At 43.5% G+C, this 102,208-nt stretch overlaps 6 protein-coding genes across 8 annotated transcripts; 5 read left to right on the top strand and 1 right to left on the bottom strand.

The window, feature by feature from the left end:
* The first annotated feature begins 16,287 nt into the window (after positions 1 to 16,287).
* Positions 16,288 to 20,045, top strand: LOC108881844 (macrophage mannose receptor 1). 2 transcript variants are annotated; one of them, XM_018674032.2, is made up of 3 exons: positions 16,288 to 16,395; positions 17,261 to 18,392; positions 18,983 to 20,045. In XM_018674032.2, exons 2-3 carry the CDS (start codon positions 18,056 to 18,058, stop codon positions 19,387 to 19,389), a joined length of 744 nt encoding a protein of 247 aa, XP_018529548.1. In that variant the 5' UTR covers positions 16,288 to 16,395; positions 17,261 to 18,055; the 3' UTR covers positions 19,390 to 20,045. The 2 variants fall into 2 exon arrangements, with proteins under 2 accessions (XP_018529548.1, XP_018529547.1); XM_018674031.2 differs by lacking the exon at positions 18,983 to 20,045 and having other exon boundaries at positions 17,261 to 18,038.
* A 268-nt stretch (positions 20,046 to 20,313) lies between these two features.
* Positions 20,314 to 23,025, bottom strand: si:dkey-11p23.7 (V-set and Ig domain-containing protein). Its single transcript, XM_018674069.2, has 3 exons — positions 22,881 to 23,025; positions 21,956 to 22,345; positions 20,314 to 21,612 (listed from the first exon to the last, which is right to left on the bottom strand). The coding sequence occupies exons 1-3, from the start codon at positions 22,933 to 22,935 to the stop codon at positions 21,188 to 21,190; spliced, it is 870 nt and encodes a 289-aa protein (XP_018529585.1). The 5' UTR covers positions 22,936 to 23,025; the 3' UTR covers positions 20,314 to 21,187.
* A 622-nt stretch (positions 23,026 to 23,647) lies between these two features.
* Positions 23,648 to 27,198, top strand: LOC127139011 (sialic acid-binding Ig-like lectin 15). The gene is made up of 7 exons (XM_051075943.1): positions 23,648 to 23,806; positions 24,507 to 24,878; positions 24,977 to 25,357; positions 25,706 to 25,747; positions 26,083 to 26,169; positions 26,829 to 26,876; positions 26,960 to 27,198. Exons 1-7 carry the CDS (start codon positions 23,755 to 23,757, stop codon positions 26,986 to 26,988), a joined length of 1,011 nt encoding a protein of 336 aa, XP_050931900.1. The 5' UTR covers positions 23,648 to 23,754; the 3' UTR covers positions 26,989 to 27,198.
* Positions 27,199 to 27,298: 100 nt separating this feature from the next.
* Positions 27,299 to 30,561, top strand: siglec15l (sialic acid binding Ig-like lectin 15, like). The gene is made up of 4 exons (XM_051076384.1): positions 27,299 to 28,371; positions 28,728 to 29,048; positions 29,193 to 29,234; positions 30,089 to 30,561. The coding sequence occupies exons 1-4, from the start codon at positions 28,023 to 28,025 to the stop codon at positions 30,169 to 30,171; spliced, it is 795 nt and encodes a 264-aa protein (XP_050932341.1). The 5' UTR covers positions 27,299 to 28,022; the 3' UTR covers positions 30,172 to 30,561.
* Positions 30,562 to 33,896: 3,335 nt separating this feature from the next.
* On the top strand, positions 33,897 to 45,929 carry cmtm7 (CKLF-like MARVEL transmembrane domain containing 7). The gene is made up of 5 exons (XM_018674072.1): positions 33,897 to 34,141; positions 35,383 to 35,559; positions 36,618 to 36,716; positions 38,304 to 38,385; positions 38,818 to 45,929. The coding sequence occupies exons 1-5, from the start codon at positions 34,028 to 34,030 to the stop codon at positions 38,829 to 38,831; spliced, it is 486 nt and encodes a 161-aa protein (XP_018529588.1). The 5' UTR covers positions 33,897 to 34,027; the 3' UTR covers positions 38,832 to 45,929.
* A 2,102-nt stretch (positions 45,930 to 48,031) lies between these two features.
* nek11 (NIMA-related kinase 11) lies at positions 48,032 to 87,646 on the top strand. Of its 2 annotated transcripts, none has more exons than XM_018674064.2 (16): positions 48,032 to 48,124; positions 49,216 to 49,389; positions 55,415 to 55,580; positions 57,796 to 57,914; positions 58,127 to 58,191; positions 59,129 to 59,255; positions 64,112 to 64,261; positions 64,743 to 64,821; positions 65,995 to 66,062; positions 67,011 to 67,130; positions 68,557 to 68,650; positions 68,797 to 68,905; positions 73,460 to 73,578; positions 78,510 to 78,570; positions 82,944 to 83,038; positions 87,323 to 87,646. In XM_018674064.2, the coding sequence occupies exons 2-16, from the start codon at positions 49,229 to 49,231 to the stop codon at positions 87,368 to 87,370; spliced, it is 1,581 nt and encodes a 526-aa protein (XP_018529580.1). In that variant the 5' UTR covers positions 48,032 to 48,124; positions 49,216 to 49,228; the 3' UTR covers positions 87,371 to 87,646. The 2 variants fall into 2 exon arrangements, with proteins under 2 accessions (XP_018529580.1, XP_018529582.1); XM_018674066.2 differs by lacking the exon at positions 48,032 to 48,124 and adding an exon at positions 48,748 to 48,920.
* Positions 87,647 to 102,208: the final 14,562 nt, after the last annotated feature.

Below are 102,208 nucleotides of genomic sequence, written 5' to 3'. Positions count from 1 at the left end.
GGTTTTTGGGTTTGTAAACAACTGACGTCCACTTTGAAAACAACAATACTCTGGGATCTTCCCTCCCTGATGCCTCACAGTTCAGACCAGGTTTTTTCCACTCGGCTCAGGAATTCTAACGAGAGACATCAACAAGCTGCTACATGAGCACAGAGAACATATCCATAGAAACACATGACAGACGAGGTTTTACATTTCCTCTTCTGTTTCAGCGCACACACAACCACAACACACACACAATAAAACACACTGGACTCCTAAAAACCACAAACAAGTGACTGACACAGGAAAACTTTAAATGTCATCTGAGCCATATCCACTGGAAGCAGCTCTTTATAACTTCCTCTCTGTCACAAACATCACATTTACAAACAGAAACACTCCAAACTGGCCTTCGCCTTTTGGTCTGAAAACTGATATTTGATTATCACATTTTCTGTCGATCGACTGATCCTTTCAGCCCAAACATATGATAAATACTCTGAGCTCAAAGGTCCACTTACTGGCTTTATGGAGCTTTCACCCAGAGTTGCACAGGTCAAGATACTGGCTGGTATCATCAGACACATCAGTGTCTTTGTGTCAAAGACGTGTTTAAGGTCGTTTAAAAACAGCGGCTTCATTGGCATTTGAAGAAAGTTCTGTGATCGATCATTACTGATTAGAAATCAGGCTGCCACAGGAAGTGTGTTTCTCCTCAGTGAAGAAATGATCCAGCAACAATCCTCTAAAGTTGAACTAACAGGAAGTAAAACAACAAAGATCTGCGGCCTTGTTTAATTTCCTCATATCAGCTGCAGCGCTGACGTTCATTAAAAAAAACAGGACTGGTCCTCCAACACCACGAACCTCTGCTACCAGCAACACAAAGGCCACAGCAAAGAGTCGGAGAGTTTAGGGTGAGAGGAACAAAAGAGCCGACAGGTGTTTGAAATAAACCCAGAGTCAGACGTTAGAACAGGATTCAGCTGCAGCACAAAGACTCACTAAACTATGAGTTCATTTCATTGACAGAAGGTTTCAGATTTAAAGCAAACATCAGGAGGGAACCACTGATCTGTAAACTGTGATGCAGGAAAAAGAGTTCTGTTCCTATCAATCACTCCAGAGCTAACCTAGCTAAGCTAACAGACAGTAACACTGCTGCAGAGTTCACTGCAGGGGGGGGGGGGGGGGGCTTCAACAGACCAACCTCAGACTGACGGCAGAGAACTGAAACTAACCTCAGAGGAAGTGTCACACAGCTCAGATGATTAACAACCAATATGTCCGGTTACTTGAAATTTCCACCGACACACTGATCCGATCCACTCACACTCCAGCTCGGACGAGTTTGATGTTCGAGGTTTAAATAAATGTGAGTGAGTCAGACAGAGTCGTATCAGTGTCTCTTTAAAGAGTCACAACCACAGGAAGCTTCAGCCTGAACCACTCTGAGGTCTGCACAGGTGAGCTCTGATGTCACAGCTTCAAACACGGAACATTACAAACCTGATCGTCTCTTTAAGCAGCCTCTGTGAGGCTTTTATTTTGAAAGGGACGGCGCATGTGGTCTCACATCACGCTCTGACTCAAAGATCAAAATCTGAACACACACACACTTATGTAAGATCAAAACAATCGAGTCATAAATCATTTTTATTGGTGCTGATCTGAAGGGAGGGGGGGCGACAATAAACCCATTCATCTGGGGGGGGGGGGGGGGGGGGGGGGAGCAGTGCGCTCTGGGAGAGAAAGCCCGGAGCTGGACGGGCTCAGTGTTTGGCTCTGAGGCACTTCAGCAGTTACAATATGCAAAAAATGTCCTCCAGAGTTTCTCAGAGTCTGTCTGCACAGTCTGTCTTTCTAATGGTTTCTAATGGTTTCTAATGGTTTCTAATGGTGTGGAGTGAACTGGGCTGTAACGGACCTGGATGGTTCTGGGTTCTGTTACAGCTGTGGTGGAGATGACGACTGATAGATGCTGTGAGTTGTTAAAAGCTAGAAAAGTTTGATTAATTTAAAATGATTTGTCTTTATTCATTTTCCAACTGACAGAACCAGGTCACATAAGGCTGAGACACTGGAAGACAAATGTCCCTTCTTATTTCAGCATTCCTTTACACACACACACACACACACACACACACACACACACACAGAGTCATGTAGCCATAATAAGAGCAGATTTTCTCCCAGGACTCCCCCGAGAGCAGAGACACGTCTTCCAGTTTGTGCCATCGATGCCATATTAGGAAAACCAGCTGAGGAGAAACCACATCTGTTCAACTGAACACACACACACACACACACACACACACACACACACTGACTGAGAGCAGCTCATCAGAGATCAAATACACAGGAGGTCACGCTCTCCAGAGGATGAACCTCAGTCTGTCCACAGATGTTCTGAGCTGATTCCTGTTCTCCAGAGGACGAACCTTTTTATGACGCTCCAGAGGACAGACCCCACTATAATACACTGTACATGAGTGTAAACCAGGTGGATATTCAGTTATTAATGTTTTATATCTGCACTGCAGGATCCAGCAGAGGAGACACAGTGCCTTGCTCGAGGGCACGTCTAACTTAATGTGAACAGAGTGATTGTTCAGTGGGTGATTTAAGACACGCTGTGGTCACTTCTCTTTCTCCTGTCGTAAATAACTCGTCTGTAGAGTTTGGTGAATCTGACTCGGAGCAATCAAAACAAACAACCCTCAAAGGAAGGAAGATTCCAGGAGGAAAACAGATCCAACTGTTTCTACATGAAGCCCAGAGTGTTGTGAAACAACGGAGCACATTTCCAGAAGGACCTGAACGAGTCTCTGCATCAATACTGATCAGATGTGTGATAAGACCTGGACTCTGTCCGGCTTCTCTAAGAGATGAGGGACTAACAAACATTACTGTTATTATCAACTAATGTGCAGAAGAAACAGACTCCCAGTCCCTCAGAGTCCCTCAGAGTCCCTCAGAGTCTCTCAGAGTCTCTCAGAGTACCTCAGAGTCTCTCAGAGTCCCTCAGAGTACCCTCAGAGTCTCTCAGAGTCCTTCAGAGTCCTCTCAGAGTCCCTCAGAGTCTCTCAGAGTCCTTCAGAGTCTCTCAGAGTCCCTCAGAGTCTCTCAGAGTCCCTCAGAGTCCCTCAGAGTCCTTCAGAGTCTCTCAGAGTCCCTCAGAGTCTCTCAGAGTCCCTCAGAGTACCTCTCAGAGTACCTCAGAGTCCCTCAGAGACCCTCAGAGTCCCTCAGAGACCCTCAGAGTCTCTCAGAGTCTCTCAGAGACCCTCAGAGTCCTTCAGAGACCACACACGGTCTGACTGAGGAAGTCAGTTTCTGATCGAGTCAGCTCTGTTGTTTCTACGTGTTCGTGGATCTGCTGCAGCTGCAAGGAATCATGGGACGTCGTTCTCTCCTTTCCTTTGGTAAAGGAAGCTCCAGTGTCTCCTCTGCTAAAGGAGATGAGACAGGAAGCAGTGAAGGAGACGTGGACCAGGTCTGATCAGGTCTGATCAGGTCTGAGACTCAGAGACTTCAGGTGCAGCCTCAGTCTGAGACTGAAATCATCAATCGATTATCTGACTAGTTGTTGATTAATTAATCAGTTGATTGTTGCAACAGGAAACAGATTCCTCCCTTTCTGTGTGAGCTGCTGAAAAGCATCATGGGAGCTGTAGGAAATCACTAAGAGAGGCAGAGTCAGAGCACGTCCAACTTCCAGCAACATTCAGAGGCCGACTTTCTGCCTCGGGACTTTGTGTGATTTGTTTTTTAGAGTCCAGCTGTTCTCGCGGTCCAGCTGCTGTCATCGGCATCTTTGTGTTTTTGTTGTCATGGCAACTGCAGGAGGATAAAAAACAGTTTGTGGAGGCTGCATCAGACGGCAGCACCGCCGGATCACGGGATACGAACAGGACGGCTGCAGGCAAACAGCCTCCACATGACACAGCCACCCCCTGTGATTCAACACACACACCACACCACACACACACCACACACACACACACCACACACCACACACACCACACACACACACACCACACACACACCAGCCTGTTTCCAGACGTCTGAATCGCTGCTCACGTCCCCTTTTCTGTGATTCAAAGGTCTGAGCCAATCACAGCCCTTCAGGAGGGTCTAATCGTTGGTGACATCATCAAGAGGTGTCAAAACATCATCAACACACAAAAACAATGAGTTCCTCTGGGCTAAAGAAGTGAATCCAACGCCTGCAGCAAACTGACACTGACAACGTTTCCAGACTCAGGTTTTAGTTTCCCTGTTCGTCTTGTTCTGTTTATCTGACCTCTATCTGACCCACATCAGTTCTCTGCAGCTTCAGCCTGGTTCCTCCACAAAAACACAATGGGATTCTTTCATAGAAAATAAACAGTGAGCAGCTAAAGTTTCTGATCCTTCAGGTTTAGTTGATCAGATCATCTTCACAGATGAACACCACTGTTCTGATGTTTGAAGTAAGAAGCTAATGTTAGGCTATAAACCAACTCCACCACGGTCACATGACGTCAACGTCTCCACCACTAAGCTTCCAACTGGTCATTTCATTTAGCTCTGAGCTCTTCTACAAAAGCCTTTCTTCTTAGAAAGTTAGTGAGAGTTTGAAAGAGCGTGAGTAGAAACACAACGAGGCTGTAAAGGTGGACTGGTGAGTAGATGGGTTTTCATGTTAACGTCCCCGACAACCTCTGTAGTCTCATTTAGACACTCGTTAGCAACCGCCTTTTTTAAGACACGTAAAAGCTTCAAACATCAGGAGTGGGGGATTTACTGACCCATTTTATGTCGGAGAATCAAACCTGAAAATGTCTTGAGCTTGTGTTAAAACCACAGACCTTATTTCACACATTTAACCAGAAACACACTGACAACAGGAAGAGCTAACATGCTAACATGCTAACTGACTTCCTGGTTTTAGGATCAGTGCTGCAGGGTGAATCCCCCTGAGAACGAGAAGAGAAACAGCAACAGAAACACAAAGAAACATGCAGGTGTTTATAGACGGTAAACTCTGCAGGATTAAGTGGGTGTGAAGACACAAAACAGATCTGTGGTTGTAGCCTCAGCTTCAGCAAACACACCATCGAGTGTTAACACGTTTCTGACAACAACAACACACTGACAGTAAAGTTAAAGTTATTGACAAACAAACAAACAAAGATCGTCTCTGTTCTGTTTCTTCTTCTGTTTCCCTGCAGACAGAGTTTCCACCCTGACAGGATCCAGTGTAACAGCCCACCAGAGAGTCTGCTGACGTCAGCACAGGTCACCAGAGACGCCTCCACACACTCACCTGTACACACTCACACTGTGTGTGTGTGTGAGGTGAAGCAGCAAGGAGCATGCTCCTCATCCTTTCAGTTTCTGTTTTAGCTGCAGAGGTCAGAGGTCACGTGTCAATCAACAGGTGTTTGACCTGGTTTCACCTGCAGCAGCCTCCTGACGTCGTTACCACAGGAAGAAGTTGAAACAACAAACTCAACACCAGCTGTGACAGTTTGTCCCTGTGAGAGTCTGTGGTTCTGCTCAGTGTTGCGTTCACTTGCCGTGGGCTCAGAGAAAATCGACTTGTTGCTTTTGACCTGGTTCAGTGTCAGTGATCCTGTGCTCAAGATGTGTCCTCTGATCAGTCTGACTGCATTCACCACGACCTCTGACCCTGCACCAACCCTGCTGGGCCGAGGCTTCAGGCCCCATCAGCACCACTGTCCCACTGTCCACTCTGTCCCACTGTCCCACTGTCCCACTCTGTCCACAGCTGTCTGAATGGAGAGAGGGAAAAGTTTCCCCTCTGTCTCCATGGAGTGTCCGCAGACAGGAAGCAGATTAAAGGTTATAGCACGCTGCAGAGAAAACCTGTCTGCTCTCTCTCACACACACACACACACACACACACACACACACACACACACACACACACACACACACACACACAAAACTGACTGTAGGCCAGCAACAACACCAACAAACAAGAGGCCTGCAGAGACAGACAACACTCTGCTGTTTCATCTCCCAGTCTGGGTCATGTTGTCTGAGTCTGTGGTTCTTCACCTTGAAATGAAGCAGTCACAACCATGTCAGTTAGCATGTTAGCATGTTAGCACTTCCTGTCATGTGACTGGTTGGTTTATAGCCTAACATTAGCTTCTTACTTCTGACAGGTTGGATTTAGGCTTCAAACATCAGAACAGTGGTGTTCATGTGAAGATGATCTGATGTGGCTGATGCTAACTTCAGGTTGGACTACAGAAACACATCATCACTGTGGGACTGTGTTGGATAAACTGACTCTGTGCAGCATCAACAGCTTTTTACAGAATTAAAATCACTTTTTATCTTTTTTCATTTGTGTGTAACTGAAATAAAGATCAGATCTGAGATCAGCTGTTGAATCCATGTTGACAGTGATGACCTGAAGCTCCAACCTGAACATGAGCTGAAGCATTGATTTCTGATTGATATTGATTATTGTGATTTTTACTCCTGATTCTACACAAACTCCCTGATCCAGATCCTGGAGCTCCTGATCCAGAACTCTGATCTTAACGAGCTGCAGATATTGATCTCAGCTGTGTTTAACGAGCTGTGATCAGCAACAGAATGATTTTCACTGTGGGAACAGAGAACGGAGCACAGGTGCGTTCAAGTTCAACAGGTTAATGTGACAAGCACAGTGCTGATTTCAGGTGAAACCTCCCTGCTCTCATTCCACAGCACGAGTACAAGTTCAAACTAAACTTCTACAGCAGCTTTTCTTTTGTCTTTGTTTTTATCAGCTGAGAAGAAATCTGACGCTGATATTTAAATTATGTAAAATATGGCAGGTATAACTGTCACAGCCCGACAGCAGAGAATCCAAAACTATAACTGAATGTAATAAATCAGTGACCTGGAAGCTGAAATCTGGGTTTTTAAAAAATGAATTACAGCTCCAGCTCCCAGTGTCTACACAGACAGCAGGCGACACTCACTCAAGTGTTCAATAAAAACTGTTCACAGATCTTTATAACCGATACAGACCCAGGTCCTGTCTCCATGGTAACAGCAGAGCAGCATCAAGCAGGACGGCGAGGACCAAATCAACTCCATCCACCGTCTGCTGGACTCCAGAGGTCAGAGGTCAGAGGTCAGCTGCAGAGCAGCATCATGAGAACAAGCAGGATTCTGCGCCTTGCTCGTGGGCCCTCAGGCTGCACATGTGCATGCAAGAGCTTCAACTACACCCGAGAATAATGTGAGTCACTGCATCCCATCTCACCACAGCACTCACATCACCACGTGCTCTGCCTACTGCCTTGCTCAATAACACTTCAACAAACTGATAATAAACTGTCTGAAGTCCGGGTTTCCTGGTTAAACTCCAGTCTTTAGTTCCACTTCCACAAGAGATAAAAGTTCAGAGTCCACGCCAGACTCTATTGGGAAAACTGTTAGTTTTAAGCGTTTGGGTTTACCGGCTAAACTACACACTGCATACAACAATTCAAGATAGATGCTCTGAATTATTAAAAAGTATTCTCATGTTCCGCTTATAAACAGCAGCTCAATTAACCCGTGATTACATGTAGAAATGATTTTAACTTTGTTTACAGGCTAAACTACTCGCCACAAACACCCAGAAGCGTGCGTTTCGGCGGTACAACGAGTGATAGGAGAGACAGCCACGCCGGCAAAAAAGCTTAAATTATATCAAAATGAGAGCAGGAGGGTGGATGGGATTAATGCCGAATGTAAGGGCACTTCAATGTGAATCTATTATATCCTTTACACTGTTTTCTAAGGTTCGCTGATTTGGCGGCAACTCTCACTATCAAGAATTACAACATTTTACAAGGGGGTTCCGTAAAGTTTTCTTGAAACGAGAAAACGGCACGCATCATTACTTCACTTCCTGGCATAAGCGTGGTCTCTTAAAAACAAAAGCTGTCGGTTTCCAGCCGCTGTTTCCAGCCGGTTTGACACTTTCTCCGTCAACAACCAGACATTTGAAACAGTTCAGTTCACTCGGAGCTTTTTGTTACAGCAGACACCATCTTAGGAAAAAGCCTCCGGCGTCTCCCCGGTCCTCTTTCTGAGGTAATTCACTGAGGAGTCGCTAGCCGCCGGCTAACAGGTACACTGGAGAGGAAAGTGGGAACTTACAGATGTGAGGAGCGGTCTCATCTGTTCGCTGTGGTCTTCCTCCATCTCCTCCAGACGCTAAGAAAACTCCTCTTTCTCTCCCCGGAGCAGCTGATAATTCATCCGAGTTGAGCTAACTGCCGCCGGCTCCCCTTCTTCTTAAAAACACTCCTCTCCGCCACTTCTTTACAACTGCCTGGAATATATTAACTCCAGCTGTAAGGCCCGCCTCTTTTTGATTGACGGCGCAGTCCTCCGTTGACGTGGCAGCGCTTGTTTTATTTCCACCAATCACCGAGCGGGACAGCAGAAGGGGCGGGGTTATGAGGGTAACAAAGCATGGGAGCCTTCTCTCATTCACCTCGGTGTGTTGGTTTAGTTACCAGAAACACAACAAACTTTCTTATTAATCCCATAATAACAGATCACATTTCACTGATTTCAACTCTGAGATTATTCAGAATGTGTATACGAACATTTTACATCACATCTTTTATTCAAAATATTATATGATATAGTTTTATAATGAATTCTTAACCATTTTAATCTTTGTTTTATGGCACAGGCTGAGAAAATGCTGCGTTTGATGTCACTTTACTGTACATACTGTTTGAGGATATGAAAAATAAAAACTGAAGTCTAATTTTTTGTTGTTATTAAGAACTTTAGATGAACTTTTATGGAGAAAGAAGAGTTTTATATACGTCAGTGCACGAGTCAACTCATTTCATTGAACAGATACGTTTGACAATACATACGATCTATAGATTTAATTTAACTGAATTTAAAACACCTCAAACCTCTGCTACAGTAGAGTCCTGTGAGTAACTGCTGTCATTGTTCCTGAATGTGATGCTGTTTGGTTGTTGAGAGTCTTCAGTCTGACCAGTATTCAGGTGCTGCAGTATCAGTTGTTTTGTTGGTTCATTAACAGCCTGACAGCATGGTACGGAGGCCCAGAAAGGACAAAACACACACTACAGACTCTATTTTAAAATGCTAATGCTAAAATGCTAAAAACTAATTCACCAGAAAGAAAAAGAAATGAATAAAGACGCTGGTGTGTAGACTCAGCAGGCTGCTCATTAAACACAGACATTACAAAGTAAATCCTGTAAGACAAAGGTTTTACTTTCTATCTGTGAATTCATCAGATTGCAGACGTGTGCAGTTGGTGTTTGTGTCCAGTGTTTCCTCTGTTTTCTCTGTGTTTGGTCTCCACCTCCTCCTGAGGGAAACATCAGGCTCTTTAGCTGCTGAATGCTGCACTGTGTTCACCAGCTGGACTCCAATACTTTCCCTCTTTATCCTTTAAGTACGAGGTGAAAGGACAATCACATCAAACGAAAGCTACGACAAACACAGACGCAGTGGAAAAGAGGAATAATGTCCGTCTGACGATCAGGGAAGTCATTTTTCCCACTCTGTAAGACAGCCCATGAATGCACCAGTGCTCCTCCTCCTGTGGGAAACGCTGAGATTATAATGATGAAGTTGATGTGACGGAGAAAAACAGAATCAGAATAGCTGAAATGTGCTGCAGTGACAGTGTGTCAGTGAAGTGGCCTTTTGAACAGCTTATCTGTGATTAGCAGCTTGGTGTTGGTGTGTTGGTGTTTCCCTCCTGCTGCTGTAATCCTGACAGATTATTTCATTACACTGAAGTCATTGTTGTTTTCACAAAGCAGGAGCCTCAAAGTCTTTCTCCAGGAAAATAACAAGAGGTGGTTTCCAAAGTCTGACATCAGTCTGGAATAAAGCAAATCTACCTTCAATATTTTCATTTATTCTCCTTCTATTTTCACTTTTTACTGTGCAGAAGCTTGAATTCAAATTTTCTGTTTGCTTTGATTTTTCTTCTTTTTTATCGTTAAGGTTCTGGATGTAAAATCATTGCTTGTACTGTTTGTTTACTGTTTATAATTCTGAATTCTGAATTATAAATAATCACTCCACCAGAGGTAATAATAGTTATGCAAAGGTCTCACAATAATGACTCAGTATCATAACTATTATTACAAATTAAAGAACGGCTTCAAACTCTGAGAGAAACTTTCTCATCAGAATCAGAAATACTTTATTCATTTCTACTTTATTTAGACCCTATATGAGAAAAAATATGGTATGTTTTTATTATGACGTAGTTCTGTCTGCAGGTTTCATTTCTCTGCTGTTTGGACCTGATTAGTATAAAAACTAGGTTAGATCAGGTTAGGTAGGAGGTTGAATTTTTAATCTTTATTTTAATTAAACGACGTAAAACTTTCTTATAGTCATTGTAATTATGAGTTACTGTCTCATATAACTAACATCCTGTTACCTGGTCATTCTTGACTTTTAGAATTTACTAGAATCAGATGATTCTGAAGGTGAGAAGTTGTTTCTGCAGTGGAACGAGTGTGTGTGTGTGTGTGTGTGTGTGTGTGTGTGTGTGTGTGTGTGTGGTAAATGAGGTGTGTTTGCTGATCTGAGGTTAAAAACAGCTTCAGTCTGTGATTTTCATTAACAGATTAAACTCTGAGCTGTCGGCAGGAGACGAGGCCCCGCACCGCTCTGATTAATATTTCAGACGACCTTTGACCTGCTGAGCCTTACATAACACCATCCAGGCTATTGTTCACAGCCTCTTTATTAAACTGTACACAGAATATAATAAGTACTGCAAACTGGGACACGACTCAAAACAACTACAACTCCCATGATGCTTTAGGAGTTTGAACCAAATTGAAATATTTATTAACATCAGTTCAATAAGAGACAAATCATTTCCAGTAAACCCAGTTTTCTTTAACCTTCTTACATCTTCCACCTGAAACTTAAAGGAGCAGTTCAACATTTCAGGATTCATTCTGACAGAATCTGGTGGAGTTAGCATAGCTAGCGTAGCTTAGCTTATCAACACAGATTAACATGTTCTATCTGTCTGAGCAACTTAAACTGCTGGATGGAGAAATACTGAACCTTTAACTTTTCTAAAATAATTTAACCAAGAAGAGGTCGGATTTTAACATACTGAGTCTAAAGAGTTTAGAAAGCAGAGGATAAAGAACGACAGAGAAACGACAGCAGCAGGAGGAAGTGCAGCTCTGCTAATGAACCTCTGATTACAGTGATTAGAACTCATTGATACAGCAGCTGATACTGTTTATTATTATTAAAACTACAAAGAAAGTCATCTTATCTACTTCTATCAACACTATAAAAAACAAAAGACTCTTTTTACAGTGTAGTGCCTCCTTCTTAGAATAAGACAATAAGATCTATTAAATTAATACAAAACAAATGTTAAAATCTTTTCATTTTAAAGCTTCTAAAAAGTATGTGGACGTCCAACCACAGCAGCCAAATGTGATGTTGAACCTCCTGTATCGGTGAGGTCCAGGTCTGATCTGGTCTGATCTGGTCTGACTCTGGATCCAGTTCACCCCAAAGATGCTGGAGGGGGGTTCAGGTTTGGGAAATAACAGTATTTACCTAAATAAACTCAGTCCTCCGCCTTCCCCGTCCCTCTAAACCTGTATCTGGACTCAGGATCAGTCTGAGTCCACCTCCCGTCTATCTGAACCCTGCGGCGCCCTTTGGTGTCCAGCAGCTCTCAGTTCAGTCCAGCTCGTCCCCGTCATCGTCAGCTGGTCTGAGGTCAGACTGGCAGGTGGAGGCGTCTCTGCTGGGCGGGGCTCAGCGTCAGCAGCTTCCTCAGGTGAGCCAGGACCAGGTGCTTCATGCTGCCGGACGGCTTCGAGCGAGCCAGAGCAATGGATTCTGGGAGGTCAGGTCTGTGAGGTGGAGAGGGGAGAGTACTGTTGTAGTACTAGTACTTCAGCTGCTACTACTATACTACTACTACTGCTACTACTACTGTTCTTTTCTTTGATTGATTGTTCCTGAGGATGAGAAACTGGCACCATCCCACTCATCATCAGTACTACTGCTACTCCTGCTCTCACTCCTCTACTGCGACGACTACTAAGGTTTATTGCGGCAGTGCTAGTACTTCTAGTACTTCTAGAACTTCTAGTATTACTCCTACTGCAGCAACTACTGCTTGTACTACAGCTACTGATGGCAGAAGTATATGGATCAAAGAGTTCTTCAGTGTTACCTGGTGAGTCTGCAGTGGTGTTTGCTGTGGAGACTTGGGGGTTGATGGGGGCCCCCGGGGGCCTTCAGGTTCCTGGACAGAGCCGACAGAGAGTCTCTGTAGACCAGACCACGGCGAGACGACACGATGGGACAGTGGTGACAGGTCGCCAGCTGGAGCGCGCGCACACACACACACACACACACACACACACACAGATGGTTTACATCACTGACGCTTGAGTTTGACAGTTTGGAGCTGAATGATGCGTTCAAGTGTCTCAGACAGTGTTGGAATAATCACTGAGAAACATGGAGATACATTGTTTAGAATCACCGTCCCGCTGCCTCAAACACTCACTACAGCAACAAATGTGGATTAATCCGCCGCTGAAAATAGTCCCCAACAGATGCAGCTGTTTGAGACAAGCGTTATATTCCTGTGTTCCTCCAGTGTGAATCAGAGGACGGAGCTCAGGAGGTATTTCATTAAACGTCCACGTTAAGAGTGAGGACTGAACCCGGACTGTCCTTTATGAGGACAGATGTTTCGTGTGCACAGTAAATGTTCAGACTGATGTGGACTCAGTTTCCTGTCAGCAGATCTCAGAGGAGCCTCCGTCTTTCAGGGCGTCGGATCTAAATCGAGCTCCCTGCCTGCGGGGGCGGCTCCCAGGGGCCCCCGCCACCGATACAGACCTACTTCTGCTTTAATTAGACCTCCACCTCCTCCAACACCAGCTGCACACAGACTCATGGTTCAACATCCAACATGTTTTATTAATAATGTTGGTTTGTTTAATCACTGACATCAGGAGAAGGAAACAAGAAATAAACAGGTTGTTTCAATAAATAAGAAATATTTAACTACAGCTGTAACTAATAACAGAACAGCTAAGCAGAGGTGGAAGAAGAACTCAGATATTAAAGTAATACACAGTGTAGAAATACTCGTATACTCATATATTTTATTATTATACTGCTTATTGATGCGTTCAAGTTTTACTTTAACCTCTGATAACACACCATCATGATTTATTAGATCATTGATCAGAATGTGTAAAGTACCTGAAGGCTGAATACAGTGAAGAGTACTCACATGAATGTACTCAGTTACTCTGTTACTGATTACTTTCTGTCTTTGATACTTGAGTCAGATTTTGATGTAATAGAGTAAAGTTACTTTCTAGTCCAGCGCCTTCCTTCCACCTCTGATTCCTGACGCTCACCTCCTCTGCTTCATTTCAGACTTCACACTGACCTGATTCACCTGCTCTTCACAATAAAACACACTCTGTCCTTTCACAATAAAACGACTGAGACGATGGATTCACTTACTGAGACGAAAGTTGCCATGTTGCTGCTGTTGCCTGGTGAGAGTCCGAGCGGCGTAATAAACCTCTGTCTCCGTCTGCATCTGTCCTCATTATCTGTGATGTCATCAGGGGGGCGGGGCCACAGCGGCACGGTGATGTCATGATGTCAGACTTCCTGCAAATTGAAATCTAGAGCCAGATTAAAGCTGACACACACACACACACACACTCAGAGTCAGTATACAGTGTGTGTATATATATACTCAGATCAGTGTGTTTAAGGACAATGATCACACACACACTCATTTAACATCTTATACTTGTGAGGACCCACGTTCCTCAGACTGTAATCTGGATTTTATTCTAATGTTAACCCTGAAACAGATCAACAGATGTCTCCACTTTCAAATCAAATCAAATCAAACGTCTGGAAACATCCTGTTCTTAAAAATATGCAGATATATTCTCACTTTCTGAAAATGTGTCAAAACGTCCTCGCTTCCTAACAAACGTCCATCGTGGTCTGGAACTGAGCGCTGTCCTATTTTCCTGGAAAGTGTTGCTCAGACAGTCAGTTAGATAACAGCTCTGACAGTTACACAACTACAACAACCAGAGTTAATGAAAGGAGGGCTGCTGTGTGAGCGGGATTACTGTGTGTGTGTGTGTGTGTGTGTGTGTGTGTGTGTGTGTGTGTGTGTGTGTGTGTGTGTGGAAACCAGACATCCCTGCTGAGGTGATGGATCACTGAGGGTTAAAGATTCACCTGTCGCACATGAACTTAAAGCTCCACTGTCCAGAAACATTCACAGCTTTATAAGAAATGATATTAATACAACTGATGACGTCCAGGTGGAAAACACAGTCAGACTGATGAGGCTGTGTCTGTGGCGCCATCTTGTGTTTAAAGTCAGGAACTGAGCTTCTTCTTCTGCAGGTGAATGACAGTGTTTGAATATTCAGCAGATTAATCCCTGAGAAAAAGATCGACCGAGCTTCACTCAGAGCAGCTGCAGGACGACACACAGACCAGGGAGGATCACCAACAGGAAGTAAAGCACATGAGACAAACCAGGACTTCAACTTCAAAACAAAACAGGAAGTACCAGACAAGGACGCCAGAGACACGAGAGGAAGGAGAAACGATGATGACCAAAATGAGACAAGAACCCAAACACTAAAGACACAAGAGACACAGTAAACACCTACAGCACGTCATGGCCGATAGAATCCCTCCACCTGTCGTCACATACGTCTTTTACATGAAAATCACAAGAACAGGTGGACAGAGTCCTCAGCTTGAAGTTTAGTCTGGACTCAAACTGAACAAACACAGTAGCTTCAGGTCACTGATGGACTTTACGACCGACTCTGCTCTGAGAGAAAGTTTTCCTTTAAAACATGAAAAACAAACATCTGTTTGCTGAAAATGTCAAAATGTCAGCACGTCACGTTAGAAAATGAAATTCACATTTCACTTCTGGTTTGTTGAGGAAAAATCTGAGGGGTTTGAAAAGGTCTCATTTGTTCTTCTTGACTGAATAAATGTATTATTGTTCAGTTCTACATGGAGGCAGCTGGACCTGTCTGAGGCTCCACCTCTGGTCTGAGAGGAGACCTGGGCTGAGGTCCACCTCTCCTCTTCACTTCTCCTCCACCTCCGATGGAAAACGTCAGAGAGAGAATCTGACGCTCCGACACTCTAACATGTATTTATTCTGTCTTATCAGTCGACTGTGAAACTTTGAGGAAAGGTACAAATAAAGTCTGACTGACCTTAAATTAACTTTAGTTGTCTTGTGTGTGTGTGTGTGTGGTGTGTGTGTGTGGTGTGTGTGTGAAAATGCTCCTCAAATGTGAAATAAAATCAAAGACCATGAACACGAGCTCAGTGTCTGTGCAGCTCATTTGCCAGTCAAACTGACACCAGGTCAGATCAGAAAACAACAAAACAACAACCTGCAGAGAGTGAACAGGTCTGAACCAGAGGAGCTGAGGAAAATCAAACAGTGTCAGTGACAGGCAGTGAGTCTGTGAGGATAACCACTGATGGTGAATCATATTAACTGTGACAGAACAAACCTATCAAAAATACACCACCTCATGTTTCAGATTCCTGACTGAAACCTTCAGCCCGCCCACATCAGCACTGATATACATCTCATGCAAACGTCTTCCAAATCTCCTCGTATTTGACTGACAAATGTGAGTTTCCATGTCTGAAGGAGAAGAGAAGGATGTGACTCTGGAAACTGCAGACGACAGACGAACAGGTGAGACGCAGGTTTTTTCCTCAGAGACGAGAACATCTGTATTTATTGAAACGTTTGCTGCAGGTCAGAGAACGACTTCAGAGGAAGAAACGAGACTTTAAAATCTTTACAGATTTAATTCATCTTAATCTTCCTTCTTATGAAACTGAACGTGACTGTGATTCGCTCAGATATCCAACACATCTTAGAGTTGACGGAGGAAACTGTCATCTCATTAATCCAGTGTCTCATTAGTTCCTCATTATGTCAGATTCTTTATTTTCACTTTTAGAAATGCTTTTTGTTCTTTTCGTGTTATTATCGTTCACGGTTTTGAAATGTGGATCTCATATTGACCTCAGTCTGAAACTGGGGTTTGTAAAATGTTAAATTGACTGTAAAAACTCCCAGAAGTGAAGTGAAGGGGATTTTCACAGCACCATCTGGTGGCGTCAGTTTCATGCTAAAATAAAAAGGGATCACACAGCTGAGACTGCGAGGACTTAATCACAGTCGAATCATTACAGGTTTTGGCTCCAACTTGAACTGACTCATCTGAGGTAATCCTGGTGTCACCATGTGTCCTGTGCTGCTCCTGGTCCTGCTGATAGCAGCACTGAACTCAGGTAAAACAACTTCTCTGAGATTATTTTCCTTAACGACTGACTCGTTGTTCAGTGAGTAAAATGATGGGAAACTGCCTCATTATTCCCCAAAGCCTGAGAAAACAGAAATATCCACATGAACGCTGGATTTTAATGAGTCTTTTTAACTGACCTACAGTTCAGCTTCACTCTGAACTCTCTGGGTCTGACTCCAGCTGTTTAAGATGCTGGCTGTCACTCAGTCAGAGGGCTCTGTTCTGCCTGTTACACTGATCCATCACAATGATCCTGAAGCTCAGAGTTTAAGGTTAAATGGTCACATCATGTTGTTAATTGTCTGATCAATTAATCATCAATAATCCATTTATAATTTCTGTAGTATAGTACTGGCAGGTTCCTGAGGAAATAATACTGACATGTTTAATATAAAGAAGACAAATGCAGACCTGGATAAATCAGAGTGAGTTTCAGTCCTCTCTAGCGATGGGGGTCAAGACCTGGTTCTGTACGGGCCTATAGGCTATGTTACATTGACCATCCAATAAAGCTCACATCCTCATTCTCACTTTGTCTTTACAATGGCTGAACATGCAGAGCACTCAAAGCTTTGGTCTGTACGTAATGGTAAGTATTCTTAAGTGCTGAAGTTGAATGCAATTCGGGTGAGAGGCGAAACCTAAAAGAAGTCCACTCACCTTCAACTTTAGCACTTAAGACGACCATGAACTGGATGACTGTGTAAGTAATGATTGTGGTATCGATAAAGACCCAAATCGTTAATGATCGAACTGGCTCACGATGACGCTGTGAGAAAAAGTTCTCATTCAGTCACAGTTTTCCTTTTTGAAAAGTTTTCCTGAGGATTTAAGTTTTTTTCCTTTTCCAGAATCCTCTGCCAATCTACCACAAGACAACTCAGGTCGGAATTTCATTGCTGCTTTTCCTGAGAACATCGCCTACTATCATCCTGATCTTCCCCAAAACAAGGTCCAGATCACTGCTTTGCATGATAACACAGTGATCACCATCAAACAGCATACTTATGACGTCATAACAGACACACTGATGGCCGGACAGTCCAAGGAGTTCACTCCTAATGTAGGAATGGAGATCTGGAAGCAAAAGATCTCAAACCTTGTTCTCTATATTACCAGCACAAACAACATCACCGTCCACGCCATCAGCCTCAGAGACAACAGTATGCAGACTGCTCTGCTTATACCTGCTGACAAACTGAGCAATGAGTACCTCATCCCGCAGATACCCACAATCAAAGGAACCACCGACCAGGTCACTGTAGAGGTAACTGAGAGGAACCCATTCAGGCTCATCATCATCAGTGGGAACAAAGCAACCACAGGAAATGTTGAAGGTGCACAGGGTGTACCCTTTAAACTTGAAGCGCTGCAAATCATGCAGATCTTCTTAAATAAAGAGCTTGAATTAAAAGCTGTGAAAGCCGACCAGCCGGTGGCCGTCTTCTTTTTTCACCCTTGTGCCATCCAGTTCAACTGTACCTGTGGACTGCTGCACAACATGCTGCCACCCGCCAAAGGAAGAGACGCTCAAGTTCCTCGTTCCCCCCGTCCTGGCCGGTGATGCTGACGGTGAAACATTTCTACTTCTACCAGACAAAATAAAGCCCCTTGACCCAACCTCACTGCTGGTCGAGGCGGCCGGCATGGCCCTCCTCTACCGCCCGGGTCTCCTCCTCCCTCTAATCCCAGAGATGGACTTTGGCTCCTGCTTCGTGGTCGGCCTTATCCCTGACACGCAGAGCTTTGCTGTGATCGTGGTCCACAAGGATTTCACTGACGGGGTTCGTGTTGGAAATCTTCCTCTGGAGAGTCCTGAGTGGAAGGAGCTGACAGGGACTGAGTATGTCTCCACAGATGTTAAGCTGCTGCAGGTGAAGGTCGTCATCTGGCACACTTCCTCCACAATGGCCGTCTACTTTAAGGGAAGCAAGGGAGATGCTGTGTTTGGGAACCCAGCCGCCATGCTCAGTAAAACCCCAGGTATGGATCTGCACCATCAGGGTGTCTGCCGCATCCTTTAACCTTTTCACAGTCATACCAGTCGAAGAGTGACAAAAAACAAACATGTGACCGGGAACCACATATAGATTACTGAACAGGCCTGTGGGACCTGAGGTGTCAGGGACCCCTTAAAGACTTTTTAGACTTGCACATACACCGACTGTGAACATGAGCCACAGTGTATTTACAGCCTGACCTCCACCTTCAAACTGAGGTTTACCAAGTCATGAGAAACTCATGAAAAATAACATTTAGTTTTTGGTCTAAGACTAACTCACAAAGGTTGGTGTTAGCATTAAAACTAGCTCCCTCCTAATGTTTACTTTGGTAGCTGTTGAAATTCTGGGTAATTATTTAATAAGTCCTTGTGTAGCTTCTCCTTTTCAAATCAACGATTACTGATTTTTGCTGCTGAAACAATGAGAGTCACAAGCAGATTTTATTCAGCTAACATTAGCTCCAGGAGTTGGTTGAAATGCTGCCTCCTGCTGACTGTTCATATGTCTCCATCTGACTTATTTTGAAATGGAATGGTTTGGTATCAGCATGTGAACTAATTTCTCCTACAGATTTCAGGGGTTGTGTCTTGGTACCAGAGGTCCTAAAAATCGGTGAGGTGGCAGACGGCTGGCGTGAATCTCTGAGGTACTGCAGAGGTGAGAATCTGGACCTGGTCAGCATGCCCAGTGCTCAACTCGGGGCTCAGATCTCCAGAAAGGTGTTCGAGGCCAAGGACGACAGCCTGCAGGAGGTGTGGATCGGCATGCGTCGCAGCTCCCAGACCGGGGCCTGGTACTGGTTGAACAAAGCTCCAGTCAACGACACCAACTGGAAGGAAGGGGAGCCTGGTATGGTGGATGACGGCCAGTGTGCCATCATGAGCTTGGAAAATGAGGACTTTGGGTGGAGTGACGAAGACTGCTGTAAGGCTGCCCGTCCTGTCTGCTACAGCGATCCCATCCTCTTACCTCTGTAGCAGGGCGACGAGGGTTTAACCACCATCAGAAAACCAAACATGAGGCGTGATCCCAGGTCTCTGAACTAGATGTGATATGTCCCAAAGTAGTTAAATTAGTCCATTTATACATGATATTATTCACAATATTAGAATAACTGGTTAGATGCTTTGCAATAATATGAGAATTAATATTAAATCTAAGATGGGATATCTGAAAAATGTTGTCAAAAACCTGAAAGGTGTGATTAGGGACGTAGTGTTCAGAAACCTACAGACTGCTCAGGGGCCTCTGTATATTTTGGTAGTCATGTAGTTTGATGGGTTTTGTGCATTTACTAACTCCTGAAAGATTTACCACCAGGTTTTAGGGATTACTCTGGTGTTTTCAAACCTGGACCTTATTTTCCTATTTTTCTGCAACGTAATCCGTTGGACAATTATCCAAGTCAAAGTCTGTCCACTGAAGTCCTTGTTTTTACCACTGACAGACTCAGATTGTTATTCCTAAGAGTCTGACAACATTGTGGATAGGATTCCTACAGAGACAGAGCTTTTTATTGGAGGATTAGAATATCCAACACTTTTGTGTATTTAATCTAAAATAGCTTTGAGTTCATGTGTAAGAGCTGACTCAGTTTAATCTGTGATGTTATTGACTGTGCCATTAAAATGTATTATACTGTGTGAGACTAGACTCCTGTTGTTTGTTATGATAGATATTATGTGTGTCCAAATGGCCTACTAGCTGTAGTGATGCCTTTGTGGCGTATGTTCCTGCCTGGCCCTGCAGGGACTTTGACTGTTTCTCTAAAGGAAAAAAATCTTTTATGGCAATCAGTAGAAATAAAAGCAAAGGTCTGAGCTACTGTGAGGAGGAAGATGTATTTCTCTGGTGAGACTCTGACTGACCTGCTCCCACTAACTGTGCTTTTTTTCCCGATAATTAAATCGGGTAAAAACAGAGAAAGAATCGAGTTGTTCGAGTTGTAAACCCGTGTTTCTCCGGCGCTGTTCGGCGCACCCATGACGTCATAAGCCGGTGGGAGGACCTTTAGCTGCAGCTACATCAACGTTAGCTTAGCTTGTTAGTAGGCGGTCAACTTGTTAGGTTGGGATTCCTTCGTTGTCAGTCGTTCAGTAACTTTTTTACCAAGGCGCCCAATAATTTAAATCAGTTAAAAGACAGAATAGAGTTGTTTAACGATTTAAACTCGTGTTTCCTCCGGCGCTGTTCGGCACACAAATGACGTCAGAAGCAGCTTGGAGGACCGTTAGCTGAGCCGCCGTTAACGTTAGCTTAGCCTGCTAGTAGGTGAGGATTCCTTCAGTGTCAGTTGTTCAACACACCCGATAATTCAAGAGAGTGGTTTCACGGTTTAAACCTGTGTTTCTCCGGCGCTGCTCAGCGCATCCAGTCAACTGTAAATTCAGACGTAGCTTTATTTTGACACTAGAAACGCTCAGTTAAGGTGCCAGTCGTGTTTCAGGGCCTTTCTGTCTGCATGGAGCCAGAACAAGGTAAAAGGTAGGTGAAACACAGGGCTGAAAGAGCCCACAGAGCTGTGGCTGCTGCAGATAAAGACAAACTCAGGTGAGTCAGAGACACAGTCATTACCTGGTCTGCAGCTCTGTGCTTCTGTCACCAACACTGAGCTTCTCTGTTCAGGGACTTTGGAGGTGAAATGAAGTTAGAAACGTATTTTATATCATTGTGTTTTACTGTGTTGTTCATTCTGTGTTTACAGCAGTTTACACAGGATCATAAACACTGATCTGATTACAGCTGCAGAGGAGAGCAGTGTTGTTTTATATGAAATTACTTCCACCAGCAGCTGACTCCCTGCAGAGCTCCTCCCTGCACCATCCACACCCCCACCCCCACCAGCAGGATGACCTTTGCCCCCACAGACACCGACAGGAGGAGCAGGAGGGGAGGCGACGCCCCGGCCACAGACAGCGGGGGTCGGGGGTGCAGGACGTACAGGGTGGCCTGCTCTTTGCCCAGCGGGTTGGAGGCGCTGCAGGTGTACTGCTGGCCCGGCTCCACGTCCCTCAGCTGGCTGACGGTGTGGTAGTGAGCCGGCGTGCCCTGAGCCAGCGGGCCGACCGGTGAACCCTCCAGCAGGTCGTCGGGGCCGAGCCACTGGACGTCCGGCAGCGGGGAGCCCTGCACCCGGCACAGAGCTCTGTAGCCAGACTGCTCGCTGCCCTCCACTGACAGAGCCAGGATCTTTGGAGGAGCTGAAGAAGAAGGAAAACAGATGAGTAAAATAAAGTGGCACAGTCGCCCCCTGCTGGCAAGGCTGGATTTCTAACCAGGTAAAGCTGGCAACTGCTCAGAGGTTTCAGACCCTCGGCAGTCTTTTTATTAAATTTAAGATCTGATGTTGAGTTTACTGTCAGAAACTATGAAACCAGTAAATGTTCATATTTAAAAATGAGAAATTTATTTTCTTCTGAATCGTGTGTTTGGGGAAATGGGGGGCCCAACAACATATTTTAGCCCTGGGACCCTGTAAGAGGTGAATCCAGCCATGCCTGCAGGTATCCAGACTTTCTACCTCAGTGGGCTGTAGATCCGTACCCTCCACTCTCAGTCTGGTTCCCATCTTGTCCTCGAAGCTGATGTGTTCTCGTCCCTGCACCTCCACCCTGCAGTAGTAGCGCCCGCTGTCCTGCAGGGTGGCGCCGTTGATGCGCAGCGACAGGTCGTGCTCCCTTGGGTTGCCCTCGAGCCTGTAGCGCTGGTCCTGCTGGGGCCCCGGCTCGCAGGTGGGGGTCCCGGGCCGGCTGTTGCAGCGGTACAGGACGGAGGCGCCCTGACCGTGGCCCAGACGCCACAACACCTGCAGAGAGGAATGCTGGGAGTGCTGCGGGTGGCTGAAGGTGCAGGGCAGCACCACGGGGTAACCCTCGATGGCTCGTACCTCCGGCTGCACGTTCATGGACCAGCCGTCGTCTCCAGAGCCGAGGCCTGGTGGGAGGGGGGCGTGTCACTGGTTACCTGACATTTCATCCGTTTCATCAGCTTTCCAACAACTCCTCATGCCATGCTAACTTAGACACATGATGCTAAATGCTAATAAAAACAAAACTATAGCTCTTATCGATCTGCTCTCACAACACACAGACAGGTCAGAGAATAAAGAGTCAAGTTAGTTTGTTGTTTTTCTTCCACTGAGCTTCAGAGCAGCTTCAGTGCTTTCTGTTACACCACATTCATTCAAGGCTGCAGCTAACAATTATTTTTACTGTTGATTAATCTGGTGATTATATTCACAGTTAATTGATCAGTTGTTGATCTAAAAAATGTTAGAAAACAGTGGAAAATGCCCAAAGTGACGTCTAATGTCTTATTTTGTGTGACCAGCAGAGATCTGTTTTCCCTCTGTATCTGCAATAGGAGGCGACGTCTGTCTGTTAAGTTTTTTTTTTTAGAAACAGAATCAACATTAACAGGAAAATCATCACATCCTTAAACTAATTCAGATAATGTGTCATGAGCTCACCTCCGATCGCAGATAACAGCAGACTCAACGTGCTGCAGACCAAACAGACGTCCATGATGAGACTACTGAAGAAGGTATAATGTGACTGTGTGTGTGTGTGTGTGTGTGTGTGACTCAGTACCTCCAGACACAGCTCAGTCTGTTTTTCCCTCATTCCTCTATTTATATTTGCTTCATGTGTGTGTTTTTATCAGGAACTCTGTCGTCTGTTTTACAAAACAACAGAATAATCTCAACTGAAGGAAGCTGAATATGCTGAAAGTCATTTTCATGTGTCATTCTGATAGAACATGCAGCGTTTTGTTCACCTCTGCTGTTACAGGAACTGAGTGGATGTTGTGTGTTTTATGCAGCTAGTTTCTCTTCCTGGAGACAATGAAAATGACCTGGACCTTTTTAAAAGCAGGTGTAACACTGGATCAATAACCTACGATGAAACATACTTTATCCTTCAACATGTTGATAAACCTTAAAGATTTAAATGACCCCATGACCTTTCCTGTAGCGCCACCCTCAGGACAAACTTTACGCTCCACTTTGGTCAGATTCTAACAACAGATGAATAATGAGACAGCAGCAGGACATCAGACTTTAAACTGGTTATAATCAATAAGTTGATATAACAGTGAATCAATGACAGAGTGAAAGGAGTCGGCGGTTGTGACGAAGCCACAGAGGATTATCAGAAACCAACAGCTGGCCAGCCTGTGTGGTTTCTGTCAAACCCACTCACACTTCTATTTCTTTGAAACGGGCAGGAAATACTGCGTTTCATTACACTTACACAAAACTTCCTCTATTTCTACTTTAGTCAGAGGGTTTGAAAACTTGCCTTCTCTTGATTTGGTGCCACTTCTATCTGAAAAACCTGAGGATGTGGCAGCAGACTCCATCTTTCTTTCTTATTCTGTCTGTGATCATCACAGGTAAGACCCTGTATTCTGTGTTCAGGTAGGACTGGACCACACGGCTGAAGCTGTAACATCTGATGTTAGTGTTTAATAAAAGGCCGTCTCTGTTATGTTGTGGCTCTAGAAGGGTTTTTGTCAGAAGGTTTTACTTTAGAGGAAACAGAGTGTCAGTACAACAATCAGGATTTTAGAAAGAGAACTGAAAGGTTTGTACAAACAACCTGAAATGTGATGGTAGATCACCAAAGTGAAGTCTGTCTGTCAGAATAGTTCATCATTTCATCTTTCCATCCAAAAGGAAGCATGAATTTGAACCAAATTTCTAAAAATGCGTCTTATTTCCCTTTACTCCAGCTGTGTGAGTTGACTGGTTGATGGTGGGGGGGGGGGGGGGGGGGGGGGGGGCGATTCTGTTGTTGCTGCCAAAAAAAGAAGTAAAAGCTGCATAACTGCCATCACACCACAGCTCAGGTCATTTCCACCAAATGTCCTCTTCAGAAGCCTCAGAACTTCTGACCCTGTTTGATGAATTCGTGGTCTCTCTTTGGTCTTTGAGACCGTGGACTGGTTTGGTCTCTGGGTCGTAGCTGTTGACTTTAGACACTATAAAACAGGAGAGTTAGTACAGAGCATGATACAGATACAGTCGATATCTTTTCTAATCATCCCCACCCCAATCATGACTCTCATTAACTGATGGGATCGTCCTCTCCAGGGTCTCTCTCAGCTTCTTGGAACATGGTGGTCTCTCCAGAGGTCACTGTCTCCAGAGGAGAAGACGCCGTCCTCAACTGCTCCTTCACTCATCCCCAACAACAGAGCTATTCAGGGACGATCACTGTGAAATGGGCCAGAGCACCAGATTCTGTGTTCTTCAGCTGTTCAGTTAGAAATGAGTCGATGGAAGGACCCACTAACTGTTCATTCCCTGGATTAAAACATTCTCTGCATGGAGATCCTCGGCGAGGGGAGCTGTCCCTCCTCATCAGGGAGGTACAGCTGAGTGATAACGGTGAATACGTCTGCAGAGTGGAGCTGGACAGGCAGAGGGATTATAGGGAAAAAAAGATACAGCTTCATGTAAAAGGTGAGAGAGTCCTGAGAGTGAAAGAGCTGGTGTTTCAGGGTTCATGATTTACAGATAGCTTCTCAGTCCTTTCACATATTGTGATGTTTTATTTGCAGGTGAACCACAGATCCTGAGCCTCTCTGTGGTGGAGACTCCCTCTGACTCAGGCAACACCACCCGCAGGCTGCAGTGTGAGGTGGAGGGTAACCCACTGCCTAAACTCGTCTGGCTGTTGGTCTCCAGGAAAATGATGGAAAACCAGGTGATGACCACTCAGACTGCTCTGTACCGAGTGACCAGCTCTGTGCCGTACTCAGAGGAGGAGGTGTTGACCTGCAGGGTGGAGAGCGAGCTGGGTGAAGCAGAGAGGACGTATCCACCCAGTAAAACAATACAACCCAGTAAAACGATAGCACCGGTAATTTGTGGTGTTCTGGTGCCGCTGCTGCTGCTGATCTCTGCAGGAGTCATCGTTTACTGCCTCAGAAAGAGGATAGGTGAGCTTTATCAGCTGTATCAATGGATTTATTCCTGGTTAATAACTTTGATCTCTGAACTGATTTATCAACATTTATAGGCGATGACCAGCTTTTGCCGATGGCTCGTTAGATGCTGAGAAACCCAATGCTCTCAGTAATAATTAATACCTCTATCCTGCCACCAGGTGTCCCCAGACTCTCGTCCTGTTTCCTCATCCACCTGCTCACCTGTTTACCATTTTCCAGTCACTGGAACTTCCCCACACACCTGTCCCTCGTCCCTCATCTGCTCCCAGTGTTTAAACCAGCCCTTCTCTGCTAATGCTTCTGTGTTTCATACCTGATGTTAATCTGGTTTCTCCTCAGGTCCAGACGACGCCTCTCCTGTTTATGGGAACGCTGACGTCGGTGAGTGGATCAACCTGGTTTATGTTTGTCTCTTCTTTCAGTTGTTGAGTTTAATTTGAATCCCAGCAGTTTGTGTATGTGTAGTGTAGTTCGATCATTTAAGAGTAGAATGAGAGAGGCGTCACAAAGTGAGGAAATAAAAACTGAATAAACAGGGAACACAGAGAAAAAAGACGGAGCTCCAACATCAAACGTCTCCTTCAGTTTTTAATCTGAAAAGTTTATGTTTGCACTGAGCTGGAGGACGTTAGCATGAAGTCATCACGACGACTCTGAACCTGAGCAGATGAGAACATTAAAACCTGGTGTGCTCCTGTGTTTTCATGTGTCTGAAGTGGAGAATCATCGAGTGCGAGCGTCCGACTCTCCGGCCGACGCTGAGATCCAGCTGGTTTATTCGACCATCTCCCTGACCAACAGCTGTGAGTCTTCTTAACGTCCCACCTGAACCTGGAGGTTTCAAACTGTCCAACAGACAAAATTAACTTTTTCTCCTTTCTAAACCCACTGGGCCAGATTGTCTACTTAGTGGATCCATGTCATTCACAAGGAAAAACACTAGTTTTACCACCTCACAGACAGAGCAACAGATTTATTTTAAAGTGTAGGGCTGTCAGAGTGAGTCCAGCTCCAAAGCTCTCAGGTGGTTCTCTTCACAGAACCAGCGTTATTGTCTTCAACACCACCTGCTGCAGAATACTCTGCACAGTATCTGTCAGTGTGTTGGATTGTTGCAGTAATTATAAACACATTTGTGTAAATGAGTCAGATCTGTCCACTCCCACAGTAATAAGAGGAAAAACACTCAAACTATCCCTTTAAGGTTCATTTGAAACAGATAAAAAATGTTCAGTGAATAATGATTTATTGTTCTTGTCAGTGTCTGACAACATGACAGGATTCCTACAGAGACAGAGCTTTTTATTAAAGAGGAAGATCCAGACACAGATCTATATCTCTCTACCAGACTCCATAGAGAAAAACAGGGATTTAACCAGGAGCTGGTTGAATACCACTGCCTCCATCTGTTAGTGTGTCTGTGTTGTTCTCTCGTCATCTGAGATGTTTTTCTTCTTTTCAGCTCCACCTCTTCATGTCATAAACTCCACTCAGCAACACGAGGAGCCAGGTGAGTCCAACACACCTGACAGAGGTGAGCAGGTGGCTCTGGTCCTGAATCCTTCAGCTGTTTAAACTGTGATGTTATTTCAGGTGTGCTGTACTCTCCTGTGAGGGAGTGAGGTATGAAAACTCCACCTTCAACCATCCATGGAGAAACACTGAGGATAATCTGATGTACACCTGTGTGTGTGTGTGTGTGTTCTGTCCCTTCAATGTGAAACCAACATAATGTGATATCTGTCTGTTCATAGTTTTAAAGGTTTGTTTCATCTGTTTCTGTATTGATCTTGTTCTTCTGTCACTTTATTAAAGATCCAATCCTGAACCTGCTCTTCACTGATCTTTCCTCTTAATGACTTTTATCTCCAACATTTCTCCTGTCGACTCAAACATGAGCTGACTGCAGGTGAATCTAAGAGGGAATGTCCACAGATAGAAACTGAACAGTACTATGTGTCTGACTGAGCTGGAACAGGAACATTAGCAGAGTGTTCACGTGGCTCAGGAGTGTTCACGGGTCGCCCACTGATTGGAAGGTCAGCGGTTCGATCCCCAACTTCTCCAGTCCATGCCGAAGTATCTTTGTTGAATGTGATGTGTAGTGTAAAAGTGCTTTGAGTGGTCGATACGACAAGAACACAAGTCTGTTTACCATCATGGGGTCGGTTGGGTTGCTCCGACTTTGAGTTGGAAATCCACTCTTCTGAGTAGGACTCAACAATAATCAGCAGCTTAAACTGCTGGAATCAGGCCCAGCAAATTTCTGTACCACTATAGGCCTCTTTCAAAGACTTCCTTTTTTTCTTTATCAGACTTCCGAGAGATATCGAGTCACATATGATTTCACCTCCTGAAGGGTTAAATATAGTGTTTCAGATGAAGTCTGTTTTAGTCAGAAGTCTCGCTGCTTGTCTCTACTTTCTTTATATTTGTGCTGGTGCTGAGGATGTGGCAGCAGACTCAGTGTTTCCTTCTGATTGTGTCTGTGATCATCACAGGTAAGAACCTTTATTACACCAAGGAGAGCAGCGACGTCAGTTTGAAGCTGTTATCTGTTCAAACAAACAAGGCTTTGAGGTAAAGGATGAAATGATTGAAATATCTCCTAACATGACAGTGATCGTCCTCTCCAGGGTCCTTAGCTTCTTGGAACATGGTGGTCTCTCCAGAGGTCACTGTCTCCAGAGGAGAAGACGCCGTCCTCAACTGCTCCTTCACTCATCCCCAACAACAGAGCTATTCAGGGACGATCACTGTGAAATGGGCCAGAGCACCAGATTCTGTGTTCTTCAGCTGTTCAGTTAGAAATGAGTCGATGGAAAGACCCACTAACTGTTCATTCCCTGGATTAAAACATTCTCTGCATGGAGATCCTCGGCGAGGGGAGCTGTCCCTCCTCATCAGGGAGGTACAGCTGAGTGATAACAATGAATACGTCTGCAGAGTGGAGCTGGACAGGCAGAGGGATTATAGGGAAAAAAAGATACAGCTTCATGTAAAAGGTGAGAGAGTCCTGAGAGTTAACTTTTTTATGCATTGAAATGTTATGATTTCTTCCTGTGTAGTTTTATTGAGTTAACACCAATATCTGGTCAAAATGTGATGTTAATTGCTGCATTGGAAATATGTTTAACATACGCTCAGCCTTTGTGAACGTTGTGTGTGGAGTGGGGCTACACTAGATCCTTTTGACAACACGTTTTATACAGAATTCTGTGTACCTTTTTAGCGCTTTGGTCAGAAATGTGCTGTTTGTCAAAGACAATCAGTAGATTCATTTCACATATTGTGATGTTTTATTTGCAGGTGAACCACAGATCCTGAGCCTCTCTGTGGTGGCAGACTCCCTCTGACTCAGGCAACACCACCCGCAGGCTGCAGTGTGAGGTGGAGGGTAACCCACTGCCTAAACTCGTCTGGCTGTTGGTCTCCAGGAAAATGATGGAAAACCAGGTGATGACCACTCAGACTGGTCTGTACCGAGTGACCAGCTCTGTGCCGTACTCAGAGGAGGAGGTGTTGACCTGCAGGGTGGAGAGCAAGCTGGGTGAAGCAGAGAGGACGTATCCACCCAGTAACAGTGTTGTGGTGAAAACACCACTGATTGTACGAGGCCTCGTCACAGTGCTGCTGCTGATCTCTGCAGGAGTCATCGTTTACTGCCTCAGAAACAGGAGAGGTGAGCTGCTGCTCTGATGGTCTGTGAGACATACACCCCCGTTCTCCAGTGTTACGTCCTGAACGTGCAGAGATCCTGTGTGTTTTACTGAAAACGAATGTCATGACTCAGTTTATTAACTGTTTCTTTCTCCTGTCCCTGCAGCTGGAGCCAGTCCTGATCCTGTCTGTGAGAATGTTGGTACAAGTAAGTGAAAACACCAAAACAACAAACAGGAGCTGCTGGAATACCACTGCCTCCATCTGTCAGTGTGTCTGTGTTACTGTGTGGTACTTTTACTGCAGTAAAGTATCTGATTACTTCTTCCTGGAGTAATCCTTTAACCCACTGTGTGAGAGGGGGTGAAACCTCTTTACATTTCACTGCTCATAAAATACAAAACAACCTTTATGTCTTCCCTTTTATGGACCAAATTCTTTTAAAAGAGGAACAAGTGGTTTAGTTTTGTCTGATAAACCATCTGATATTTCACCATCGTTGTTATTTCAGTTTGTTCTAAAAAGAAATGACACCAACTCCAAACTCTAATTCATCCATGTTGTTTTCTCAAGACTTCATACGATCAACAGAGTCACAAACAAACTCTCTGTAGTTAAAGTTACAAACCGCATCACCCCCGACCCCCCGACCCCCCGACCCCCCCTGACCCCCCCGACCCCTGGGCCAGAGCCTCTGTATGAAGTGACTGTTAATATTTCTTGTTGTATATTTAAATGAGTACCTTTACTTCTGCTACTTGAAGTACATGAAGCTGATAATACTTTTACTAGAGTAAGACATTGAAAGTGAGGTTTTTACATTGTTGTAGGTGTACTTTTACTCAGGTGAAGTATCTGAATTCTCCCAGGGCTCGTCAGATCAATCAGTATTATTTATAGCTTTTTATCGTTTTTCTGATTAATGAGTATTTCTGGGTTTGAATTGTTGGTCAGAGAAAGATATTTGAAAACATGGATGTTGTTCTATGCTCTCTAACGTTATTTATCCACAGTGTGAGTGAGCTCACTCAGATGTTTTCTGTTTTCATGTCGTGTCTGAAGTGAATGATCGCCTGCAGCGCTCCTCCTCTCCTGCTGGTGGCGACGTGGAGCTTCAGGTGGCTCACTCCCTGCGCTCAGTGTGACCAGCTCCACTTCCTGTGAGTGCTCTCAGTTTATCAAACAGAAATCAAGTTACATCATGTGCTCAGTGTGGTCTCTGAGTGAAAGACGTTAGTTATGTTAGGTTTCCTCCTCCTCCAGACTTTCACCTGTTTCTCTTTTTTAAAGAAGAGAAAAAAGATAATAACAGGAGCTACAGGAAGCTGTAGTTTTTATCCACACAACTGCTTTTACACCTCAGACTTTTTGTTTTAATTTTTTCATTATTATAATTAGTTTCCACTCATGTTTTCTGTCTGTGTTTTTTTTTCTGGGCCTGTTCACTAATCCATCCATGGGTCTCAGTCATTTTAATTGAGTTCTTGTTACACAGAGCTGAAGTGCAGATACAAATGTGATATAAACATCAATAAATTATGAAGAACTGTTTCATGTGTGTGTGTGTGTGAATTCACCATCTTACCAACAGATGATCGATCAGACTGATCAGACTGATCTGAACAGGAGAGATCAGCCTCTTTATCTCTGATTCATCAACAACCAGATCAGATGATATTAGAATATTTCTGCTCTCATCTTATGTTGTTAATATTTTCCTTTGACTCTTCTTCCACCTCATGTCTTTGGTTTTTGGTGTGTGTCTTTCTAAATCCTGAAGTTCTAAGGCTGCAACAAAACAGAATGTGAAAAGTGGAGGGGTCTGAATACTTTCTGAATGCTGTGTAAGACTTTAAACATCAGTTAAAATGAGAGTTAGTGTAAAGTACTGGAGAGAGAAATGTTTTTTCTCTCAGTTAATCATCAGTTCTGCCTCGTTAGAACTCGTTCTGACCCTTTATTGAAACAGCTGATTAAAAATGAGACGGTATTGGCTGAAACCCTCAGGACAGGACCTGCAGCTGCAGACGTGTTCGTTTATCTCGTCACAGCCTCAGTTCAGCTGCTGTGTTTACCTTCCTCCAGCAGGGGGCGTCAGACGCGACTGAACACAAAACTGTACTGATGCTGACAACAATGAAAAGGAGGCGTACATCCACAGATTGTAGCTGCTGAGAGATGATGCTAGCTATAAACCCAGAGCAGACTGCTGATAAAACTGTTCCAGTTCTAACCCTGACCCTGTTTCTGTCTCAGCCAATCAGATCGTCTGTACCTGAGGACAGGAGCTCTGTCTCTCTCTGATGTTCTCTGTGAACCTGCTCATAAAAAACCCCAGAAACCTCCTGTGGTTTGGTGAGAGCGGCGGCCGCCCTGCGGTGCAGCTGAGGCTTTCACTGCGGCTCGTTCACCTGAGTGTCACACACCTGAAACCTGGACCTGAACACCACACACACACACACACACACAGCGAGGAGGGATCTAACCTCCCTGCAGGTCCTGGGGTCAGGTCGATCCAGATCAGAGGTTTCAGGTCAGAAGCTGCTGCAGGTTTCAGCTTCACTTCCTGCTGCTCAGTGTGTGACTGTGTGTGTGTGGTGTGTGTTTAACCACTTTGTGGCCACAGGATGTGGTTGAAAATGTGAAACATCTGTTGTTACGTCTCCATGGTAACGGGTCAAACTGCAGAAGAAATAAGAGCGTCTCTGCTCGTCAGGAGAGTTTCCTCCTTTCTGCTGCTGCTCGAGCAAAAACAACAAACTCTACAGACTGACAACCTGAGTGTGTTCATCACGTCAGCGGCCTGCGTGCCCGAGGTGTGAAGACGAGACCCCGCCAGGTTTTCAGAAGCTGGTTTGTTCCAAACTGAAGCATCAAGTGTCTGACAGAGAAAACAAACACTGTTCCCTGTTTGTTTTTACAGCTCTGACGACTGTCTCACCTCTATTTAACTTTCAAACCGAAAAACAAAGTCCGTCTCCGTCTAATCCGGTCTACACTCTACACTCCGACCTCTGACCTCTGACCTCTGTGTGAGTCTTGGCCTCTTGTTGCTGCAGATCTCAGCGACAGGTTTCCAGCCTCAGTGATGAGTCTGATAAACTTACCTGGACAGGTGACAGGTGATGTTTATCCTCAGCTGTTCTCAAGCTGAGCTTCTCTGTCTGTGCTGTGTTACACTGCAGGTACAGGTGAATCTGGATCCTCAGGGTCCTCTGGTCCCTCAGGGTGCAGGTCCTGCTGCAGTTTGCCCTCCTCTCTGTTTTTCCCCCTCTCTCCTCCAGGTTTAATGTTACTGAGGCTGCACTTTAAATTATTGATGAGCTGTGAGATCATATTAGTCAAAAATTCAGGAGGCCGATCCAGATCCTGAGCCGGAGACTCGCTGGGTCTCTGTGGAGGCTCAGACCTGAACCACGGTCCTGGATGGAGGAGACGGCGACAGATGAAGGACTGATGATCGGTCAGCTCGACACAGAGGGAAACTGATGAAGGAAACACAAACACTGAAGGTTCTGAACCTGGACTTGTAACGTAGATCGATGATCAGGTGAAATACAGACGGAGGCTGAATAAAACCATCTCATCCTTTAAAAGCGTCAGCAGCTGATGAAGCTCTGAAAACACAGTAATCTGAAGCTGTTACAATCTTTGCTGCTGGATGGAGACGTCTCTGAGCTGAAGGCTGAAAAATCTAAATATAAGAAGTGACTAAAAATATCTGGTTAGAGCAGTCAAAGACTGAGACTAAAAACACCCACAGAGAGTCTGAGGGTGACGGAGACTCTGTCAGTCTGAGGCTTTTATTTTCCCACTGTGATACTGTGAGTCTGACTGAGCAGAGATTCAGGCTGTACATTCATTTCCTGCTGTGCCCCCTCCCTCACAGAGGAAAGATTTATCACCGTCTGGACCTGGATCCAGAGTGGACCTGGTTCTCAGAGCACAGCCCCGGTGTGTCCTCCATGTCTGGAACAGTCTGTGCAGTGTGTTGTTGTGCAGAGTCCTGACAGCAGCTCTCTGTTGTCTCATCAACAATCGTTGCTGTTTCTCTGAAGCTCTGGAAGCTTTCACACTCTGCTGCTGCTGCAGTGTTTCCTGAGTCAGACCACACCTCCCCACACACACACACACACACTGTCAACACTCACACACTCACACACTATAAAACCAGGAGGTGCAGGATGTTTACTTCAAAATAAAGGCACAAAATCTCATGTGTGCAGCTTCAGTAACCAGCTCTGATCAAATGAAGTGTTGAATGTGTATTTAGAGCTGACAGTGAAAAGCTCATACATCAGTATGAGACGAACAGCTTCTTTAATCTGATAGAAAGATGTTTTACTGAACAGGCCTGTGAACCTGAGGAGCTGAGACTCAGTTCATGGAGTTAGATTAGTATGAATCTACAATCCATAAAAGACGTGACACTTCCATTATGTCTCTGAACAGTTGTGTCATGTGACCATGAGACAGACAGGAGAGTTTTCCTCCTCATTTACTGAGACATTTGTCTCTGAATCTCTCAGTGTTATTATTATTCCTGAGGGTGTTTTAGCTCTTACTGTCAGACAACAGAGAGGGACAGGTGTTTAACACGCACTAAAAATCCCCATCCTCATCTGAAATCACTGAAAAAATGACCTGGAACAGATGTTGGCTTGAAATAAGACTTGGTTTAACATCTGTGTGAATTGGCCTTTAGAAATGAATTCATCATTATTTCGTTGTAACAGTTAAATGATGTTTTATTTAATATTTTTAGTCATAATTTAATGTATAAAGTATAAAGTATTTATACTTCACTCTGAGCCTAACCAGGGCTTTTATTCTGAAATCTGCTACCGGAAGTGTCCGTGTTTATCCGGTGTACCTTGACGGGGTGCACCGGACCGGACCGACACACAGGCTCTAACGTTAGCAGGCGACTCCCTGCAGCAGATTAACTTAACGAAAACAGTTCGTTACCGCGTTATTTACCGACGCCGTTTAACCGTCAACATGTCGCACACCGTTATCACCACAACCACAACAACGACCAGGACGTCCGGGGACGGTGTCCTCTACATGGGCTACACCCGGACCATCCCGGGACTGCTCAAGCTCGGACAGATGGTGAGAGTCGGTCTGAAATAAAACCGCTTAAAACCCGGAGTTTACCCGGGAGTTAAACGCCGAGTTAAGCGGGGACATGTTAAGCTAACACGGAGCCGTTAGCTCAGAGCGGACATTTTATTTTTTCAGGAAAACTAGTAAATTTACGTGTTATTGTTACGTTTTATTCCAACTTCCCGTAGTTTACCGTCAGTTTAAATAACCGTTAAATTATTAACTATTGCTATTATTAAATCATCAGTTTATCAGGTGATTATTTTTTTTATTAATTAATGAATCATGCAGTGTGTAAATTGTCAAAATTAGCCGTTATCTGCATGTACACATTACTGTCATTATCTGTTAACGTGCTGATTATATTCTAAATTGTTTATATAACTTTAGAAAATAAAAATTATAATTTAATTTAAAGCCCAAAGTTATACCTTGAAGTCGCTTATTTTGTCTAATGAACTCTTGATTTAATTTAAATTCAAATTTAAAAAATCAAAATCAAATTTAATTTATTATCACGTGAAAAAGTCACTTTTCAAAACATCTGCTGATGAATTTTCTTGTGTTTCCAAACAAAGATCTGCTGGATGAAAACTACAAGTGGTCAAAAACATTTGATTAAAATGTTGAACTGTTCCTTTAACAAGCCGAACACATGTCACATGGTGGTTGTTGGCAGCATGAGACTGTGTACATTTGTCAGCTCATCAGAAATGTTACATACAGACTTCTTTCTCTGAGCCACAGAGCGCTGCTGTTTCCAGAAACACTTAAACACATCACTGTTACACTGGGTGACAGGTTCCTCAGTCCCACACAGATATTTACTACAGCACCAAACGTGGATTGATCCGCCGCTGAAAATAGTCCCACTGTTTTAGGAAATTACTGTGCATGTTTAAACAGGAAAGGTGTTTTTAAAGACTTCTGATCTTCAGTAGGATCCAGTGGGACCACAGACTCCATAAAGACTTCAGACCCATGATGAGCTAACACTTCGCTAACGGGTTACCAGTTTCAGGACTCAAACCAGTGACCGTCTATAAAGATGGCCGACGCGTCTCCGCTTCTTCCCCCTGTACAGAAATGAAGCCAAAATATCCTGCTGCCATCTTAGTGCTGAGGATGTCATTTGAACCAGGATCAGCGTTTAGAGACGTCATGTCTGAACTGTTCCTTTGACTCTCAGCCGTCACAGGGTTTCATATATTAACTATCTGTGTTTCCTGTGGTGTTTTTTTTCCCAGCTTGCTTTGCTCATCGCCTTCCTGTGCGTCCACTGTGCTCGGGGTTGGCCCAGCTGGGCGGCTTTCCAGTACTTTGAGGTGGTGGCGCTGTGGTTCCTCATCGCCTTCCTCATCTTCTTCCTCATGCACCTGTTCAGGCTGCAGGCGAAGATGCCGTGCATCAACTGGCCGCTGACGGTAGGCGAGACATTCTGTGCCGTGCCGTGCTAAAGCTGCAGGATTCAGAGATGAGACTTCAGAGGTTCAGTAACGCTCTGATAATCTCTTCAGTCTCATTTCCTCCGAGCCTCTGATCTGACAGTTTGATCCTCACTGCAACAGATCAGGAACTGAAATGAAGTTTCACTCACAGCTGAACTTTGTAGCCTTAAAGGAAGAAAGGAAACATTTACATTACAGAGCAGACGGGACTTTATGTATTAATGCAGGTTATGTTAAAGATGCACATCCTGTTTTCACAGCTCATAAAAACTTCAGTTTCCTCTCAGCTCAGTGTCGCCTCAGCTTTATCCAACACTTACATTTATTATCCATTCTTATTTATCTCTGACTCGCAGCTCTCCAACAGGGAAAGGTTGTTGTTTGTTGTTAAATACATTCAGTCGTCCTTTTTCCATCAGACTGATTCACAGGTTCTCAGAGTGTAAAATGATTCTTCATCGTGTTTGTCGTCAGGGCCGAGCGATTTATTGAATTTAAATAAAAACTGTGATTTGAACTGATGCGAATAACAAACTGAAAAAACCAAAAAGCATACTGCAAATTAAACCTGTCAGAAAAAGAACAATTAGATATTTTCCCCGAATCGTTCAGCTCTAGTTTGTAAAATCAGTTGATGAATTGATTCTTTCAGCACATGTTAGAAAGAAAATGTACAGCTATATTACAATGACTGTATCACTGTAAAATGAGAAATCATCTGACGTGTACTGTGTGTGTGTTCACTCAGCTGTTTCAGAGAAGCTGCTGAGATGAGTTTCAGTGTGTGGACGGAGCAGCTGTGATGTATTGAACAGGATATTTAAGGTTTCACAGTGACGTTAAAGTTCCTGTTTTTCATTCAGTGAACTAATTTCTCTCTGTTTGCTTCAGTTCAGCACTAAGTTTATCAGGATAAGTGAAGCTGGCTGACGCAGCACTCTGACTCCAGCTGTGGTTTATTTTCTCCTGTTTGATAAAAATATCATCAAAGCTTCTTAAAGTTTTTCTGATGAAGCTCGTCTGTGCCGTTTCAGGAGTTCTTTCATTACTCCGTCGGGACCGTCCTCATCCTCATCGCCTCCATCATCGCCGCCGTGAAGAGTGGAGGAGTTTCAGCGCTGGTGGCCGCGTCGGTACGTAAACACTCAGACGCTGGGATACCTGGGTAAAAGGTGGTGGTGGGTGAAGGTGGTGTTTCCTGTGATGAGCAGATTGTTTTGGGAAAAACAGATGAAACTGAAAAAGACACACTCACTAATCTGTTACTGTTACCACATCACACACATTATTCACTCATTACTCACTGTTTCACATTAGCTAGAGTTTCAGTTCCTCTTCTCTCTATACACAGTGTCCTCTCTCTGTCATTCAAATATATCAATCAATATATATAATATATCAATATCAAAGCAACATAATGAGTAAAGTAACTAACCACATTTACAGCAGTAAGCAGAGCAGGATTTCCCTCTGACATGCAGTGGAGTAAAAAGTACCAGTACCTCAGAACTAGACATGAGGATCTGAAGATGATCGATCATCATGAAAATAAATCAATGATCAATTATGGATTAATTGTTCTTTTTCATTCTGAAAATGTCTGTGGCAGAAAATAAAGAAAGGTGGCTGCTAAAGAAAGTTCTTCCTCAAAGTCAAGTCAGTTTTTATTTATGGAGTAGACAAATCACAACAGACGTTAACTGGACTTTACATATAGAGCAGGTCTAGACTCTACTTATATTCTAATAACAGATCCACCATGAGCAGCAGTGGACATGAAAAACTTCCTTTAAAGAGGCAGAAACCTGGAGCAGAACCAGACTCAGGGATGATGTAAGATGGAGGTCATATTAATAATAGTAATGAAAGCTATAAAAATAATAGTGACAGTTATAATAGTAATCATAGTAATAGCAATAAGACTGCCAATAACACTGATCCATTTTAAACGTAAGGAGCAGCAGGAGGCGTGACCTCAGTGATCCTCCTCTACAGCTCAGGTGGAAATGAAATCTTTATTCCAAGAAGAAATGATAATACTGGGATATTTAGTGCAGCTTTACCAAAATGTGATCTAATTGAATTAAAACCCAAAGAGTTTGGCTTTTACCTGCATGCTCGCATGTGTGAATATTAAATTGAAAGATTAATCATCAGTTAAACACCTCAAACAGTGAACATGTTGCTGAGAATCAAATAATCTTTATTTATTTGACGACAGGTTTCTGCCTGATGAGATGTTTGTTCGGATGCGTCAGTGGAGTAGAAACAGCTGGACGTACACAATTTGTTTTTATCTCGGTACAAATTAGTAAATGGCTTTTTGTCTGAGTCAGTTTAGATAAATATTAATATCAGTATCATTAGTTTTCAGAGTCAGTTTCATTCGTTAACTCCGTCCTCTGATCAGACTGAGGTTGGTGTCTGTGGAGCAGAGTGAGACCTCGACTGATTAAAATCCTGCTGGGAGCCGCCCCGTCCTTCCTGCTTCTGCCCCTCTGCTCTGCCTCTAATCACACAGGAAGTCACGTGACATTCTTGACTGATAACATTGTTGGTCTGACTTAGACTTAGACTAGACTTTATTGATCCCTTGGGATGACTCCCTCAGGGAAATTAAGTCTGTCATCTATCTTGACTTTAAAAACGTCTGTTTTCTGTAAATCTGGATTCATACATGCTGTGTTTGCTAACGTGGACTGTGTTGTGTTTGTCTGCAGGTGTTTGGGTTCATAGCGACATTCCTGATGGCTGTTAGTTTGTGGACGTCTTACAGTGTGACCTGTGGCCCTCATCAGACCGGTACGTCCCATCCTGCACCTGGGTTTTATTTTATGGATTTTATTGAGGAGTTCTTTCATAACTATGTTAGACACTGGACATAACGTCTGTATGTTGCTGTGAGGGCGGATGTCTGAGCAGTTTACCGTGGTCTGATTTAGTTCACCAGGACACACACAGTGAAACAGTCTTTGCTGGTGTCAGTGAGGAATGCTATCAGTGCTAACAGTGCTAATCAGTTGTTAAAGGGGAACTGAAAGGCAGAATATCAAGATTATTTTCAACACTGAACTGTTTCATAAAGGAAGCTTCTAGTGATAATCAGACATGTGAGTCAGATCCACATGATGAAATGATTTCACTGAGTCTGACTTTTCCTCCTGTCCTCTCTTCCTCACTCCTTTTTCCTGCCATCGTCACGCCCTCCATCCCTGCGTCCGTCCTTCCCTCCAGGTTCAGCAGTGTAAAAAAGCCTCGTCTCGATGGACCCAGGTGGCTGTGTTGGCAGTTTGCTGTGTCCTGGCCAATTTTCTGCCTAGCAACCACCTGGATAATTAACCTGATTGGATAATAACTCATTCTGCAGAGGTAACAGAAGTGCTGATCCAGGACCAGCCGTCGTTTTCAACAATCTGAAGCATAAATATCCCTGATTATCACAGTATGAGGACAGTAGTCACATTATTAATCACAGTTTATTATTTTTATTCCTCAATGAATCTTATCAAACCTCTGAAGTCACACTCTCATGTTAAAGGTGCTCAGTGTCACATATTAACCATTGATTGTATCAGTAACACATTTGGTCACCTGATACTGTTGTCATGTTGCCACGACTACGTTTCCCATCATCCCTGCTGCTTCCTGCCCTCACTTTCCCGCCCTGAAAAGGCCTGGACATATTTAAAAATGTTTTTTCTTTCCATAAGCTTTTTAGAAAAGTTAAAGCTCCATTAGCTTCAAAAGAACAGCGCCCTCTTCCTGTTGTGTGCCATAAAGCAATCCAGACAATTTCCCTCCAAAAACCTCACAGGTGTGAGCGCAGCCACAGTGTCTTTGTTGCATTTCCTCAGTGGTTTACAGTATCCAGCTTGATTTGCTCGATTTGTTAGAAAATGTCCTGTCCATTCCAACTTTTTTATTCTACTTTGAAAATTCCTGAAAGCTCCATAAAAGCAGTTTGGACCACAGATGTACAATGAAATGATGCACAGTATAGCCCTGTTAGCCTTCTATGCTAATTTTGCTAGCACACTACAGTATTCATGTGCTAATATTGTCATCATTCTGGTGTGCTAACAAACATTAACAAGCTGATATTTTACAGAAAATAGCTTGCATGCTAATGACTTTGTTAGCATGCTAAAACGTTACTCAGGGGCTAATACATACGTGTGCTACAAAAAACAATAGCATGTTAAAAATTTATGTGAACTGAAACAATGAAAAACATTAGCATGCTAACAATGCAACAATCAGCTGATGGGCTTGGAGCTGAGAGCAGGGAAGTCAGAAAGTGTTGAGAAACGAGCTAACACGCTGTTGGTTTCAGTCTGCACATGAGATTTGTAGATTAAAACAAAAATCTAGAATAATGCCAGTTAAATCCTTCAAACAGTGATTTAGTCACTGTGTAAAAAAGAAAGAATGTGCCTGATTTGATGTAAAATGTCTTTACTGACGTGAACTAAAGCTTCTTTCCCTGGGTAGGGCAGTAACTCCCATGAAGCATCACATTAACCCTCCACAGTTGGAGTCTAATCAATTTGCTGTTAACTTCAGCAGCCATGAGTATCAGTATCAGACGACTCTCTGCTGCATTTATTACACTTCCACTACAGCTTGCTGTCCAGTTTATCAAAAAGACAGGACATGTACGACTGTCCTTGGTGCTTAAACACAAACAGTTAACCATTTGAATTCAAATTAAATCTGTTTTCTTCCCATCATTCACTCAGAAAACACATCAGAAACAGTTTTAAATGATGCCAGAATGAGAGCAGTGTCCAAATTAAACTGAAAAATTAAAAGTGATAGTGATTTCTATGGAGCTCGTCAGGAGTCATATGGTGGAGAAAATTACTGGTGTTAAAATCTAGTACGCATTTATTAACTTTACGCACATATTGATAAAACATATGCATGAATTAATAAAAAATATACGTAAAATAATAAACATACAGAGATGAATCATGAAAACATACACATGGATTTATAAAGATAATGAGGATCATATGTGCAGATTAATATGTTAATCGATTGATCTCACAGATCAGAAACATTTATGCATGAATATAAAACAAGTTTGGATTAATAAAATGTATGCATGGAGTTATTTAAATGTACACACAGGTTATTGAATGGTACATACAGATTAACAAGATGTACACAAGAATTAATAAAGATTGTGTACAGTTATGATAAAACGTACGATTGTTAAAACGTTCACACAGATGAATAAAATGTTTGTAAAGGTTAAAAAAACATGCACAGATAAATAAAACTTCACATGGATTTATAAAGCATACACACAAAGTAAAAAAATGTACTGTAATAACATATGGATCAATAAGCTCTATGCACACATAAAAACATGCATGGATTAATTAAATGTAGGCACAGATTAATAATTTTGAAGCAAGAATTTTTAAATAAAAGCAAGAAATTAAAATTGAAAAAGCTTGGAAGTAATGCTGCATTTAACTGTCATACCAAATTAAATGAAAGCACAGACTAATAACTGGAGTCTGAAAAATAGTGAAAATACTATAAATATCTAATAAACACAAGTCACAGCATGTTTGCTTTTTTACAATTCTGATTGTTGAAGCACAAAATATGTCTCAAAATACCTCTCCTTTTCGGAAGTTTGTCTTTGCATGTTGTAATACTTTCACTATTTGTCTGATTATTAATCTGTGCTTCCATTTAGTAAGTTTAAAGATGAAATAACATATTATACTACCCTTAAATCTATCTAACCCACCTGATTTTCACTTTATTAATATGTGCGAATGAATCTCCACATCATATGACCCTCGAGTCCGTAGTTTTCTGACCAATCCGTTTATCTGGGCCATTAAACTGAGGTCTACTCAATAAAACACCAGTGGTTAAATGTAGTTTGTGTTTTTAGTTCTACAAACATTTCTGATCGAACATTCAACTGAAGTGCTACAAACTGGAAAAGGTCATATAAAGTTCTTCTCCCAAATGCTAAACATTGTCCAAGCACAAACTGCTGCAAAGAACTTAAGTTGTGTCAAAATAAAAGTAAAATAAAAGCTAAGTTGTACTTAATTTTATAAAGAAATTTATTTTAAAAAAGGGGACCAAGATTATGAATCTGACCTGACATTTGATATCAACTTTCAGTACCTGACAATTTCCAATTCTCTGCTACAGACAGCACAAAAGTAGCTAGCTAGCTAATGTTGTTCACACTTAAAGCTCCTGAGCTAGCAAAGGTTAGCTTACCAACAGTGATCTTTTGTGTGGGGGATGATGTAAACAATGACGCTGCAATGCATTTTGTCATCAAGTAAAAGTATTTCTGCTTATTTTACTTCTATTCTAGCCCTAGCTAACCAGCTAACACTAGCATAACTTAAGCTTATTGTTGATAATATCGCAATAATCTTGTTTGTTAGCCAGGATGTGTTTTCTTTGAATTGTATTGACATTATGTTATTTTTTATTAACAGTAGTCTGACTAGTTTTACTAACTAATTTTACTTTAATATAAAAGTAAAGCATTATTAAGTGTTAATGAAAGTGGAACAATTAAATAGCAGCAGATGTGATATAAAACTGACTTTGCTAATCGAGCAACAAACTCTTAAGTGTGGGGAACAAAGTAAAACAATGTTGAACCTCTAAACTAACTTTTTTACTTAGGGAATGTGACACAATTATTTCCTCTAATTTTAATATTTTGCTAGCATTAGCTAACAAGATAATTTGAGGAGCTATTGTTGATCAACATCAATTCAGTCTTACTTGTTGGTCAGGATAACTTTTTCACTTCATTTTCTTTGAATGGAAATACCATTATGTTCCAAAAAAGCCAACCAGTTGTAGCTTTACTGAGGTGCCAGTTTCATAAGGAGGAATGAGTTAATTTAAAACTAGCCATTTTAACATGTATGTACAGTATGTTTCAACTCACAGAAATCGGTGCCATTTAGATTTAGATTTTTTTTCAGATTGTGTTTAAGCCAATCAAGTCCAGCAGTTAGGAAAGTCTCCTGAGGTTTAACTGAACCAATAGAGTTACTCTTTTCTCTTCTTTCTCTGAGAAATGTTTGTAGAATTAAAAATCATATCCATTGATGATTTTGTCTGGGTGCCGGAAGAAGCTTTATGAAAATTAGCGAGTGTTCTCTGTGAATTATTGACTTTCCTGCCATTTCCAGTTTCCAAACTGTTGATGATGTGAAACAGAACTCTGCTTTCAGTCAGAGACGTTAATCCTCAGATTTACTGCCTTACTGTTGATCAGATGCCAAAAATCTTAGTGTGATGCTTCAGATTTTGCACTGAAAGTGTCTTTACATTTCCTCTGAAGCAGCACAGGATACAGAATGAAGGATTTATGTCTAATTGGATTAAAATTGAATGTTTCATCTTCAGTGACCACGTGAAAGTTTAGGTTTACTGGACAAAATATAATGAATTTAACTACAGTTTATTGTCTTTCTTCTGGTGCAACTCTTGAATCCCCTACACACCGTGTGATCAGATGGCGGTCTAACAGGTTCACCGCAAGACAGGTCCACTAAAACTGAGCAAGCCTAGCCTCTTCAGTACGAGGATTTTAAGTTGGATTTAAGTTGGATTTTGGACTATTTGTCAAATACAAAAAGCTGTTTGGAGGCTTCACATTGGACTGTTTTAATGAGGTAGTATAGGTTTGTCTTGTGGAGACCTCTACCACAAAACAGACCAATGGAAAAATTACCTGGACCCAACTTGCTTAAGTAACTTTTCTAAATAAAAAAAGATGCCTGATCCAATGAGGACAGTAGGACACTTTTAAAAATTGAGTTTGACCAAATTCACATAATTTATATAATATGTTGGAGTTCATCTGAAGGCAGACCACATAATCTGATCCTAATCTGAGTGACCAGCCAAGGATTAGTTAATGTATGGCAGTCTCACCTGATCCACAAATTCTCCATCTTTGGTGCTGAATCCAAAATGTTTCTCCACATTATTTCTCTGATTAGTTTGGTAACATGATCGTCCATTGTACAAGTGTTATTCCTGAAAGTCGATGTGACCGTACCTGATGGCACTGAATATAGTTCGGATGTGGTCTGACCAGGTCCCAGTTTTGGGTCTTGATTTCCAGGAACCTAGCAGCAGTGACATTGTAAAGTCCTAAGTTTCTATCACAGTCTACAAAGCTTTAAATTGGTGGCTAAAGTTGGTGGACGAGTCCAACAGAGCGATTGCCATTTTGGATTTATGATCAAAGACTTCTCACGCGAATGTCAACCTTCATCAGAAACAGCCCAACATCACACGGTGTGTCGGGGTCTTTGTAATGTAAAGACACCCTGTTATAGTCACAACTGATCAAAGCTGTTTTTTACAAAGTAAAACATTGCTGCTGCTTTTCACTTTTAGATATTGTTTTAAGTTTCTGTGATGGTCCAACATGTTCACATAAGCTGTGTATTCGCTGCTTCACTGGATGTTTGTTTTTTTTGTTCTGGACCAGTTTGACATGTAAGCTTCATTTCCATTAAAGATGCACTGATAAAACTTCTTAAATGCAGATACCATTTTAGTTAAATGATCCCACCTGATGTTGAATATCAGAAGCTGAAGCACTTGTTTAGCATCACTGGACAAAAACAATGATGTAGATCTTTAGAGTTAGTTTGCCCTCTTTGATTTATTCCAAGACTTTGTATTTGTATCATTGAACTTTTGATAAAAAAGAGTTTTCCCATCAGTATCTGCCCAGTATCCAGTTTTGGTATCGAATTAGGATGTTGTTTTTATTGGTGCATCCTTTATTTTTTACCCTGAAGCTGGGTTTTTATTGCTGCCTGGAGGTTTTTTCTGTGGAACCAGGATGAATCAGTGAGAGTTTGGCCTTTTTGTGTCGGTTTTGTAACCGTTGCCATCAACTTCTCCTCTTCAAGAAAAGATTCTTACCACATGAAATTCAATCACAGATTCATTCTGGCTCCAGCCCAGACAAAACTAGACTGTTTACATTATTTATTTCCGCATGTATGTGTTTTCTGATGCTTAATGATGCTATTCTCACTGATGCAAAGTGACCTGATTTAAGGCTGTGTGTCCACTGGGAGATACAGAGTGATGGTAAATGGTCTGTAGTTTGGAGGCTTATATGTACTGATCCAGGACCACATGGTTTCTGATCCTGGATGGACATCTCAGGGAAAGAAATAATTCAGTTACATGAAGAACATTGGATATATGAAATAATTGACTGGTACACAGTCTGAGACTCTTTAGATACTGGAAAAACAAGATCAGATGACTCAGTACAAACCATGTAATCTCAAAGATAATAACAATACTTTATGTTTATTTAGCACCTTTCAAAAGTGTGAAAATGAAAGGAATAACATCCAGTTCTTTGTAGATTCTGCATGGTTTATATTGACTTCAGTAAATCTTATTTTTAGCTGATCTTTTCTTTCCACTGCAAAGACTTCAATCAGGATTAAACATCAAGCTTCAAAGTTCATTCTTGACCTTCAGCAGTCGATGAAACAGTCTGAAAGGAAAATTCCGTTTGCAGAGAGAGACTGTGTGAAATGATTGAAAGCTTCAGAACGGCCACTAAATGGACTGAACTTTGGAGCTGAACCTTTAGAGGCTTAAAAAACAATGTTACAAACCAACAACAAGAAAACGACAGAGGCAGCGGTAGGCGACACTACAAGGTTCGTTTCAGTTTGATACCAAGTCAGATCAGAGTCTCAGTCTGAGTAAACACTGTTTATATTACTTTACAGCACCTGACATCATTTTTCTAACTCCATAAAAGTTGCTCAGAGGAGGGTTAGTGTTAGTGAGTCTGTATTTTCACTATTCTTCTCACGAACTCCTGAGTGACCTAAATGTCTTGAGATGTCTGTTCACGATTCTGGATCAGCACCAGAGTGAAAACAGGAAGTAAACACTGCTTTAGTCCTTTAAACAGGACAAGCCTGGTGGACTCCGACACCCTGATGGTTTAGATTGTTTAGATTTTTCTCCAAAGTGCCTTAATGTTCTGTTGAAGCGTAGACTGGTCCATTAGCGAGCTAACTGCAGACTAATGGGCCGACGTGGTTTCAGTGAGGAAAGAGATCAAAGAAAATGGAGCCAAATGAAAAAATGGCGGCGAGTGTCTTAAGGCCTGCGGTGGAGACATGAAGTGATTTTATTATATTTTAGAAGATGTCCACAGTATTATAAGTCACATCACAAAGAGCTCACATGACTTGTGTTGTTTTTTTACATTTTTTTAAAAGTGTGTTTAAACTACAAGTTGTGATTTGTTGCATGTTGTAAATTAAAGGCTCATTGCACCATTTCTGTCTCAAGTTTGTCCAAAATCCAACCAGAGCCCAAAACCTCTGCGACTCTGTGTGGATCTCTCTGAGTGGTCCAGTCTGTGAGCTCACACAGCAGAAGTGTGTGTTGCTTTTAGTTTGAGTCATGAGAGTTCAGATGGAAACAAACAGCACTGCTGTGTTTACACTGAGTGTTGATGTGCAGAGCAGAGGGAGCCATTTTCACTATAGAAGGAGACGGTGCCATGAACTCAGCACTAACTGTAGACCAGTGGTGCTGGATTACTGGTGGACCGCGTCGTCATGTGACGTCCTGACCTGAACAGTGTGTGGAGGAAGGAACATGTTCAGCTGGGCTGCACGTTAGTGAATGTAGTTTCTACACGTGTTCACGTGTTTGACCTCGTTTGAGACCCCAACTGTTTTCAGTTTCAGAACAACCACAAAGACTCAAAACCATGCTACTGTTGGTAAGTTGTAGTTTATTATCGCCAAGAACTGTAAATGTGAGTTTTTAGTGGTTTCCAGATGCCCCCCCTCCTCACCCTTTGACTTGAGTCCCAGCTGGCAGACCTGCCCCTGATTTGGTTTTCTGGTGGAGTAGACACACTGAATAGACTCCTCTGTGATGAAAATAATCGTCAGTTGCAGGTAAAAATAAAGTTGATGCTGTTTGTCCACTGCTTCAGTCTGAACCCAGCAGCTCTGCAGGCTGGTAGGAAACACTCACTGCAGTGTGTGTGTGTGTGTGTGTTGAGAGTGTGTTGATGGAGGGTAGGGTGTGATGGGAAGTATGAGTCACTGCTTTTTCTCTGGAGGCTGCTTCATTTCCTGAAGGTCTGCTGCTTCCACATTCAACATGATGAACAGATTTTATTATAATGTTGATGTGACTCCTCTGAACCACAGATGACTGAGCATCGTCACCGTTCACCACCACTAACTCCAGACCTCAGACCTGAGGAGAGATCATGGTTTTTACAGGTTCATCGTGATGACTGTAGAAATAAACATTGTTCTTGTCACGTTTATATCTGAGCTCAGTCAGCATGATCAACAGTAAAAAGAGGAAACTGGATCAGTCAGCACAGATACAGTAAGTTCAGGTTTAACCAGAAACAGCTCTATATATCTCTACCAGACTCCATAGAGAAAAACAGGGATTTAACTTAAGCTTAAATCCCTGTTTTTCTCTATGGAGTCTGGTGAATAAGGTGCCGTCTCTGTCTTCACAGATGTTGGATGTTGGTTGAATCTGAATGTTTGGACTTGATGGGTGCGTTTCATGAGATCTGTTCAAACCCATAATTCATCATGTTCACTGTTCTGAAGCAGCGTCAGGAAAAGGTCAGAGGGTCGGAGTTATCACAATGACTTTCTTTCCTTTGCACTGATTTTACAAGTGAGATATGACGTGTTAATCATTGAGCTGTGGAGGTGGATTTCACCTCCAGAGTTTCTCCCTGTTTCCAGTCTTTATGCTAATGTGAACATTTAACTTCTCTGAAGAGGATTTTCCCCACAGAGACTGATGTTCCTGCTGTTCCTGCTGTTCCTGATGTTCCTGCTGTTCCTGCTGTTCCTGATGTTCCTGATGTTCCTGCTGTTCCTGATGTTACAGGTGTTTGTGGGTCTGAGCTGAGGAAACGTCTCCATCTGCTGGAACAAAAAGTTACAGCACAACTGAACTGTAGTATCTGTTTGAAATGACCGAAAATTAAATAACAATAAAGGAAAAAATAAAGAATACATGTAAAAATAAATAAGATTATTATTATTAACCTGTCAGTGCTTCAAAAATAATGAAATCAGACATAAAATATGATGTCAGAAAATAAAGTAAATCAAATAGAACAAAGTATCTTAAATAAATCTTAAACATCAAAGTGAATTTCTATATATTTTATATATTTTCACTGTATTTCCTGTGTTCATTAGTCTGTTTCATTTCATTTGTCAGGAATCTGTGAAGTTTGATTAATAATCAACATTTTCTTTAAAAATACAGTTTTGATTTGTAAACATGAATTAATCTGGAGAACAAACCATCGTTATCATAATGTCTTTGTTTTCCATCATCATCTTTACAGAGAACCACTGAGGTGTGTGTGTGTGTGTGTGTGTGTGTGTGTTTGTGACGGAGTGGTTGGGTTGTCTTCAGTCTCCATGGAAACCAGACCAAACGCGGAAGTCCTCCGTCCTGTCCTCTGCAGGTAAACAACACGACAAACCTCTGATTACACCTGTTTTTATTTCACCTGAACCGACGCTTTTTAAAACGTTACTGTAGCGAGAGGATGCGACGACGTTTCTGACGCATTTCAACCGAGAGGTTACTGGACACTTTCCATCTCTTATCCCCTTCAGTTTAATCACCGTAAACAAACAAACAAACAAACAAACAAACAAACAAACAGCTGATTAACGGTTAAAACACACGGTTAACGGTTTATCGTCGTCACCTTCTTCCTCTCTTTGTTTCATAAATAACACATTTACCACCCAGAATCCTCACTCTCCTTATAGTTCCATTATCGGACAACGTTCAGATTCCGGTCGGACCTGCAAAATAAAACACGTTTTAATGTTTTCCAAAATGATTGAACTGATTAAAGTGCAGAAAGAGAAAATGTATATCCTGAATTCATGAATTGTTCTGACATATTCAGTATTTTGCAACATTTACTGTCACTTCATTAAAATACGACTATAACGACGTAGTGAATTTACATCCACATTTTTACAGTCAGTCTGTTTTTAATCCAGTGTCCAGCAGGTGGCAGTGTAGAGTCATGTGACAGGTGAGGTCTGGAAGGGGAACAGGTGTTTCAGACTGGTTAATTACGGTGAGGTGGCGGGAAATCTCGCGGTTTTCCCGCTGGACAGACACAACAGGAAGTCATCACACAGGTTAAAGTGAATTCACCGACTCATTGAAACCCGTTAAAAACAACGTCTTTTCCCGCGTCCAGCTGGAGAAACATTACATTACTCAGTACTCCATTACAGGTACAGGTCCTGCAGTCAGTGCTGTGGAAGTAGAAGTAGAAAAGTTTGTGTGAATCATTGTAAACCTGGTTTGAATGTTTGTTAGTGTTTTCAGTGTGAAAGTCTTGATGTGAACAGTAACTTCTGTATCACTCTGAGGTGGAGTGGAGCAGAAGTAAAGAGAGTACGAGTAAATATACTCAGTTACTTTACATCACTGAATGTGTTTCACTGTAACTGGAATATAAAGCAGTGAATTTGACAGATTATTGAAAAAAAAAAAAAACCACAGAGGTCACCTGTCCTTCGTCCTCAGGTGAGCTGACAGGATGCCCAGGTTCCAGGAGGTGGAGTCAGGTCAGGCTCCGCCCCCTGGCAGTGGCGGCAGTCTGGTTGCTAAGCGATACAACATCCTGCAGAGTCTGGGCCGAGGAAGCTTTGGTTCGGTTTACCTGGTTCAGGACACGAGAGCCACAGACGGAGAGCAGCTGTGAGTAAATAATGCTAATGCTAATGCTAATGAACTGCTGGTGCCTGTGTGGGTTTTTGTGTTTCTGATCTGGAGGTAGATTATACAACATGTCTCACTTCATTTTAATTCACATTTTGTAGTTTTTGATGTGACGTATAAAACATGTTGACAACTGAAAGGATCTTTATTTTGGAACTAGAAGAAGTAATCAGATACTTTACTGCAGTAAAAGTACCACACAGTAACACAGACACACTGACAGATGGAGGCAGTGGTATTCCAGCAGCTCCTGGTTAAATCCCTGTTTTTGTCTGTGGAGTCTGGTTGAGATAAAAAGTGATGTTTGTGGTTAATAAAGAGCTCTGTCTCTGTATGAATCCTGTCTGTAATGTTGTCAGACACTTAGTTTGTTTCCATTGCAGCTGTTGGTCTTTGGTGAAGTGCATGTCACATGTAACCCTGACCCTGATGACGCTAGATTGTTGTTCAGCACTAATTTCCATCCTGTGTTGTTGATGTGGATCAGGAGCAGTTCTGCAGAGTGTCAGTAGGTGGCAGCATTGAACCATAAACACACACACTCTCTCTCTCTGTCTACTGTACATTCAGTGTGTGTGTGTTAACACCTCTCAGAGCTGATCTGAGTTCAGCAGAATCACAGTGTTCAGGACAGATTCACACCACACCCTTTCAAAATAAAACCAAGCTGCTGGATTCATCCATGGGGTTTCCCAGTGAACACCTGGACTTCCTGTGTGCTGAGTGGACGAATGAATGAAGCAGGTTCGGTCCAGAGTTTCCTCCTCACTCTGATCAGTTGAATCAGTTGAGAGTTAAATATCATAACGTGTTGTTAAAACCAAAAGGTGTTTGACTTCCTGTCTCCATTCTGCTGATCTGCTCCTTCATCCTCCTCGTGACCCTCGAGGTCGGCCATCATGGAGGAAGTCCTGAACGCTGAGATGACAGAGGATACGAGCACGGATCCAAACACAGTGAAAAGAGCTGGAGGTGTGTCAGAATGAGCCGTTTCCCTCATGAACAGAAAGGAGAATAACGCTGTCCCAGAATTCTTTGTGGCAGCAGTGCTTATAGCGATACACACACACACACACACACACACACACACACACACAGACACACACACACACACTCACTCACTCTGACGGGACTCGACAGCAGACTGAGGTCTGCTGAGGTGAGAAGTCAGAGACGTGATGAAACTGGGGGAGGTGAGGATTTGTCAGGTCCTGGTCCTGCTGTAAACCTGCAGAGACATGCTGTCATCCTCTCAGAGTGTGTGTGTGTGTGTGTGTGTGTGTGTGTGTGTGTGTGTGTGTGAGTGAGAGACTTCAGATTCTATCCAGGGCTGTTATTGATCATTGATCGGCTCCTTTCCTTGAATCCAGGACTCACCTGTACAGTTATTTCTACCACTCAGATTCTGACCATCTGCTGCCTCAGCAGAAATCCAGATCCATCAGACCAGGCTACATCTTTCCAGTCTTCAGCAGTCCAGTTCTGGTTCATCCACCTCAGGGCTGGAGGTGTTGACCTCTGACCTCTCTCATCGGCCTGTGTACATCACGATCGGCTGATTTTTGTTTTTGAGCGGGAAAACAGAAAACTGATGACGAGCCTTTTAAAGTTTTGATTTTGGAATAAGAAAGGAAAAATGATTTTCATCTTGGAACAATGAAATCAGAAACAAAGAAACTGAGAAATCAGTTACCGTCTCCTCGTGTGTTAAATCATTTTTATTTTACCCTGGAAGTCAGCACAGTCCTCCTCTGTGAAGACAGACGATCTTAGTTCAGTGTTTGAGCAGCTGTGTTAGCCTAAAATAAAAAACCACCAGCTGTTCTTTCTGATTTGATCTGCTGGAACTTTAGAGACTGTCCTGTGAGAGGAAACTGGTCTGAGACATGCTGGGTGGGTTCAGTAAAGGGATCCAGTTGTATAAACTGTAACAGAGCAGGTGGAGGTTCAGTGTGTTGCTTAAAGGGCACTAAGTCAGGACGCGCTGCAGCTGAAGCAGAGCTCTGTCTGTCCGTACAGGAAGAAGCAGCGCCTGAAAACAGATGGTGAGTTGGTGTTCGAGTCGTCATCTTTGCCCTTTCATCATCTGACAGGTCTCACCCCCTCCTCCCCCCTCCTCCCCCGTCTCTCCTCCTCTGCCAGATTTAGCCGCCGGTGCCCCGATCAATGTGTCAGCGTTTGCTCATAAATCTCCGTGCGTCAGAGACAAACCCCGAGCTTCACAACAACTCGAGTGTCATAAAAAAAGTTCCTCTCTCTGAAGCAAGAGGAAAACAATAAGAGCTGAGGATCTGGATTTAGGAGGTCTGACCCCGGCCGTCTGTCGGGGGATGCTGCGGTATCCATGGCGACGGGAGAGCAACGCCTCTTCGCTCTTTATCCCGACTTTCACGTCTTCAGTCTGTCAGTGAGCCGGAGAAAGAGCTCTGAGGATTTTAACACGAGTGTCCGCCCACACAGACAGACAGACAGACAGAGACACAGACAGACAGAGACACAGACAGACAGACAGACAGACACAGACACAGACACAGAGACACAGACAGACAGACAGAGACACAGAGACAGGAAGTGTCGTCTTCACTGGAGACACAAACCTCACTCCTGAGGGAGGGAGGTCCAGCTGTGACCGAAACTGAAAACAATCACAGTTACAGCAGCACATTAACGCTGGTGCATCGCTGGGAAGGAACATTCACACGTCCACAGGTAAACATCATTAATATAAACACTGAGGTGGAAGACTCGTGTGAACTCGTGTGAACTCGTGTGAACTCGTGTGGGTGAAGCGAGTCCTGGGAGGTTTTGTCGCAGCAGCCGATCGATCTTCCAGTCGACCTCTGTCGTCTCTGTCGGCCTCTCTGCACCTGCAGCTTCTGTTTTTAGCTGCTGGAGCTGAACACAGGAGCCGCAAAGCATGCTGGGACGCAGATCGCTGATTGGCTCAAACGCTGACGATTCCATCAGCAGCTGCTGTGTCGATGTGAACCAGCGTCTCAGAAAACATGTGGAACACAGGGTCTTTGTGCTCCAGTGTCTCGACCTGGAACTGACCGCTTACTTCTCACATCATGAGCCTAGAAACCAGGCAGCCATTTTGGCTCTGTGGGTTGGATGATCAGCGTAGAACTGTTGGCCCAGCCTGTCACTGTTTTAATTCTTGGTGTCATAGATTCAACAAGGAGCTGGAAACGTCTGTCTCCATGTCTGTTCCACTGGTGGAAAGTAACAAAGTACATTTACTCTAGTGAGTAGTTACTATGGCACCGAATGTGGATTAATCCGCTGCTGAAAATAGTCCCCACATCACGTCCTGTTTGTGTGTGACTGTACATCTCGGTGAGTTTGAGCTTCTTTAGAAAACTGGAGAATATGTCGCCGTGCTGCTGAGTGATCGATGGCTTCGCTCAGAGCTCCTCCCCGCCCACCTGCACCCCGCTGACTCCCTCACATCTCCCTTTGTGTTGTCACAGTGGGTGGGGGTGCTGATGTTTTCACTTCCTGTTTGGCAGAGCTTCAAGGTAGAAAAACACAGAATTTGTCTGGAGCGAGCAGAAAACAGAAATCCATCTCAGCGAGTGTTGAACACCTGCGAGGACAGAACACAGAGCTGTGAAGCCTCCTGTTGAGCTGCCATCGACTCCCAGAGAGACTCCGAGCCTGGAGGGCACAGTGAGACAAACGTCTTCGTCTCCCCCTCCATCATCACCCCGCCTCCCCCGTTACCCTCTAATTGTGATGTTAGAGGGAGGAGTGACAGCCCGCTGAGAGAGGTGCAAACTGTTTTCCTGCTGTCGTCTGTGATTTAATTCAGAGGCTGCTCTCACTGATCTGACTGATGCTCACCTGACAGACAGGTGAGCACAGGTCAGAGGACTTTACAGACGCTGGAGGCAGAGCTGATGTATCAGAGGAAAGTAATGAGACAGAAGAATCAGAATCTAAACTACACGTTAGACGCCTGCACCTCAGAACTGTCTGAATGTTGGACTCCAGTTTTGACCCCTGTCGGTCTTTTGTGTTTGAACAGTCTCTGGTTTTAGTGTGAGCTCCTTTTCCTCGTGTTGCTGGTTAGAGTGAGGATCAGTCTGTGAAGACCCTGCCTGATCAGAAATATTGATCATGTTTAATATCTATCAGCTCTGATCGTAGCAGATCAGGGAGGATAAAATCAGTCTGAACACACCTCACACCACAGGAGAATCTGACAAGATCATCTTTACAACCATCGGATAGTCAGACCTGAGCACTGTGATCAGGGAGAGGCTGTGATTATCCTGTAGTGTGAGCCCTGCTTTAGACCACATTCTCACTATTGAGTGAAACTCAAGCATCTTGTTTTTTCTCTTGCTTGCATCAGATTCACATCATGAGGAGTGTGTTCTGTGTTTATTATCCAGCATTTAATACAGAGGAAAACACTCTGCTCCTTACACGAGGAGAAAGACAGGAAGAGAGGGAATCATAGAGTAACACTGATCGTACACTCCTACAGACAGGTGTTAACAGTAAATATGTTACAGCTGAGGACGTCTGAGAGGCTGATCCAGAAACCAGAAGCAGCTTCACACCTTCACAACCAGATGACCTGAGAGGTTTCCATCAGCCTCCTGCAGGACCTGTTTCCTCCTCCGGTCCACTTCCTTCTGGTCTCTCTGTGACTGACGGCTGACGTCCCTCGGACTCGGACCTGATGCTTCCTGCCTCCTGGTTCACAGCTCAGACTCGGAGCTGTTGACAGCCCAGCCTGTGCAGACCGAGAGGCTCCGAAACACCTCGGCTTTAATCAGAGTGTCACACTTCAAACAGACTTTCACTGTAGTTGCATAGCAACAGAGAGTCGGTGCTCCCGGCTCCGTAAAGAGCTTCACGCCAGAAAGAAAGACAGGAAAAGAAAAAGCAGACTCAGAGTGAGGACAGAGTGAAGTGAATGAAATGAATTTTTAGCTGCAGATTATAAATTCCAGCTGTACATTTGATTTCCCAGCAGCCCTTTGGTTTCAACAAAGAATCAAAGCTGCACTGACGGAGTCTGAGCTGCAGGTACAAAACTTTCTCTGTGGACTCACTGAACTGACGGCTTCTCTGCTGGCACAGATCTGTGGCCGTCTGGTCTCTTAAAGTGTGGGAAGACCATGTGGGAGAAGCCTGGATCATCAACAGCTCAGCTGCTCAAAGGCCCGAGGTTCCTCCACATCATGACACGAGTGGATTAATGACAGTCACAGCTCTGAAGTAAAATATCAGCGTCATCAGCTCCTCCATCGTCTTTCAGTTTCACCAAACTGCTTCATTCTTTCTACAGTTTCAGGTCATTAACAGACAGTGAGGTTGTGTTAATGTGAGGCTGCAGCCGACACCTGTTTTCCTTCTGTTAATTTCACCCATCACAGTAACACACAGAATATTCAGAGGTACGAAGCCTTGCTGAGGCCTCACCCACAGAGAGAAAGATCCATGTGGGTTTAGAAATCTGTTCACAGTCTGTAGTCCTGATGCTCTTGGATCCATGTGTTCAGAAGACTCACAACACAACACAACATGGCGTGCAGCTTAGTTCCACTGTGCAGTAAATCTATAATTCTAATATGAAGTAAACAGGGTCAGGTCTCTGAATGTGCAGGGTCCAGTCTTATCGATTGATCTGCCTTTTTTCTTGATTGATTATTTGTCAAGATGAAGTGAAGAACATCGAGGAAAACGTTGACGTCGTCTTCAGACTGTTTTCTTCTCATAGATGTTTCATTTACTTTAAAATGTGATGAAAAACTGCAAATTCTCACTGAAGACGATAAAACCACTGAATGTTTGACTGAGCTATTAATTAATGAGTGAGAGAAGGTTGTGTTTGCTGTGGCTTCACTCTTGCAGTTTACTCTTCCTCCAGACTTGAATAATGTGATTTGAATTTTAACTCGACACATTAAGATTTCTAAGTTGAAGACTCTGTGACGTCTAAAACCCTCTGGTCCCTCCTGACGTGTTTCACCTCCGTCTCCTTCAGGAAGGTGTTGAAGCAGATTCCTCTGGGCGACCTTCGACCTGACGAGACGGTCCGAGCCACGCAGGAAGCCCAGCTGCTGTCTCAGCTGCACCACCCGGCCATCCTCACCTTCTACCACAGCTTCCTGGACAGAGACGCCTTCTGCATCGTCACCGAGTACTGCCAGGTAACAGCAGCACTGCACACCTGCTGGTTATCAGCAGGTGGGGGGAAGGTTTTCATCACTGAAAGTTTTACATGACGGCTCCGTTAGATGTTGCTGGTCTGGATCTGTGGTTTCTGCTGGTGAGAACAGCAGATGTCCAACACTCAGCGAGCTACTGAACACAGTCTGTTACAAACAGGCTGAGCTCACACACTCAACGCTCGACTGAGTCTGTGACTGCTGAGGTCCGTCCAGATCTACCACTCATCACTGGGCCTGAAGTGGACTCCACAGAGTCTGCTCAGGATCCAGACTTCACCACAGAATCCAGGCTGGGATGACCCCCACACCTTTAACACCTGAGAGTCTGAACCAAGCTTCACGTTCTCTGAAACCCACGTCCTCGTCCTTTACCCAACACTGATCAGAAAATAACTATAACTACTATAATTATAATTCAAGTTGACTTTTTATTTCATTGTCAGAGCAAACCACAGTCTAATCTTTCCTCTCATGTTCTGCCACGTCTCATTTTTACTTCTCTTTCTTATTCTTCTTCTGTCATGATGAACCATCCAAAAACACTGCGAACCGGATCTGGACTGAGACCACCTCTTTTGGTTGGACCAGATTTCTGTCCTTTGATCTGGATCGTGGTCTGAGGAACCTTTCACGTCTGCTCTTTGGATCTGGACTGAACAGGGTCGGAGTGAAAGCAGCTGCAGACCTCATTTTCCTAAACGTCCACAGCCTCTGTTTTCAGAGTGTGAGCTGAGAGAGAAAATGAACCTGCTGAACAAAACTGACCCCACCCCCCCATCCTCTCCCCTCCTCTCCTCCCCTCCTCTCCTCCCCTCCTCCTCTCGGTCTCTTCATCTGTGGCGTCAGATTACAGCAGGTACAGTGCTGCCATCTTCTCCTCTCCACTAATGAATCTCACGCTGCCTTCATGTTTCTCTCTCCCTCCCACACATGGTGTATTCTCCTCCAACACGTCATCTGGTGGAGATCCCCCCTCGTTATCCGGCTCTCCTCCCCCTGCAGCACTGCTCTGCCCCCCCCAGCCCCGCTCACCTCCCCTCACCTCCCCCCCCTCTCAGTGAGACTATCCAGCATCGCCTGGAGCTTTAATTCCCCCTCTCCCTCCTGCAGAACTATTCACCAAGCTCTCCACATTTCTCTGCTGGTGACTGGATGGTTGTGTGTTGTTGCTGTTGTGTGTCAGTACAAACACCAAACACTCGGCCGGGGAGCAGCAGCTCCATTCATTTGCCTCAAAAACCAACTGAACAAACACGTTGTTCATACAGTTTGACTTTAACAGACCCGTTGGATGTGAATCCAGTCCACACACACTGAAACATGAACTCAGAGGCTTTCCAATCAAACCACCCGTGCTCTCAGAGACCCTCAGAGCTGTTGTTTCTAGTCAGACCATTACCCACAATCCCCTGCAGAGCTGTGGAGGACTTGAGAGTTTCGCTGCAGCTTATTAAACTGAACAGAAGAAAAACAAACCATAACAAAGAGCGAGCAGAAACGAGCAGGAGGAAGCTCCCAGATTAAAGATGGTGGTAAAATGACTTTAGATTTTATATCTGATATTACAAAGAGCAGCAGAGCGTCTCTTTGGTCTGGTTCCATATCTCTGAATGAATCCTCTCAGATTTGTTCACGGAGGTTTGTCGGTGTTACAGCGAGTTGAAACAGACTGACAGCGTCAGCAGCCCGGCAGCAGAGACGTACCGCCGTGGGATTTCAGAACTGTCTGCAGAGTTTCTGCTGTTTACAGCTTGGAGCCGTGGTCCACTTGTGTCAGCACTGCAATGTTATTAAGTCACAACTACATGACTCTGCAGGGGGCTTTTAATTTGAAACCACAGTCACAGGAAGTGGAGGCAGTGGCCGTAGATCTGTAATAACAGGTAACAACAGGTCATCCTCACTCTCCCAGACCTGAGTCAACAGACTGAGTTCTTTGTCAGGTCACAGCCTTAGTTTCCACGGTGACCAACATTTCCTGTCCCTGAGGACAGAGAACCTGTCCTCTTCCTGTTCTGGTCCATCAGTGATAAAGTTCCTCTGCTGGAATCAAACCTTCACGTCTCATTATTCTGCAGCTGTTACACTGTGAAACATTGACTTTACAATGTGTTGGACTGTAGCTATGGATTCATCTGCTGATTATTCTTTTATGAATTAAAACACAGCTCTTACTCTGCCCCCCCTCCCCCAGGATCGGGATCTGGACTGTAAGCTGGAGGAGGTGAGACGAGCCGGGCGGAGCCTCCCCGAAATCCAGGTCATTGATTGGTTCGTCCAGCTGCTGCTCGGCCTGCACTACATGCATGACAGGTAGGGAGTGGGGGTGTGGGGGGGTACAGTCTCCATGGCAACACGCTCTCCTCCCTCCCCTTCATCCTTAAGTTCATGTTGTTTTCTCTTGTTTCTGCTCATGTTTTACTCTGTGGATAATCACCTCCCTCAGTGTCATTAAACAGATAAACAGATAAATGGATCTGATATGTTTCGTCCCGTTTCCTCGACTGCTGCGCTGTCTCCTGCAGGCGAATCCTCCACAGAGACCTGAAGGCCAAGAACGTCTTCCTGAAACGAAACCTTGTTAAAATCGGTGAGTTTCCTCCTCCTGCTGCTGCAAAGGCTCATGGGACGTTCTCCGTGTTTGTTTGAACTCTTGTTGTTGTTGGTTCTCCCACGCTGCTTTCAGCGACTCACTAACAACACAACAACACAAACTGTGAAAACAGGATCAGAAAGAAGCGATGAGTCCAGACTTCAGCAGGACAACGTGGATTTCCTCTCAGCCAGTTTCATTTGGAGCCTAAACTCAGCAGATTGTTGCCGTCTGCAGTTTTGGATTTGAAACTAAACTCTCTGATGGCAGTTTGTAGTTTGCTGCACACACACAGACACAGCTATAAGAGAGAAAATAAATCTGAATATTTGTCTCCGTTCACACTGACGCACAGAGACGAGCGCGTGTTGAAGCATGAAATTTGTTGTGGTTATTTCCAGACCTCAGAGGATGAATCCTGATTGGTTTTGATTCTCTGAACTCTTCCTGAAGAAACTCTACTTTCCTACTTTCTTTAGCTTCAGCCTGGTTCCTCCACTAAAAGCCAGTGGGATTCTTTCATAGTGTTTTGGATTATTCCAGAAAATAAACAGTGAGCAGCTAAAGTTTCTGATCCTTCAGGTTTAGTTGATCAGATCATCTTCACAGATGAACACCACTGTTCTGATGTTTGAAGTAAGAAGCTAATGTTAGGCTATAAACCAACTACCACCACGGTCACATGACGTCAACGTCTCCACCACTAAGCTTCCAACTGGTCATTTCATTTAGCTCTGAGCTCTTCTACAAAAGCCTTTCTTCTTAGAAAGTTAGTGAGAGTTTGAAAGAGCGTGAGTAGAAACACACTGAGAAGGGTCAGTCATCAGTGAAACTACTTCTTCCTGCTCTCCAGAGGATGAACCTCCTCTGCGTTCTCAGCTCTGCTGCTGATCAGAGACCAGATGAGTAAATCCTGTTCCTCATGTGTCTCCAGGTGATTTCGGCGTTTCCTGCCTGCTGATGGGATCATGTGACTTGGCCACCACCTTCACAGGGACTCCGTACTACATGAGTCCAGAGGTGCTGAACCACCAGGGATACGACTCCAAGTCCGACATCTGGTAACTGTTCTTTAAAGGACCAGTCTGCTGTTATTGTACCTCAGCTCTCAGATGTACAGCTTTACGTTCAGGTTCAAAGATTCCTGAAAACTCCGGGGCAGAGAGGAGAACGCTGATTTTTGCAGTTGGAGTTTTCCCAGAGTTCAGATGAAAACTCAATTAAAGTGAATTTCACACTGAATCAACACACACACACCTGACACACACTGGCTGTGAGCCTGTGAACAGTAACATGAATTTTTTCTGTACATCACTGTGGTTTCATGTTCCTCTGCTGTGATTGGTCAGGAGCTGGAGGCAGTACAGGTGCAGTTTATCTCCGCTAATCAACCAGGACTCAGTGAGTTTTACTGTCCAGCAGCTGAGGGTGAGTTCAGAGTTTCTATCAGAGATATGAGTCTGTGTGAAGGAGGTCATTTATTCCACAGATCGAGGCCACGGCTGCAGATTTAGTTCCAGTTGAGATGAATTTAATTTAAATATGCAGAAAACGTGTCGGTGAGATGAGCCTGATCTCTGACAGGAAGCAGGACGACCAATCAGACACAGTCTGAGTGAAATCAGCTGATGTGGTGGTTGTGGTTAATGACAGATTAAAGAGGAGTCAGAGTCAAGGATCAGACAGGTCGACCCTGTCAGCTCATCTGCTCCTGTTCCTCCAGGTTTAAGTTTAGGTCAGGCTTAGTGATCCACATTAATCTGACTGTGCTTCCCTCAGTTATCTGCCTGTACAGAAGATTTGGATGGTGTTTGTTAGCAGGGATGTCGGGGTTAGCTCACACTGTCCTGAGCTTAGATCTGATCTTTTTTACCGCCTCAGACAGCACTGACTACAGGAGACTAAATCCAGACTAACATGTTATCAGGCTAAAATGATCCTGTTAACTCTCATCCAGACAACTTGGTTTTTCAAAGACGGAGGTCTGATTTTGTTAAATCTCTGCTAAAGTTTAGCAGTATGCTCTTATTTTGAAAAATCAAAGTTGACTATCTCAACTACTGCTGCTGCTACAACTAGAGATGTACAGATGTACACATATAGAGATAAATGTGTATATACTACAGATAGACAGATAAGTCAATGTACACCCACCATAATGTAAATAATGTTGATATAAGTAATGATAGCTATAAAAATAATAATGACAGTTATAATAGTAATAACAGTGATAGATTTTAAAGGTAAAAGTTTACAGCTCAGGAGGCAGAAACACCTGCAGAAAGAGACAGAAGAGGAGAGAGACGAATGAATGATGAAGAGAGAGAGTTAGATTGATGCAGTGATTTTAAGGTGGTACAGTAATCTGTCGGCAGGACAACGTTTTCGAATCACCTCTCAGTTTAATACAGTCCAGAACAACAGGCTCTCCCTCTGTGAATTCATTACTAAACAGAATCACCACTAATTAAAGTGAAAGTGAAACACAGTCACATGCAGCTTTAATGAAGACACAGTGCAGGACTCAGATCAGTCAGGACGGGATCAGACGGACTCTTCAGGATGAATGAGGGCAGGAAGGAGGCGTCTGCCGGCTGATCTGAGGTCTGATTAAACTGCAGTGAAGCCTCTCAGCTTCAGTCTCTGTGTGACCTCTGATCTGCTGCAACATTAAGATTAAAGCTGGCGTCTGACAGAGGAGAGAGTTTAGTTAAATCATCAGCTCACGTTCGACTGTTTGTCTCCGCTCATTTCTTGTGTCCAAAGTTGACTGTTCGTCCCGACGGTGGCACCAGAGAAAAGGTCAGAGGTCAAACAATGAAGGAAACCTGACTGGAGTGAATCCATACATCTGTTCATGTCTCTGGCAGGTGTTTAGATATTTCTCTACAGTTTGTAGAGGTGGAAGAAAAACCTCCTCTTTGTTCTCTGTAGTTAATTAACTACCTGCTTCACTTTCTGCCCTCTAATTACCTCTGTCTGTTTATTACCTCACTAACGACCCACTGAACAACATCGTCACCTCAGTAACAGTAAGAGAACCTGCAGCTCTGCTTTCTCTTCCTGTTACCAATTATCTCCACGAACAAACACCACATCGATCATCGCTAATTAAACATGTTAACATGCATCTATCACTTTATTACTAATTACTCATCTATTCTAATTACAGAATAGATCACGTTGTTCTAACGGGGTCAGACTTATTAAAGATGGTTTCTGGTCCTGTTAGCGCCCCCTAGAGGCTGCAGAGTTTGTTACAGCCACAGTTTCCTGATTCACTGCAAGCTCTGCGTTATTGCTTAAAATGATGGTCCTGTTTTATAGAAGGGCTCTGCATGTGAATCTAGTTTTAACACTTTTATATGAGTTTTTCTGTGCTCTCTAAATAAATACTCTACTTAGTGTGTGAAGCTGTGATGGTGGATATTTTTTTGATAATTTATTCAACAATAGACCTATGTGAAATATTGAGTTTTTACAGTAACCCAAATGTTTGCAGCCTCTTTGTACTTGTGTCAGTGTTGTGGTTACCAGACGTGTCAAAACTGACTTTTAGTCTCATTTTTCAGATACACTTTCTACATCTTGGTGGTTTTTAACTTTGTGTTTTTGCAGGATGAAAGATTTTCTGGATCTGAAGTTATCAGAGAAACAAGCTAAGCTAACGTTAGCTCAGCTCCACCAAACCTCATCAGAGAAACTCTGATTTTTAACATCAAACTGTTTTAATCAGCGGCTCTGTTTGTTGTTTGTTTGAGGAGGAGACCTCTGAGGAGAGCTCAGCTCCTGGTAAAAACCTCCTGATTGATCAACACTGACGTCTTTTGTTGCTGTTAGACTCAGAAACAGCAGAATATTACATCAGATGAATCTGCAGCTCCTCTCGTCTTTACAATCTCAGCTCATTGTTGGTCTGTTGTGGTTCATCCTCTCTGTTTCCAGCCACAGCAGCAGCTGTTTTCTTTTAGAGAAACATCTGTAATAATCCTCTGTCGTCTGCCTGCTGAGCAGCAAACAGCCGACAGACTCTGTCAGAGAGCAGCTGGTGAACATGGAGCTGGAGGAGACCAAACACTGAGCTAAAACAGAGGGAATACCGACTTCATCAGGTCAAGACAAACACATGATTCATCATGTTGCAGCTTCACAGTGAAGACATGTCGATGTCGTGGACATTAAATTCAGTTACTGCAGGTTTCAGGACGTCTTGAAGAAATGTCCTAGTTTTCTGAGACGTATTAAACCTGAAGCTGTTGATCATGTAGACATTCATACGTGATACGCATCTAATTCCTGTGCTGTGATATGTTTGACCTGATGATCTCTCACTCCCACGCAGCTCAAGACTGAGTTTCAGCAACTTCAGTATAAAAGTGAAGAAACCTTCATCACTTTCTGCTGCTAATTACCTGCTCGTCATCCTCCTCTCTGATCTGTTCTTCACTAATTACAACAGCTGACCTCCGACTGCGCTCAGCGCTCAGCGTGTCTGTTAATGAAGGTGGAGTCTTCTCTCATTAACAAACCTGAGTAAAATGACCTTTGACCTCTCGGCTCTGTTTCACTGAGAAAGGTTTTACCTGTTGGACTCAGACAGTCTGACTGAGCTGCAGTTTGTGTCTCAAACAGTTTGTGATGAATGAATCAGAGACTCAGGAGTTTGTCGTGTGAAAAGATTCAAACGTCAACAGGAAACATCAGAGTTAGGAAACGATTTCTTCATACACGGAAAACTGAGTTATGCAGGATTAGCCCGGACACAGAGGGTGATGGAGGAGTTAAAGTTTGTCATGTTGATCAAGAAGTATGTTCAAACTCAAACGTACAATAGTTACAAAGAGCAGAGGTAAAGAGACTATAAAATACGTCAGATATTTTCACCAGAAAACCTCGTTAGGAAATAATTTAGCCTTCAGTGTGGCTAGTTGACATTTTTAGGTTCTCAGTCATCCAGGTTATGGTACTCGTAAGAGCTGGAATCAAAGGTAACTGGACGTCTTTTAGATTCTCTGAAGACGTTTCTCATCTGAAAGTCTTCATCAGGTCTAGAGGACTGGTTGGAGAGTCCCAGGTGTTTAACCTGTTGTCGACCCACCCTGTCCTCAGGTGAGTCAACATCTAAAGGAGAGGGGCCATCTATGTCCAACTGGAGCGTCCATCTTTAAACAGAGGTGGTGGCTTATGACGCCAACTATCAGCCACCTGTAACACGGTCCTGAGATCCTTTAACCTCCATCCACACCTCGACCCATGTGACCCTAACGACTCACATGAGGACAGGACCACCTCCAACAGGTGAAACACCTGGGACTCTCCAACCGGCCTCTAGACCTGATGAAGACTTTCAGATGAGAAACTAAAAGAATCCAGTTGCCTTCGACTCTAACACTGAAGACTTTACTGGAATGTGTTAAATATGTTACCAGTTAGAACCTGGATTGTAATGAGTTGTGGTCGGTGTGTCTGTGGGGCCCAGAGGATGAATCATTACACACTGTGTCACTTGTCCAATATTTCCCTGCAGAGTGTCGGTCCCATCAGCCTCAGGTCTGTGCTGTTTTTGCTTTGATGAAAATATATTTACAGGAATGACCAGGACCGTACAGATTGTAAATACTTGCAGAAAGTGTTTCTCATCTTATTTTTCCCATCTGTGCTCCTCCAGCTCTACAATCACACAATCTGCTCCAGCCATCATCACACTGATAAACTCTGAGCAGATTCATGCTCGTAACTGCAGAAGCTCTTCTTCTATAAGCTGCCAAAGACCTTATCATCATTAAACTGATGATTAACGTGTTGATAAAGGTCTTTTGCGTTTGCTCTGTGTAATGAATCAGCAGCAGATGTTTGCACATCGACCAGGACTGTAGTCTTGATGACTGTGAGTTGAAACCTGGTGTCTGTGCTGCAGGGCTCTGGGCTGCCTCCTCTATGAGATGTGCTGTCTGACTCACGCCTTCCAGGGACCGAGCTTCCTGTCTGTGGTGATGAGGATCGTGGAGGGAGAAACCCCGACGCTGCCGGCCTCGTACTCTCCTGATCTGAACTCTGTCATGCAGAGGTGAGGAGGAGCCTCTCTGTGAAGTCACTGAGGTTCAGTTCAGACAGCTCGCACGCTTCATTGCTTCATTAATATATAAATACTGAAGATGTAGACAGTTTTATTTGCTGTTGACCTCCTAATGCCCACAAGTAAACACACCACGACACGTTCGCTGTCGTCTCATCCAGTCACTGAGCTGTCAGGAGATGAAGCTGTCGCTGAACTTAAATGAAAACTCTCGACCCTCTGACCTGTAACTTCTTATTTTTCTGATCGTGCACAGAAATAAAAATGGAGCAGCTGTGAGTTATGAACACGATCTGTTGTGTTAGGATTGGACGAACAGCTGCACACTGAGCTCTTTACATTTCTGTTTGTGAGCAGGTGAAACAGACGCGATCCAACATGTGGATCGGTGAGTTTTAGAGGACAGAGACAGTCCAACGTCGCTCTGGTCCTTTACACTGAGCTGCTGTTTGTTGGTCTCTCTGTGATCCAGGATGCTGCAGAAGAAACCGTCATCCAGACCGTCCGCCGCAGAACTTCTCAAGACCAAGTTCATGGAGGAAAACATGCAGGTTGGACAAACACACATGAACACACAGATACAGTCTGTTTCAGACAAAGTGCTGAGTGTTTACCTTCAGTCCAGCTGTTGAACACCTGCAGGTTAATGTAACTCACCACCAGCTGCTGATCAGCTGACCACAGATCTGATGATACGACCTCAGAGTCGATCGTCAGTCTTTGTCCTCAGGTGCTCTGGTCCCAGGTACGTTTATCAACCACCCTGTGCTCCGACGTGGTTTTAGGTTTCAGGTGGGACAGGCAGAATCCCAGTCCCAGTCTCAGAGGGTTAGGGTTAGGGTTCTTGTTCTCCAGGGCCAGAGTCCAGTCCCTGTCCAGGAGTCTGGTTCCAGACCCAGGTCTGTGTGTGGAGGTGACCTCAGACAGATCTGGTTCCTCCTGGTTCCTGCTCTGGTTCCTTCCCCATCAGAGACATAATGCTCCAGGTACCTAGAGCCAGTCTGAGAGGTCAGAGGTCAGCAGGGGTTGGCACACCCAGGTCCCCACCCTTACCTGGTTTCCCTCGTCCAGGTGAGGGTCTGACTGATTTAAACTCCTAATATGTTTGGAGAAGGAGTGACAGAGCTTCAGAGCTGCTTTAACTCATTTCACTGGTTTCAGTTTTTATGGTAAAATGCTAAAAGCAGCTGTGACGATTAACCAACAAACATCCTCACTGTAACACAACCACACACTCACCCTGTCTGTTACTGCAGTAAACTGCATGAGAGTAATTCTATACCTAACTGTGTGTGTGTGTGTGTGTCAGGATGTTATTGTCATACAGTCATAAATCACAGCTGCAGGCTCGATGCTCTGTGTGGATGTGTGGGGCACCTGAAGAGAGATAACACATTAGGGTTTTTATGGACCCGGTTGCCATGGTTTCCACTGAAATATCATTATGCTGATGGGTTCCTCTGCTGCACCGCGGCACTATGGGATGTTATGGAGGGTGAGGGGTTTCAGCTGAAGATCGTCTGTTACAACACGAAGAAACTCTTCACGTTCATTACGGTTCAGTTCACTTTCCTGAGGAGACTCTGTTCGTCAGAGCGTTCACCTTCATCACCTTCATCACCTTCATCACCTTCATCACCTTCATCACCTTCATCACCTTCATCATCACCTTCATCATCTTCATCAAACTTCCTCCTCCTCATGAACCTTCTCTGTTTTTACAGAAGATGAAGAACAGGTTCGTGTTTGTGTCGTCAGGAGAGAAAGATGCTGAACTCATCGCCAAGAACATGTAAGACTCCTCCTCCTCCTCCTCCTCCTCCTCCCTCCTCCTCCTCTCCTCTCTCCTCCTCCTCCTCCTCCTCCTCCTCTCCTCCCTCCTCTCTCCTCTCCTCCTCCTCCTCCCCCCCCCCCCCCCCCCCCCCCCCCCCCCCCCCCCCCCCCCCCCCCCCCCCCCCCCCCCCCCCCCCCTCCTCCTCCTCCTCTCTCCTCTCCTCCCTCTCCTCCTCCTCCTCCTCCTCCTCCTCTCCTCTCCTCTCCTCCTCCTCTCCTCCTCTCCTCTCCTCCTCCTCTCCTCTCCTCTCCTCCTCCTCCTCCTCCTCTCCTCCTGGAATCTGACTGCACTTAAACTGAGAGGACCCTCCTCTCCTCGTTCTCTCCTCCCCCTCCTCCTCGTAATTAGTTCTCCTGCTTCCCTCCTCTCTTCCTCTCCTCCTCCTCCTCTTCCTCCTCATTATGTCTTTTCAGTTTGACCTCCTCCTCTTCTTCATCTCTCCTCTTTTCTTCCTCCTCCTCCTCTTCATTATGCTGCTTTGCCTCAGCGCTCTCCAACACACACACACACACACACACACACACACACACACACACTCTCTCTCTCTCTCTCTCTCTCTTCAGTGAGTAGCTGCTATAATTAGAGCAGCGAGTGGTGAGCTTTGTTCAAGTGTTAACAGCACTGTGTGTGTGTGTGTGTGTGTGTGTGTGTGTGTGTGTGTCAGATAATCCATCCTCACTTCTTCGCGCACACACACACACACACACACACACACACACACACACACACACACACACACACACACACACGTCAGGTCAGACAGGTTGGTTTTAATGACACTGAAGTCGGACGACTCCTCTGTGATGGAGGGAAGAGAGAGGGATCAGTGATGTGACTGGACAGTCCCAGATGATTGACAGGTGTGTGTGTGTGTGTGTGTGTGTGTGTGTGTGTGTGTGTGTGCAGGCAGACGAAGGTTCACCTGCAGACGCTGAGGGAGAGGTCAGAGGTGGAGAAGATGACGCCCAGAGAGAGAATGAGGCTCCGCAAACTGCAGGCTGCTGACGAGAAGGCCGGGAGACTCAGGTAACACACACACACACACACACACACACACACACACACACACACACTGTTATTAGACTCCTGTGTTAAACATCATGTTGAAGCGAAGTGAAAAGTAAAATCAGACGTCGAAGCTTCACGGCAGCTTCTGAATGAAGTCGTGTTCCTCGGTGTCTCTGATGCTCCGACGTCATGGAGATGTGAAAGTTGACAGATTTAAACTGTGGTTCAGGGCTGATTAATTAACTGATTAATGAATAGAAACACAGAGAAGACGAGTCGTGTTGCAGGTTTTGATTTAGAAACAACAGACTTGATGAATCTGCAGGGTGATCTGCAGCCTGGACTCAGACCTGTGACGTTCATCATCGCTCAGACTGAATCAGACAAACCGTCTCTGAGCCGTCGTGTTAATCCAGTTTCACGGAGGCGAGCGGCTGTTAGATGTTTGTTAGCGTCGCTCTCTGGGTGATGAAGTCTGACACAGACTCATCAGGTCCTGGTTCAGACCTGATTCAGTCAGACAGTGATCAGGTTAGCGGCTCACAGCAGGACTCCACATCTGTTTATTCAAACAGCTGCTCTGACACATTAAACACAGACGTATGTACAGGATGTTCTCTCACAGCGAAGGAGCAGCTTTATTTCATATCTGCACATTCAACTTTTTTACTTCCTTTTACCATTTCCTGCGTTCTGCTCATGAATCACAGAGAAACCTACGAAAAGCAAAACGACTTTTAAGACAATTAGTTGAAAATATTCAGAAAAAAGCTCATTTTTGAAATAAAGTGAATAAAATAAGTAACTACAACATAATCTGCCTGTGATTACTCATCTACAATACTAATCTGTGATATAACTGATAGCTAGGCGGCTACATCTGCTGTCCAAACGTACAGCTTCCACTCGTCCAGCACCATGATGAACAGGTCTGTTCTTACAGTGTGTGAAGTGACACCACACACTAACAGATTCACCACCAACAACCAGAGTCTGGACTCTCACAGCTCCACATCTGACCACGTCAGAGGAAACAAACATGGTGGACGACCACGTCTCTTGTCTTGGATCGTCCTGTTCCATGTGATCGGCTCGGCTCTCCTCAGTTTTCTGTTATTTCTTCAGGTTGTATCATGTGACTGCTCAGATTCTGTGTCCTGTGTTTTGTGTTTGAACCACAGAGAGTTCGTTTTCGTCCACACTGACAATAAAGTGTGTTTTACAGCAGCAGGTCTGCTTCCATCTGACCAATCAACAAACTGTTTGTCTGAGTCTACAGGAACCTGTTGGTGAACATAAACGTCCTGTTACCCTTTCCTGCTTTTTGATTTTATAAAATCAAAAAGAAGCTGAAGAGAACGTCCTCCATGATGCATCAGTTTAGAAGATTCATCAGCGTCTGAAGTCGTCTCGTCCTTTAACCTGCTGGTTTCTGTCTCCACAGGAAACTGGCTGAGGAGAAATACCAGGAGATCCACAGCCGCAGGAGAGAGCTGAGGAGCCGCCATTTTGAAAAAGTCAGCCTGGATGTTCTCGGTGTAAGAAAATCTGAATCTCCTCCTTCTCTTCCTGCTTCATTAACCTGCTCTGAATATTTCAGCTTCTCTCTGTGAGTCAGTGTGAGACGAACTCCTCTGGGTTTCAATTAAAGGAGATCAATTAGCTTCTTTCCTCCAACCAATAGGAGAGCAGAGAAGACGGGGCCTGTCAGCCAATCAGCAGCCTCGATCAGCGGTCTGTAGGAGGGTCTCAGCCAATAGAGAGGCAGGATGAGTCAGAAGCAGAGCTGCAGGGTGAGTGATTACTGGTTCATCACTGTTCAGTCAGGAGCTGATGTCGAATAACTTTCCCTCTAGTTTTAATCAGTTTATTCATCAGAAACAAAACTCATCAGCTTTTTCAAATCGCACATTAATAATTATCATTATTCTGCAAAGAACTGGTAGAAACCTTGTTGTATTGAAAAAGATGAAATGCTGTTTCTGGTTCAAACCTGTTCGTCCAGCCATCGTTAGGAAAAATAATCTGTGGTTTCAGGTTTTCAGAAAAATCATGGACTAGTTTCCTAAACTCAGTAACAATCAGGTTCTTCTCGGTGAAACCGTCTCTCATGTACATGTTGTTGAAACCAATTATTAAACTCTTCACATGTTCAGATTGTTCCCATGATCCTCCACTGTTTGAGGAGCTTTGCTAAACTCAGGCTCATCATGTCTTTTATTTGTCAGATTGCTTTAATCCAAAGTTACAGTGAGGAACAACCCTGCAGCTTCAGAGACAGACAGACAGAGCAGGAGGTAAAGTAACGTAAAGCTGACGGTCAGTGTTGAGATGAGTCTGACAGAGTTTGAGAACTGGTTCCACAGAAATGTCCAGTGTTCGGCCCAAATATGAACGTCAGGAACAAAGACCAGGACTTGTCGTGTGAACAGCGAGCTGGCGTCTTGGACGTTTTTGTGTTTTCCTGCCTGATGTGACGTCTCTCTGGCAGTAAAACATCCGTCTGTCACCTTCAGGTTAAAGAGATCAGCTCCTGGCAGCTTCAGACCGGACAGTTGATATTCCTCATCACGTTCTCTGCGTCCAGACTAATGAGAGTTACACCTGGTCTGCTGAGGGAGCGCTCTCTGGAGGCTTCAGCGTCGTGTTTATGTGGAGAATCCTTCAGGAGCTGCTGGTGGATTAAAGAGGCCGTAAACCTCATTAAGATGAGTGCCAGCTGTGACAGATGGTTCAGAGCAGACGAAGATTTCTGTTATCGTCCTTTAATCCGTCAGCCCACCTGGACTTAAAAACACTTCTTCATGAGGTGAGCAGAAGCCACAGCAGAGCAGAGGATCATGGGTAAATGAGTTCTGGAATAATTCAGAGGATGACTCAGGGTTTTTACCAGTGTTTAAGAATATTATAAATGTGCACATAAAAACCCTTTATCTAAAAATTTTCACCTGATCCTGGTAGTAGAAGTACTCAGATCCTTATTCTGATGAAATGAAACCATTTGATGAAACTGCTGAAGACTCAGACTCCAGTGCAAAAACTGCAAATAGCCAAGGAAAGTACCTCCAAGTTCCACATGTTGAAGCCTCAGTTTACAGCAGTGACATGTTGGTTTACTGGAGGAGACTCAGTTGTTGCAGAGTAGATCAGATTGTTCTTCCTCCATCAGCTCTGACTGACTCACTCCTAAACCAAACAGCTGTGAAATCCAGTAAGAGCACCTCACGCTTCGTTGGGAATTGCCTGGAGTCTCCTGGAGTTCCCTGGAGGCCTCTGTGAAGTCCCTGGACTCCAGTCTGGGAGCCGCTGATCTGAGATCTGACAGACCTGAGTGTGGAATCGTCTGATGTTTGTTAAATCCAGTGTGACGTTAAATTTGAGAGAAACTCACAGCTAGAGGACAGAAGTGAAGCAGACTCTCAAACACAAAGTCTTTCTGCACAGAACAGGAAAGACTGAAAACACAGCTGATGTTGATTGTTGATGATTTGGATTTTGCACAGTGAGAGTTTTCAGTTTTGAGCAGACTGGGTGTTTTCAACACAGAGAATATAGATTCACATCAACAGAACAAAGCCACAGTTAATGTGGTCTGTTGTTTTCCCTCCAGCAGAGAGAGGAAATGTTTTCATTTAGTTTTCATTCAGTCGTTCAGGGTTCAGACTCTGAGTGAAGCTCTGGATGAGGTTAAAGTCAGAGGAAACACTGACGAGCTCTTTAGCTCGTTAGTGAGTTTGCAGAGGTCTGATTGCATCAAAGAGCTCGGGGACACATGATGAAACCTGAGAGCAGAGTTTCTCTCCTGCTGCTGCTCACAGACAAAAGCTGAGACCAAAAATAAAAAGTCAGTTTGGGCAGAAATTAAAATTTAAACTTTAAACTCAGCTCAACTCATTCTCCTCTGACAAACTCCATCTCCTAAACTCAGACGGGTCCACACCATTAGATTCTCCACAGAGCAGTAAAACACCTCAGGTACACCGAGTCCTCAGTGATCCTCACTTCACTTGAACAATGTCCTCACTTTCTAAAATGTCCTCACTTCCCAGATAAACTTCCCTAAACTTGTAAGATGGGTCTTAACTCTCTTCAGTAATTCAGACGTCGTTCGGACTGTTGTGGTGAAGAGCTGGAAGGTGAAGCTTTTGATTGACCAGTCGATCTTCGTTCCAGCTCTCACCTGTGGTCCTGAGCTTTGGGCAGAAACCAAAAGAAGGAGAATATAAGCAGCTGAAATGAGTTTTCTCTGCAGAGTGTCTGGGCTCAGTCTTCGTGTTCCTGGGCACGTCCAACCAGGAGGAGACCCCAGGGTAGACCAGAACCCACTGGAGGTGATTACATATCCCATGTGGTCTGGGAACATCTGAGGATCCCTCAGGAGAAGTGTTCCTGTGGAGAGGGATGTCTTTAATACTCTGCTCAGCCTGCTGCCACTGTGACCTGACCCCGGATTAGAGGAAGAAAATGGACGGATCTTCACTTTACGAGAATTTCCAGACTTTTTAAAATGTCCTCGTTTCTCTACAGTGACCCAGTTTTCCCTGACGTGTCCTCTCACCTAAAAAAAGTTTGTTTTACAACTCTTTCTTAACTTTCCAGAGACCCCCTGACCTCCCTGACTCGTCTTCACCTCCCTCCATTCAAAACTTCCTCCTCATGACCTCACTTAACTCTCAGTTTTCCACCGCAGAACAGTTTGGACCTTTTCTCTCCTCCGGGAGCTGAAAACCACCTAATGGTAATTTCTGTAAAAAGCTTCCTCTAATTTGCTTCATATTTATCAGGACACTTTCCAGCATTTTGAAATGATATTAGTTTTCTGAGTGAGTCCACAGGGAATTATAAACTTTACTGGGCTTTATTTTAGTGCCAGCCTTTCATCAGAGGAGTCGTCACCTTTTTCAAACGGTCGAAGTCTTATTTTAGATCCTCAGAAGTTTTCCAGCTTTTCATCCTCCAGAAACTCAGTGAAGGGCCTGAGATCCTGAGCAGGAGACTCCTCAGAGACACACACTCCTCACACTCAGTCTGCTTTTAAAAGCCTCGGTGGTCTCATTGAATATTTTCAGCCTCAGCTGAAACACCTGAGCCTCGGTGTGGGCGATGTCACATGGTGCTGAAGCTCAGCCAATCAGCTTCCAGACAGGTAGTTGGAGTCAGAGAGGAGGTCGTGTTAATATTTCACTTCTAAAGCTCTCAGAGTCCAACAGTTTAATAATAATGAGGTTTGGAGCTGAAACATGTCTGACTTTGGGACAAGGGAACAGGAAGTGCTAACATGCTAACATGCTAACTGACTTCCTGGTTCAGGATCAGTCCTGCAGCTCTCTGTAAACTCACACTTCTAGAGCTGCAGCGATTAGTTGATTGACTGGAAATTAATTAGTTTGATCATCAATAAATTGTTCAAGTCATTTTTAAACATTTAAATCTTTAGCTCTTGGATTCTTCCTGTAGATCAGTCAGAGTTTTTAAACTTTATGAGTATTAATGCAGCTGACAAAATATGAGGATTTGTACAAGTCACAGCGACAGGATGTTTGATTTAACTGAGTCAGTCATTAAATCTTTTCTCGAAACAACAGAACAGCAGTGATGAAGGTCTGGATGACATCTGTGTTGGTGTGAAGTGTTTTAAAGTTTCGGAGGAGTTTTGCAGCAGTGATTCATCAGCTCGTCTGAGGCGGTTGGAGGTGAAATCAGAGTTCAACATGAGTTCGAAGTGACTCACGTTTCTTTATTCAGAGTTTTATTTATCGCTCCCGGAGCCCCGCCCTCTGTCTGATCCCAGGCGTGTGATTGGCTGACAGAGGAGGAGACCGGCAGACCTCAGAGAGACGCATGAATTAAACATCCTCCATCTTTAAAAAGTCTCAGAGCTCGTTAGCAGGAATAATTATCCAGACAGAGCGCCTGTTAGAGCTGACAAATGAAATCCATCCAGACCGAGGACTCAGGGAGTCCTGTTCATCTCACTCTCTGATTTTAATAGACAGATGTGACGCTCTGTTGTGGACTGTGAGGGTAAAGTAAAGTTAAAGACGAGCTTCAGTCCTCTCTGAAGGATCAGCCACAACATTAAAACCACCTGACTGTCACTGTGCAGGTCCTGGGGGTTGCAGATTGTTCCACAGATCCTGGATCAGATCAGGATCTATGGAGTTTGGAGTCCAGGTCAACACCTTGGGCTCCCTGTCGTGTTCCTCCAGACATTTCTGAGGCTTGGTGGTGGAGGCCCCTGACATTGGGGAGTGTTGTTACCACGGGGGGTGTTTAGCAGAACGTTGGACTGAAACCAGACTCATTAATCTGGATTTCACTCAGCTCACCTGTTAACCTGTGCCCAGGTATCCCAGAGGACCCTCAGGCTGCCGAGGTTTACTACAACCAGGACGGATTCGACTCGTGTTCAGAGGACGAAGACACAGAGACAGCTGCAGAGACACTTTACCTGTCCGACCCACAGGTGAGTCTGAGCCTCCTCGTTTCCACCAGCTCTCTCTGTGTTTGTTATATTTGTTTTATCTGAATGTTTCAGCTCTGAATCGTTCACTTATTAAAATCAATAAAAGATGAACACACACACCACACACACACACAGATGGAAAGATTCATATTGTGTCTCTGTGTTTACATTCAGCTCATCTTCATCTTTATCCAGTGTTGGAGGCCAAATATTATAATGTTTAGCTCCCTAATTAGGGCAGCAGAGCATAATGTGTGTGTGTGTGTGTGTGTGTGTGTGTGTGTGTGTGTGTGTGTGAGCATTAGCACGGATTATGATGAAACACACAGTGAGGATTTTGGTGGAGGCTGTGGAGGAGCTTTGATTTCAGCTGCTGGTTTCATGTGTTTTAATGTGACGAGAGCTCCGTTTGTTTTTGGGCTCAAATTATCATAATATGATTCTCACACACACACTGAGCTGAGCCCATTAAAACCTCTAATTAGAGACTCACACACACACACAGGCAAGGACAGGGCGTCCTGACCTGCTGTTAACTAAGTTGCATGTTATTAGCAGCTTATTTGCTGCGGAGGAAAATAATTCAGAAAGTGCATCTGTGCATTTTTCTTCAGCTGCATGTTGAGAATAATTTCATTCACTCAGTCCTGCTGCTGTTTTTAAAACCTCAGTTAATAAAGCTGCGTCTCAGCAGATTAAATTAAGATGTAGAAAATATTAATTCAGGGATAAAACAAACTGAGGAAGGAAACTAAATCAAATTCAGCATCAACAGATTAATGAGCTGTGTTCACTCACTTTGTCTCATTACAGCTGTTCTCAGATCTGTGGCTGTGTTGAATTGGGCTTTTTTCTCTCATCATCACTGATTCACCTGATCATCCTGATTAATCAGTCTGACTCAGGTCACATGATCAGGTGGGTCTTGTGCAGTTTGAGCAGCTCTGGGATCAGCTGCTGTCTTCAGCTCAGTTAGAAGCTGAGTGACTGCAGTGGAGTCTGACTCAGACTGACGTTTGAAGAAACTCTACTGACCCAGGTTCAGTGTTAATGTTCAGCCTGAGCTCCACGTCCTGGTCGCTCGGCTGATTCCTACAGTCTGAGGAGAGACGTCACGGATTCTGGCTGTGCAGAAACTAAGGTCGAAGCTTTGCTTAAAAACAGGAAGAGAACAAGAGGAGAAAAAAGATTTTTATTTCATCACGAGCGTTTCTCTCTTCCAGGACTTTAGCTAAAGGACGAGTCAGATCCCATTTTTTGGTAAACAGGAGCTCTGCATCTGAGGACGATTACAGCCAATTTATAACATCGCACCACGGGGACAAGTCCAATATACTGACTATAGGAGAGGGAGGGAGAGAGGGAGGGTTTGAAGGCCAGCAGCCAATTTGTGGTTGGGCCTCTGAGAAAGTGGGAGGCTGAGAGAGATTAAACCTATTTGTCACTGCTGATAGTGATGACAGAAAAAAGGGGAGAGAAGAGGAGAAGAAATGGAGCGAAACTGGAGATTGTGGAGCTGGATAATTAGTGGAGCTGAGACCAAAGAGAGAGAGACCAGGAGATAAAACAGCCTCCAACACTGAGACTTTATCTCTGCGTTGGTGGTTGTGGAGGAACTGTGATGCTATCATCGCTCTGAACTGGATGTTGTTTAAAAATGTTTGATTTTTGTGTCCAGTGCTGTTTTTAGATGGAGAGAAACGATGGAACAACGTCGACGACTTAAGACTAGATCTGTCAAAGTTCACACGATAACAACACATTAACAGAAATTCCTTGTGATGCCACAAATTGTTTGAGCGCACAATTAATACCTGTGCATCCTGTGATGAGTGACGCAGCAGTAATGTTGTGGTTGGCGACCAGAAACAAACCTTCCTTGAGCAGAAATGGATGAAGAACAGGTTCGTCTGAACAGCGAGTTCAGCTTCAAAGCTCTGCTGATGGTTCTCTCAACAAGACCTAAAGTTATTTGTCCATGTGACCTGAGTTACCACCAGTATACGTCAAGTCTCAGATACCACTTGCTGAAGCGTATTTGTCCACTTCCATGTTGATAAGAAGATTAAAAACTTGAAAAATATCCGATTGAGGACAGATAAAAACTGTGCGAATTATCACGATTAAATATTTGAATGGATCGACAGCCCTGCTTTGGACAGATGCAAAACCAGAAACTTGCACAATGGGAGATCCTGAAAACCTGGTCCTGACCGGGCCGCAGGTTTGGCATAAATCCAGTTTTATTTATGGCAGTAAACCTCTGCTCAGAGGTCTGAGGCGACTCCAGAGGAAAAGTTATTGCTTCATTAAAATCTGAGAGGTTCATCCTCTGAGGAGCAGGGACGCCATCAGTCATTGTTTGAAATGAAAGCCATAAATGTTCCTGAATGATGAACAGCAGCACTTTGATGTGTCTGTCAGTTATTACTGTGTGGACAGCTGCTGATAACAGTGAGGAAAAATAGCAGACAGTTTGTCATAGAAAGCTGATATTTGCTGTTGGTTCAGCAGCAGAGATGCAGAGTGATACAGGGAGCTGGTTGAGTCTGAGTGGGAGCAGCTTCATCTCTCTCTGTGTAATCAGGTGAAGAGAGAGCAGCAGCAGGGTGAAATACCTCCATCACTCCTCTCCTCCGCTGAAATCTCCCCCAGGACTTCATCAGCATGAGCTCGGCTGCTGCAGGTGCTGAATGTGATTCCATTACACAACGTTCAGGGAGAGTTTCAGAGCTGGAGGCTGCACCGAGGAGGATTTTACCGTCCCACAGCACAGAGAAAAGACAGAGTATGTGATGAGAGACGTCGTGTGACTGAGAGCAATGAATCTGTTTCTATAACTCACTCACATTTGGATGTAAATGGATGATTTTATATCATGTATTCATAAACCTGAGAGCACCCGCCTGCACTGGAGGCTCAGTCAAACCTAAATTGTAGTTCAGCTGCTAAATTGACGGCTCGGCACCACAGTCTGCAGTCACACAGTCTGTGGTTCACAGCTCATGGAGACACTTTAAAATACCCAGCGGCAGTTTGCTGCAATTTGCTAAATTAAAATATTGCACTCCTCCTCTGAGTCGTAACCCAGTCAGACACAAAACACATTAATATTTTTAGATTCAGTTCAATTTATCAGAGGAAATCATCATCACTGAGGTCCATCACAAATAAACATCCACAACTCTGCTCTGAAATCACTGAAAAAAGATGTTTCTAACTGCAGAACTGCAGGGGTCAATATATGGACTAACTTATCAGAGGAGAGGAAACACCCTAACAGTACTAAACGCAGCTCAAATTATAATAAATCATCCAAATCTTAAATAAAAAGTAGGTCATGTTTACATCAACATCATGGGAACTGTGGTTCCAAAACTGTTCTATGTCTGGACCTGTCTTTGTCGCGTTTAAAGATTTTCTTCAGGATCGAAAGTAATTTGTCCTAAAAAAGGCTTGTATACAGTGCCACTGGCCTGCACACTGAAGGACACATAATAATTGCTGCGCTGATTATGAATAATGAATAAATGTGAGTGAGAAGACTAATTGGACGGAGTCAGTTTCAGTCTGGGTCAGTGTTGAGAGTCAGACGATAAAAGATTTTTTTCTGTGTGCAGCTCCATGTGAGAGAAAACTGTCAGAGATAAAACAGGAAAGTTGTGTTGAGCTGGTGTTTGTGTCTTTATCACATCCAACTGTCCTGCTCATGATTTCCTCTGAAGCAGTGAAGCCGAGATCTTAACAAGTGTTGACTGCAGCTTAAATGTTTGAAATGACTTTAATTGGACTGTGAATCAGTGAAACTTGATTTTCTCCTTCCAGACATCATCATCATCAACATGTCTCTGCTTCATCGGCCTGTTGGTTTCACAGAGATGATGACTGAGATAAAACTGACACATTTATATTAATGTGTTGGCTGTGTAACACACAGGTGCTCATTACACTGTCAGAAAACTGTGCACTCTAAATGTAAATGAAAGTGTGATATTTTTCTACTCTGAAGAATTTCAGGGCACAGTGGTAAAGTTATTTTAAGGTGGAATGAGCAAGATGATCCATCTGTCCTCAGAAGAAAAACAAAAACACATTTCCATCTTCTTTGTTCCACACGAGGTTTAAAAGTCAGAGCAGCGTCAAACCAAATCCCCTGATATTTCTAAGATTCAAGGACTTCATGGGCCTGTTGTGAGACTCCCTTCACACAAATATCAACAGTTTGTAAATATATCTGTGTGGATGGCAGGAGGATGTAAGAAAGAATTCATCAGCGTTCACAACAACAAAAACAACAATGAGAATGAGAGTGGTGTAAACTTTAGGTATGTTTGCATTAATTCATTCTTTGGCATTAAAGGAAGTTGGACCACATCCTCAGCTCAGTGTGAGTGAGCCTGAAGTAAGGCCAGAGGCTTCACTTTGCCTGAGTGAGAGGTCCTGCAGACATGACAAAAATGTTACAGGTAGACTATCATTTGGATGAAGCTTGAGTTGGAGAGGAACCTTTCAAATAAAAGACAGTATCGTCTGCGTAACGGTTGAACTCAGACAAATTAAACATTTATTTAGGTTTGGGAAAAATGGTTTGTTATCTCATCAATCTCTATAAAAGATGTTAATACCTGCCTCAAATCAACATTAACTCTGTCATTATTCAACACACAACACAATTTTTCCTCAACTTTAACCAGTGTGTTGCTGATGTAAATAACTACATGTGGTCGCAGCTTTTTAAAGGTTTCATTTGAAGAAGCTGGTACTCTGAAGAACCTGAAGGTTGATTTGAAACTTTTGACCAACGTTTGATCCATTAACATGGATGGATGATGATGGATGGATGATACTGTAGATGGATGATGTAATGATGTAGATGGATGGATGGATGATAATATCACAGGATGTAATGTTTTGGGTTTTGTTGTCCTTAGGTCAGTGAGCTGGAGGCCATGATGAAGCACATGCAGAAAGTTCTGGAAGAGGAGCTGAGTGGTGAGTCTGTACTCTGTATATAATTTTTTTCCCATGATGCTTTGCGCTTTCTGTGTAACACGCACACACTCACAGCAGGTTTACATTGTGTTCATTGTGTTTACAAAATACGAAAATTTGATTTATTCACCGTTGTTACGTCACTTTAACTCATTTGTTTTTTCTGCTCCACCTCTGGATCAATCTTTAAAATAATTTACTAATTACGATTTCTATATCTAATTTATTTGTTATGAGCATGTTGAATCTCCTTGTTATTAGAGTTTTAAATCGGTTGGATGTTTAACCCTGCAGTCCTCTTTCTCTGTCTTCACTTTTATTCTTCCCTCTTTCTGCCCCCTCCCCCTCCTCTTCATCATGACTCCCCTCCTCCCCCCTCCCTCCCTCTCGTCTCTTGGCCTGGTTCAGTCACAATCCGCCCTCTGCTCTGAAACCTGTTCGTCTCACTCCACTGACCTCAGAAAAAATAAAAACCTCCACATGAAACTTTGCTCCTTCTCACCTCCTGTCAGAGGAAACAGGGACTTCGCCTCCTGCGTCTTTACAGAAACTGAGAAATCTTCCACATTGTTCATCTTTATTTTCCTTCTTTATATTAGGTTTAGGTTTTATTTAGTTTAAGCTTTAGCTGAAACTCTGACATGAATTTTATCTTCTCTTCTTAATCACTGTTGTACAGTGTTTCTATGAGCAGAGATTACAGCATTAAAAAAAATCTGAGATCAACAACAGAAAAAGAAATAATACAGTAAATAAGGAAGAAAACAGACAAGTCAGTGACAGCAGTTACATTTTCAGAAGTTTTAAGGAAATATTAATCTTTCTTCTATTGATTAGAAATTAAAGCATCAATTAACTTTTCCATCTTTACTCACATAATCTACCTTAAACGTTTTTAGGATAAACAGATGAATGAATATAAATTCTCTAATAAAAGCTGATAGTTAACAGAAATACTTGAACTCTAACAAGATAAATTCAGTATGATGTTTACTTCCAGTGAAACTCAGCACTTACTACACAAGTTTCAAAGTAAAAGCTTATCGGCAAGCTACTGAAAAGCTTTTAATATGGAAAGATTTCAGTTGTACTCACAGTATCTTAAATGTTCATTTAGGTTTACTTCAGTCTGGACTATTTCCCACAAATGTGTCAGTCTTACCATAAACCACCACCAGAATGTGGCTGATGGGAACAGCTGCAGTTATTTCAGATTATTTATAAGGGTTTACATCTGGGTCAACCTGCCAGCTGACTTCATCACCCTGCTCTCCTCCTCCATTTGATTTGGCTCCTCGTCTGTTTACTCCAGTGAAATGATTTGCAATCATCCTTATAATAGTTCTCGGGGTAAATCCACCATTGTATTTAGCATATTGAGTTTCATTAGAAGACAGTAAAACAGCAGTAAACAAACCAGCGTGTGCAGGGTGATTAGGTCAGGTGCCAAGTTTCTCCAGATATAATTCAGTATAATGGTCGTTCCAGGAGGCTGGTTTCTGTGTTTACTTTCAGATTCACAGACAAGTGTTTAACATGACTGATAACAATCATGTTTGTTTGGAGAGAAGTTGGAGGCTCATGCTGCTTCTCTGAAGTACAACAGAGGTTATTATGACCCATGAAGCCACAACAGACACACATATCAGAAATATTCTCCTTTAACAGCAACAGGAAAAACTACAGAGAAGAAGAGACTGTAAATAACTGAAGTGTTGTTAACCAGAGAAAGTGTTTTTCACAAAGTGGTGAGTCTGCTGAATTAGAAAAAACAAGAATTCTACTGAATTCATCAAGGCAACAAATAAACATGGAGGAAGTGTTGGAGGAACTATTAAACAGAGGAAATCAGAAATCTGTCTGAGATCACTCTGTCTTACTCCTGTGAACAGAAAACAAACAGATTTATTCTGGTTTAATAAAAATGTTTAGTTTAGATGGAAATCACACCGACCCATCTGAAAAAAAAAAAAAAAAAAACTGTTGACATGTAAATTCATACAAATTGTCCTGTGTCCGTTTCTGTAAATTCTTCCATTAAAGAAGAGATTGAAAAGGCAGGAGACTTGATTTTTTTTATTTTTCTGACTGAATCACAGAGAACACCGCTCTGACTGTTGGAATATGAATGAGAACGTGTGTTTCTGTGTTCTTATTCATGAATTCACTCATGTTCTATGTATGCACATATTTCCACATGTATGTGCACCTGTTTGCACATGCCGCTGGTTGCCACGGTTACAACAAATCAATGAAGGAGCCTCGGCCGCCAGTCGTTCTGTCGTCAGATTTTAGGGTTTATTTTTTAATGAGTCACGTAACAAACAAAAACCATTTAAAAGATGTGGTTACAGAATGAATTCTTGATTATAAAAGTAATGAATGTTAGATAGAGAAATGATTTGGTTTCCAATGAGGCAGAAAGGTTGAACAGACAAAGTTATGTTGGTTTGCGATGAAAGGACTGACATTTAGGGAACAGCTGTGTTTTTATTAAATTAAGTTGCATTTATTGTTATTTTAAGATTTAGATCTGAATTAAATCAAATCACAGCAGTTTAACAAAGTGAATTTTAGAATGCAAAAAATCCTGATCAACAACACCAGCTGCTTTATCAAGAATTATTCCATCGTCAGTTAATAAATGATTAAAATACCAAATTAGTGAACCCAGACTGAATATTGTGTTCAATAGGATACTGTGATAATTGGATTTTAATTGGTTTGTGATGTATGTGGAACATATTGTGTAATTAATAAAGGTCTGGAGGTGTTGAGCTGCACTTTTTCATGCACAATTATTATTCATATACTTTATGAGTCAATAAGGAAAGGTTAAACAAGTCAGCAAGTAGATAACAGAAAAAAACAGAAGTTCCCTTCCTTCAGCACATTTCCTCGTCCTGATGGTCGGCTCACTGTTAGAGTTGAGGGATGGACTTATTGTTCCCCTGAGGAGCCACAGCAACAGACCACGGCCTCAGCAGCGATAAACAGCCATTAAATCCTCTGGTATTTAGCTTCTAGTAAATGGACAAAAGATCTGGAGCAGCTCAGAGACCATTATCCTGATTTACTGTCCGATCATTAGCTGTTAAACAGGAGCTCAGAGTCAGTTTGTGCTGTGCTGGTGTTTCTGACTGAGGTCTGCAGATAAAGAGCAGCTGGTTTGTTTTTAATTCAGCCACTGGGAGAAGATCAGAGTCAGACTGAAAGGACAAGAAGAGACAGACCAACAAAGTTTTGCTGAAAATTTGCAGATGAGTATTTGAGTGAAGAGTTGAAATACTGAAAGAAGTGAAGTGGCAGTTAAAATACAGATGTTGACAGAAAAGTTGAAGAAAACTGAAGTGTCTTTGTTTCAATTTAGGAATAAACACTGAGTGAAGATGAAGTGTCTTTGTAAGAGGTAATGAGGCTAGAAGGGTCAAATGGGCTCATTGTAAAAGAAGGAGTGATGAAAGCAGTTGATGTGGAAGAGAATTGAAGTGAAGTGTTAAACAATAATGGGCGAAAGCAGTTGAAGTGTCATTTCATAACAGAGATGAAAGCATGTAAGTGATTATAGCAAACTCAGATGAAAAGATGAAAGCAGTTAAAGTGTCAGGGCTGAAAGCAGGTTTTCAGAAGCAGACTGAGAAATGAAAGCAGTTGAAATGTGGAAAAGAACTTCAGATTTCAGCTCTCTGCTGTAAGCAGTTGAAGTGTCTGACAGCCATTAAAGGTCTAGGAGTAGTTTGACTGTCACAATAGAAACAGTTCAACTCTCAGAGTGAAAGCAGTTGCAGTGTCAGTGAAAGTAAAAGAATTTCACTTCAGAGCTGATTTTTAAGGGCTTCAGGTTTAATGATGCCTAAAGAGGTGTGAGCTCTGTGGGGTCATCTGCTCCTCCACAGCCAGACCTCGTTAACATTCACAGCTCGTTACAGCTCAGAGTTTGTTAGAATCAAGAGCCTCGTTAAGATTCAAACATCGTTAACGCTCACAACCTGTCAAGACTCAAACTCAAACGTCACATCTTTAATTTTCATTATGGGTTTTCAGCCTCTTCGTGTCTCAGTTCTCTCAGCTCTTATTTCCGTTTGAAGTCGGTGGGTTTTATTTTCAGTTTAGTGTGTGTGTGAAGCAGAGATGGAGAAAGGATGTGTGTTTAGATTCTGGCAGCAGCACATATCCTGCCATTATAATCCCATTAGATCACCTCCACAGACTCTACTGTGCTTTTATTAATGGAGTGAGAGCTGCTCAGGCAGGGAGAGAGGGGGAGAATACACCTCCACCAGATCTGAACTGAAACCAAATCTAATGATGGGAATAATGATATTTAATATTCTGTCTCCATCAGTGTTCTGTTGTTTCTATCTTTACACCAGGAGAGCCAGTGGAGCCTGAGGCCCCTTCAGAGCCCCCAGGAGCCCCAGATGATCAACAGCAGCCTGCTGGAGACCAGAATCCAACACCTGAGAGAGTGAGTCTGACTGGGGCTTTTATTATGGAGTTTACAGGTCCAGTTGTCTGCAGTGCGTCAGACACTGCAGAGACGTGGACCAGAGTCGAGCCCACATCCTGACTGTGGTTTAATGCTGACCAGAAATAACTGAACCCATCTTTTCTACCTTTATTATGTATCAGGTCCACTTCAACTCACTGCAGTCTGTGGCCTGGCAGTACTCGGGTTAGGTTTAGCCTTCAGTTAAATGTCATGTCTCATGCAGACTTTTCTATAATAAACCAAGAGCCCATTTTATCACAGGTCTTTGGAAAAGAGAGGAATGAGAGGTCATTCTTTAAATGTGATACAACACATCGTACAGACTGAACACACAGACTCTGACAGACAGCAGTAAATACAGCAGTAAACACAGCAGAGCTTTAGAGACGATACGAATATGAAAACATCTCGGAGGTGGCAGAGTGGTGCCTGTAAACAGCACATTACCTGAGGAATGTATCACGTCGCTTCCTAAAATAACACTGATGTTGTTAAATCCTGTCAGACATAAAGACCCAATCCTCTCCAAATATTAATTCACTTATTTTTAGCTAACTAATACCCTCCAGGTATTTTTGCTCAGTCACTGAAGTCTTTGTGAACAGTCTGCTCTGTGTTTACACCTGTTTCAGAGACTGTTGCATGTTATTTTATCTAATCTTTCCTTAACAATCAGAGGTGTAGATCTGCTGGAGCGAACAGAACAACACTCTGACATTTATTTTCTCCAAACAAAGAGACAGAAGAGTCACAGTTCACAAAATCCAGTTTAAATTCATCCACACTTGAAGGTCCAACCACGACTGAAGCTTCGTCAAAGTGAGAAGATAAAATCTAACTGAATGGTCAAAGTTGTCTTATTGACATTTAAGGTGTTACATACTGAGTAACATGCAGGTCACAGGAGCTGCTGGAAGCCTCTGAGCAGCACAATGATCATTCACAATATATACAGAGTCCTGCAGCACTGATCCTAAAACCAGGAAGTCAGTTAGCATGTTAGCATGTTAGCACTCCTGTTCCCTCGTCCCAAAGTCAAGTCTGAAATAAGGTCTGTGGCTTGAACACAAGCTCAAGACTTGTGTTCATTCACCTGCAGCTTAATGCTAAGCTAATTCTAATGCTAACACTACTGTCTGCTGCGTAATATTCTCAACATGATGAAACTGTTCAGAGTCAGTCTAACGTTGGATTGTGTTGGTTATTGTTGACACATGTATCACAGGTGCAGTTAAACAAACTCTGTTCCCAGTTATAATGAAGCTGTACTGTGGTCATGATACCTGTGCAGAGTGTGTTTAGTTTTCTGTAGGTGTAACATCATGTGGACTGCAGCTCGTCTTCTACTCTAACTGCTGATAAACGTCGACTTTCCCTCTGCTGAATCTGAGGTGTGGGCTCAGATTTAAGCTCCGTGTCTCTGTGAGCGTCAGGGAAAAGTTTAATTTAACATAATCTAATTATTCCAGACAAACACGGAGCCTGGAGCTGCAGCGTGTCGCTGTGATGTGAACCTGATTCAGTTTGTCTGTGCAGATGAATCTGAGAGAATAAACAGGCAGAGACAATAACACATCACAAAGACCTTCTAATGAAATCATCCTTCACAACAGAAACTGAAACCTCTCTCACACAGTTACTGTCTCCCTCGCTCGCCCTCTCACCTGCAGCACCAGGTGTGATCATACAGCAGGTTAGAAAACAATCTGATGTGTTCACTGTCCTGCGTCTTTGTTCAGGACTTCAGGTGTTGAGTTTGCTTTGTCCTAAGCTGCTCTCTGTTCGTTCCCTCCGGTCTCTCTTGTGTTTGGAAACTCGGTCTCCTCTCGAACGTTCACCGACTGTTCAGAGAAAATGATCATCTGTGGTTAATGTTGATCAGCTGATGGAGCCACATCGAGGACTGACCAATCACAGCTGTCAATCATCACCTCACGCCCTCTTTCTCTAGCATCAAATAACTAAAATTATCCTCCTCAGTGTGACACAGTATCAGACTGTTCAGCTTTGTCTGTTTCACAGTTATCCAATTGACTGATTTCACATGTTCAGAGCACTCCCACAGAGGATCTATACGACTGTGATGTTACTGTGTTTAATTAAACCTGTCTGATAAGAGCTGATGACTGACGGACTCTACACATCAGGTGCAGCTGAAACAGGATGTGAAGCAGTTTGTGATGAAAACATGTTGATAATCACGTGTTTGAGTTTCCAGCTGATAAACCTGTCAGACTGTTTCAGCTCCTCCTCTGATTGGCCGACAGTGGCAGGTGTAGGGTCGTGTGATGGCAGGGGGACGATGGAACGGAGACTCCGGTGCTCCCCGCTTCGATTAGGGTCAGCTGGTCGCCATGACAACAGCATCTCACACACACACACACACACACACACACACAGCTGCTCTGTGTGGGAATTAAAGGCTGTCAGCTCTCACAGACCTGAGGACAGAGAGCGTCACACAGCTCAGTGTTCAGGTTCAGCTGCTGTGATCGTGGTGTATTGATCATGTTTGATAATGATCAGAATCACAGTCGTTTGGATTAAATGTGTTGGTTCTTGTAAACAGCAGATCCTTGTTAAATCACCTCCCATGTGAATAACTGACCTGAAATATTTAGTCAGAGTGAAAAAGCTTGTGAATGTAACCGCAGCTAAAACTGCTCAAAATTCATCCAAGAATCTGTTCTTTCTTTAATATCCAGTGATGTTTGGTGTCAGTTTGTTCCCTTAAGCAGCAGCTCAGACATTAATCCTCCTCCTGCTGCTGCTGCAGAGATTCCATCAGAGCAGGGAAGTTTGTGAGAAGAAATCCAAGTTTGGAGAAATCAATAAATCATCATTTTTTTCTTCTTGTGAATACAGAGTCTGGTTTCTGCTCCGTGAAGTTTCACCTGTCTCACAACACAACACTGAACATGGAAACGCTGGCTAACCACTGATGAAGATAAAGGAAAGTGTAAAGTTTTCCACTGAGACAGCTGCTCCAACAGAGTTTGGACTTTAATGGATTTGCTAAATCAGATGGAAACATGAACTCAGATGTAAAGAGCTGACTTCAGAGACAACAGGAAGAGTGTTTCTCTCAGGTTGGAAACATGTCCTGCATCGACAATCAGCCGTCTGACTCCAGAGGAAAGAAGAGGGAGGATGAGTGTTGTCAGGTGATCTGAGAGCTGCTGTCCGTCACTCTGAGAGACGCCAGTTTACCTGCTGTCAGGAGCTGAAACACAGAGTCAAACACCTGTGACGGACCGAGATAAACAGGAAGGACGTCCCCTGAGGAGGAGGAGGAGACATGGAGTCAAACTGCAGAAACATCCTCAGACATTCAGCAGGTTGAAGCTGCTGAATGTGTTTACTGCACAGACGTGTTTCTGGAGCGTGAGAACGTTTTTTTGACGACAAGGACTTTGACAGGAAGATGGTTTTTTATTGAATACTATTATATTTGAAAAGTGAGGACCATCTTAAGAAAGTAAGAATATTTTTGGAAGGTGAGGGAAGTCCAGTGCCGGCTTCTTTAGGCTGTTTGAGGGTTTAGACTGTTTTTGTGGACAGACACCAACAAACAAGTTTTCTCGTCTTGTTCTTCAGCAGCGACTGAAGAAAATGTGAGTTTATGTGAACATGTGCAGTGACTCACTTTCCATGACCGCGAGCATGAAAACAAAATGACCCGAAGGCGGCCCGCCCCCCCAACAGCTCCCCCAAGAAATTAAAGAAAAAAGAAGTAAAAATTAAGGAAACTAAATTATTTATCTAATTTATGTGCCGTTAGTTTCATTTCAGCTAACCCCAGCTCACGTGTACAGCTCATTACGTTAAGTGCAATAAAAGCTCCAAGTGTTAAAAGTCTCTGTAAAATCGTAGATGGACAGACATCTCAAACCTCTGACAGTCAGACTGACGGAAACGTTTCTGCTCGGTTATGTGGTCTACTCCTCTGAAGTATCAGTGTTTGCCTCCAGTTGTTCCTCTGTTTAGCCTCTAGCTAACAGCGTGACTGAATCGATGACTTCAGTCCCAAAAGGGTCAATAGTGTGTAAATACAACCACACACACACAGATATTGTCGTACTTCCTGCTGAGCAGTCGTACCTGTGTACAGAGACAGCAGGTCGCATGTATAAACCAAACAACCTGCTGCTGTGAATCGATCTGACTTCATTTAAAATTCAGTCTGAGCTGAAAACATGCTGAGCTGATTCAGTCCCTGTGACACCTCAAACCTCTGACCTGTTCCTCTCCTCCCTGCAGGTCCATCTGTCGTCGTCTGGGTTCAGACGTTTTCCAGAAGCTGTATGAGAACCTGAAGGAGGCCAGGCGGCGGGGGGACGGTGTCACAGAGGAAGCTGTAAACCGTCCAGAGGATGAAGCAGATGTTGATTTCCAGGTCGATCAGCTGCTGTTCTATGAAGAAGAGCTGCAGAGAGTGAGACGGCTGCAGGACGACAGACCACCTGTCTGACTGTCTGTCTCTAAAACAACTTTATCATACAACTTTATCATTAGGAAGAACCCTTTCCATGTAAACTGTAAGCTGTATCATGACTTCAAAAGATAATAAATCATAAAAATCTCTCTTATCTGGGAACTGGATTTATTTAGAGTATTCCAGACATCCTTCTCCACAGCAGCGTTTTCCAGCTCCTCCTGGAGGATCCTGAGGTGTTTCCAGGCCAGAGGAGATATATAATCCCTCCAGTGAGTTCTGGATCTACCCAGAGGTCTTATCCCAGGTGGAGGCATCCTAACCAGAAACCTGAACCTTCCTCAGACTTGAAGGTGCTGACTGTCGTCTTGACAGAGAAACCACCCCAGTGAATAGAACCACATCATCTGCAAAGAACAGCAACGTAATTATGAGGTTCCCAAACCAGACACTGTCCTGACCTGTCCGTGATTCTGTCCATGAATCATAAACAGGAACAGGAACAGGGGTCGACCTTAGTGGAGTCCAACACTGAAAATATGGAGTTTTCTCTCACACTCTCAAAGCTCCCACTTTGTTGTACTCAGTGGCCCCAGTACCCTGTTTCCACAGTACCCCCCCAACAGGGTCCCCTGGGGGACACGGTCGTAAGCCTTCCAGAGAGTTTTTCCTTCGATTGTTGCCCCTGAATTTCCTGAGGATAAGGCTCAAGTAAAAGTATGTTAAAGTGATTATTTTTACTGCTGTTGTTCTGTGTGGTGATAATCAGCATCTCCTTCTGTCTGAATCTGCAGCACTTACAGTTTTTAACAGCCACAGATCCAGAATGTGAAGCAGAACCTGGCTGATCTGAGTCCTGACAGCACGATGAAGCTTCCTGCTGAGATCAGAGACCCAGGCTGCAGGTGTGTGTTGTCGTGTGTCTCCACAGTTCGTGTCACGGCTCACAGAGATCAGCATTTTATCAAACCGCCGCCTCTTTGTATTGAGAGCTTTGTTTCATCTGATGATCCAGTCGAATACCGTCTGTTAAATTATCAAGCATAACATCAGGGACACGAACCACAGAGCTGCTGAACTTCACGACACTGGATTTAAAATGAATCCCTGACTCTCACTCGTGACATCTTGACGTGATCTTTAACCGTCTCAGACGAGTTGTGACATGCAGGATTTTCAGGTGTTTGAGATGGAAGATTTGCTGACATGGTGTGTTTAGGGACCTGATTTTCATAAGAGGACTTTGCTGTTTTTGAATGCAGCACAGCAGACTCAGGTGTCACTTTGGTTTGGTTGTGTTGTGTGTATTTTTGCATGTGTTTTTAAGCTGCTGTGTGTATTTCTCAGGTTTGTGGTGTGAGTATTCAGCTGTTAAACGACTGTCAGAAAACCGCCCCATGATTAAAATGTAATTAGAAGGAAGTCAGTAAATGCTAATGACACCTCTGCTGTAATGAGGTTTGTTAGCATTTTAAAGGTGTCAACAAGAAAATGATGATCATGGAGAGAGGATGGAGGTGAAGTTAACTCTGACCCTGAAATGATCTTGAGCGATATACAAGAACAAGAAAATTAAATAAAAGGACAAGAAGACTGAGAGGATTTATTTTAATCACACAGAGGAGGAGTGAGGAGGATTATTCCAGGAAGGAGGAAGGGAGGGAGGACGTCTTCAGGATGTGGAGCTTAGGTGAAAGAAATAAGCCCATTTCCTCCACTTTCTCTCTGCAGCTGTAATTAGCTTCCAGCTGGAGGATTCCTCCGAGGACGAACGCCGGTCCGACCCTTCGACTCAGACCTAGGACCTCCCAGTCTGCTGCAGGAGAGGACTCATGTTTATTAATAAATCAGGTCAAGGGGAACAGTTGTGTGTTCACTATTTCAGTATCTTGAAAAAAATTCCTTCATTCCACACGTTTATTGAATCAGTAGATCAAACTAACTTCTTCCCTGTGGACCATCAGTGTGTGAGCTCTTACCTGAGGGTTAGATGAAGCTGACAGGTGGACTGGTACAATGTCAGCGGTAATTCCTCCATTGTACCAGAGTGTCGTGGTGAAGAGGGATTTCCCAGTCAATCTATGTTCCAGTGCTTCAGGTCATGATTATGTTCTTAAAGCGACTTCACGCAGCCTGTGTTAACAAACCTCTGCATGGTTCTTGCACTGGACTTAATCATGGCGGACTCTGTCCGCACCTCTTGAAATCTGGATCATCACAATGTGTGGCGACATGGACAGACCAGACTCCTCTGACAAAAACAGGAATTTTATCTTTCCGAAACCTGCGAGTTGCTGACATAACGCTGACTTGAGCAGTTAGTTTGTTTGTGTTACTGTGTGGTACTTTTACTTCAGTAAAGTATCTGATTACTTCTTCCACCACTGAAAGTCACAGTAACACAGACACACTAACAGATGGAGCAGTGGTATTCCAGCAGCTCCTGTGTTCTGCTGAGTAAAATTCCTCTTTTTGTCAATGGAGTCTGGTAGTGATAATATTTGTGTAAAGTTCTGAATCACCCACGTCTCTGAACAGACACCTGCAGCAGCTACAGACGTGTTGCTGTCTTAGCCGCTAACCTGTCGCAGCTGATTGTTTAAAACATGAGACCTCATCTGTTTGGAGCAGCTGTAACTCAGCAGTGATTTTCTGCTTTATGGCTTAAAACTTCTGTTTAACACACGTTTGTTAAACAGTTGAGAAACAATTAAAGTTTCTAACTTCCTCTGTTCCTTCTGTCGGAGCTCAGTGGGGAATTCAAGCGACAACATTTCATCTGAACTTTTCTCTGCTCACATTAAAACTTTGTGTTGCTGGGTCTGTGGGGAGGCGGGTCTCTGTCACGCTCCGTGGAGCTCGGCGGGCACAGAGAAGCTCAAACCCCCTGGCAGAGGTTGGGGGTTTAAATCCCACTGGGAGCCGGTGTGGATGAAAGGTTCAACTGAACAACAGATGTTTCTGGTTTTTACACCAGAAAATCCTCTGAGGAGCAGAGAAGCATCCAGGAGTTAAAGCTGCTCGCAGTCAAACAACATTCTGAATAATCAGCAACAAACAGGACGTTCACACTGAGAGGAACAGTTATTCAGTAGACCAGAAGAATGTGGATTATTGTATTAAATATGTTTAAATAATAGGTTGACTGCCCCTGTAGGCCGAACTCTGGTGACCCTGATCAGGATGAGAAAATGGATGGACAATTTATGTTCCCTCCACACCGATACCTTTTCATTTTAAAATGAAAACAATGTCTGTCTGATACAAGAAAACAAAAGTTAATTGAAATTGAAGAATTTTTAAATCAGAAGTGCAAACAAACCTCAGGCGCTATGCTCTGTGAGAGAGAAGATAATTCTCCTTCATCACGAGCTGCTGAAGTTTCCAGTATCATTAGATATATTCAGCATTTTAAACAGCCGCTGGAACTTTAACGTTAGGAAAGAAATCTCAGAGCAGAGGAGTTTCTGTCCTCAGTTTGAACTCACACCCTCGACCTTAACCATAACCAACCTCAACCAGGATCTCAGGAATGACAGCCTCAACAGGACTGGGCTTTGGTTCCCACAAGGACTACTGGTCCCAACAAGGTTGGTGTTTGTACTGGAAAAACATGTACACACACATCTCAGTGAGGACAGTCACTGATATAATGAATTCTCTGTAGACATCACATCTAAATATCTAACTCCAACCTGAACCATAAAACCAGGTCTTAACCCTCAGACAGCTCTTTAAAGTTGTGAATGTCCTCACTCTGTCTGTAACTCAGACTGGTCCTCACAAAGATAGAAGTACAAGCACAGATACACACAGCTGGCAGCATCAGCTGATGGAGGCTCAGCTGCAGCTGTGTTGGTGTACGATGTGTGTTTATTGTTGTATTGTTCAGTTTTTGGATGCAGTGAATGAGTGAGCGTCTCCTCAGCTGCAGCTTCTCCAAACATCTGTTTACACTGGATCAGGATTCTGCTGGATGTCGACAGAACACTGTTCATTTCACTCATGATGTTAATGATCTAATTACAGAACAAACCTGATATATTATTGAATTTAATCATTTTGTTAGAGCAACTGTCAGAAAGATGAATCATCAAGTCATATTAGCAGTTAATCCAGTTTTATTTCAGTTAATCCAGGTTTATTTTCAGGAAATTCAGCCTCATAAAGGAGGTTTAAGTCGTTACCTTGGCAACCGATATCCCCAGACCAACCTGGTCCTGGACATGGACACAAGTAAAAGCTCTGGAGCTAAAAAAGGTAAGTGGACCTCAAACTGAAAGTGTTTTCTCTGACTTCTGAATCAGATCTGATGCACATACAGCTTTCTGCTTTCTGCTGTGTTTTCCCCTCAGAGATAAAACTGTAGAAAACCAAATGAAAATGAGACAGAATTAGAACAGACAGAGTCTTTATGTTGTTCAGAGACATCAGTGATTTATTTCTTTTATGTTTGTGCAGTTTATGAACACGTGAAAATAAAACAATCGATTTTATGTTACAAAATCCTCAGTCTGTTCTGTGGTCTGCTGAAACACACACACACACAGTGAAAAATATTTCCAGTCGTAATTAAACTTCAGCTCATATCAGAGGAGTTTCTGCTCGTCCCCTGGTGAGTCATTAATTAACACACACTGGTCAGCTGTGTGTGTGTGTGTGTGTGTGTGTTAATAACTCAGATGGATCCTATAGATCTGTGTGTTTTCTCTTTGTGTTTCAGTACAGCAGGTTATTGCTGCAGAGTCTCTGGAGGGAGGAAGTGTAAACCACCTGTGTACAGACTGTCAAAATAAAAGACAAACAGACAAATAAAAGAGTGTGTGTCGGCCTCAGGTCTCACTCCTCAGATAGAGCAGATGAACTGTGAGCTGGGGGGAAATGTCCACATTTATTATGTTAATATTTAATCCTGAGTGTTGTATAATCAGAATTAACATTGTTGGATGAGTTTAGTGTGAAGGATGTTGAAATGAAAACTGATCCTCAGTCAGCCTGAAACTTTATTAGAAATCTGAGAGGAGGGGGAAATAAATTGCTCTCATAAGGAAGGTGTTAGAGCAGCAGCAGATATTATCGATATATCTGCATGTTGCTCTGATGAAATATGTATATCTATCTCAGGTTTCATTTCCTTCATGCCTCAGTGCGTCGCTCCGTCTGCAGCTGCTCCACAGCTCAGGAATATTTCAGGGTTTTCTCAGGAGGAGAATCTGTGACAGAAAGATCCTCCTGGTTCATAATGAAACAGTGGAAACAGTGAACTCAGATGTGTTTTATGTTTAACTGTGATCAGAGATTCGAACTTGACGTGTAAACGATCTGGACTCGTGGTCTTGTCTCCCTCAGGTGGATCTGATCTGGTCTGATTGAGGAGGAGTCTATAAAGAGGGATCAGGACTCAGCCTCTCCTCCTCCTCCTGCAGCAGCAGTTTGTGTCTGACTTCTCTGTTGGTTCTTTGGTTTTCTGATGGGTCCGGTCGTCCTGTTTTTCGTGGTTTTGTTTCTGTGAGGTTTAGATTTGTTGGTTCAGGGTAGAGAGGAGACACCAGATCCGACGACCCTGTGTGGGTTGGTCTGAGTGTCTTCTCTTCTTTCTGTTCATTTTGACCGGCCCGTCAGTCTGTTCCTGTTTCTTTCTGAATGGTCTTCCTGCAGCTGGAGTAAGAACATTGCATGTTTTGAGGTAGAGGTCACCTCAGGTTTAATCACCTGATCAATCGACTGATGTGAAGTTCGTTTGGTTTTCAGACTCCTGAACTTTGAAGTGTTTCACAATCACTAACACAGTACGGCTGTGGGTGTCTCCAAATCCTCCCCAGCTTCATTGTTTTCCATCAGACACTAAAGAACATCAAGTCCTGCAGAAGTTCAACCTCGTCTTTTGTCACATATTGATGAAACATGAGTTTAATCACCTGAGCGTCAGGTGTTTCCCTCTCTGCTGATTACACACCACCTTCCTCTTAGCTCTGATCTCTGCTGCAGATCTGTCGGTCTGCAGAGAAACCAGAACTACAGACGGACGGGGAGAGACATGAAAAATGACTTTATAAATGAAGACTTCCAGAATTTCAGTTTAAAAAGACTGTTGTGCAGTTTTCAGTTTTAGTGTTTTTAGAGTGTTTGGAGACTCTGACACGTCTCATCACGGCTCCATAAACAGCTTGTTATTGTCTGTTCAGTCTGAGCTGCTGTTAGTGAAGCTCCGTTCACCTCATTATCTCCTGGAGCTCTGCTCCTCTACAGTTTAAATGTTGTTAACTTTCCTGTGAATTAGTTTCTGAAACGTTTTAATGAGTGAAGAGCGAGGGTTAGAGTTAAAAACCTGCAGCTGCAGAAACGACCAGACTGGTCGTTAGACTGAGCCCGGCTAACAGTTTCCCCCTGCCTCCAGTCTATATGCTAAGCTATGCTAACCCCACCTTGACTCAGAAAGACGTTTTGTTGCATGATCACAGCAGAAATGTGAAGAATGATCTTGATTTTTATCTGATCAACAACACAGAGTCAGTCACTGGATGTTTCCACAAACTGAATGATTTCTTTTAAAACTGTAAAAAGGTCACGAGGAAAGACGAATGTGGATGTTAAAGTGAAGTTTGTCTGCTAGAGACTGAACAGAAAAATCAAACAGAACATTTAAAATAAAACTCTTATAAAACATGATGGGTGCCACAGACATTTAGACCAATAAATTAGACCGTTACAGATGAGGACAAACTAAAGAGCAGCTGATGAAGCTGCAGTGACCGTTTCACTCCATGTTCGTCCTCTAAACTCTCGGACTCTGGAACAGTTTTCACGAGGTCAGAGTTTCTCTCAGCTTTATGCATATTTCATCATTTCATCATTCATAAATCAGCATCTCTTCCTGAGAGCTGCAGCCAAACCTCTTTATTTTAGAGAAGTATCAGCAGCCAGCGGCGTCCACGTTTAAATAAAGGTTAGTGAGCAGCAGAGAGCCGGCCGCTCGCTGGCCTTTCCTGACTCTCAGCTAACAGGACTTCATTTGAATTTCTGAATGTCGATGCCCTTTAATTGCTGCTGGTTTAAACATGCCCTTTGTTCCCACTTTTAAATACCAAGAGCCAGTTTTAGCAGCGCTGTCAGGTCTGCTCTGAGCCGCACAGCTCCTCCCTCACCAACAGTTTGTTCACACTCATTAAACACATCTGGATCTGATTAATGCTTTTATTAATTCATCAGCCCAGGTTTTCTCAGAATAATGCAACTTAAAGTCACAAACAGAGGGAGAGAAAATCCAACACTGAAACAAACTGTTCATGAACTCTGTGCTGCAGTAATCAGCCCCTCCCCCTCCACACTCACCTGCTCACCTGTTCTTCTTTCCCTCGTCATCAGCTCTGTGTTTTACACTCGTCCACTTCCACTCTGACTCTCAGCTGTTTCCGTCTTCATCAGACATTTTCATGGACTCATCCTCAGTCTGTGCTCCTGGTACGTTATCGTCAGGTTCTAGATAAACCTGCAGGAACATGAACACATCACTCATGAATGTGTGTGTGAAAACACACAGACGCCTTTTAAAAACAAACCTCCTGTTTGTGTGTCATGTAGCAGCCTGTGTGTGTGTGTGTGTGTGTGTGACTCACTGTGTTGGTGAAACACCCACAGGTTTAATCTGTTTGCTGTGAACCAACATACGCAGCCAATCACGATCCTTCATTGATCCCCTGCAGGAAATAGTTGTTTCTCCACACATACAAATAATAAAATAACACCTGTCTCTTCTTAAGCAAAATACCAACTGCACAGTGTAGAAATACAAGTAACAGACCTGCATTTCAAATCCTACCTCAGTAACCGTATGAAAGAGTCCCAGTGAAGGTAACAGTGGATCAGTTCACTGTGATCAGGTGAAGTTGAGACACCTGTGTGGTTGGACTACAGGTGTGCAGAGCTTCACTTTATTTCCCTGGATGTAAATGATGAGCAGAGACAGAGCAGAGTTAACCCCGTGCAGCCTCATGAATTTCATCTCTCGGCTCATCTGCTCTCTACATGTTGCCCTGTGGTTGCGTCACAGTCCGACTGAAGCAATCTGTTCTCATGAAATTGGGCAGAGAGGAAAAAAAAAAAAAAAAGCTGCCCTCCGTTTTTCAAAGCTCGGTCAGCGACAGGAGGCCTGAGGCGAACACCTCCACCGCTCTGAACGCTTCCTGTCCGACAGGACGGACACCTGCTGCAGTCTGACGCTCGCTCTGTTTACTGCTGCGTGAACCTGACAAACCCTGAGGCTCACGGTGCTGCTGACACTGAGGGAACGACGTGTCGGAGTAAAGGTGATGTGACGGCTACATCATTATTCTGCTCTCCGTCCGCCCTGAAGCAGCCTCGTGTCCAACTCTCACAGTCCAGCACAAACTAACAATCCTGTGGTTTGATCCAGGAACCTGTCAAAACTTTCAGAGAGTTTTCTGCTGCACATGAAGCATCAGAATCAGATCTCAGACCTGCGGTCTTCTCCTCAAACCATCTGGAATCAAACATAGACCTGGTGAGGTCTCTGATCTGACAGAAGCAGGTGTTAACCTGTTTGTTAAAGGGTCACTTCATCAGAAACCGTTTGTCAGTGAACGATCAGGTGGTTTTTATCTGTCCAGGTCTGAGACTCTGAGGTGTCTGTCCTCCAGGTGAACTGAGTCGCCTTCAGAAGAGACCTTTGACTGGTTTTGGTTGAATCACCTGCAGCCTGGTTCAGAGTCTCCTGACGTCAGGTGAGACGGTCTCAGTGTCTTCAGGTGGAAATCAGAGCTGAGGACGGATCCTGAAAGGACCTCAGTCTCAGACCTGATCAGAGCTGGTCCAGGTCTCATTTAGCAGAGGAGACACTGGAGCTTCCAGAGGTTGATGTCCCATGATTCCAATCAACAACATCCACTGTTTGTATCATTCTGTCGTCGTGTGTGAGTGAATTCTTATGAATTCTCCGTCTTTCCTCGTGGAGAGGAGAAGTGTTTAGGAGAGGACGCAGGACGTCATTTCTTTTGACTGTCCTCCTTTGACTGTAACTTTACTTTCTTTGTAAAAACATTTCAGACGTGATGATTGTTGGATGTTACACATCAGCTGTTTTAGGTGACTTTCTTCTTTAAATCTGAGTTGTGTTTAAATGTCACGCTTCAGTGACGTCTTCACAGCCTCCATGTAACTAACTGTGTTTAGTTCTGCAGTTATCTCTGTAACGTCGCAGCTCTAAATAAACCGTGTGAGACGATGCCACAGGTAGTGAAGCATGAATCACCTTCCTCCCACATCCTGTGAGCAGGTCCTGTGATCCTCTAACCTAAAACATACACAGAGAAATGACGAGAACCAGATTCACCAAGACCTGTTTGATTCATCCAGAGCACACGTCTGCCACAGAGACGACACCTTAAAGCACTGATCAACATGTTCCATCAGTTTATTATAATAATATTTACAGCCACAAACTGAACACACAGCAGGTTGAAGGTGAAAAAGAGCTAAAATGTTTCTGATTAGAATAAAATGTTATTTAAAAAGAACAAATGGTTGAAAATCACTGAAGAGAAAAATGAATAAATAAGAACCAAGATGTAAATGAAAAGGTTTCTAAGAGGCGACTTAAAAATTCAGATCACTAAAATAAATCTTTAAAGGAGCTGGAGCTCAGTGGCCTGAACTCGTCAGGTTGTCCACCGCTGGTCTGAGTCCAGAGCAGCTTTTAAAAGACAGATAAAATCTGAAACAGGGTGATGTGGTGTCTTTGTCTTTGGTTCAAGTAAGAAGACGTTTCCTGCGGCTGCAGAATGACAGAGTCGTCCATCAGAGCTGATGTGTCGCACAGATCTGATCAGCAGCCTCCTCCAGAGCCTGTTTGTTCTGAGAGTCTCCATCAGCAGTTTATCATCACAGCACTGAACCTGAGGCCTGGACGTCCAGAGGCAGTGTCAGCGTTTCACTGTGTCCTCGGGTGAATTCTTTCACCATTTAACTCGACAGTTTCAGTCAAACAGGAACTAACAGAAACCACAGAGGAGCTTCAGTCAAAAAAAATCCCCAAGTGAACAACAAAAACTTCCAAAACGAGGCTGATGATTTTAACAGTGATGTTTGACCGCTGCTCTAATTAAACCCAGATGCTCCATTTAAAGGTTTTTAATTTGCTCCAACACCAAAACCTCATTTATCGATGGCTCCGAGCTGTTTTCAGATCTGAATATTTCTGTCTGAGCTAATCTCATTTTTCCAGGCAGAGAAACATCAGGACACTGAGAGGAGCAGGTGAACAGACGCTTCACAGACCCTGAGCTGTGACGAACCACAGTTCAACAGAAACATGTGGAGGTTTAAATATCAGCTGTTCACAGACGACATGGGAATAAAGATGATGTGGAGCTGTGGTCGCCCACCCACACTCTTGGCTCCAGGTTTCCATCCACAATGAAGCGGTTTTTAAATCACGGCTCCACAGTTTCAGCTTCAGACGTCACACACATGTAGAAGGTGAATTTATTCAGCTTATCGACACAGTTTGATGCTGTGGATCCACTGAGTCTGCTCTGCTTCAAACAGATTTATGGTTCTTTGTAATGACAGGTACAGATCAACACCTGCAACATAAAGTAGTCCCTCATCATGATGTAGGCTGGGCTCAAGTCTTAGCTGGGAGGAGTCAGGACCTGCAAGTACTGAGTCAAGACCAACAAAATCCAAGTCACACCCCAAGACCAACAAGTCTAGAGTCAAGTCCAAGTCCTACACATTGTGTAAATGTCCCTTTCAAAATAAATCACCAGTCTTTAGGAGGATAAACTGATGGATGTTGGAGACCAAAGTTTTATAAATTCATCCGTCAGTTAATAATGAATGAATCAGCAGGATGTTTTATAAAAGCTGACATGTTCTGGAGAGTGAGAACACTCAGGGAGGTGTGGTCACTGTTAGAAAGTGACATGTTTTCTAACACTGTATTGTGTTAGTGAGGGTCCTCACAAGTCTAATGGTACAAGTGTGTGTGTGTGTGTGTGTTGGTTAGCATTCAGCAGAGTGTGTGTGAGCATCAAAGGTCAGCAGAGTTTATTCAGTGTCTGAAATGTCTGTGAAAGGTCAAACAGCAGCGACACAGACTGACAAACAAACAGCAGCTCATCATTAAACTGTCTCACCTCAGACAGGACGTCCTCCTCTGAGCTGTCTTCATCTTCTACCATCACCTCAGATAAAGTGTTCAAACCAGCTTCACCTCCAACACCTGAAGTTCTGCTGAAGCATCGATGACTCGGGATTAATGATCTGAACGTCTTCTACTGATGATCCCTTCAGGACATCTGTCATCTGACTCACATTGTTATCAGTGACAACACTGGATAGATTCAGATTAACCAGAAACATCTCTATATATCACTACCAGACTCCATAGAGAAAAACAGGGATTTAACCAGGAGCTGCTGGAATACCACTGCCTCCATCTGTTAGTGTGTCTGTGTTACTGTGTGGTACTTTTACTGCAGTAAAGTATCTGATTACTTCTTCCACCACTGAAAGTCACACAGCAGGTGCAATAATGACACCCATGTGGTCAGCTAACCTAGCTAACGTTAGCAGGTCCCTCTGATATCAGCTCTGGGTTTTACAGGTGTTTCTTGCTCTGAGCCACATCTTCATGTTTCAGTTGTCAGTTCTTTTCTATGCTGCTCAGCTGAGGTGAATTAAGCTGGTCTTAGCTGGGTTAAATATACTGAAAATATTAAAGTGTCGGTCACAGTTTCCCAGCCTGACGTCTACAAACTGCTCATTCTGTCCGTCCAACATCTGAAAGTGTTTCATCTTTGCATTTTGAAATAAAATCAGAATCAGCAGCAGCTTATTCTCATCTGTTTTAGAGCAGCGAGTCCTCATATTGTTAATATGAAGGAATCTTTAATTGGATCTTTCAAACGGTCGTCATCAGTGTGAAGACTGAGGACGTCTGACAGCACGTGGCCTCACTCAGACGTCCTCCTCTTCCACTGATGATAGACGACACATTCATGAATACACAATCAGTCTCGTGTCAGCTTTCATTTGCTGTTTGTGTGCTTCAGTCGTTTAACAGCAGCAGAGAGAAAACTTCAAAACAAAAAGTAATTGGCTGTTTTAATTGAGAGAGATATGTTTGAGTTCAGTGGAGAGCGAGTTAGACTGAAGCCTTTGTTTATGGGGTATTAGTGTTTATATCATGTTATACAAGAAAACTGCAAACATGATCCTCTTCTCTCTCCACACACTCATCATCATTATTTCTGTCCTGATGGCTGGAAGTTCAGCAGCTCAGCTGCTGGATGGACGATCATGGTCCCCAGAGGATAAACCCTAATGCTTTGAAGGCCTCTGTCCAGGCAGGCTGTTTTTGCATAAGCAGCATCTTTTGATTTCCATCTGGTGCCATCATGAAGTTTCAGCTCATTAAGCCTTTTAAACCTCAGCATGAACTTATTTTTACTGACTGTGAAAACATGTTTTGTACATTAAATATACCAAGAGAATAACTCACAGTGATGAGACAGAACTTTAGAGTTGGAAATGAAGCTGAGGAAAAACCCTGAAGAGCTGTGTGAAGACACTGAACAGAGGTTTGCTCATATAAAACATCCAAAACAGATTAAAACACTGGAAACAAGTTGCTTTTTTACATCAAAACAGAAACGGAGAAATAAAAATCAGATTTTTCAGCAAGTGCTGCGATAAGAATTAACCAACTCTATTTCAGCCAAACATCTTACCTGCATTAAGTATTTTGAACAACAGTAAAAGCATTTTGCGACACACAAGCAGTATGTAACAGTGTCATCAGCATATAAATGAAAATTAGCATTCACTACATTTTGACCCAAATTATTTAACGAATCCTAAATGACAGTGGACCTAACACAGAGCCCTGTGGACAGATGGAGAATCATCACATGTAATCTGATCTGTTATTAAGGTGGTTTCAGAGAGTCAAAGTTGTCCACAGTGTTGCTTCTTGTCAAGTGCAACACAAATGTTGCCTTCATGAATTCTCTTTTGTGAAACCTCACATTCATGCAGAGTGTTTGGTTTCAGACGGAGGATGAGAACATGAAATAGACTTACTGAAGCAGACGTTTATGGATTTCACTCTTTTCTGTTTCTCCAAAGTCTGTTTATCTCATTACTGCACAGTCGTGTTCAGCAGCTCCAGACCTTTGTCATCACACAAGCAAAACAAAGCGACTGTTTACATCCTGAGAACACCACACACTCTCAAACAATAAAAACTGCCTGAGGAAAAGAAGTGAATATTTCTGTAGCAGAGTCGTGTTTGTCGTGGATTCAGGGTCTGTCAATAAATGTTGTCTGCGGCCCTCAGTAATGGATGAGATGTGAAAAGAAGTCTCTTACGATTTCTGGTGATTGAGGGAAGGTCAGTGCTACGTGGAACCATGATGAGCAGATAAAAACCTCCTCTGATGGAGGTGAAGCAGATCAACTCAAACACTGCATTAAATTTGTTTTGGAGAAAGAAATACTAAGAATAATCCTCACTGTGGGTGGGGTTTAAGTCAACTCAGGTAGTATCAGGTGGGTTCAGTCGAGTCAGGTCTGAGAGGCTCAGGTACTGGGCCAGGCTCAGGTCTTGGTCTTGGGTTCGTGCAGACAGATCCATAGCGGAGTATTACAACCCAGCCTGATCTCAGATCTGTGTCTTTATCGTGTTTAATGAGAGATGAGTGGTTTATCAGAACACGATAACAAGCCGATCATCTCCAGCTGAGGGTCAGAGTCTCAGAGCTGGTTTGTCTCCTCAGCTCTGAGCCTCTGAACATCCAGCTCAGTGTTTTGATCGTGTTAGCGAAGCTTCAGTTTGCTGCAGTTTCATCGTCGTAGGAAAATTAGGAACCATCAAACTTCCTCCAGCTTTAATGAGGTGAATGTGAAGACACAGCTGAGCTAACAGAGCTTTAAAGAGTGTGTGTTTATACTGTGTGTGTGTGTGTTTCCCAGCTGACTGCAGTTACTTGATGTTTCTGTAAATTGGATCAGCGCTGCTTCTCCTCGCTCTCTAACAGCCTCTTTAGCTTTTAGAAAATCGTTGGTGGTGTTTGGCTGAGCCGCCGCTGCTGTCCATCTGAAGTGTTACCCATAATTCACTCCTCCAGGTGCTTTGGACAGTGATTGTGCTTCACATCGACTGCTGAACACAGCACAGCGATCTGCAGCTGAGACTCATGTCTCTGTGTTCTCATCGATCCTGTTGCTGCAGCTTCAAAGGTCTCAACATCTACATCATGAATTATGATGGACTTTCATAATGTCAGCATCATCAGGCTAATATGAGGCGTGACCTCACAGAACAAACTCGATGAAGTCCCTGAGAATTCATCGAGTTTCCCTGATAGATGTGAACTGTGAGCAAAGACACAGATTGAGTGATGAGGTACTTTAAGCTCAGTGTCCAGCAGTGAGTTAGTGCAGGCTGTAAATACATGTAGATTATGGCAGTGGACACTGACACAGAGACTGCAGTGATAAAATGAATCACACCCTGATGAAGTCAGTGTTCCCTGTGTTTTAGCTCAGTGTTTGGTCTCCTCCTCCTCCAGCTGCTGAATGCTCCATGTTCACCAGCTGCTCTCTGACAGAGTCTGATGAACAGATGGTGGACAGCAGCTTGAAGACGAGGCCATAAGAACTGAGAGTGAACCACGACAGAAATAACG

The sequence above is a fragment of the Lates calcarifer genome, linkage group LG15, assembly GCF_001640805.2.
Source record: "Lates calcarifer isolate ASB-BC8 linkage group LG15, TLL_Latcal_v3, whole genome shotgun sequence".
Lineage (NCBI taxonomy): Eukaryota > Metazoa > Chordata > Actinopteri > Centropomidae > Lates > Lates calcarifer.
Note: the sequence above shows the minus strand (reverse complement) of the source record. Positions and strands in the feature narration are given on the sequence as shown.

Coding starts and splice junctions, on each gene's coding strand:
- si:dkey-11p23.7 (XM_018674069.2), bottom strand. CDS start 22,935: ATGGACGTCTGTTTGGTCTGCAGCACGTTGAGTCTGCTGTTATCTGCG. Junction 22,346..22,880: donor GCTGTTATCTGCGATCGGAG/GTGAGCTCATGA, acceptor CCCTCCCACCAG/GCCTCGGCTCTGGAGACGAC. Junction 21,613..21,955: donor AACCAGACTGAGAGTGGAGG/GTACGGATCTAC, acceptor CTTCTTCTTCAG/CTCCTCCAAAGATCCTGGCT.
- cmtm7 (XM_018674072.1), top strand. CDS start 34,028: ATGTCGCACACCGTTATCACCACAACCACAACAACGACCAGGACGTCC. Junction 35,560..36,617: donor GCATCAACTGGCCGCTGACG/GTAGGCGAGACA, acceptor GTGCCGTTTCAG/GAGTTCTTTCATTACTCCGT. Junction 36,717..38,303: donor CAGCGCTGGTGGCCGCGTCG/GTACGTAAACAC, acceptor GTTTGTCTGCAG/GTGTTTGGGTTCATAGCGAC.
- LOC127139011 (XM_051075943.1), top strand. CDS start 23,755: ATGTGGCAGCAGACTCCATCTTTCTTTCTTATTCTGTCTGTGATCATC. Junction 25,358..25,705: donor CTGCCTCAGAAAGAGGATAG/GTGAGCTTTATC, acceptor GTTTCTCCTCAG/GTCCAGACGACGCCTCTCCT. Junction 25,748..26,082: donor TTATGGGAACGCTGACGTCG/GTGAGTGGATCA, acceptor ATGTGTCTGAAG/TGGAGAATCATCGAGTGCGA.
- LOC108881844 (XM_018674031.2), top strand. CDS start 16,347: ATGTGTCCTGTGCTGCTCCTGGTCCTGCTGATAGCAGCACTGAACTCA. Junction 16,396..17,260: donor GATAGCAGCACTGAACTCAG/GTAAAACAACTT, acceptor TTCCTTTTCCAG/AATCCTCTGCCAATCTACCA.
- nek11 (XM_018674064.2), top strand. CDS start 49,229: ATGCCCAGGTTCCAGGAGGTGGAGTCAGGTCAGGCTCCGCCCCCTGGC. Junction 64,822..65,994: donor TCATGGAGGAAAACATGCAG/GTTGGACAAACA, acceptor CTGTTTTTACAG/AAGATGAAGAACAGGTTCGT. Junction 83,039..87,322: donor AGAATCCAACACCTGAGAGA/GTGAGTCTGACT, acceptor TCCTCCCTGCAG/GTCCATCTGTCGTCGTCTGG.
- siglec15l (XM_051076384.1), top strand. CDS start 28,023: ATGGTGGTCTCTCCAGAGGTCACTGTCTCCAGAGGAGAAGACGCCGTC. Junction 29,049..29,192: donor CTGCCTCAGAAACAGGAGAG/GTGAGCTGCTGC, acceptor CTGTCCCTGCAG/CTGGAGCCAGTCCTGATCCT. Junction 29,235..30,088: donor CTGTGAGAATGTTGGTACAA/GTAAGTGAAAAC, acceptor TCGTGTCTGAAG/TGAATGATCGCCTGCAGCGC.